At 41.4% G+C, this 144,179-nt stretch overlaps 1 protein-coding gene across 3 annotated transcripts; it reads left to right on the top strand.

Annotated features, from left to right (window-relative positions):
* Positions 1 to 630: 630 nt before the first annotated feature.
* TIMD4 (T cell immunoglobulin and mucin domain containing 4) lies at positions 631 to 95,476 on the top strand. Of its 3 annotated transcripts, XM_074378807.1 has the most exons (10): positions 631 to 884; positions 33,313 to 33,406; positions 60,558 to 60,899; positions 63,499 to 63,768; positions 65,569 to 65,649; positions 66,717 to 66,800; positions 89,291 to 89,340; positions 92,382 to 92,499; positions 94,047 to 94,086; positions 95,016 to 95,476. In XM_074378807.1, exons 2-10 carry the CDS (start codon positions 33,373 to 33,375, stop codon positions 95,098 to 95,100), a joined length of 1,104 nt encoding a protein of 367 aa, XP_074234908.1. In that variant the 5' UTR covers positions 631 to 884; positions 33,313 to 33,372; the 3' UTR covers positions 95,101 to 95,476. The 3 variants fall into 3 exon arrangements, with proteins under 3 accessions (XP_074234908.1, XP_003943779.3, XP_074234909.1); XM_003943730.3 differs by lacking the exons at positions 631 to 884; positions 33,313 to 33,406 and adding an exon at positions 52,166 to 52,251; XM_074378808.1 differs by lacking the exons at positions 631 to 884; positions 33,313 to 33,406; positions 63,499 to 63,768 and adding an exon at positions 52,169 to 52,251.
* Positions 95,477 to 144,179: the final 48,703 nt, after the last annotated feature.

The following is a 144,179-nucleotide window of genomic DNA, read 5'->3' on the forward strand; positions in this document are numbered from 1 at the left end:
TTCACTCTTGTTACCCAGGCTAGAGTGCAATGGTGCGATCTCCCGGCTCACCGTGACCTCTGCCTCCTGGGTTCAAGCAATTCTCCAGCCTCAGCCTCCCAAGTAGCTGGGATTATAGGCACCTGCCGTCACACCTGGCTAATTTTTGTATTTTTAGTAGAGATGGGGTTTTGCCATGTTGGTCAGGCTGGTCTCGAACTCTTGACCTCAGGTAATCCACCCACCTCAGCCTCTATAAGTGCTGGGATTACAGGCATGAACCCATTTGCCCGGCCTCAGTTTCAATTTAAATTCCCTTTACTGCATCCATGTCCCAAGGCCATCTACCCCATTCCCTGCAATGGTAGGAGACAACTACCTAGTTCTAAAGCCAACCAGCCCGCTTCTTTTAGTTCAGGTTGAGTTTTTTTTTTTTTTTTTTTTTTGAGACGGAGTTTTCGCTCTTGTTACCCAGGCTGGAGTGCAATGGCGTGATCTCGGCTCACCGCAACCTCCGCCTCCTGGGTTCAGGCAATTCTCCTGCCTCAGCCTCCTGAGTAGCTGGGATTACAGGCACGTGCCACCATGCCCAGCTAATTTTTTGTATTTTTAGTAGAGACGGGGTTTCACCATGTTGACCAGGATGGTCTCGATCTCTCGACCTCGTGATCCACCCGCCTCGGCCTCCCAAAGTGCTGGGATTACAAGCTTGAGCCACCGCGCCCGGCCTCAGGTTGAGTTTTAAGCAAGGACTTTATCTGATTCAGAATCCATCCCTCTTACTTAGGCTACCGTCTATTAAGCCTAGTTCTCCTTCATTGGATGCTTGTACACAGGCTTTCCTGAGTCTGAGTTAATTAACTGAGCCAATCCAGAGCACCTGTCTGAACAGTGCCCAGCACATGGTAAGTGACTTTTATTATTGTAAGTGACTTTTATTATTGCAATCAAGCCCTTTACAGCAGTAAACTGTGAGAGAGGCACTATTCTCATTTTGCAGATTGGAAAACAGTTTCAGAAATGTTGAGTGACATCTAAGGTCACATCCCATAGCATATAAAGGACTCAATCTCAGGAATCCATGCTCACAAATATTTCTGGAATGAAAGAGAAATGTGTAAAGTATTAAAAAACCACACTAACAAATTATGGGAACTTCCTCATGACTTTATCTTTTTGGCGGTTACATCACGCTGAGTCATTTGAGCTCACTGACACTTAAACTAAGTGTCTTCACACATGTATGACTGACCTGTTTAGGCACCATAAAGGAGTTTTGTTTCTCACAGTTCTTTAAATGTGTGGACATGTTTTTCATCTGCAGCTGAATGAAGACAAGTTCCATATTCTGGGGGCAGGCTTTGGTAACAAATAGTTACTATATACAAATATCTTACATAAAAATATCTAGTTATATCAAAATGCTACACGAGTTAAAATTAAGTCCACTTTCTTCCCTCACTTGTATTTCCACTCTTTCTACTGATTTCTTTTTTTGAAACAGAGTCTCACTCTGGCCTAGGCTGGAGTGTAGTGTGATCTCAGCTCACTGCAACCTCCACCTCCTAGGTTCAATGGAGTAGCCAGGATTATACGCACAAGCCACCACACCTGGCTAACTAAAAAAAAAAAAAAAAAATGTAGAAACGGGGCCTCACTATGTTGCTCATGCTGGTCTCAAACTCCTGGCCTCAAGTGATCCTCCTGCCATGGCCTCCCAAAGGGCTGGGATTAGAGGCATGAGCCACTGCATCCAGCACAGGAAGACCTTTAACACCATGATCCAGCGTACTGTTGGGAAACAGTACTATTTAAGTACATTCGATGCTTTTCTATTCTGTGTTTATCTTGAATATAGGATGTAGATCGATAAGTAGATTTAACAACCCTCTTGAAAGGGTCACAAGCCGCAGTTGGAAAAACACGAATCATCCAGTTCTTAGCCACATTTGAAAACGTGCCTCTAGATTTAGCAACTTAGTTTGACGTCAGAGCTCTGTATTTTCAGATTTTCCGTTTTTGTATTCTATTATGTGAGTCTCTGAGAGACCAGTCTGAGTTTTTGAATACTTCTTAGATTGTCTATCTACATGCTTATTAAACAGACTTTTCTTCAACTTAATTAATACTGAAAGCCATATGTTTCACAACTCTGGAATGCACTATTCACTTTGTACTTTGTCTGAACGTGGTTCCTGGAGTCTCAAGTACCTGATATTGCTTGATCATAAACACGAGTGCTGCTCATATGTGAGAAGTTTTCTGCTTTTTTCCTTACTCGTGTTATTCTTCAACAGCTCTTTCTGTAGTATTTCATTTAGCAGCCTTCAAATTAAAGCTTTGCAAAATGCAGCTAAAAAGGAAGTCCAAGCAGAAGACAATATCTACATTGAGAATAATCTTTATGGCACGAACTAAGACCCAGTGGTGCTCTTCAAGAGTTTTCATCCATGACAGCAGAAGACAACAGATATCAGCATATCAGACGTCTTTTAGACTCCAGGATGGTAACAGCATATCAGACGTCTTTTAGACTCCAAGACAATATTTCTGTATCAATTTTATCTGGCATTCCAACATGTCAGGACTGGGTAGAATAACTTTCTAGCTCCAAACTGTGTATAGCGACCTCATCATTAACATCGTCCTAATTTTTATGCTAAAACTGGCTCAATCCTTCTGATCATTGCGGAGTTCTCTCTCAAACATGAACACTTTAGAATTGTATGTTCTCCTTAGACCCCATAAATCCTGTATCCATCAAAGAGAATAGTTACTGGAAACAAAGCAAATGAACCTCTATCTTGGCCATCAAAGCTGTCCAGAAGAGGGAAATCTGTCTTACAAATCAGCAAATTCAATGTGAGACTTCATTTGGAAGCATTGCAGATTGTCTCTTGTTTCTATATTACAGTTCCCAAAATTGCATTGCTGATGTTTTCCAAAGGTTTCAAATGATGGGGTACATGGGGTTTTATTTCCTCCATGGGGAAATAAAGTGACTTTAATTCACTATAACAGGTATAGCTGTTTTCTCACGACTCTGGAAATGTCCTGCATTAAGTACTGGATCTCTGAATTGGGTATCTGTTTTACCAGTTAAAAGAGGCTATAATAGTATGGAACATGTAGACCAGGCGTCCCCAAACTTTTTACACAGGGGACCAGCTCACTGTCCCTCAGACCATTGGAGGGCCGCCACATACTGTGCTCCTCTCACTGACCACCAATGAAAGAGGTGCCCCTTCCTGAAGTGCGGCGGGGGGCCGGATAAATGGGCCTCAGGGGGCCGCATGTGGCCCGCGGGCTGTGGTTTGGGGACTCCTGATGTAGACCCTAGGGAAGAAAATAATTTGCCAAATGATTCAACACATTTAGACTTTTTAAAATTTATTTTATTTTATTTTATTTTATTTTAAGACGGAGTTTCGCTCTTGTTGCCCAGGCTGGAGTGCAATGGCGCCATCCCAGCTCATGCAACTTCCACCTCCCGGGTTTCAAGCAATTCTTCTGCCTCAGCCTCACAGTACCTGGGATTACAGGCACCCACTACCACACCTGGCTAATTTTTTGTATTTTTTTTTTTTTTTTTAGTTGAGATGGGGTTTCACCATGTTAGCCAAGCTGATCTTGAACTCCTGACCTCAGGTGATTCACTGGTCTTGGCCTCCCAAAATGCTGGGATTACAGGCGTGAGCCACCATGCCCTGCCCATTTATGCAATTTTTCACTACATCTGTGTTATGGTGCTAAGCGTTTAAACAACTATCAGGCTTTCTGAACAAATTTTTTAGAACCAAAGTCAACAATAAAAGCAAAAAAAGGTGGGAGTAGGGAAAAGGGTGACTTTTCTGCCTTAGAAGTTATATTACAGATATAATAACGTTTGAAACTCATTAGTTTTGACCCAAATTCTAAATGGTCTCCAAGCCACTTTTACATTTAAAATGGTTCTGGAGGCTAGCACCATGGTTCATGCCTGCAATCCCAGCACTTTGGGAAGCCAGGGTGGGCAGATAGCTTGAGCACAAGCTATCTGGCAAGAGCCCATCTGTGTTAAGAAAAAAAAAATTAGAAATAAAATAAAAGATAAAATTGTTTTGGAAAGACAAAGCATTTTCTCCTGTATAATAAATTCCTGCACTTTTAAAATAATTCAGTTAGGCTTATTGTAAGGCTATCTTTAGTCACCAGTATAATTGTTTAGAAGTATAGATTTGCCAGGGTTAGAGTTATCAGAAAAGAAACATTTCGACATGAACAGTTAGGGCTGGGTATTAATTTCAATTTCAGTTTGAGTGAACTCTGAAATAATTCATGCTTGGGGTTCAGAGCTACTCATACCATAGTAGTCTAGGACAACAGGATGCTTGCTTTCAAAGGAAACACTTTTTAATTTTTATTTTATTTTATTTTATTTTTTTGAGACAGAGGTTTTCTCTTGTCACCCAGGCTGGAGTGCAATGGTACAATCTTGGCTTACTGCAACCTCCACCTCCCGGGTTCAAGTAATTCTCCTGCCTGAGCCTCCTGAGTAGCTGGGATTACAGGCGCCTGCCACCGTGTCCCAGCTAATTTTTATGTTTTTAGTAGAGACAGGGCTTCATCATATTGGCCAGGCTGGTCTTGAACTCCTGACTTCAGGTGAGCCACCTGCCTCGGCCTCCCAAAAGTACTGGAATTACAGGCGTGAGCCACTGTGCTTGGCCAGGGGCAACATTTTTAACACTTTTCAGAGTTCTAGGAAATTTATAGGTCCTTTGAAGGAAAATTCTGTGGGCAAATAAGATTGTGAAACATGGTATTTCAGTTTCCCCAAATGTGGCTAGCCTAATCTGGTCAAAAAAAATTTTTTTTTAAACTATAGTGTCTTTTTTTCTTAAATTTGAGGCAACATGCACAAAACTGGAGATTTGAAATTAAAGCCAAGATTTGTAGCTTCTCTGGAAAGACCTGGCAAGAATGGACTGCGTTGCTATTTGACCAGAACGCCACTAGATGGGGCTGCATCCTCTAATTCCCAAGTCCTTAGTTGCCTTCATGCTCACTTTTGTCACCTTCCTGGCACCTGTGGGGCTTTTAAGTTTATCGTACCTGCTCTATTCTCTGGGTCCTCCCTGGGCATGTATGATGCATGATGAAGACTCTGGGAATCTGATTAGCTTTGCTTAACACAACATTTCCAAAACTTGTTTGAATGTATGAGTGCAGTGACTGGTAGCATTCTGTGAAGTACAATGGTTTAGGGTAATATCCAGAATTAGGCACAGGACTTGAGCCTAATCCTAACTCTTAGCAGTTACACTGGATGACATGAGAGCAAATGGTTCTTTACTACATCTACATTTTCTTCATCTGTTAGAGGTAATCATTTCCAAATCAGCTATGGTGTACAGTGGTAATTCCAATGAAATGTTCCATGTGAGAAGTCTTTGAAGTGTAAAAAACACTACAGATACTGAAGCAGTTTGGAGAGTTAAAAAACACTACACAAACGTAGCTTAGCAAATACATATTTTTTCTTTTGAGACAGAGTCTAGTTCTGTCGTCCAGGCTGGAGTGTAGTGTCACAATCTTGGCTCACTGCAACCTCCGCCTCCTCGCTCAAGCGATTCTCCTGCCTCAGCCTCTAAAGTAGCGGGGATAGCTACCACCGCCACTTAATTTTGGCATTTTTAGTAGAGACAGGGTTCCAGCATATTGGCCAGGATGGTGTCGAATTCCTGACCTCAAGTGATCTGCCTGCCTTGGCCTCCTAAAGTATTGGAATTACAGGTGTGAGCCACCGTGCCTGGCCAGGACTTAGTGAGTATTTTCTTTCTTTTCTTTTCTTTCCTTTTTTTTTTTTTCCAGACAGAGTCTTGCTCTATTGCCTGGGCTGGAGTTCAGTGGCGAAATCTAGGCTCACTGCAACCTCTGCCTCCCGGGTTTCAAGCGATTCTCCTGCCTCAGCCTCACAAGTAGCTGGAATTATAGACATGCGCCACCACACCCATATAATTTTTTTGTAGTTTTAGTAGAGACAGGGTTTCACCATGTTGGTCAGGCTGGTTTCAAACTCCTGACCTCGTGATCCACCCACCTCGACCTCCCAAAGTGCTGGGATTACAGGCATGAGCCACCGTGCCCAGTCAATGGTGCTACATTTATAAGTCTCTTGCAGTATGGTATCTTTTACAGTAAAATTTCTTTTTTGAAACAGTTGATACTGGGTAATTTGGCTCTCATCATATACTGCAGAAAAAAATTGGCAGCTGAGAGGGAGAATAGGTTAGAAGGAACAAAGGGGAAGAATTTAGTGAGTATGAATTATTTTCCTTTAAGTATATTAATCTTGTAGATCATACTGAGTTTTGTTTTTTTTTTTCTTTAAGATAGTGTTGAGATTCCATTACATACAATCAGTCTTGGGATGCTGGAACACAGGTATAATTAAGACTATATGTTTAAATTGAGAAATTTTGCACATCTTTAACAAGTAGCAGAGCTAATCATTCACTGATGGCTTTAAAGATGAAATAATTCTGTGAATACATGAAACTGTGAGGGACTCTTGGTGGTCATCTAGGTTTATTTGTGTGCATATTCATTAATACGAGTTTCATTTGTTTCTTGAAAACAAAACAACTATGGAATAAATTTGAAAACCGACTCAGTATTTTACCTAGCTCATCATTTAGTTTGGGTCAGGCATCTTCAACTTGCCGGGCGCTCCAGTCAAAGTGGGTCAAATTTGTGGCAAAGTCACGTAAATGTCAGGTGCTCTTCAGGAAACAACTCTGAGTTTCAGGTTCTAAGGAGCTTAGCAGGGAAGAAATACAAAACCCATCACTTCTGGTACTGATTATTATTACTAAGAGAAAGAATCTTGTGATACAGACCGGCTTCTCAACTGTGGCATTTGGGGACAGAGATCTCTGTTGTAAGGGGCTGTCCTGTGCATTGGAAGGTATTTAGCGTCATCCCTGGCCTCCACCCACCAGATGCCTGTCACATCCTCCAGCGGTGATGACTGACAATGTCCCCTTTGTAGTATCACCCCTGGTTGAGAACCACTGTGGTAGAGCATGCTTGGGGGTTGGGTAGGAAGCGGTGTAGCTTTAGCTGGTTGGTCAGTGGCTGTTTCTAGGAAAGAGGTGACATTTAAGTTGAAACCAAGGGAAGTGTGTAGGTAGCAGCCACATGAAGATCTGGTGGCAGGAAACCGAATGCAAAGGCTGTAGGGCGGCAGGAAGCTTGTGTATTAAAAGAGAGGAAGTCGTGTTCCAAGGATTGAAACACTAGTGAATGAGGAGGGATGAAGAGAAGCAAGGCCGAAGGCTTGGGCAAGGTGTCTGGCCAGCTGCTGGATGAAAAGGAATCTATGGGCCAGGCATAGTGGCTCACACCTGTAATCCCAGTACTTTAGGAGGAAGGCCGGGGGATCGCTTAAGCCCAGGATTTCGAGGCTAGCCTGGGCAACAAAGTGAGTCTCCATCTCTATTAAGAATTTAAAAAAGGAAAAAAAAGGGGGTCTATGAACATGTCTGTTTGAAAAAGAGTCCCAGTCTTAGAAAACCATTTTTGCATATCAAAAGCTAAACCTGCTACCCATCACCAAATCATATGTTAACGTTCATTAACACGTTTCAGTGACACTATGCTAAATCAGGTATAGCTCGAAAGTCAGCTTTGTAGGGATGATAGAAGGATATAGACGGAGGAAGCAGGTGGGAGAAGGGAACGTCTCGGCAGCAAGGGGCTTTCCACATGGCTGTGAGACACCCCCAGGCCTAGCGAGAGGGGTTGGGGCAAAAGAGGGAAAGGGCACCAACGTTTGGCTCTAATTGATTTGGGTCCAAACTTGCTGCTTTGGGAGGCAGTAGTGGGGTGGTACAGGAGCTGACTATTCAGTCCGCAAATGAATTTTTAAAATAGTATTTTAATGTGTATTTTAAAAAATGTATCAAACTTGTGATTTAATGAGTATTTATTAGGATGAGTAAAATGTTAAAGTTAATTAATATAAATAATTTGAGTGAATAATAGCAAAAAAGCAATGTGAATATGGCAAAGGTTATATAGATGCCTGAAGTCGGAGAGTCAATAGATGAAATCAGTTGGGAGCTTGTTAAAATACACACTTCTGGGCCCTATTTCTAGACATTTGGGTTTAGCAAGTCAGATGGGATCTGAGGACTTTTGTTTAAATGGCAGAAGACAACTATTATAAAATATTTTACATTTCAATAAAAGCATTCAGACTTCAAGAAAGAACATGTGGAAATAAGAGCATACCGTCCTTCCCTTTTACTTCTTTGAGATGTAAATCTCAGGAAATGAACGCAAAATCTTTCTTGCAGGAAACTTTGGGTATTGCATTGCCACTTTTATTTATTTATTTATTTTTTGAGACGGAGTTTTGCTTTTGTTGCCCAGGCTGGAGTGCAGTGGCGCCATGTTGACTCACCACAGCCTCCATCTCCTGGGTTCAAACCATTCTCCTGCCTCAGCCTCCCAAGTAGCTGGGATTATAGGCACCCACCACCATGCTTGGCTAATTTTTGTATTTTTAATAGAGATGGGATTTCACCATCTTGGCCAGGCTGGTCTTGAACTCCTGACTCAGGTGACCCACCTGCCTTGCCCTCCCCAAGTGTTGGTTACAGGCGAGTGCCTCTGTACCTGGCCTTGAACTGCCACTTCTGAGGCTAAATAAAACTACCTAGAGTCTGGCCAGGTGCGGTGGCTCATGCCTGTAGTCCCAGCACTTTGGGAGGCCAAGAGGGGTGGATCAACCGAGGTAGGGAGTTCGAGACCAGTCTGACCAACATGGAGAAATCCCATCTCTACAAAAATCACAAAAATTAGCCAGGCAAGATGGTGCATTCCTGTAATCCCAGCTACTCAAGAGGCTGAGGCAGGAAAATTACTTGAACCCGGGGGCGGAGTTTGCAGTGAGCTGAGATCACATCATTGCACTCCAGCCTAGGCAACAAGAGTGAAAGTCCATCTCAAAAAAAAAATTTACTTGGAGACTCCACAATATAGAAAGACTCAAAAAATGTAGGGTAAGCTTATTTACACTTTGGTTTTCATGGTCTAGTTTGTAGAGAAATGTTTCTTACAGGTTCGTAGTGCTGTCTAGAAGGAAAGGAATGACAATTAGTCATTTGATCTCCCTCTGATTAAGGTTTTCCTTTGTCATTGATTTCCTTTTTTTCTTTTTCTTTGAGACAGGGTCTTGCTCTGTCACCCAGGCTGGAGTGCAGTGGTGCGATCACGGCTCACTGCAGCCTTGAACTCCTGGGCTCAAGCGATCTTCCCGCCTCAGCCTCCTGAGTAGCTAGGACCACAGGTCTGCACCACCTTGCCCAGCTAATTTTTGTGATTTTTGTAGAGACATGATTCCACCATGTTTCCCAGGCTGGTCTCAAACTCCTGGGCTCAAGCAATCTGCCAACCTCAGCCTTCCAAAGTGCTGCACCTGGCCCTTTTCCTTTATTGTAAACAGTTTTGGAGGATCTCAGGAGTCATATCCTCTTAAAGCCACCATGCCTGACTAATTATTTTATTTTATTTTATTTTATTTAATTAGAGATGAAGTCGCACCATGTTGTCAGGCTGGAGTGCAGTGGTGTGATCGTGGCTAACCCGAATCTCAGCCTCAAACTTTTGAGCTCAAGTGATCCTCCTACCTCAGCCTCCTGGGTAGCTGGGACTATGGGCATGTGCCACCATGTGTGCCTATTTATACTCTATCAAAACTTCATTTCTTCTTTGACTGTTGATCACATTAGATTTTCTGAGGATATATACATAAAGGCTATTGCTCTATCCACTGCAAAAGTAATGATAGCCAACCAGATGACAAGAGGGTACCCTTGGTAGCCTCGATGCAGAATGTGAGCACATGGGCTGAGGGAGAAACAGTCTGTAACTCAGAACTCCTGGGACTCTACTTGTAATGTTCCCTTGGAGATTCTCTTGGACACTAAGGACCTTTCCAACTCTTACTTGGAGCTTCAGGTGGCTACTTGTCCCTTACCCCAGTCACTCCTGAGTCCTTCCTCTGTAGGGCCACCAGCATAAGCTCAGAACCAAGATCTTAGCTTTCCACGAAGATGGAAATCCTGCAACTACTCCCATTTGGTAAAATTCTCAACTCCAGCCAGCTCCGCTGCCTGTCCCTAACTCACTTGGCCTGCTTCATGGAGTCTCTTTCTTCTGTGCCCCAAGGGCTATAAATGCCTCGGATACCCACTGTCTACTCCATGGGTCATCCCGCCTGCCAGGAATGCTTGTCCCCTGTTTCTCCACCAGGCATGTCATTCCTCAAAGTTCTAGCCTCACTGCTTCAGCCCTCCTGGTCCTAATCCTCCTGGACAGAATTAATCCCCTCTTCTGAATGCTTCTGGGCAGCCCTTTTTAGTCACTCGATAAACATGGGAAAATAGAGTACCTCCCACATTCTAGGCACGGTGCTAGTACCTACCTGAGATTGTCCTACGTGAGGCCAGGGTTCCTCGTAGCCTGTGGGGCACCTTAGGATGAATTACAAAGAGGCCTCTCTCTTCTTTCTGGCTGACACAGCCCTGAGTCAGGACAGAGCTTATCAAAAGGAGTGTGACCTAGGATTTTTGTGCTGTGCAAACTAAAACCATGAATGGTGATTCTATAACTTTGTCCCTTTTATTAGAGATATTTAGGTTGATGGTGTATTTTTTTTACTCAACTCTTTGAGGGAAGTGTCTGTACTTTCTCAGCGCCTAGCTTATACTTAGTAGGTGCTCATATCTATCTATTAAAATTAGTGAATAAATTCATAGGGCCAGGCATGGTGGCTCACTCCTATAATCCCAGCACTTTGGGAGGCTGAGGTGGGCAGATCACCTGAAGTCAGGAGTTCAAGACCAGCATGACCAACATAGTGAAATACCATCTCTACTAAAAATACAAAAATTAGCCAGGTGTGGTGGTGCACACCTATAATCCCAGCTAGTCTTGGAAGGCTGAGGCAGAAGAATCGCTTGAACCCAGCAGGCTGAGGTTGCAGTGAGCTGAGATTGTGCCAGTACGCTATAGCTTGGCCAACAGAGTGAGACTCTGTCTTGAAAAATAAATAAATAAATAAATAAAACTGATAGAGGAATGTTTCTTAGAACCTTCCTATGTACTCCAGGGATGGGATAGAGCAGGAAAGAGTGCCTTTAAAACTCTTTTCAAGTCTATTTATATTACTGGCTAGAGTCGGTGGGAATCTCAATCACTCTGAGATCAGTAATTTGCAACATTAGCTGCATATTAGAATCATCTAGGAAGGTTGGGAAACTACCCATGCCTAGATCAATTAAATCAGAATTTCAGGAGGTGGGTCACAGGTATTATAATTTTTTCAGTCTCCCAAGATTTTTTTTTTTTTTTTTTTCAGGCAGTTTCTCACTGTGTTCTCCAGGCTGGAGGGCAGTGGTGTGATCAAGGCTCACTATAGCCTCAAATTCCTGGGATCAAGTGATCCTCCTATCTCTGCCTCTGAGTAGCTAGGACTACAGGCATACCACCATGCCTGAGTAATTTTTTTGTTTTTTTATTTGTAGAGACTGGTCTCCCATTGCTCTGGCTGTTCTTGAACTCCTGGGCTCAAGAAATTCTGCCATCTCAACCTCCCGAAGTGTTGGGATACCAGGCGTGACCCTGCATCCAGCCTTCCTCAGGTTGCAGAGTGCAGCTGAGATTGAGAACCACTGATCTTGAGAGACTTGGGAAGGGTAGATGACAACATGTTTTTATGTTGTATGTGTCAAGTGCTCTGGAAGGACTAAAAGACACAAAATTAAGCAGGAAAATGTTCACAATAGGCTAGAGCAGGTGAAAAACCAAGTAGAAAAAATAGCAAGAGGCTGGTGACCACAGGTGTGTCTTATGTCTAGCACCCATGACAATAGCATGATATTGGTGGCATTCCTGGGAACAAGAAGGCTGAATGCTGCCATGATTTTGGAAAGCTTCCTAGGAAGCTGGCTGACCGCTATTCAGCTGACTGTGTCCCTCAGCCTCCTAGGAACTAAATGTTTCCCCTACAAACTGGTAAAAATAAACAAAGAAGAAAGTCCCCTTTGGTCTGTGAGGACATGCTCTAGGGTAACCTCTATTTTGTGCTGTGGACAGCTGAGATGGGGCTTGCTCTGCCTGTAAGTCTCTGCACCTGCTTGAGTCTAAAAATATTTTTTTAAAAAAATGAGGGACGAGGTCTTGCAATATTGCCTGGGCTGGAATGCAGCGGCTATTCACAGGCAGGATCTTAGTGCACTGCAGCCTCCTGGCCTCAAGCAATCCTCTTGCCTCAGCTACCGGAGTAGCTGGGACTAGAGGTGAGCATCACCATGGCCAGTTCTAAAAAATACTTTGATGATGACTTATGCACACATTACTTAATAGACTTTAATTGTTAGAAAAGTTTTAGACTAACAGCAAAGTTGAACAAAAAGTAGAGTTCCCACATAGTCACCTTCCTCACACAATACACACACATGATGTTGCCCCATTGTCAATATTCCCCCCCAGTGTGGCACATTTTTCACAAATGATGAATCAACATTGACACATTATCAATTGAAGTTCATAGTTTACATTAGGGTTCATGCTTTGTATTATGCATTTTGTGGGTTTTGATAAATGTATAATGTTTAGTATCATACAAAATGGTTTTGCTGCCCTAAAAATCCTGTAGGTCCAGATAGTCATCCCTCCCTCTCCCCAAATCTCTGGAAGTTACTGGTCTGACCTTTTCACTGTCTCCGTAGTTCTATATTTTTCAGAATGTCATATAGTTGGGATCGTAAGTATGCAACCTATTCAGATTGATTTCTTTCTATTAACAACACGCATTTAAGGTTCCTCCATTTCTTTTTGTAGCTACACAGCTCATTTCTTCTTGTTGCTAAATAATATTCCATTGTTTGGATGTATCACAACTTGTTTTTGTTTATTCATTTGCTTTAGTTGCTTCCCAGTTTTGGAAATTATGAATAAAACTGCCATAAACATTCGTGTGCACACAGGTTTTTGTATAGACAAAAGTTTTCAATTGATTTAGATAAATATTAAGGAACACAATTATTGCATTGTCAGATGAGAGAATGTTTAGTTTTGTAAGAAACTGCCAAACTGTTTTTCTTTCTTTTTTTTTGAATGGAGTCTTGCTCTGTTGCCCAAGCTGGAGTGCAGTGGCATGATCTCGGCTCAATACAAGCTCTGCTTCCCAGGTCCAAGCAATTCTCCTCCATCAGTCTACTGAGTAGCAGGGATTACAGGTGTGTGCCACCACACCTGGCCAATTTTTGCATTTTTAGTAGAGATGGGTTTCACCATATTGGCCAGGCTGGTTTCGAACTTCTGACCTTGTGATCTGCCTGCCTTGGCCTCCCAAAGTGCTGGGATTACAGGTGTGAGCCACTGTGCCCAGCCAGCCAAACTGTTTTTCAAAGTGACTGAGCCATTTTGCATTCCCACCAGCAGTGATTGAGAATTCCTATTGCCCCACATCCTTGCCTGCATTTAGTGCTGGATGTTAGCCATTCTAACTGAAATGTAGTGGTATGTCATTGTTGTTTTAATTTGCGTTCCTTAATAACATAAGATGTTAGACATATTTCCTATGCTTATTTGCCAGCTGTATATCTTGAAAAAATGTTTATTAAGATTTTTGGCCAGCTTTTAATCAGTTCATTCATTACCTTACTATCATTATCTTGAGTTTGAAGAGTTCTTTGAATGTTTTATCAAATATATCCTTTGCAAATACTTTCTCCCCATCCATAACTTGTCTTTTTACTGATGGTGCCTTTGTAAAGCAGAAGTTTTTAATTTTAGTAAATTCCAACTTGTCACTTTTTTCTTTCATGTCTTTAGTGTTGTATCTAAAATGTCATTGCCAAAACTTATCTAGATATTCTTCTGTTATCTTGTATGAATTTTGTAGTTTGGCATTTTACATTTAAGGCTATGATCTATTTTAACTTAAATTTGTGAAGGGAACAAAGCTTGTGTCTAGGTATACTTTTTAAATGTGTGGACATCCAATTGTTTCAGAACCATCTGATAAGACATCCAATTGTTTCAGCACCATCTGATAAGACTCCATTTGCTCTGTTGTGTTACTTTTACTTCTTTGTCAAAGATGAGATGACTATATATGTATAAGTCTGTTTCTGGGTCCTCTATTCTGTTGCACTTATCTGTTTGTCTATTATTTCACCAGTAACACACTGATTCCTGTAGCTCAAAGTTATTGTAGCTCAATTATGGGAAGACTTAAAGTCGGGTAGTGTCAGTCCTCTGACTTTGTTCTAATCTTCCAATATTGTATTGGCTTCTCTGAGTCTTTTGGTTTGCCATATATGCTGTAGAATTGATTTGTCAATTTTCACAGAAACAACTTGCTAGGACTTGGATTGGAATCTATATATCAAGTTGTGCAGAACTGACAGCAATATTGACTTTTCTTATCCATGAACATGGTATACCTTTTAATTTAGTTCTTTGATTTAATCAGTTTTTAAAAGTTTTCTTAATACAGCTCTTGCATATATTTTGTTAGATTTGTACCTATTTTATTCTTTTGGCGTTAATGTATAATGTTTTTAATTTTAAAATCCAGTTTTTAATTTCTGGCATATAGGAAAGCAATAGACTTTAGATATTAACCTAATATCCTCAACCTTGATGTTATTGCTTATTGATTCCAGGAGTTTTTTCTTTTGTCAGTTCTTTGAGGTTTTCTATAGGCAATCATGTCACATGTGAACAAAGAGCTTTATTGCTTCCTTTGTAATCTGTATACCTTTTACTTGCTTTTCTTGTCCTATTGTATTAGCTAGGACTTTCAGTATGATGTGGAAAAAAAGTAGTGAGAGGGAATATCCTTGCTTTCTTCCTGATCTTAGTAAAAAAGCATCTAGTTTTTCACCATTACATATGGTATTAGTTGCATGTCTTTTGCAGATTTAAAGTCAAAATACAAAAATTAGCTGGGTGTAGTGGCACATGCCTATAATCCCAGCTACTAGGGAGGATAAGGCAGGAGAATTGCTTGAACCCACGAGGTAGAGGTTGCAGTGAGCCAAGATTGTGCCACTGCACTCCAGCCTGCAAGGGAGTGAGACTCTATCTCAAAAAAAAAAAAAAAAAAAAATCAAGATGATCCTATGATTTAAGGAAGCTTAGCTCCTTCCCCACCAAAAGGAAATCAAGATAAAAATGTTCCCCTCTACAGAATCACACTTTTTTTTAAAAGAGTTTTTTTGTTTTTCGAGACAAAGTCTTGCTTTGTCATCCAGACTGGAGTGCAGTGGTATGATCTTGGCTCAGTGCAACCCCTGCTTACTGGGTTCAAGTGATTCTCCTGCCTCATCTTCTTGAGTAGCTGGTATTACAGGCACAAGCCACCACACCCAGATTTTTTTTTTTTTTTTGTATTTTAGTGGCGGGGGTGGGGGTTGCTATGTTGGTCAGGTTGGTCTTGAACTCCTGGCCTCAAGCAATCCACCCATCTCAGCCTCCCAAAGTGCTACTGCACACAGCCAGATTCACACTTTTTTGCTTTGTCTAGTTTTCCATAGATTCAAACTTTTTTTTTTTTTTTGAGACTGGGTCTTGCTCTGTTGCCCAGCCTGGAGTATAGTGGCATGATCACAGCTTACTGGGGCATCCACCTCCCAGACTAAATAATCCTCTCACTTTAGCCTCCCAGCTATAGTCCCAGCTGGGGCTACAGGTGTGCACCACCACACCAGGCTCATTATTGCATTTTTTTTTTTTTTTGTAGAGACAGGGTTTCATCATGATGCCCAGGTGATCTTGAATTGCTGGGCTCAAGTGATCTGTTCATCTCAGCCTCCCAAAGTACTGGGATTGCAGGTATGAGCCACTACACTCAGCTTCAAACTTTTTTTTCCCCCGAGATGTAGTTTCACACTTGTCACTCACATAGGAGTGCAGTGGCATGATCTTGGCTCACTGTAGCCTTCACCTCCTGGGTTCCAGTGATTCTCCTGTCTCAGCCTCTGGAGTCACTAGGATTACAGGCGCCCACCACCATGTCTGGCTAATTTTTGTATTTTTAGTAGAGATGGGATTTCAACATGTTGGCCAGGTTGTTCTTGAACTACTGACCTCAGATGATCTGCCTGCTTTGGCCTCCCAAAGTGCTGGGATTGCAGGCCTGAGCCACTGCTTCCACCCACAAACATTTTAAGAAAAAAAAAAAAAAAATTACACTAATTTTTACTTTTTTTCTTTTCTTTCTTTCTTTCTTTTTTTTTTTTTTTAGACAGAGTCTTGCTCTGTCACCCAGGTTGGAGTGCAGTGGTACCATCTTGGATTATTGCAACCTTGCCTCCCAGGTTCAAGTGATTCTCTTGCCTCAGCCTCCTGAGTAACTGGGATTGCAGGTGCCCGCCATCACACCTGGCTAATTTTTGTACTTTTAGTAGAGGCAGAGTTTCACCATGTTTGTCAGGTTGGTCTTGAACTCCTGATGTCAGGTAATTTGCCTGACTTGGCCTCCCAAAGTGATAGGGTTATAGGTGTGAGCCACCGTGCCTGGCCTACATTAGTTTTTCTAACTGCCACCCCCTCCATTTATTGATATTTCATTCAAAATTTAACAAGTCTTTATTATGCACTTGCCATGCAAAGCATTTGTAAGACTTTATATAGAAGAAAACATAAGTGTAAATTTCAATACCTTGGATTAGGAAATGGTTCTTAGCCATGACACCAAAGAATGAGCAACCAAAGAAAAAATACGTAAGTTTACTTTATCAAAATATAAACCTTTTAAAAAATTTAAAATGATTATTATCATTGTTTTCTTTTTAGAGACAGGGTCTTCTTATGTTGTACAGGCTGGTCTTGAACTCCTGGGATCAAGGGATTCTCCTGCCTTGGCCTCCCAAAGTGCTAGGATTACAGGCCTTAGCCAACATGCTCAGCCTATTTTAAAATTATTTTTTAATCAGCTAAATTTAAGATTCATCAGATGTAAACCTTTTGTGCATCAAAGGACATCATCATGAAAGTGAAAAGACAACACAAATAATGGGACAAAATACTTTAAAATCATATATCTGATAGGAGTTTATTATCCCAAATATATAAAGAATGCTTGCCAGGCACAGTGGCTCATGCTTGTAATCCTAGCACTTTGGAAAGCTGAAGTGAGAGGATCACTTGAGCACAGGAGTTTGAGGCCAGCCTGGGCTACATAGGGAGATCTCATCTTGCATGGGGCCTGTTGCCCCTTTCTTTTGGCCAATTCTCTCTTTTGGAAAGGAAGTATTTACTCAATGCCTGTTCCACATTGTATCTTGGAAGTAAATAACTTGTTTTTGATCTTACATGCTTATAGGTGGAAGAAACTTGCCTTGAGTCTTAGATGAGTCTTCAGACTTTGGACTTGGGGCTTTTGAGTTAATGCTGCATTGAGTTAAGACTTTGGGGGAACATTGAGAAGGTATGATTACATTTTACAATGTGAGAAGGACATGACATTTGGGGAGCTAGGGCAGAATGACATCATTTTGATTTTTGTCCTCTCCAAATCTTATATTGAAATGTGATCCCCAATGTTGGAAGTGGGTTTGTGGGGATTCACTCAGGCTGGTGAGAAAAATATTAGTTATAGTAGCCACAAGCCCTCTTGGAAGGCCTGGGGGGTTTGCATAAGCTCCAGTAATAAATCCGGCTGAAGGCAGCCAGAGTCTCTTTGCAGAAGCCAGAGAGATTAGGACCCAAATACTACAGAAGCCAGAGAGATTAGGACCCAAATACAAAGGAATGTGGAATTGTTTATCTAGCTAGCTTGTTTACTTACGTGATTCTAAAAATGACCTTTGATGTAGTGGTTGCTTAATTGCTTTCTACTTGGGAAGTCCTCAATGACAATTACCCTTTAGTGGTGTTGACTCAAGTCTTTGTCAATTAAACTTTACTGAATAAATGCGAGTCTCACTGGCTAGTCAGGGCCAGCAGCTGCTATCTCTTTACAGCACTCTCCTTGAGTACCTGAAAGTGGCCCCACCCAGCTCACTTTTACAATGTAAATCTGTGTCTGAGTTAATTTATTCAACCACAGCTGAGTCAGTCTGTAGGACAGACCTCTGCAGGACATGACCCTGATGTGGGTCCTCGTGGGAGGTATTTGGATTATGGGGGGCAGATCCCTCATTGAATGGCTTGGTGCCCTCCCTGTGGTAATAGGTAAATTCTTGCTCTAATAGTAAATGCAAGAGCTGGTTGTTTAAAACAGCCTGGAAGCACTCTTGTTCCTTCTCTCTCCATGTGACATGCCTGCTCTCCTGTGCCTTCTGCCATGAGTAAAATCTTCCTGATGCCTCACCAGAAGCAGAGAAGATGCTGGTGCTGTGCTTGTACAGCCTGCAGAACGGTGAGCCAAAATGAACATTTTTTCTTTAAAAATTACCCAGTCTCAAGTATTTCTTTGTAGCAACACAAAACAAACGAACACATCCTCTGCATTTGTTCTTAGCAGCAGTGGCCGGATCCTCTTTTTCTATGTCTTTTCATGTTTATGTCCCTCAGGACTCAATCTACTGGCTGCTTCTTTCTAGGCATCTTCTCCCTACTCCCTGGAGATTCCTAAATATCTGTTGCAGTCAGATCTCTCTCCTGAGTTTTAGATTCAGTTGTAAACTGCTAGCTTTACATTTCCACCTGGGTATTTCACAGTCAGCTGCAGCCTTCTGTACCCAGACCTGAGCTTAGCCTCTTTTAGTCCTTCCACAACCTGCTTTGAGTCCCCAAACCAGCTATAGCCTGGATTCTTCCATCTTGCTTCATTCTTTCCCAAAGTTCTTCTGCAGCCTACTGATTATATCCCACGACTACCTTTAATCCATAATTACCATTTCATTCCCCACAGCTGTGCTTTCAGTGCTAATCTGGTTAACTTGGACTAGATTACTGCAGTGGCCCCCATGGTCTACTCTCTTTCTTCCTTTGCTTCCCTTCAGCTAATTCTCCATGGAACCCCTGCAGAGATGAGCTTCAAGTACGTATGTGTCATATTCCTCTCCTGCTGAGGACTCTTTTACCTCATGACCTACAGAATTGATTCACAATAATGTGGCCCCTAGTACTACACCTTTTCTTGGGTCACTGTCCTCTCTTGGTTCTTCCTGTTTCTTTCACTTTATTCTCCAGACAGGCCAAAAGTTTCATTCTATAAATACACAATCCTGCTTCTCGTTTTAGTCTATTGCAGGCGTCCCCAAACTATGGCCCGCGGGCCACATGCAGCCCCCTGAGGCCATTTATCCGGCCCCCCGCCGCACTTCAGGAAGGGGCACCTCTTTCATTGGTGGTCAGTGAGAGGGGCACAGTATGTGGCGGCCCTCCAACGGTCTGAGGGACAGTGAACTGGCCCCCTGTGTAAAAAGTTTGGGAACGCCTGGTCTATTGTAATGCTAGTTCTACGGCTTAGCGTAACTTTGTTTAACTCTTAGACTCACATTCACCTCTCAATACCCTGGTTAGGCTTCATCTTTTCCTGACAGACTTCTGTATATCATCCTCTTTGCCATTCTATACGTTGCATGTGTTTTTTATTTTTATATTTATGGAGACTGCGTCTTGCTATGTTGCCCAGGATGGTCTTGAACTCCCAGGCTCAGGTGGTCCTGCCTTGGCCTCCCACAGTGCTGAGATTACAGGTGTGCCCAGCCCCACTGCATGTGTTTTTATTCTTGCATTTATTACACTGCAATTTCCTTAAAGGTCTTTCTCTCCTTTTGGCCTGTGACCTCCTTGGGGGCAGTTGTGATGTTTTATTCATCCCCGTATTTCTTGGTCCTGCTCTGATTCCTTGATGGCACGTAGCTGGCACTCAGTAAATATTGTTGAATGTATCAGTCTCCTTTTAGTCTTTAGCAGCAAATTCCTGTGGTAGATGAAAGACAGGCCTGCATTCTTTTGTACTTGTGGTGGGCAGACTTTCAAAGGGTTCTTAAAGATGCACACTCCTGATATTTATGTCTTTGTGAAATCCCCTACTCAGGAGTGTGGACCAGCCTAGTGAATTGCAGTTAACCAGCAGAATGAAGCAAATGAGATTGCAACTTTTGTTTTGCGACCAGTTTCTCTAATGGCTCTCTTCCTTTCTGGCCTTAATGAAGTAAGGCATCACCAAATGGAGAGGCCTCCATGGCAAGGAACTTAGGGAAGCTTTTGTTTGACAGCTAGCACGAAGACGAGGCTCTCAGTCCAGCAGCTCACCAGGAACTAAAATCTGCCAGTAGCCATTCAAATGAACAGTGTATCCTTTCTCAGTTGAGCCTCCAGGTAAAACCCCAGCCCTGGCAGATACCTTGGTTGCTTGCTCATAAGATACCCAGATTCTTCACCCATGGAAACTATGAGATAATAAATATATGGTTTAAAGTCAAGATAGGGGTGTGTGTGTGTGTGTGTGTGTGTGTGTGTGTGTGTGTATGTGTGTGTGTGTTTCCAGTAATAAATAGCTAATACAGTGTCCTGTCATTGACAGGTGAAGTATAATTCTTCACCTTGAATCTGGGTCAGCCTTTGTGATCTTTGACCTACAGAATGTGGCAGAGGTGATGTTATGAATTTAGATCATAAGATGTTTTCAAGTTAGATCATAAGAAGCCTTCAGCTTTCAGGCCAGGCACAGTGGCTCATGCCTGTAATCCCAGCATTTTGGGTGGCCAAGGCAGGAAGATAACCTGAGGTGAGGAGTTCAAGACCACCCTGGCCAACATGGTGAAACCCTGACTCTGCTAAACATACAAAAATTAGTCAGGTGTGGTGGCATGCACTTGTAATCCCAGCCACTTGGGAGACTGAAGCAGGATAATCACTTGAACCCAGGAGGTGGAGGTTGCAGTGAGCCAAGATCCATGCCACTGCACTCTAGCCTGGGCGACAAGAATGAAACTGTCAAACAAACAAACAAAAAAAACCCTTGCAGCTTTCACTTGGACCACTTGGAACACTTGTTCTTAAGATGTTCCATTTTGATACTCTTATTGGGAGCTCAGCTGTCATAATGAAAGCAGCCCAAGCCAGATGAAGAGACTGGGTAGATATAATAGTTGACAGCCCAGCTGAGTTTTCTGCCAAAAGCCAGCATCAACCACCAGCCATGGGAGGGAGCCACCTTGGATGTCCAGCCCAGTCAAGCCTTCAGATGATTGCAGCCCCAGCCACCATCTGATGGCAACTGCGTAAGTGACCTCAAATGAGAACATTCCAGAACCATGAGAGATAATAATATACTGTGGTTTTAAGCTACTAAGCTTTGATATGTTTTGCATGTAGCAATAGGTAACTGGAATGACCCCTTAAGTGAAAAGAGCTCTTATGCCATTTAAAAAATTTATTTTATAATTTTTTTTTTGTAGAGATAAAGTCTTGCATGTTACCCAGGCTGGTCTCAAACTTCTAGCCTGCCAAAGTGTTGGGATTATAGGTGTGAGCTACCATGCCCAACCTCACTGATGCCATTTTTAACAATAGCCAGCAAGAGGAGGGCTCGATGGACTATACAGCCATTATTCTTCCATTTCTCACAAAGCAAATCCTTAAACTGTGAATTACTAGACATAGTCCTTAGAATAAACCCCAGTTCTTCCTTTGGCCTGTGTCATATGGCTCTTTTCTGGTAGTTATTCAAATATGGCCCACACCATCTTTTTCTCACTCACTGCTCTTGGGTCATACTGGCTTTCGTTATATATCTAATGAATTCCAAGTTATTTCTGAACTTAGTGTCTTTGCACATTCTGATTCCTCTATCTGCATGGCCATGCCTTTGTCTCACTTCATGGCATCTGTTTCTCTCTACCTACAAAGGAAGGGATTTATTGTGTGTTATTGGCTCATACAATTATGGAGGCTGAGGAGTCCTTTGGTATGCTGTCTACAAGCCGAAAACATAGAAAAAATGGTAGTGTAGTTCAAAGGCCTGAGAGACAGAGGGCTGATGGTGTAGATTATAGTCTGGGTCTAAGGGCCTGCAAACCAGATTCACTGAGGACAGGGAAGATTGATGTTCCAGTTCAGGTAGTCAGGCAGAGTCAATTTAACCTTCTTCTGCCCTTTTTGTTATGTTCAGGTCCTCACAGACTGGAGAGTGCCCACTCATACTGGGGAGGGCCATCTGCTTTACTCAGTCCAGCAATTCAAATGCTAATCTTGTCCAGAAAGATCCTTACAGATAGACCTAGAAATAATGTTGAGCTATGTAGGCATCCTGTGACCAAGTCAAGCTGATACACAAAATTAACCATCATAGTTATTTTCTCAGAGAGACCATCTCTGATCAACATTTCTGCCAACCTTTTTATAATCTACAGCTTTGTTTCTTTTATTCATATCATCTGTTACAAAATTTAAGTGATTACTTGTTTTCTCTTTATCCCCCTCGAGATGCTAAGCTCCGTGAGGACAGCAGGTCGTGATAGTTCTAAAAGGTAGAACAACTCAGGTCTGTGAGAGGGAAGGACAATGGCTCAAGGAATTAAGGAACCTTAGAGGCCCAGTAAGGTATCCAGTAGTGCCTCACTGCAAAAGTGTGAGCTTAAGCCAGAGAAGTCTCAGGCTTCTTAGGAACCCACAGGTCAGCCATTTCTGACTTTATACCATTGCCCATTTAATAGTGTCAGCCTTACTTGTAACTGGGTAGAGGGAAAAGTGGGGCTCAAATGGAATGTTTTTCTATTCATGGAAGAAAGACTGTACAAAACCAGTGAAGTTTCAGCTTTCAAAAATATATTTTCTAAAAATTGCAAAGGAAATACATTTATGGTACAAAATTTAGAAAGTACACAAAGTATTAAATAAAAGGTGAAATAATTACATCAATATGTAAGTATAGTTCTGAGGAGATTACACAACAACCTTATTAGTAAAAAATTCCTATCATTCAGATTCCATAGGTGAAGAAATTGAGGCAGTCAGAAATATACTCATGTTTAAATAATTTGAACGTGGTGGAAATAGGCTGTGGATACATTCCTTTTGATTCTAGAGCTGTGCTGTTCACTAAGCCAGCTACTAGCCATAGATGGCTATTTTAAAATTAAAACTAATTAAAATGGAAGTAGATTAAAAATTCAGTCCTCAGTTGCACTAGCCGCTTTTCAAGTGCTCAATAGCCATAAATGGCTAGGAGCTGCCCTGTTGAACAGCACAGTGTTGAACCTTTCCATCATCACAAAATGTTTTTTTTCTTTAAACAGGTGTTCTTAATTTTAATTTTGCCTGATCGTTCTTTCAAACCATCTTCCACAATGGTTTAACTAATTTACATTCCCACCAACAGTATAAGAGCATTCCTACTTCTCAGCAACCTCACCAGCATCTGTTGTTTCTTGACTTTTTAATCACGGCCATTCTGACTGGCATGAGATGGTATCTCATTACGGTTTTGATTTGCATTTCTCTAATGATCAGTGATGCTGAGCTTTTTTTAAATATGTTTCTTGGCTGCATGAATGTCTTTTGAGAAGTGTCTGTTCATATCCTTTGTCTACTTTTTAATGGGGTTGTTTGGTTTTTTTCTTGTAAATTCGTTTGAGTTCCTTATAGATTCTGGGTATTAGACCTCTGTCAGATGGATAAATTGCAGAGATTTTAGGCTGGGTATGGTGGCTCATGCCTGTAATCTCGGCACTTTGGGAGGCTGAGGTGGATGGATCACTAGAGTTCAGAAGTTTGAGATCATTCTGGCCAACATGGTGAAACCTTGCCTCTACAAAAATACAGAAATTAGCTGGGCATGATGGCAGGTGCCTGTAATCCCAGCTACTCAAGAGGCTGAGGCAGGAGAATCGCTTGAACCTGAGAGATGGAGGTTGCAGTAAGCTGAGATCGTGCCATTGCACTCCAGCCTGGGTGACAGAGTGAGACTCCATCTCAAAAAAAAAAAAAAAAAAAAAATTGCAAAGATTTTTCTCTCACTCTGTAGGTTGCCTATTCACTTTGATGATCACTTCTTTTGCTGTGCAGAAGCTCTTTAGTTTAATTAGATCCCATTTGTCAATTTTTTCTTTTGCTGTAATTGCTTTTAGCAATTTTATCATGAAATCTTTGCCTGTGCCTATGTCCTGAGTGCTACTGCCTAGATTTTCTTCTAGGGTTTTTACAGTTTTGGGTTTTACATTTCAGTCTTTAATCATCTTGAGTTAATTTTTATATAATGTGTGAGGAAAGGGTCCAGTTTCAGTTATCTGCTAATAAATAGCCAGTTCTCCAAGCACCATCCTGAGTTACTTCACTTAGAATAATGGAACATTATTTTGTTCCTTTTTACAGCTGAGTAGTATTCCATGTGGTATATTCCAGTGTGTTATATATTCTATAAAGAAAATATATACCACAGATAGGGAATTATTTCCTTACTTCTTGTTTTTGTCAGGTTTGTTGAAGATCAGATGGTTGTAGATGTATGATCTTATTTCTGAGTTCTTTACTCTGTACCATTGGTCTATGTGTCTGTTTTTGTATGAGTACAATGCTGTTTTGATTATTGTAGCTTTACAGTATAGTTTGAAATTTGGTTGGGTGATACCTCCAGCTTTTTTCTTTTTGCATAGGATTGTCTTGACTATATGGACTCCTTTTTTGTTCTATATGAATTTTGAAATAGTTTTTTCTAATTCTGCAGCACAAAATGTTTTATTGTATAGTGCTGCTATAGAGACTATGTCTGATCACATCTGGAAAATGTGTTTTCCTCAATCTCCTTTCTTATTCTGTAGTGAAGAGATTACTGCTATTCATGGTTGCTTCCACAACTTTTTCAAAGCAAATACAAATATAAATACCCATATACCTTTTGTTTTGTGTTGTGCTTTTAAAAATAAGATCATCACGTCTGTAATCCCAGAACTTTGGGAGGCTGAAGCAGGCAGATCACAAGGTTAAGAGATCGAGACCATCCTGGCCAACATGGTGAAACCCTGTCAATACTAAAAATACAAAAATTAGCTGGGTGTGGTGGCACACACCTGTAGTCTCATCTACTCATGAGGCTGAGACAGGAAAATCGCTTGAACCCCGGAGGCAGAGATAGCAGTGAGCCGAGATCATGCCACTGCATTCCAGCCTGCCAATAGAGTGAGACTCCATCTTATAGAAAAAGCAAAAAAATAAAAAACAAGATCAACCTTACTTCTGCAAAAATGGTCATAATCAAAAAATAAAAAATAACAGATGGTGGTGTGGATGTGGTGAAAAAGGCACACACCTACACTGCTGGTGGGAATGTAAACTAGTTTAACCATTATGCAAAACAGTGTGGCGATTCCATAAAGAACTAAAGGTAGAACTACCATTTCATCCAGCAATCCCATTACTGGGTATCTACCCAGAGGGAAATAATGCATGTTTATGGCAGCACTATTCACAATTGCAAAAATATGAAACCAGCCTAAATGCTCATCACTCAACAAGTTAGATAAAGAAAATGTGGTATATATTTTCTTTATGGGATATATACCACACTGGAATATACCACATGGAATACTACTCAGCCATAAAAAGGAATAAAATAATGGTATTCACAGCAACTATTATTCTAAGCAAAGTAACTCAGGAATGGAAAACCAAACATCATATGTTCTCACCTATAAGTGGGAGCTAAGCTATGAAGATGCAAAGGCATAAGAATGATAAAATGGACTCAGGACTTGGGTGGGAGGAGTGGGAGGAGGATGAGGAATATAAGACTATATACTGGGTACACTGTATAATGTTCAGGTGATGAGTGCACCAAAGTCTCAGAAATCACCACAGAAGAACTTTTCCATGTGACCAAACACCACCAGTTCCCCCAACACTATTGAAATAAAATCTTAAAAGAAGATCAAATTATCCATATTGTTCTGTAACTTGTTTTGTTACTTAATGATTGATTTTGGATCTATTTGTGCATTAGATTTTTAAGAAACTACCAAACAATTTTCCAGAATGGTGACACCATTTACATTCCCATTAGCAAGTATGGGTGATACGGTGTTTCTGGGCACTGGTCAGCATTTGATATTGTTACTATTTTTAAATTTGCCAATCTCTGATGGATGTGTTGTGTTACTTAATTGCAGTTTTAACTTGCAATTTTTTGTATATTTATTTTAAGTTTATTTTATTTTTGTAGATACAGGTTCTCACTATGCTATCCAGGCTGGAGTGCAGTGACACAATCTCAGCTCACTGCAACCTCCACCTCCAGGGCTCAAGCCATCCTCCCAAGTAGCTGGGACTACAGGTGCATGTCACCACGCCTGGTTAATTTTTTTTGTACTTTTTGTAGAGATGAGGTTTTGCCATGTTGCTGAGGCTGGTGTCGGACTCCTGGGCTCAAGTAATCTGACTACTTCAGCCTCTCCAAGGTGCTGGAATTATAGGTGTGAGCCACTGCTCCCAAGTTCATTGCATTTTTCTAATGGCTAACAATGGTATTTTTAAGTATTTTTCCATGTGCTCATTTGCCACCTGTACATCCTCTGCAGTGAAATTTCCATTTATCTCTTTTCTGACTAGATTTTTTTTTTACAGTTGAGTTTTGAGTTCTTTATGTATTCTACATGTGTTCTTTTATGTATTCTGTAGATTTAGTTCTTTGCTGGATATGTGGTTTACAAATATTTTCTTCCAGTTTGTAGCCTTTCTTTCTTTCTTTTTCTCCTTCCTCCCTCCCTCCCTCCCCTCCCCTCTCCTCCCCTCCTCTTTCCTTCCTTCCTTCCTTCCTTCCTTCCTTCCTTCCTTCTTTCTTTCTTTTTGTCTTTCTTTCTTTCACAGAGACTTCTGTGTCACCCAGGGTTCAGTGCAGTGGTGGGATCTTGGCTCACTGCAACCTCCACCTCCTTGGTTCAAGCAAGTCTCATGCCTCTCTTCTAAGTAGCTTGGATTACAGGTGTGAGCCACCATGACTGGCTAATTTTTTTTGTATTTTTAGTAGAGAGGAGGTTTCACCATGTTGGCCAGGCTGGTCTCGAACTCCTGACCTCAGGTGATCTGCCCACCTCAGCTCCTCAAAGTGCTGGGATTACAGGTGTAAGCCACCATACCCATCCTATCATTTTAATAGTCTCTTGCAGAGAAAAGTTTTAACTTTGATGCACCTCATTTTTTTCCTTTTACAGATCATGTTTTTCGTGTCTAAAAACTCCTTGCTGAGTTCTAGATCCAGAAGATTTTCCTACTCTGTTTTTTCCTAAATGTGTTATAGTTTTACATTATATATAAACTTACATCCATAATACATTTAAGGTTTACTTATTATATGAGGTCTGAGGTTAGGTTGAGGTTTATTTTTTGCTTGTGAGTATATATTCAGTTGCTCCATCATCATTGGTTGAAAAGGCTACCTTCATTTAATTATGCCTGCAACTTTGTACAAATTTATAGCAAATGCCATGACTTGATTACTACACATAACAAAATATCATATGTACCCCACAAATACACACAAATATTTTGTATCAATAAAAACAATTTATTGTGTGTATTTGTGTGGGCCTATTTCTGGGTTCTCTTTTCATTTACATTGATTGACAACTCTATCCCTCAGCCAATACTACACAATCTTGATGACTATAGCCATGTAAATATTGAAATTGGATAGAATGATTCCTCCTAAAGTTCTTTTTTATTTTTTACAATTATTTCAGCTATTCTAGTTCCTTGCTTTTGCAGCATATACATTTTAGAATAATTTTGTCTATATTAAAAAATTCTTGCTGAGATTTTGATAGGAATTGTATTAAATGTGTATATCAACTTTTGGATAATTGATAAATTTACTATATTAAATCTTGCAATCCATGAACACAATATATCTCAACTTGTTTAGCTATTTTCTTCTTATTGTTTTTTTTTCTTTTCTTTTTTTTTTTTTTTTTTTTGGAGCAGAGTCCTGCTATGTTGTCCAGGCTGGCCTTGAACTTCTGGCCTCAAGCAATACTCCCACTATGACCCCTCAAAGTGCTGAGATTGCATGCGTGAGCCACCATGCTCAGCCTAGATCTTCTTTAAAGTTACTTTCCTCAGCATTTTGTAGTTTTCAGCATGCAAGTCCCATACATTTTTGTTAGACTTACATTTATTTCTTTTTTTTGAACAATTTAAAATGGTATTGTATTTTTAATTTTAGTGTCTATATATTCATTGCATTTATATAGAAATACAATTAATTTTTGCATATTTATCTTATATCCAGCGTATTTACTGAATTCACTTATTCTAGGAGGGTTTTTTTTTTTTTCAAGATTTCTTAAGGTTTTCTACATAGACAATCATATTATATATAAACAGGGATAGTTTTGTTTTTTCCTTCTGATTTGTATGTCTTTCATTTCTTTTTCTTTTCTTATTGACCTGAATAGAACTTGCAGCTTGTGTCGTCATGAATAAAGATGGTGAGAGAAGAAAGACATTCTGGTCTCCTTACCAATCTTAAAGGGAAAAGATTCAGTTTTCACCTTTCATATGATGCTATCTATAGGCTCTTATGTGTATGCTCTTTATTTTCTTGAGGAAGTTCTCTTCTATTTTTATTTTTATGAGAATTTTACTTATTGAGTTCTAAATATTATCAAATATTTTTCTGCCTTCATTGATACAATCCCGTGATTTTTCTTCCTCAGTGTATTACTATAGCAGATTACACTGACTGATTTTTGAATGTTGACTCATATTTACATGCCAGGAATAAACACCACTGGGTCATGTTGTATAATATCTTTTATATAATGCTAAATTCTATGTTCTAATATTTTATTAAGGATTTTAGTATTTATATGGATGAAGGCTATCGGTGGTATTATTTACCATACCGTCTTTGTTTGGGTTTGGTATCAGAGTGATGCCAGCTTCAAACCGAAACCTGACAAGGACATACACACACAAAACCCTACATGCCAACATCTCTGATGAGATGAAGAATTCGGAATAAAATACTAGCAAACTGAAGCCAACAACACATCGAATAGATAATATGCCATGATCAAATGAGATTTATCCCAGAGATGTAATGACGGTTCAACATATGCAAGTGAATACATATACTACATCACATCAACAGAATGAAGGACTAAAACCATATGATCATCTCAATATACAAAGATAAAGCATTTGATAAAATTCAAGTCCTTACATGACATAAACTCTCAAACTAGGAACATAGAAGAAACATTCCTCAACATAATCAAGGCCGTATAAGGCAAAGTCATCATACTAACATCACAGCAAATGGGGAAAAGCTGAAAGCCTTTTCTCTAAAAAGTGGAATTAGACAAGGCTGCCTCTTTTTTTTTTTTTTTTCTTTTTTGAGACAAAGTCTTGCTCTGTTGCCTAGGTGAGGATGCCCACTTTTACCACTCTTATTGAACATAGCACTAGAAGTCCTAGCCAGAGCAATCAAACAAGAGAAAGAAATAAAAGGCATCCAGATTGGAAAAGAAAAAGACCTTTTTTTTTTTTTTTTTTTTTTTTTTTTTTTTGCAGATGACATGATCTTATATAAAGAGAAATCTAAAGCCTCAACCAAAAAATTCCTATAATTATAAACAGATCAGTAAATTGTAGGATGCAAAATCAACATATCAAAATTAATGGCATTCTTTTTGGGTGGTCTTTTTTTTTTTTTTTTTTTTTTGTCTTTTTTGAGACAGTGTCTCACTTTGTCACCCAGGCTGGAGTGCAGTAGCACAATCTTGGCTCACTGAAACTTCCACCTCCCAGGTTCAAGCAATTCTCATGTCTCAGCCTCCCAAGTAGCTGGGATTAACGGCATGTGTCACCAAGCCCAGCTAATTTTTTATTTTCATAAAGATGGGTTTCACCGTGTTGGCCAGGCTGGTCTCAAACTCCTGACTTCAGATGATCCATCCACCTCAACCTCCCAAAGTGCTGGGATTATAGGCATGAGCCACGATGCCCGGCCTTTTATGATTTTTGTTTTTCAGTTTAGTTAATGGTCTGCTGAATACAGAGTAGTTTAACAATTAGGGTTGCTAGTTACTCCTCAGCACAGAGATTCAGAGTCAGCACACAAATGTCTTATCTGTGACTGAGACAGTCACCCTGAACACAGTCCCAATTGTGTCATGTGGTCACCCCTCCCCCATGTCCATGGAAAGGGGCACCAGAGGCCAGCCGGGCCACAGCTATGAAAGGAAGACCTGACTTCAGCTCCTTGCCATTTCTCCATCAGGTTCCTCCTCCCTGTGTGCCCATCATGTTTACCACTTCTTATTTCCAGAGGACTTCCTCCTCCATAGCTACCATCCCCTCATTGACTTTTACTGTTTGCAGGGAGCTTCTCTTTGTGGCAGGATAGGATGATGACCAGGCATTCAGGCTCCATCAGACAATAGAGTCTGGCTCTACCACTCATTATTTTTTAAACAACCTTGTGACGGTAACTACCACTTGTTAGCATACATTATCATGCAATTAATTAACAACCCTTAGATCAGGTGTGGTGGCTCACATCTGTAAACCCAACACTTTGGGAGGCCAAAGCTGGAGGATTGCTTAAGCCTAGGAGTTAGAGATCAGCCTGGGCAACATAGTGAGATCCCCTTGTCTCTACCAAAAAAAAAAAAAAAGTGCCGGGAGTGGTGATACATGTCTGTGGTTCTAGCTACTCAGGTGGCTGGCGGGGAGGATCACTTGAGCCCGGGAGTTTGAGGCTACAGTGAGCAATGATCGTATTACTACACTCCAGCCTGGGCAACAGAGCAAGACTCTGCCTCTAAAAATAAATAAATAAATAAATAAATAATAATAATAATTTTGAAAAACAGAGAAAAATCCTCTTAGATTCAGTTTTTACAAAGTGTCATTGGAAGTATAAATGTGAACTTGAAGATTTTTCAGATATTTAACATCGGATGGTTGTTTTGCAAGATTTCCATTGGCAGAGTTTTGTGCTGGAGATGAGGAAGTTTTTTTCTCCCTCTATTTTCTAAGTATTTGGCAGAGAACAGTATTAAAACAACCTACAGGATATAAGTTTCCCCCTGAACTGTTCTATAAAATTTAACATAGCTGAAATAAATCAATGGAACAGAGAACAATTATTTCTTTGTCTCCTTGCTTACACCCACTTCTCCTTTTATCAAAGGAGATTTGTCATTAGCTGAAGATAGTCTAAAGTTGTTTCTTTGTACTTTGTTTTGTTTTAAAACATAAGCACTAAAGAAAAATTCTTTAATGCCTATAAAGCTTTTCACCTTATATTTCCACATACTTTGACAGTGTTTTTTCCTTAAGTTCTGTTGCATGCTTTGTAAAAACAGTTATATTAGGGGATGATTTACACACAATAAAACTCAACCATTTTAGGTGTATCTCAGATTGGCAAATATATACAATTGTATAACTACCAACACACTCAAGACATAGGGCCGGGCATGGTGCTCACACCTGTAATCCCAGCACTTTGGGAGGCCAAGGGAGGTGAATTATCTGAGCTCAGGAGTTTGAGACCAGCCTGACCAACATGGCAAAACCACATCTCTACCAAAAATGCAAAAAGTTAGCCGGGAATGGTGGTGTGCACCTGTAATCCCAGCTACTAGGGAGGCTGAGGTGGGAGGATCACTTGAGCCTGGGAGGTGGAGGTTGCAGTGAGCCAGATTCATGCCACTGTACTCCATCCTAGGTGACAGAATGAGACCATGTCTCAAAAAAAGTTGTTATACAAAATTAGAAGATAGAGATAAATAAAAGAAAAAAGAGGCAAAAATCACCAGTTTCCTTGGTCCAGAAGAGGCACATTGTTAAAATAACTTTAAAAATATGAACTTTCAGGTTTCTGTCTGTGTATGTGTGTGTGTGTCTTCTTACAAGAATGGCTTAAAGTTGTGTATGATCTTTTGTATTTTAATGGTCACACTCAATGATGAAGATCATTTTCCTCACTTCTCTCTTGGGGATCTTTTCACATCAATAAATATGCACCTACAATATTCTGTATTTTATTACTTTTTAAAAACTTTTATTTTAAGGTTAGGAGTTCATGTGCAGGCTTATAGCATAGGTAAACGTGTTGTGGGGGTTTGTTATAAAGATTTTGTCACCCATGTATTAAGCCTAGTACCCATTATTTTTCCTGATCCCCTCCTCCCACCCTCTCACCACCCTCTGATAGGCCCCAGTGTCTATTGTTCTCTTGATGTGTCCACAAGGCATTCTCATAATTTAGCTTCCACTTATAAGTAAGAACATGAGTTATTTGGGTTTCTCTTCCTGTGTTAGTTTGCTAAGGATGATTCCCTTCAGCTCCATACATGTTCCTGCCAAAGACATGATCTCATTCTTTTTTATGGCTGCAAAGTATTCCATGGTGTGTATGTACAGCATTTTCTGTTCTTTTTTTTTTTTTTTTTTTTTTGAGATGGAATCTCGCTCTGTTGCCCAGGCCGGAGTGCAGTGGTGCAACCTTGGCTCACTGCAACCTCTGCCTCCTAGGTTGAAGCGATTCTCCTGCCTCAACTTCCTGAATGGCTGAGATTACAGGCACCCACCACCATGCTCAGCTAATTTTTGTACTTTTAGTAAAGACGAGGTTTCACCATGTTGGCCAGGTTGGTCTTGAATTCCTGACCTCAAGTGATCCACCTGCCTCAGTCTTCCAAAGTGCTGGGATTACAGGCATGAGCCACCATGCCCAGCCCACATTTTCTTTATCCAGTCTGTCATTGATGGGCATTTAGGTTGATTCCATGTCTTTGTTGTTATGAACAGTGCTTCAATGAACATATGCGTGTATTTGTCTTTATGATACAACAATTTATTTTTCTTTGGGTATGTACCCAGTAAAGGGATTGCTGAGTTGAATGATGGTTCTGTTTTTAGGTCTTCAGGGAATAGTCACACTGTTTTCCACAATGGTTGTGGAAAACACTCCCACCAACAGTGTATAAGCGTTCCGTTTTCTCCGCAACCTCATCAGCACTTCTTACTTTTTGTCGTTTTTGTAATAGCCATTCTGACTGATGTGAGATGGTATCTCATTGCAGCTTTGACTTGCATTTCTCTAATAATCAGTGATACAATATTCTTTTAAATGATTGATGAATCTTTATTCGATGACTCAGAATCTTTATTTGATTCATGTTGACGGCACATGAGACTTAGATTATTTGCAATTTTATGATATTAACAGTAGTCTTTTATTCATTTTTAAGAAATTTATTGTACCTCCACTTACTTTTAATCCATGATTTTGCATTTTGAGATGATCATTTGATTTTAAGATCTGCTACTCTTTAAAAGTACAACACTGTTTTTTGTCCCCAGGTATTCTAGAAATGTTGGGGACGAAATTGGACTTGGTGTGGAGAAATGAACTTCATCTAAATGAAGAAATACATCTGTTACGCAAGATACTCAGGTGCTGGATTTTGCATGTTGTCTCAAATATATTTTTTATCTGAATATAAAAAAATTCTCTCTTAGCCTTCAAAAGAGGAACTTTGAGTAAAAATTTGGTAGAAAAGTGTCTGAAAGGACAAGCTTCCTTTAGCAATGCAACTCCAGAAGTTTCATTTCTCCCTCTTTTTCTTCTTGTCCCAAACTAAGAAACACTTAAAATACATGGGCCTAGTTGAAAAGAGCTTCAGTATTTGAGTGGGGGTTTGGGGGTGGTAGAACTGATGACAGGGAAAGAGCCAGTTCGGTAACTAGCCAAATCGACAATGGTGAAAGTAATTCCTCTCCAAAAATTTCCATTCCTGAATTGCATCTGTGCACTTATGTAGACTACACTTAGTCCCCTCAAGTTCCCTTAATGAATAACTGTTCTTGGCCAGGTGCAGTGGCTCATGCCTATAATCCTAGCACATTGGAAGGCTGAGGTGGACAGATCATGTGAGCCCAGGAGTTCAAGACCAGGCTGGTCAGCATAGTGAGACCTTATCTCTACAAAAAATTAAAAAATTAGCTAGGTCTGACATGACTGTGGTCCCAGCTTCTTGGAAGGCTGAGGTGGGAAGATTACTGGAGCCTGGGAGGGTGAGGCTGCAGTGAGCTGGGAGGAAGCCACTGCACTCCAGGCTGGGCAACAGAGCAAAACCCATCTGAAAAAAAAAAAGAAAAAAGAAAGAAAGAAAAAAAGAATTGTTCTCAAAGCCTTTTTGACAAAGAAAATGATAGAAAAGTCAATAGTGGAGATTAATTCATTTAGTATCATTTAGTACAGACTCATCTTTTTTATACACGAGGAAGTAGGTAGAGGCTATATTGTTCGATTTCATTCTGATCTTTGTTTTCTTTTTGCGGTAAAGTCTTGGCTCTTCACTTCTGGTTTATATAACCATTTTTTATTTTATTTTATTTTGTGTAGAGACAGAGTCTCACTATGTTGCCCAGGCTAGTCTTGAACTCCTGGGCTCAAGTGATGCTCCTAGCATATTGGGATTACAGGTGTGAGCCACTGCACCTGGTCTTTGTAATCATTTTTGAAAAGGGTTGCTTCTCTAGTAACTCTCTGATTCATAATGACTGAACAGGAAAGAATTTTCCTCTCAAAGGGATGAGGTTTAAACCTCTCAGGACTACTTTAACTTAAGAAGTGAAGTTCCTCCACTTAATCAACTATATTTTTCTGTATCTTTAACCTTTCTTATTTTATTCCTTCTTATTTTAGAGGAAGAAATAGCCTTGTTTCTTTGCAAAGGCAAACTTTTCATCTCTGTTTTCTTTTTTCCTTTTGTTTCATAAAATCTTTTTGGAAAAGCAATCCATGCTTATTAAATACAAAGCAGAAAATAGTTAAGTCAATATGTAGCATTTCTTTATCTCAGCAATGATTTTCTAGAAAATGTAAAAATAACATACAAATCACATTGGTAATAAAATGCCTAAAATATGTAGTAATTAACCTCATCAAGAATGTACAGAACTTTTATGGCAAAAAATCTAAAACTTTATTAAGGATCATAAGAACATATGAATGGCTGGGTTTATGGATGGCATGATTTAACATTTGTAAAGATGTCAGTTCTGCTTGGGTCAGTCTGGTCAGTCAAGGAAATTCCAATAAGAAAATCTAATAGGATCTTTTGGGGTACTCAACAACTGACTGTGGAATTTTCATGGAAGTATAATCTACAAAATGGCTTTAACAATTGTTTAAAAAGACCAAATGCAGTGGGAGAGGTTGGGCTCACCCTTTATTAATATTGAAGTTTTTTATAAAGCCGTCATCATAAATAATGAGATGCTGGCACAAGAACAAAACTCCAGTGCCACAGGATAAATAGCATCGGACTCACATACAGCCACATACCTTTATTTACCCATCTAATGTCCTTCATTCCCTATGATTGGCATAGCATTATCTATCAATAAAGAAAAGATGAATTTTTAGCAGAAAGTAGTGGGAAAACTATATTATTATATAGAAAAAATAAAGTTGAATTTCTACCTCATACTACATACAAAGATGAACTCCAGAGGGATTAATGACTAATTGCAAAAGCAAAACTAAGAAGTTCACAGAAAAACTATAGGCAAATATTACGGTAATCTTGCAGTAGGAAAGAATTTTTTTCCTTTTTAAAAAATAGATACAAGGTCTTCTCTGTTGCCCAGGCTGGAGTACAGCGGCGTGATCATGGCTCACTGCAGCCTTGACCTCCTGGACTCAAGCAATCCTCCCACCTCAGTTTCCTGAGTGGCTAGAAATACAGGTACTTGCCACCACACCTGGCTAATACTTTTTAAAAATTTTGTAGAGAGAGGGTTTCATTATGTTGCCCAGGCTGGTCTTGAACTTTTGGGCTCAAGTGATCCTCCCACCTTGACTTTCCAAAGTCCTGGGATCATGGGTGAGCCACTGCACCCAGCCAAGTTTTCTTAAACCAGATCCCCAGAGCAGAAGCCATAGGATAAAGATGAATGATTTCTAATATTAATATGTCAGTATCAAGGATTTTAGTTCAGTGACATATTCAATGGGCAAAGTTGGCAGAGGGATAATGGAATAGAAGAAATTACTTTTAATGTTTCGAGAAGATGGCAGACACATACCCATGCAGAAAGAGAGAGACAGGAAAAGAAAAAGAGGAAAGAAGGAGGAAGAAGAGGAGGGGGAGAGGAAGAAAAATAGAAATACGGGCAAAAATGTGAGAAGTCAATTTACTAACATATACAGTTAACAAATATGTGAATAAATCATTAAACCCCCAAAATAATAATAAAAAAGAGAGAACAATGATGAAGTAACACATTACGTCCATAAGCTTGGAAAAAATTACAAAGAGATCTACTGGTGCTAATCGGTACCAGACTTAACAGAATTCTCATGTGCAGGGGGTCGGAGTAAAGCTGGCCAATTTCCTCTGGAGAGAGATCTGACAGTACCTAGTGAAATTAAGTGTGTGACTAGCCTATGACTTAACAGTTCCCTTTCTGGATGCCTGCTCTAAGAAACTCTTTCTCAGGTTCATGTAGGGACATGTATGAGGTTATTCAATGAAACATTTTTTGGGTCAGTAGAAAGTTGGAGGTAACTTGTGTATTCATCAAGCCATGTGTGTACCTATGCAACAATCTTGCATGTTCATCACATGTACCCCAAAACCTAAAATTCAATTAAAAAAAAAAAAAAGAAAAAAAAAAAAAAAAAAAAAAGAGAATGGATGAATATAGGTAGGGTGCAGTGGCTCATGCCTGTAATCCCAGCACTTTGGGAGGCTGAGGTGAGCAGATCGCTTTAGGTCAGGAGTTTGAGACCAGCCTGACCAACATGGTTAAATCCCATCTCCACTAAAAATACAAAAATTAGCCAGGCATGGTAGCATGTGGCAGTAATTCCAGCTACTTGGGAGGCTGAGGCAGGAGAATCGCTTGAACCCAGGAGGTGGAGGTTGCACTGAGCCGACGCTGTGCCACTACACTCCACCCTGGGTGACAGAAAAAGACTCCATCCCCTTAAAAAAAAAAAAAAAAAAGAGTGAGAGAATGGGTGAATAAAATGGGAGATATGTCTACAATGGTATTATATATTATGCAGCAATTAGGAGCTATAAGCTAAACATACATACAATGACACATTTAGATTTTAAGATTATAGGGTCGGGTAGAAAAGGAAGCAGAATGAGATCCATAGCAAAATATCTTGTAATCTGAAAACAGACAAAGCAACACTGTGCATCTTTCATGGATACTTACATATCTAATGACATTGATTTAACACATTAGCAAAAATTTGGAGTATGTATTGAGATGTCAGGGAAAATTTGAGGAGGCTTAACAGATCTATGATGACATTGTGCCTTAAACTGTGTGATGAACTCAATTCTGCACCTGTGAAGAAAATCCATGCATTCTCTCCTGCAAGGAAAGTCTATTCATTTGACAAATACTTAGTGAGCACCTGCTGGAGTGAAAACACATGGCACCCAAATCCTACCACATAGAAATAACCATATTTGACATTTTGTACACCTGTACTCTTTTCTCCACCTCCATCTCCCAGTTTTGAATCCTGACTAAAATAATCTTACTTTTCTGCTGAAGCTCATCTTCCCTTTTTAATGATGTCTTTTCCAATGCTACAAAACTTGCTGTTTTTAATCTCAAACATTCTCTGAACCATAATCCTTTGCCTTTCTAGTTCACAGTTCAGGACAATGTCTCCCAAACTTACTTTCTCTTTCACTTCTCAACATACAACAATGGTCATTTCTTCTACTCTTTCTCAATTGTCATCAATGGTTTCTTAATTTTTAATCAAGTGGTCTTTTCTCTGTTGAGATCAGTAAGTATTTATTGGGTATATACCTTGATACATGATGGCAGAGTCTCTGTTAAGTGCTGGGGGTACAAGATGATTCCAGTCTAGTTCCTGTGTTCCAGGAAATCACACTGGTTTGAAAATAGATATGAAGGCCAGGCATGGTGGCTCACTCCTGTAATCCCAACACTTTGGGAGGCTGAAGTGGGTGGCTCACGAGATCAGGAGCTGGAGACCAGTCTGGCCAATATAGCAAAACCCCGTCTTTTACTAAAAATACAAAACTTAGCCGGGTACAGTGGCACATGCCTGTAATCCCAGCTACTTGGAAGGGCAAGGCAGGAGAATTGCTTGAACTTGGGAGGTGGAGGTGGATGGAGGTTGCAGTGAGCCAAGATTGTGCCACTGAACTCCAGCCTGGGCAACAGAGCAAGACTCCATCTCTAAAAAAAAAATAAAATAAAATAAAAAAATATATATATATATGTATAGGATAATCTTAATATGATGTTCTAATTACAGAAATAAGGTGTGCCCAGGTTGCTGAAGTTCCCACTGGAGCTCAAGTGGGGACTTTGCATTTAGGAAGATGTGTTGGAGAAGATTCAGTCTGGGTATTGAAGGGTGAACAAATTAAATAAGATTAGGGAATTCTAGGCAAGTGGTTATCAGACCTAGCTATTCATTTAAGCTTAAAAAAATACTAATGCCTAGGTCCCAGCCCAGACCAATGAAGTCATGTCTAGGGGTGGAATCTGCATATGATTTTAGAAGTTCCTCTTGTTATTTTAAGATATAACCAGGTCTGAGAACCACAGCTCTGGACTGAGAGAGGAACAGGTGCCGGCTACAAGGGTATGGAATGGTTGGAGACGTAGCTAATGTCAGAGCCTTTTAATTTTTATTTTTCATAATGAGATGGGGTTTCACTATGCTGCCTAGGCTGGTCTCAAACTCCTGAGCTCAAGCAATCTGCCTGCCTTGACCTCCCAAAGTTCTGGGATTGCAGGCGCAGGCCACCATGGCCAGCCTAGTGTCAGAGCCTTTGATCTCAGACTGTCTCACTCATAAGAATGTTCTTAACCACTTGTCATTACTGGTTCCACATGGCTGAGGGAGATATTAGTCAGGATATGTTAGATTATGCTGTGGTTAAACAAAAAATAATTTAGTGGTTTAGAATAACAAAGTTTGGATTAGGCAAGGTGGCTTATGCCTGTAATCCCAGCATTTTGGGAGGCTGAGGCAGGCAGATCACAAGGTCAAGAGATCGAGATCATCCTGGCCAAGATGGTGAAATCCTGTCTCTACTAAAAATACAAAAATTAGCTGGCATGGTGGTGTGTGCCTGTAGTTCTAGCTACTCGGGAGGCTGAGGCAGGAGAATTACTTGAACCCAGAAGGTGGAGGTTGCAGTGAGCTGAGATTGCACCACTGCACTCCAGCCTGGGACAGAGCACGACTCCGTCTAAAAAAAAAGATAACAAAGTTTGCTTTTTAGTTTTACATGCTTCCACTGAGGATCATGGGGATGGAGGGTGGGGTTCTACTTAACATCATTCTTAATCAGAGACCCAGGCTTGGGGTCTTTTACTCTTTGAAGCCAGGCAAAGGGAGCATAGCGAACTGTATACCAATTCTTATAGGCTTCCACTGGCAAGTGGCCCATGACACTTTTGCTTACATGCACTTGCCAAATCCAGTCCTGTGGCCATATTGAATATCATAGTGATGGAGCACGTGACTCCATTATGTGCCTAGAAGATAACTAGAATATTTGTAAAAATAACTCTAACTAAGCTGTATGAAATCAAATTAAACTTAATTGCGAATGGCAGCCATTTATATTCATCTGAGGTTCCACACTGTGGCACCTGGAAGAAGTGATTTCACTATATTTGTGCCAACCAAGATATTTCCAGGAGAGTTTAGTACTTTTTCATTCTTACATTCAATTTTTCCACTTTCAATTCCTTCCTTCCTTCCTTCCTTCCTTCCTTCCTTCCTTCCTTCCTTCCTTCCTTCTTCCTTCTTTTCTCCCTTCCTCTCCCCTTCCTCCCTTCCTTCTTCCCTCCTTCCCTCCTTCCCTTCCTTTTATTCCCTCCCTCCCTCCCTTGCTCACTCCCCTCCCTCCTTCCTTCCTTCCTTCCTTCCTTCCTTCCTTCCTTCCTTTCTGTTTTTCTCTTTTTTCCTCTCACCCTCTGTTTCTTTTTCTTTTTTTGAATGGGTCTTACTCTGTTGCCCAGGCTGGATAGCAGTGGCATAATCATAGTTCACTGCAGCCTCAACCTCCCAGGCTCAAGCAATCCTCCCACCTCAGCCTCCATAAGTGCTAGGATTATGGGCATAAGCCACCATGTGTGGTCCACTTTCAATTTCTTAACAAAGATCTGGCCTTGCCAAGAGAGTAAAAGTTGGGTTTCCAAGGTTTCAATACTTTCTGTATTTCTTCAGATGGAAACTCTGTTTCCTCTTCTGGGAGTAAAACTAATGTAACAGTGACTTTTTGAGCTAACCAAATATACTCCACCCAAGTTCCATTTCTCCGTTTTTATTTGAGGATCCTCCCTTTGCGAGATTGATTTATGAGGCTGGTTGACTTAAGCCAGCTTCTTTCCATCTTTGTTTCCTTTGCTTAGAAATGGATACTTTCCCCTATGTCTTTATGACTTCCAAGACCTTGCCTATAAGTAAGCTCATTCAATTCCCAAATAGACTCCACAGTGAAGGCATTATTCAATCCTTTTTTACAAATAAAGAAAGTAAGATTCAGAGGTGAGACAGGGTCTCACAAAGGTTTATGAAATATTTACATCTTCTGACAGCTACCCTTACCTTCTCTCCACTTTGTATTATTTTCTCCCTTTAATGAGTCAAAATGTTGACTCATTCATTCACTCATCAGGTAGTTATTATCTATGAGAAGCCTGCAGGCTTGTATGTACTTGGTCTCTTGTGCTCTGCTGTCCATTGCTCAAGCAACAGCCTTTTCTTCTTCTAATAGAACTCTGATTTTCTTCAGGGAACCAGCATGTTTTAACCTTCCAATTTGCAGGACCCTAGATCCCCATCCCAGGCTCAAGGCATATGGGCCTGATTGGTCTAAACTAGTCATTCAAAGAACCCAAAAGCAAATGCAATAAAAACAAAGATAAATAGCTGGGACCTAATTAAACTAAAGAGCTTTTGCATGACAAAAGGAACAGTCAGCAGAGTAAACAGACAACCCACGGAGTGGAAGAAAATCTTCACAATCTACACATCTGACAAAGGACTAGATCCAGAATCTATAATGAACTTAAACAAATCAGTAAGAAAAAAAATCTCATCCAAAAGTGGACTAAGGACATACATAGACAGTTTTCAGAAGAAGATACGCAAATGGACAATCATCATATGAATACATGCTCGGCCTCACTAATGATCAGGTAAATGCAAATCAAAACCACAATGAGATATCACCTTACTCCTGTAAGACTGGTCATAATTAAAAAAAAAAAAATCCAAAGCCAGCAGATGTTGGTGTCGATGTAGTTGACAGAGAGCATCTCCACACTGCTGGTGAGAATGTGAACTAGTACGGCCATTATGGAGAACAGAGTGGAGATTCCTTAAAGAGCTAAGAGTAGAACTACCATTTGATCCAGCAACCCCGCTGCTGAGTATCTACCCAGAGGAAAAGAAGTCATTACTTGAAAAAGACACTTGCACACACGTGTTTATTGCAGCGCAATTAGCAATTGCAATACCGCGGAACCACCCCAAATCCCCATCAATTAATGAGTGGATCAAGAAACTGTGGTGTAGATATACAATGGAATACTACTCAGCTATAAAAAGGAATGAATTATCAGCATTTGCAGTGACCTGGATGAGATTAGAGACTGTTAAAGTGAAGTAACTCAGGAATGGAAAGCCAAACATTGTATGTTCTCACTGATATGTGGGAGCTAAGCTCTGAGTACGCAAAGGCCTAAGAAGGATACAATAAACTTTGGAGACTTGAGGGGAAGAGCGGGAGAGGAGCAGGGCAGAAAAGACAGCCCATCTGGGCAGTGCACACTCCTTGGGTGCTGGGTGCACCCACATCTCACAGATCACTACTGAAGAACTTACTCATGTAACCGAATACCACCTGTACCCCAATAACTTATGGAAAAATAAAAAATTTTAAAAAACCAATCATATTGAGCTCATACAATAGATTTGAAGGTCAGCTGGTGGCCTAGTTCTGGATAAGTCAAGTCTGCCAAAGGAGGACTTCTCTTCCCAAATCAAAAGTCAGACTAAAGATGAGAAAGCTTTTCTGTCTCCCCTTTCTCCTTCCCAAACATCAACTTGATGTGCCTCAGCCCTCCTGTGACCAGGGTGTGACAAACCAGCATAGAGGAACAGAAAGAGAAAAGTCTGGGTCCTTGATATTTTTGAGTCCCTGGGCTGTCTATATCCGGGCTTCTTGCTATGAGAGGAAAAACAAACCTCTTATTGTTTAGGCTTCTGTGAATTGGATTTTCTGTCCCTTTCAGTTGATTGGATTCCTAAGTGACTTAAATGATTGTTTTGGCGACAGACTCATAAGGAATTTCTATTTGTATTCTATTTGTTAGTCAAATTTGCGCACCATCATACCCAGCTAATTTGTCTACCAAACCCAGCCACTTCTGAGTAACTGTACTCCATCCACAGCCCAGTTGCTGAAACTGCAAATGGAATGGTGGCATTCTGCCCAGTGGAATCTTTCATCTCCAGGGCAAGGCTGATCTCAGGGTAGCCAATCCCAGGGAGCAGGCAGTGGAAAACAATCTGAGGCCGACCTTGGAAAATGTGAACCAGAGGGGCTCCAGTTCTCCTGCAGGAATCTGGCATTTAGAATTGAAAGAATGAATGAACTCAGAGAGCTGGGTTGAGGGTTACGTAGAGGATTTGGGGCTAGGGTGTATAATAAGGACCATGAGAAAGCTGACATCATGAGAAACCTGGTCAGGGGAGAGGTTGAGAGACGGAAAGAAAGAGATACCCCAGAGAAGAGCAGAGAAAGTAACCCCTTGACGTTTTCTAATGAGGTGCTGATTCCAGACTGTGTGTGCCCTTGTCATGAGTAACCACCTCCTTGGAGCAATTTGAGTGAATCTCAATATTCTTGTCCTGAAATCAGCTCGAATATACTAGGCAGTAAAAGCTATATTTTGAGTTAAGTTTTCAATGTCTTCCAATCCCTCTTTTCTTATATGTATAATGGTTTGTTGTTGGGATTACATGTGAACGAGTCCTGGCACAGTGCTTAGCACATAGCTACAGCTGAATGAATGTTAATTCCTTTTCCATTTCCCCAGCGCCTAGGTTGTGAGCTTAATGAAGGCAAGAACGGCTTGTCTGATACAGCAGTCTCAGGGTTTTAGCACAGTGCCTGTACATAGCATGAACTCAATGGGTTGGCAAAGGTTTTGTGTTACGACTAGATAGCAAATATTGTTGGCTTTGTGGACCATATGATATCTGTTGCAATTACTCAATTCTATTATTGTGGCATGAAAGCAGCCATATGCTAAAAAATGGTCATGACCATGTTGCAATAAAAGTTTCTTTACAAAAGTGGATGTTGGGCTATATTTGGTCCAAGGGCCATAATTTGCTGACTCTTGCTATAGATGATGAAGAAATGAGTCAATAAAAATGAACAAATGGGATTTTATTTAAGAATGCCATTTACCAGAAAGGAAGTACTGGTTACTACAAAGGACTCTTTATCAGAAAACCTGGATTCTATTTTCATCCTACTACATGTCTTTTATCTTCTGTGGTCTCATGCCTTTATCTGTAAAATGAGGCCTGATAATCCCTCCTTTGTTTAAAGATTTGGAACTGTCAGGTCTGTAAAGGTAAAATCTATGCCTTATTTGTCTTTATTCTCAGCGCCTAACAGAATTCCCACATGTCTAAGCACAATAGTTGACAATCACTTGCTCAATGATTGCAAGTTTGAGGTGAGTCAGGTGTTTGGTGAAGCAGGTGCTTGAACCAGATAATAGTATAAACTCTTTTATTACTTACTCAGGTATTTATTTTTTGAGACAGGGTCTTGCTCTGTTGCCCAGGCTGGAGTGCAGTGGCGTGATCTTGGCTCACTGCAACTTTTGACTCCCTGGTTTGAAGTGATTTTCAGGCCTCAGCCTCCTGAGTAGCTTGGACTACAGGCACATGCCGCCATGCCCAGCTAGTTTTTGTATTTTTTGTAGAAAGGAGGTTTTTGCCATTTGCCTAGGCTTGTTTCAAACTCATGAGCTCAAGCAATTCGCCCACCTCAGCCTCCCAAAGTGCTGGGATTACAGGCATGAGCCACGGTTCTCAGCCCTAAACTCTTAAAATTGGGGATGGTAACATGGGAGAAATGCCAGAATATAGGTGATGGGGGGATGGAGGCAGCAAACCACACTGCCATGTACGTACCTATGCAACAATCCTGCATGTTCTGCACGTGTACCCCAGAACCTAAAGTGCAATAAAAATATATACATGTATATGTGTATGTGTGTGTGTGTGTGTGTATATATATATATATATATATATATATATATACATACACATATAAACTCTTAAAATTGGAAAGACTTTAAAATCATCCAGCCAAATTCTCACTTTGTAGAGGTTTTTTAGTAGATTTAAGATTCCAAATGACTGAAAACCCAATGCAAATTGACTTAAGCCCAAAAGGGAATTTATTGCCTCATTGATGTGCTCTGTTTAGGGATTCCACTCAGGTCATAGACGTAGGCTTGCTTCAGTTCTTCACTTGCTTTCTGCTTGATTGGTTCTCTTATGAGGCAGGCTTTCCTCGTTCATGGCAAGACCGCGGCCATTAGCTTCCAGCTCATTTTCTCACAGCTCAGACCAGAGGAAAATAGAGAAGGTCTCTTTCTCTTAAAACTCACAATACACATCTCGAGATTGTGTATCCTTGACTTCATTTGAGTCACTTGCTTATCCTTGAGCCAATTGCACCCATGAATGAAATCAATGCCACTTGAACTGCATTGATTGAGAATGAGGAAAGTCTGGTTCCCCAGAGGCAAACTTCCAAACGCAGAGAATGAAAGTGGCAAAGACATGAAATACCCATCACTGCTTAGGAGTCTCTCAGAAATACACTTTAATAAGGACTGAGCATCAAATATTAGGCTGTTTGTGAATATTCTGAAGCCTGATCATGGACTCTAACTAGGACGAGACTACCAAAGTTAGCCTCATTTTTCAGTATTCGACCCCTCCAGATACTCGATTACTTTTAGCATTTACACTCCTAAAACAAAGGAATGTGTGCATTTAAAAAGACTAAATTTTATTTTAAAGCCGTTTTAGATTTTCAGAAAAATCAAAGATAATACATGTTCCCATACACTTGTTTCCCCTATTATTAACAGCTTATATTAGCGTGATATATTTATTTAAAATACTGAACCAGCTGGTGCGGTGGCTCATGCATGTAATCCTAGCACTTTGGGAGGCTGAGGTGGGTGGATTGCTTGAGGTCAGGAGTTCAAGACCAGCCCAGCCAATGTGAAGAAACCCCATCTCTACTAACAATACAATTAGCTGGGTATGGTGGCAGGTGCCTGTAATTCCAGCTACTTGGGAGGCTGAGGCAGAAGAATCACTTGAATTCAGGAGGCAGAGGTTGCAGTGAACCAATATCATGCCACTGTGCTACAGCCTGGGCAACAGAGTGAGACTCTGTCTCAATAATAATAATAATAATAAATTAAATAAATGAACCAAGATGAGTACATTATTATTAACTAAAATCCGTACTTTATTTATATTGTCTTACTTTTTAGCTAATGGCCTTTATCTTTTCCAAGATCCCATCTGATATACTACATTACATTATTTATTTATTTAATCTTTTAAAAATAGAGACAGGGACTCACTATGTTGGCCTGGCTGGTCTTGAATTCCTGAGCTCAAGTTATCCTCCCACCTCAGCCTCCCAAAGTGCTGGGATTATCGGTGTGAGCCCCCGCACCTGCCTTGTTTTCTTCATGATTCGATGTCATTGGGTTTTGAGGAGGAAGTCCATAGAGGTAAAGTGACCCTCATATTACATCGTATCAAGGGTGCATATTATCAACTCAGCTTATGGTTGATGTTGACCTTGATTGTGTGCCTCAGGTAGTATTTGTTTTCGCCAATGCCCAGCAAATCCCCACTCTGTGTTTTGAAGGAAGTTACTAGGTCAAGCCCACACTTAAAGAGTGGGGATTTGGGCTTTATCTCCTTGAGTGGGTGAGTGGGGAGTGTCTACATAAATTACATATAATACTTCTGGGCAGAAGATTTGTCTGTTCCCCTCTGCTTATTCATGGATGCAATCATTTACTTCTTTCAGTATGGCCTCAGATGTTTATTTTGTACTTTGAATTATAATCCGGTATTCTTTTATTTATTTTGTTGCTCAGGTTTTCCAGCTTTGAGGTGGAGCCAAAGCTTTTTGGAAGTTCTTTTGATAATCTCCTTCGCCCTTTAAAATAATCCCATCATTAGGGAAAGTTTTTTTTTTTTTTTTTTTAAATGTTGTTCTTTTGTTTTCTAGCACCTTCTGGCTTTTACTTACTGACATTGCAGGATGCTCCAGGCTCATTCTGTATATTTTTTGCTTCGCTACTAGAATCAGTCATTTCTCCAAGAAGCTCTGGTTCTTTTTATGGGAGGGTAGAAGTAGAAATTAAAATGTGGGTGCTAGGTATGTTCAATATATCCATTTTATTTATGTATGTATTTATTTATTTAGAGACAGTCTCCCTCTGTTGCCCAGGCTGGAGTGCAGTGGTGAAATTTCAGCTCACTGCAACCTCAGCCTCCCGGATTCAAGAGATTCTCCCGCCTCAGCTTCCTGAGTAGCTGGAATTACAGGCTCGCACCACCATGACCAGCTAAGTTTTGTATTTTTGGTAGAGACGGGGTTTCACCATGTTAGCCAGGCTGGTCTCGAACTCCTGGCCTCAAGTGATCTGCCCACCTCGGCCTCCCAAAGTGCTGGGATTAGAGGCATGAGCCACCACACTCAGCCTCAATATATACATTTTTAAAAGTTAAGTTGTAAAAGGTTTTTAACTTTAAAAATGGTAATTTTTTTTCCCACTTCTTTGCATTAAATTTAAACTCTTTTGAGCTTGTTCTTCTGGTTCTTACCTTCATATTACTCATAGTGTGTTTATGCTGGTACTGTCTGAGAGAGAAGTTTGAGACACTATTTGTTGATTTCATATAAAGGTGAATAGACTTTGGTTTTCTTACACCCCTACCCCACTTCCTCTCTACCAATCTTTCCAGTATAGTCATATCAAAATTGGGTGTTAAGTTGTGGCACCGTGGCTCATGCAGGCAGACCACTTGAGGCCAGTAGTTTGAGACCAGCCTGACCAACATGGCGAAATCTTGTCTCTACTAAAAATGCAAAAATTAGTCAGGCATGTGCATGCCTATAATGCCAGCTACTTGGGAGGCTGAGGGATGAATCGCTTGCACCCTGGAGGCAGAGGTTGCAGTGAGCCAAGATTGCACTCCAGCCTGGGTGACAGAGCAAGACCCTATGTCAAAAAACAAAAAACAAAAAACAAAAAACAAAAAAACAGCTGGGTGCAGTGGCTCATGCCTGTAATCCCAGCACTTTAGGAGGCTGAGGCGGGAGGATCACCAGGTCAGGAGATCGAGGCTATCCTGGCTAACAGGGTGAAACTCCGTCTCTACTAAAAATACAAAAAGTTAGCTGGGCATGGTGGCACATGCCTCTAGTCTCAGCTACTCAGAAGCCTCTGTCTCAAAAAAAAAAAAAAAAAAAGGGTGTGTTAAGCTAGTAGCCAGATTTTACATTATCATGATCATGTAATAGCTTTCATATTTCGCAAATGCACCATAATTACATTTCTTTTCTAATATAACATTTTATCTTTCCTGGTTGTAATAATTACCTCAGTTTTTGTTTGTTTGCTTGTTTTTTTCAGACGGAATCTCCCTCTGTCACCCAGGCTGGAGTGCAGTGGCGCGATCTTGGCTCACTGTAGCCACCACCTCCTGGGTTCAAGGGATTCTCCTGCCTCAGCCCCCCAAGTAGCTGGGATTACAGGCACCCACACTGCATTTGGAAAATTTTTGTATTTTTAGTAGAGACGGAGTTTCACCATGTTGTCCAGGCTGGTCTGGAACTCCTGACCTCAAGTGATCTATCTGCCTTGGCATCCCAAAGTGCTGGGATTACAAGCATGAGCCTCCACACTTGGTCTTCATTGTCTTTTTTCTTAATTCCTCAAGTATCCATAAAATATTCATCCCATCACTGTGAGCAGTGGCTCATGACTGTAATCCTAGCACTCCTGGAGGCTAAGATGGGAGGATCACTTGAGACCAGGAGGTTGAGACCAGCCTGGGCAACATGGCGAGACCATGCCTCTACAAAAATTTAAACAAATTACCTGGGCATGGAGGCACACACGTGTGGTTCCAGCTACGTGGGAGGCTAAGGCAAGAGGATTGCTTGAGCCTGGAGATTGGGGCTTTACTAAGACATACCAGTTCACTCCAGCCTGGGCAAACAAAGCAAGACCCTGTCTCAAAAAACAAAACAAAACAAAACAAAAAACAAACAAAATCCCAAATATTCCATCATACCTGCCAAACACCTATCAAATTTATTTTCAAAATACCTAAGTACATGAGCTTATTCATGACACTACCAACACCCCAAGGCTTATTCCTCTGCCCTTCTGCCCCAGCCTGAGTTGGTTATAAAAGTATCTAGTCTCCAGAGATGCTTCCCCTGACACCCCAGTGAACCACACTTCCTTGTATTCACATCCTTGTATTGCTCCATCTGCTTGAATTCTCTGAGACAGCTTCATAACTTGCCTTGTGACCAATAGAATACTGTAAAAATGAGACTGAATGTGACCTAAGCCTAAATCATAAGAACCTTCATAGATTATTCCTGAACATGCTGGAATGCTCATGTTTTAGAAAGCCAGATCCTACATAAGAAATCCAACTACTCTGAGACCACCATACTGTAAGGAAGCCCACGTTGCCATGTAGAAAGGCCATGTGGAGAGAGAGAGAGTTGTCAGCCTAGTCCCTACCTCTTCTAGTCATTCTATTGACTTGCAAGACATATGATTCCAGCTAAAAATGTCATTTTTGATCATCAGTCATGTGAGTGAGAAAGGTATCTTGGACAATTAGTCCAGTCTAGTCTTGAGATAGCTGCAGCCCTAGCCACTGTCACTGAGTGAGTGCTACCCGGCTGAACACTGTTATCCCAGGGAATCATGAAAAGTACATTGTTCAGGCACTAGGTTTTGGGGTGGTTTATGTTGCAGTGAAACAGTTCCCCTCTCTGTTCTGCAGTTTTCTTCATGAAATTTTTCTTCCCTGGAGTTAGATGTCGTGTTGTCTGGATCCCATGGCTTTCTGTTCCGTTTTTTTTCTCCTGTTTTGCTATAGATTTCTCTTCTATTACTTCCTAGGAAGGGAAGCATAGTAAGTAAATGTTGAATCCATGTCCAAAAAAGTCTTTATTGTACTCTTACATTTGAGAAATAGATTGTCTGGAAGTAGGATTCTAGGTTGAAAATAAATTTCTACTCTGAATTTTTTTTTTTTTGACTCAGGGTCTCTGTCTGTTTCCCAGGCTGGAGTGCATTGCCATAATCTCAGCTCACTACAACCTGTACCTCCCAGGCTCAAGCAGTCCTCCTGCCTCAGCCTCTGGAGTAGCTGGGACCACAGGTATGCATTGCCACACTTGGCCAATTTTTTTGTATTTTTGACAGATACAGACTTTCTTTTCTTTTTCTTTCTTTTTGTTTTGAGACAGAGTCTCTGTCACCCAGGCTGGAGTGCAGGAGCGCCATCTCAGCTCACTGCAACCTCTGCCTTCTGTGTTCAAGTGATTCTTCTGCCCCAGCCTCCCAAGTAGCTAGGATTACAGGAGTGCACCACCACACCCAGCTAATTTTTGTATTTTTAGTAGGGACCGGGTTTCACCATGTTGCCCGGGCTTGTCTTGAACTCCTGACCTCAAATCATCTGCCCGTCTTAGCTTCCCAAAGTGCTGGTATTAGAGGCGTGAGCTGCTGTACCCAGCTGATACAGGTTTTCACCATATTGCCCAGGCTAGTCTGGAACTTCTGGAGTCAAGCAATCCACCTGCCTCGGCCTCCCAAAGTGCTGGATTGCAGGTGTGAGCCACCACACTCAGGCTCCCCTCTGAATTTTGAAGGTATTCATGCATTATTTTCTAGCTTTGTTGTTTAGAACACCAATGCCATTCTAATTCCAAATCCATCAGTGCAATATGTTGTTGTTCTGGAGTCTTTTCGTATCTTTTCTTTATGTCTGATGTTCTCAGAATACATGATGATGTCTTGCTTTGTGGCGATACTTTCATTCACAGAGCTTCGCATTTGATTCTCCCTCTCAATGCTGAGAGTCATGTCCTTGAGTTATGAGAGTCTTTTATTGTTTCTTCAGTAATTTCCTCTCCTCTATTCTCTCTTGTAATGTTCTGAAACAATCCTAGCCCTTTGACTTTGTAGATAATTATATTTTCTAACAAATTTTCTTAACTTTATTTTTCAAACCTTTCATAAAATTCAGGGATAGGTATAATATTTTTAATTTCTAAGAGTTCTTTTCTAGTCTCTGATTTTTCATTTTAATAACATCTATGTTCTTTTTCACAGATGTAAAATCTTTCTGAGAAAATATTAGCTTAAAAAATTTTTTTTGAAGTTCTCTTTAGCTCACCCTGTTGTTTTTGTCTCTTTTTTATGATAAACACTTTCTCCAAATGTCTGATGCTCCCGGTTATCTGTTCTTACCTGAAAGTGACACTAAAAACTAATTAAAAGTTCTGCATGCATGGCTGAGGCTCATGAACTGGTGAACTTATTGAAGGAAGGTTGGGTGATTTTGTTGGGGAACACTCAAAAAATATAAATATCTGAAAATGTTTTATTGGGACCATTTAGTTTAGCCAGAGATTAAATTCTCCAGTTTCCTGGGGATAGCATAGGGAAAGGATCCCATGGTTCTGTGGGCATTCAGGGGAAAGGTTCACTCTGAATCCCCTTATTTTCATCCCTGCCCATGTTAGTTTGGCTTTCCTGAGTTCAGAACCTCACCTGAAAATTTAGGTTTTTCACTGATACCTTCAGTAGAAGCAATGTTGAAATGTTTGAGGTTTGTTGGCTGTTTACAATCAATTGAGGATTTAAAAAAATCTGGAACATTTGTGCATTCTTTTTTTTTTTTTTTTTTTAATGAGACGGAGTTTCGCTCTTGTTACCCAGGCTGGAGTGCAATGGCGCGATCTCGGCTCACCGCAACCTCCGCCTCCTGGGTTCAGGCAATTCTCCTGCCTCAGTCTCCTGAGTAGCTGGGATTACAGGCACGCGCCACCATGCCCAGCTAATTTTTGTATTTTTAGTAGAGACGGGGTTTCACCATGTTGACCAGGATGGTCTCGATCTCTCGACCTTGTGATCCACCCGCCTAGGCCTCCCCAAGTGCTGGGATTACAGGCGTAAGCCACCGCGCCCGGCCCATTTGTGCATTCTTATATTTTCTCTCTGGTACTAAGTCGGAGCAAGACACAGGTAGGCTTTGTCATATGGACACATTACCCAAAGGGTCACAGGTCAAAGGACAATGTAGTGATTCACCGTGAGCTTTGGAATCAGGAAGTTCTGGGCTTCAGTGTCTTCCTAAAACTTGACAATTTTTTAATTTAATTTTTTTATTAAACATTTTTTTAAATAAAAAATTGGGAGGGGGTTTTGCTATGTTGATCAGACTGGTCTCAAACTCTCCTGGCCTCAAGTGATCCTCCCATTTCGGCCTTCCAAAGTGCTAGGATTACAGGTGTGAGCCACTGTGCCTGTCTTCACTTTTCTTTCTCCATTATCAGGGCAAGGAGACCAGGGGAGAGGGTGAGGGAGAACCTAGAATGGAAATGGAGCCAACTTTTAGTCCAACTGTGCTTTGGCACCATGAGGAATCTACATGTAAACATTTGCCAGTGTGGAGGGTCAACTGTATTTTGTGACAGGCTGTGCAGCAGTTGGGGCGACTGTGGAACGTGCAGAGGTTATACAGGCACATTTGCACCAGCACATGCATGCATGCTCGTGCACATGTAGGAAACCCACCATACACGTGGACAGCGAGGCACAAGTGTGCCCACGCCATCCCTCCACACACACGTTAGTCACCAGGAGAAAAGGGCTCAGCACATTGCATCATGCTTCACCAGTTGGGGGACAGGGGAACGGGAAGATTATGAGGGAAAAAGAGAAATGAAACAAGAGTCCCACCCTGTCAGCATTAACTGCAGTATAAGAAATGGGCTTTGGTTAGATAGACAGACTCCTAGCTCCGGTCAGCCGTCAAAATGTCCAAAGAAACTCTGGTTCTCTGGCTGGTGATTGAGTTTTGGGGGCTTTATCTGAGTAAGTGTTCTGAAACCTTCTATGTAGAAGCTCCTAGAGGACTTGCTATTGTGTGATGGACTTCCACGCACTGGTTTGGGCCTCCATAAAGCACAGGCTCACTTCATTTCTGCACCTCTCCCCTCTCCCTTCCAGGCTTTCTTCTGTGGAGAGTTTCTCCTGCCTCCTTACACAGAGGTTTATCCAGAGACAGGTCTGGAGGTCTTAGGCTGGGGTAATTTGGGTTTATATTGGAAATGGCAACTGAAGAAGAGACAGAGAAACAAGTGGTCAGATAAACTGGGGAAAAGAGATTTCCTCTACAGGTGTTATTCATATAATCAATAAGTCAGGAGAATTTGTTCTGGTGAGAGTTGTGATAATTCTTACCATTTCTCTGTTTCTTAGAATTGTTTGCTTGCTTTTTTGTTTCGCTGGGGTGAGGCCTTATGGTAAGGTTTGTTTTCTGCACGTTGTTTTTGGGTTTTGGGTGATGCAGCGGTGCACACTCCGTTTCGGCCAGTGAAGTCCTTTTCATACTGGTGGTATAGGGCCAGGTGTTCTGGCCTGAGCTGCAGCTGCATTTCGGGCACTAAGTCTTGACACTGGGAATACATCTAAATTGCTCTGGCTCTCCCATATTTGTCCCATAGTTGGAATGAGAGCCCTGGCTTCTTAAATGACCAGTTGTCACAATCTTTGCTTCTAGGATAAGATAATATTGAATAGTCCTTGAAGTTTTATAAAGTCCATTTTTTTAATGGATACATAATAACTATATGTATTTATGGACTACTTGTGTGTTATTTTGATGTATGCATACAATGTACAATGATCGAATCAGGGTAATTGGGATATTCATTTCTTGAAACAATAAATTTCTTTTTTCTTTTTTTCTTTTTTTTTTTTTTTGAGACGGGAGACTTGCTCTGTCACACAGGCTGGAATGCAGTGGCATGACCTCGGCTCACCACAACCTCTGCCTCCCAGGTTCAAATGATTCTCCTGCCTCAGCCTCTTGAGTAAGTGGGATTACAGGTGCCCACTATGATGCCAAGCTAATTGTTTGTATCTTTAGTAGAGATGAGGGTTCACCATGTTGACCAGGCTGGTCTCGAACTCCTGACCTCAGGTGATCTACCCACCAAGCCTCCCAAAGTGCTGGAATTCTTTGTGTTGAGAACATTCCAAATATTCTCTTCTGGTTATTTTGAAATATACAAAAAATTATTAATAACTGCTGTGCTATTAAACACTAGGATTTATTCCTTCCATTTAACTGTATTTTTTTTCTTTTTTCCACATGTTCTAACTAACTGTATTTTTGTACTCATTAACCCACCTTTCTTTATACCCCTGCTGCCCTATTCTTTGTAGACTCCGGTGACTATTATTCTCTTCTCTACTTTCATGATATCAACTTTTTTAGCTCCCATGTAGGAGTGGGACCATGCAATATTTGTTTATCTGTGCTTAGCTTATTAAACTTAACATAATATTAATAAACTCTGTTTCCATCTATGTTGTTGCAAATGACAGAGTTTCATTTCATGGCTGAATAATATTCTACAGTGTGTATATACCACATTTTCTTTACCCATTCATCCATTGATGGACACTTAAGTTGATATATCTTGGCTATTGTGAATAGTGCTGTGATAAACATGGGAATGCAAGTATCTCTTTAATTGATTTCCTTTCTTTTGGATATATCCCCAGTAGTGGGATTGTTGGATCATATGGTAGTTCTATTTTTAGTTTTTTAAGGAATCACCATACTGTTTCCTATAATGGCTGTAGGAATTTGCCTTCTTACCAACAGTATATGAGAGTTCCTCTTTCTTTGCATCCTAATTAGCAATGTTGTTTTTTTTTTTTTTTTTCTGTCTTTTTGATAGTAGCCATTTTAACAGGAATGAAGTGATACCTCGTTGTGGTTTGGATTTGAATTTCCCCAATGATTAATGATGTTAAACATTTTTTCTTCTACCTCTTGGCTATTTGTATGTGCAGAAACATTTCCAACAGGGTGCATGAGAAGACAGCCACATTTTAAGGAAAACAACCATATTTCCTTGCCTGTCAAACTCGTATTATATTATTCTCTATGCCGTTGTTTCCTCCATAGTGCCATGTATCCTCAGGTCCCTGCTTAAGTCAGGCTTTTCCCAGCCACCCCGTAGCCTCTGGACTAGGTTAGCTGTTTCTGCTATGAGTTCTCATTCTCCTTGGAGTTCCTGCATCTGTAAACTTGTGACTAGCAAATGCTTGCTTGTCTGCCTCTCTTCCCAGATACTCTGCAGGCCCCAGGAGGGCAGGCTGGGTCTGCTTTGTGGCTTGTTATATTTCAGCACCTAGTTCCATGCTTAATACATTATAGGCACTCAAGAAACAATCTACTACAGGCCAAGTGTGGTGGCTCACGCCTATAATCCCAGCACTTCGGGAGGCCAAGTCAGGTGGACCATCTTAGGTCAAGAGTTTGCAACCAGCCTGGCCAACACGATGAATGAAGCCCTGTCTCTACTAAAATCACAATAATTAGCTGGGTGTGGTAGCATGTGCCTGTAATCCCAGCTGCTCAGGAGGCTGAGGCAGGAGAATCGCTTGAACCTGGAAGACAGAGGTTGCAATGAGCCAAGATTGCACCGAGGCATTCCAGCCTGGGTGACAGAACAAGACTGCACCTCAAAAAGAGAAAGAAAGAAAGAGAGAGAGAGAAGAAAGAGAGAGAGAGAAAGAAAGAGAAAGAAAGAGAGAGAAAGAGAGAAAGAAAGAAGAAAGAAAGAAAAAATCTACAGAATGAAAGTAGTCCCTGTCACTTTCACACTTCTACTTTGGGTTTGGTATGAGCATCTCTTTGTTTAGATGTAAGAAAACTACCATCTGCTTTTTCATCAATTTTTTTTACTGACTTAGTCTTATCCTGGAAACTTGAAGTTTGGAGGGTTTTGTTAGGTTGAAAGTTGCTAGGGTCTATAAAACACTGGTTGAGGGGCTTTTCCAGTCCTGCTTGAAGGAGATAGTACCCGGTAAACTGTTTTTTGTTTTATTTTATTATTATTTTTTTTCCATATGTGCCTTTTCTTTTTTCTTTTTCAATTTTTTTTTTTTTTTTTTTTTCTGAGACAGAGTCTCACTCCAATGCCCAGGCTGAAGTGCAGTGGTGCAGTCTAAGCTCACTGCAACTTCTCTGCCTCCCAGGCTCAAACAATTCTCCTGCCTCAGCATCCTGAGTAGCTGGGATTACAGGCATCCACCACCACACCCAGCTAATTTTTTGTATTTTTTTAGTAGAGACAGGGTTTCACCATGTTTGGCCAGTCTGGTCTTGAACTCCTGACCTCAGGTGATCCACCCGTATTAGCCTCCCAGAGTCCTGGGATTACAGGTGTGACTCACTATGCCCGGCCTATACATGCGTTTTCTAAGACGACCAGCTTAAAAGAGAGTAACTGCTCAGAATCACCAAGGATCAGAGCTGGATATACTCTTAAAAGATGCCCTTTGCTCTGCAGATGGTGATTTTGAGACTCAGATTGGGGAAGGGCCAGCCTTGCTCAAGGTCACCAGCTAGGGAAGGAACAAGCTGGCATAAGGACCTAGGTTGTATCCACCATTCCGGGTAGCTCCACAGAAGTGGAATTGATTTGATACCAACAATTACTTTACTGAGGAATACTTTTGCAACAGACAGGAACCATTTTTTTGTCTTATTTCTAAATTCTAATGTCCTTGGTTATGCATATTATTACTTTGTTAATTTCACATGGCATTTGATACTCCCTTTTATGTGGACCTTAGCACCATTTGTGAGGTGAGTATTATCCCCTTTGTCTTGTGATAATGAGGTCAAGATTACCATGGCTTTCCTCCAACAACACAAAAGCAATAAGTAACTGGCAGGGTGGGGTTTACAATGTGAGCCTAATGGTTGTTTTTCCTGCCCTACCCAGTGCCTGCTTCCTTTTTTTTATATGAATTTTTAAAAAAATTTTTTTTTCATTGCATTTTAGGTTTTGGGGTACATGTGAAGAACATTCAAGATTGTTGCATAGGTGCACACATGGCAGTGTGATTTGCTGCCTTCCTCCCCCTCACCTATATCTGTCATTTCTCCCCATGCTATCTCTCCCCACCTCCCCACGCCCCATCCCTCCCCCATTTCCCCCCAACAGACCCCTGTGTGTAGTGCTCCCCTCCCTGTGTCCATGTGTTCTCATTGTTCAACACCCGCCTATGAGTGAGAACATGCGGTGTTTGATTTTCTGCTCCTGTGTCAGTTTGCTGAGAATGATGGTTTCCAGGTTCATCCATGTCCCTACAAATGAATTTTTAACAAGATAATACAGAAACACTCCTGGAGAAAATATTAAAATGTTATAAAGCCACATGCCCTTTGGACTACTATCCCCAATTCCAGTCCCTTTCCTCTGATCCTGGAGGTCACTGACAAAATGAGTTTGGTGTCTATTGCACCAGGCATTTAATTTCAAACGTCTGAGCCCACAAAAACAAAGACAATTGTTCTATTTATTTGTTTTACAAGAAGGGTTTTATATTTTATGTCTTGTTTTGAAATTTGTCCTCTTCATCATTAAATGGCTGGAGTCTTCATGTCAATTCATGTAAGTCTATCTCTAATGCTATTAATCTACATAGAATTCTGTGAATAAATATACCCCAGTTTAGTCATTCCCATATATACATTCATTGTCCATTTCATTCACATATATGTGGAGGCTGCAATCAACATTTGCAAATAGGCATCTTTGTGAACATATGTTTGTCTAGGGTAAATAACAAACACGAAATTGCTAAGGCGTATCTAGGACTCATGTATAGTGAATATTTAATAGAAACTGCCAAATTTCCTCACAGTGCGGCTGTACCAGTTCATGCCCCCGTTTCGCTCTGATTTATCTCAGGAGGCTAAGTCCTTTCCTAAGTCCCTTCCCACAAGTATCTTGGAGCCCTGTTTACTCACACCTTGGTCAATATTCAATATGTTCAGTGTTCTAAGTTTCTGCCAGTCTAATGGGTGAAATTAATTGGCTGCTCGTATTTTCTTATCTGTGAATTGTTCATTATGTCCTCTGCTAGTTTCTCTATTGGATTTTTCTTATTGAGCAATTAGGATGCCTCCTTTCATACTATAGTACTTGGGAAAATAAAATGTTGACTCTCCAGTGGACTACTTCTTGTACATGTTTTATTAATTTATCAAATATTCCTAGGAAAAAGATCTTATGTTTTTTCTTTTTTCTTTCTTAAATTTGAGGCAGTCTTGCTTTGTTGCCCAGGCTGGAGTCCAGTGGTACAATCATAGCTCACTGCAACCTCAAACTCCTGGGTTCCAACCATCCTCCTGCCTCAGCCTCCTGAGTAGCTGGGACTATAGGCATGTGCCACCACACTTGGCTAAGTTCATACTTTAGTAGTTCTTAATTTTAGGTGAATGTGTTCTGTGTTGTTAACATAGCTGAGGGTGATGACATTGAACTTCTTATTTTTCTCCTGGATTCATGGGAGGCAAAATGGACTTCCCACTGCATTTATTTATTTCTTGTTTATTTTTTTTGAGATGGAGTCTTGCTCTGTCATCCAGGCTGGAGTGCAATGGCGCGATCTTGGCTCACTCCAACCTCTGCCTCTCGGATTCCAGAGATTCTCTTGACTCAGCCTCCTAAGTAGCTGGGATTACAGGCACCTGCCATCATGCCTGGCTAATTTTTGTATTTTTGTAGATACAGGTTTTACCATGTTGGCCTGACTACTTTTGAACTCCTGACCTCAAGCGATCCACCCGCCTCGGCCTCCCAAAATGCTGGGATTACAGGCATGAGCCCCTGCGCCTAGTGTCCCACTGCATTTATAATCTGTGAAACATTTCCCTGTGGCGAAGTGAAGAGACCAAGTTCAGGGAAGCCTGCAGTCTGGTCCGAATTGGGAGTGACCTTTTATCATAAGAACACCCAGAGGTTGAAGTGAGCCCAGATTGTACCAGTGTGCTTCAGCCTGGGCGACAGAATGAAACTCTTTTTTTAAAAAATGAGTTTCACTCTTGTTGCCCAAGCTGGAGTGCAATAGCACAATTTCGGCTCAACGCAACCTCCGCCTCTCAGGTTCAAGCGATTTTCCTGCCTCAGCCTCCCGAGTAGCTGGGATTATAGGCATGCACCTCCAGGCCCAGCTAATTTTTTGTATCTTTAGTAGAAACAGAGTTTCATCATGTTAGTCAGGCTGGTCTTGAACTCCTGACCTCAGGTAATCTGCCCACCTCGGCCTCTCAAAGTGCTGGGATTACAGGCATGAGCCACCTTGCCTGGCCAAGACTGTCTTAAAAAAAAAAAGCCGACTATCAAAACCCCAGAAGCACATGGTCTTGCTTACCATCTGGGTGACTCTTAGGGCTCATGCCCACCTTCTCCTAGAGAGAGGAATGTCTGGCTGTTACTGCCAACTGAGTCAGGGAGGAACACGGCGCTGCTGGCCATGCCTTCTATAACTTAGCCAACAAAGTCAGCGAAGTTAGTGAGTAGAGAATCTCACAGGAGGGTACCTCAGAGAAAACAACGCGCAAAGACCCAGGTACCCAAGGGGGAGCAGGGTGTGGTCCCAACAATCTGAGATCTACAGCCTGCCTGGCTTTCACTTCAATAGCATTTCTGGGGAGGGAATGGTTTAGAATAATCTCTGATGCAACATTAACCCAATGGGCTTAATATTTTTAACAGTGAAAATGTTTTGCAGATGATCAGAGACAAAGGTAATCTTAGAGGAGCTTGCCTAATGGTTCTCAAACACTGGCTAGCCAGGCAACTACATCAGGGTGACCTGGAGAACTTAATCCAAGTACAAATGCATGGGCCTTGGTCTCAGGGATTCAGGCTCAGGTTGGGGCAATAAACTATGTATTTTTAACAAGCTCCTTAGGTCATGTTATTGAGTAGCAGAGGTTGGGACACACTCATACTTCATTTTAGAAAAGATGAAACATTCCATCTCAACTAGCTGATGCATTTTTTTTTTTTTTTACATCACAACTGTCATTTTAGATAATTTCTGTGGTTCCTTCTTGCGCTAATGTTAAAAAAATACATCATACAAAGTGAAATAAGCCATGCATAGAAAGACAAATACAGTATAATCTCCCTTATATGTAGACTCTAAGAAAGTTAATCCCATAGCAACAGTAGAAAGGTGGTTGCCAGAGGTTGGGGGGTGGGTGGCTGGGATAGGGAAAGGGGAGATGTTGATTAAAAGGTACAAAGTTTCAGTTAGACGGAAGGACTAAGTTTTAGTGATCTATTGCACTGCATGGTGACCACAGTAATTAATAACATATTAAATACCTCAAAATTGCTAACAGATTTTTAATGTTCTCACCGCAAAAATTTGTTAAGTTGATAAGGTGCTGGACATGTTAATTACTTGTTTGAATTTTTCTACAATGTATATGTATATCAAAACATCACATGGTACCCCATAAATATACACAATTATCGTTTGCCCATTAAAAATAGTCCATGAGCTCCACCTTACTTCATGTTATCTAACAGCAAACAACTAGTCCAAAGCAAGTGATTTCCAGTTCCAGTAATTTCCACTGAAAGGAGAGAAGGAAATGGAATACATATATTTACAGCCTACCTTTCTCTCATCGCACTCTCTGGCTTGGGAGACCCATTGAAGCTCTTCAGTCTGTATCCCACAATATTGACTTGTAGAAAACAGCCCACCTGATTATATGAATAAGTGGAATTGGGTGACAAGGTCAGGATTTTTCATGTGAGAGTTTATTGGTCATTGAATAGAACTAAAATCAGAGGATTTAAATCAGCAAAAAGGTCTTGCCATGGAGATGAGTTTAGAGATTCAAGTGGCCGCTTGGCAGCACTTGGGGGATAGAATCATGCGGAATTAGGAGCACAGCAGCATTGCAAAGCACATCCGAACTTATGCTAAAGAACCACATCAGCCTGGGCAATCTGGGAAACCCGGTCTGTACAAAAAAACACAAAAATGAGACGGGAGTGGTGCCACACACCTGTGGTCCCAGCTACTCAGAAGGCTGAGGTGGGAGGATGGATTGAGTCTGGGAGGTCGAGGCTGCAGTGAGCCGTGATTGCACCACTGCACTCCAGCCTGGGTGACAAAGCAAGACCCTGTATCAAAAAAAGAAAAAAAAAAAAAAAAGAAAAAGAGAAGAAATATAGACTACAGCTTTTTTCATTTTCCTGGAAGCATCTATTAGACAAAAACTGTATAGCGTAGTTGAGAGATTACAGTACTGCATGACCTAGTTTTCACATTTTTCGTTACAGCACCAGCCACATCAGAGATTGTTGTGATGGGGTTTTTGGGTCAGCCCGTGACTTTGCCCTGTCTGTACCCATCCTGGTCTCAGGACAGCAACAGCATGTGCTGGGGGAAAGGCCAGTGCCCCAACTCCGGTTGCAACGAGGAGCTCATCCACACCGATGGAATGCGGGTGACCTCAAGAAGGTCAGAAAAATATAGACTTTGGGGGACTCTCCAGAGAGGCAATGTCTCCTTGACCATCTTAAATCCCAGTGAAGGTGACAGCGGTGTTTACTGCTGCCGCATAGAGGTGCCTGGCTGGTTCAACGATGTAAAGTTACACAGGCGTCTGCAGCTACAGAGAGGTAAGCACATGAGGGGCTCATGTCTGTGGAAGGAGAGATTCAGTGCTTAATGGATAATAGAATCAGCGGCTGGTGGTGAAGAGGTTAGAATTGCTTTTACACTGTGTGGGAAGATTGAATTTGAAATGAGATGCTATGGTATGAAGTAGGTAAGTAAACACAAAAGCAGCCACAGAAATGAGTGGAAGGTGGAAAGGGAACCAGTGAACTGCAGAGTCAATTGGAAGAGGCAGCTGCTATGTATCTAGGGGTTATCCACCTTGCAGATATTTGGGTTCAGTGTTTTTATATCTATCCATTTTTATGTGAACTCTGTTGATTTTTTGCATGTTGACAGGTTTAAAATAATACAAAAATTGCGTGAACTAAGTAAAATGTATTCATGGTTCAGCTTCAGCCAGTAAACCAATGGTTTGCCACTTCTGGCAGAGGAAAAAGATTTGTGCCTAAGATTTGGACACAGTCACAGCAGTTTTCAGGTGCTCTTTCTTCTATTACTATCAGTCACTTTTGATGAAATTTGGAATATGGTGGGACTCCAGGAATTTGAGCTGCATTGAGCCTGTGGTTGAATAATGCTAATAATAATCATCTTTAGTAGTTTTCTGCCATGAAGCTTCCCAAAATAAGCTCTGTATTCCGCCTGCATGAGTGTCACCTGGAGGATCCTTGGACTCTATTCCTAACTGGATGGGCACCTTGGAAGACAAGAATCGAGATATCTATATTCTTTTTTTTTCTTAAGACAATTTTGCTCTTGTCACCCAGGCTGGAGTGCAGAGGCGCGATCTTGGCTCACTGCAACTTCTACTTTCCAGATTCAAGGAATTCTCCTGCCTCAGCCTTCCAAGTAGCTAGGATTACAGGTGCCCACCACCACACTCAGCTTATTTTGTATTTTTAGTAGAGATGGGATTTCACTGTGTTGGCCAGGCTGGTCTCAAACTCCTGACTTCAGGTGATCCACCTGCCTCGTCCTCTCAAAGTGCTGGGATTACAAGTGTGAGCCACCACACCCAGCCTACATTCTTAAGTTTTCAGGTGACTCTAATGTACTCTAAAATTTGACACCAACTGATGTGGATGACTAATTTAAGAACTTACATGCATTATTAGTATATCTTTCTCTTAAGGCAACATTGTGAGATAGAGAGAAGGGATTCCAATTTTGCAGAAGAGAGAAATGAGGTTTATTGATGTTAAATGACTCCCACTCAAGTCTTCTCTTTTCAAATTGGGTACAACCAACTATTATTTTATAGAATACTTGATGATATATTATGAGGTCATTTCCAAGTTCACTTGGAACAAATGGTGTTTTTCTGGTCCATTAGAGTCCATGAAAATTTGGCCTATTCTAGAGAGGATGAGATTTGTAGAATAAACGGTGGCTAATGAAGCTCAAATCGGATGTTTAGGGGGTGAGTGGCGTTGGTATGAACCAATCTTTACTGTCTGAAAGAGACTGCATTCTCACCCTAGTTTGCATCCTTTGAGCTCACTTTCAACGCACTCATTTATGCATTCATGTAATGTTTTTGGAGCATCTACTATATGCCAGACACTGTGATAATTATTGGCTTTATAGCATAGAACAAAATAAATGACAGATTTTTCCTCATGATGCTTAAAGTTTAATGGGATAAACAGACTTTAAACAATAGCAATAAAATAAATGTGCAGTTCTGGAATGCAATAAAGGCTGTGGAGGTAAAGTGTGAGAGCACATCACACAAAAGCCTAATCGTTATTGCAGAATCTACTTGGCCTCCTTGCGGAAGTAACCTTTTAGCTGAGACCTGAGAGTTAAGTAGGAGTCAGCCTTGTGAAGAATGAGAATAGGAAGCAGCGGGTACAAAGTTTCGTGCAGTGGGCAGGTTGCTGACGTGTTCAAAAAGCTACAGAAAGGCCAGTTGGGTAGGAAAAAGTGGTAGCAGGCGGGTGGAGACATGAGATTGGAAAGAAAGGCGGGACTGGGTCAAATGGAGGCTTGCAACTTGCAGGTCAAGGTGCGGGACTGGGTTCTCTATCTTAAGGGCAAGGAGCACCCGGGAAAAGATTTAGGCAGGGGATGGACATAATTATATTTGACTTCTTTTTTTTTTTTTTTTTGAGATGGAGTCTTATTCTGTCACTTAGGTTGGAGTGCAGCGGCATGATCTCAGCTCACCGCAACCTCCTGGGTTCAAGCGATTCTCCTGCCTCAGCCTCCTGAGTAGCTGAGATTAAAGGCGCTCACCATCATGCCCAGTTAATCTTTGTATTTTTAGTACAGGGTTTCACCATGTTGACCAGGCTGGTCATGACCTCAAGTATCCTCCCACCTTGGCCTCCAAAAGTGCTGGGATTACAGGCAGCCACTGCACCTGGCCAACATTTTAAATGATTACTCTAGGCAGTGTGTGAAGAATAGATTGGAAGGAAGGGGTCGGAGTCAGGGCAGGAAATACAATTTTATTGGGCATTACAATGGTCCAGGCCAGCGGACCAGGTGAGGCCACAGAAATGGAGAGAAACGGATGGGTCCCAGTTGTATTTGTACTATTTCCTTTTCCCTCCGTCCCCACTTGGCGCCAGACATGTCTGTTGTTGTTTACAGCCCCGACAACCACGAGTAGAACAACCACCACACACAGAACAACCACCACGAGCCCCACCACCCCACAAATGACAACCTCCACAGCTGCACTGCCAACAACAGTCGTGACCACACCCGATCTCACAGCCAGAACACCACTTCCAACCACAACCATCGCCGTCCTCACAACAGCAGACGCGTGCCCTTCACCACCCCCAAGCACCCTTCCAGAGGCAGCCACAGGTCTTCTGACTCCCGAGCCTTCTAAGGAAGGGCCCATCCTCACCACAGGTACGCGGAAGTATCTTGGGTTTCTTAGAGTTCTCTCGCTGAATGATGCAGCCCAGTGACTTGCTCTCTTTCTCTCTTTCTCTCTCTCTCTCTCTCTCTCTCTCTCTCTGTGTGTGTGTGTGTGTGTGTGTGTGTGTGTGTGCATGCGCGCGCACGTGTATTAGTTTGCTAGGCTCATCAAACAGACACCACAGACTGGGTGGTTTAAACAACAGAAATTTATTTTCTCGCCGTTCCCAGTTCTACAAGTCCAGCATCAAGGTGTCAGCAAGGTTGGTTTCTTCTAAGTCCTCTCTCCTTGGCTTGCAGGTAAGAATCCCAGTCATATTGGATCATGGTCCGTTGGTATGCCCTCATTTTACCTGAATCAGCTCTTTGTAAGCCCTATTTCAATGTCCATTTGCATCTGAGGCACGGAGGGTTAGCACTTCAACATATGAATTTTGAGGGGACACAATTTACTCCTTAACAGTAGGTATGTGCGTGTGTGTGTGTGTGTGTGTGTGTATGTGTGTGTGTGTGTGTAAGGAGATGTGATCACTAAACTGTTCCTTTTCTTTTTTTATGGTGTCTCTTTTTTTCTGCCCTTTCCTTTGTGTTTTTGAAAAGTCAGCATTTTGGGTTCTCCAATTGACCTCTCAGGAGTCTTGCAAGAGATGTTTATTAAAGAACCAGGAAAGGTCACTTCTGGTCCGACTCCAATTCCATTCTTTCAAGAGTTAAGTCGCTGCCTGAGCATTCGCGATTGATTGAGGAAAGACCTCCAGTCGCATCTAAAATGTCCCCTGATGGTGCCTACTTCCAGCCTTGTTTCTTTTCTTTGTTTCTTCCCCTGGAATTCTTGACCCTGCAACTTGTATGTCTCACTGAGTGACTCGCTCCATTGCTTAGGGGGGCTTGTCAAGGCTGTCACCATATGTTGGCCTCTGATTCTGCAGTAAGAATTGGGAAAGCAATCATGAGATAGCTTGAAGGCTTTCTTAAGACATTGCAGCTGCCTCAGTAAGTCCTGGATAATTCAAATAGCTTTATAAAATTGAATCGGGTAATTCTATTATACTCTGAATAGTCACCTAAAATCTGTGAACCCTGAACCAATCAATTTTTGTATGTATCTTTTATTCCTTTGGGCTTGAAAATAAATAACTACCGTAAAGCACAATATTTGTAGTTTCTATTCCTTAATTCTAAAAATCACTTGCACTCCTTGAAGAAAACTTGAAATATAAAAAGAAGCACCAAGACAGCTATAAAAATAGCCTGGAACATGGTGATGTGAGCCCAGCTATTTGGGAGGTTGAGGCAGGAAGATCCCTTGAGCCCAAGAGGTCAATTCCAGCCTGGGCAACATGGTGAGAGTGTGTCTTTAAAAAAATAGATAAATCAGAAAAAATAGTGGCCGGGTGCAGTGGCTCATGCCTGTAATCCCAGCACTTTGGGAGACCAAGGCAGGTGGATCACTTAAGGTCAGGGGTTTGAGACCATCCTAGCCAACGTGGTCAAACCCCATCTTTTACTAAAAATATAAAATTAGCTGGGCATGGTAGCACGTGCCTGTAATCCCAGCTACTTGGGAGGCTGAGGCAGGAGAATCGCTTGAACCTGGGTGGTGGAGATTGCAATGAGCCGAGATCATGCTACTGCACTCCAGCCTGGGTGACAGAGCAAGACTCTGTTTAAAAAATTAAGTAATTAATTAAAAAAATTTGAAAAGATAGTCCCAAATCCCACCACCCACTACAAACAAAAATAATACTGTTATTTTTTAGCTGCCTTTCATCCAACTTTTTTCTCTTCCAGAATCTGAAACTGTCCTCCCCAGTGACCCCTGGAGTAATGCGGAGTCTACTTCTGCAGACACTGTCCTGCTGACATCCAAAGGTGTGCAGACACTCACCTTCTCTGTCCTCCCGCACCCCTTGGACTGAGGAGAAGGAAATTAATAAAAGTGTTGCTGAATCAGATGACTGACAGCCTCTTTGGGTCATTCATGCCATGAAATCCCCCTGTGGCACACTGGCCTCGGGACAGTCTTTGTCCTTTGTTCCCTCTTGTGGCTGAGGGGCGGGGGTGGAGGGAAGGCCCTTCTTGATTTTTGCAGTTCTCCGCAGTAGCTCATGGTACATCTCTAGATGTTTGCTTTTAGACTCTAGGCTGAGTAGCACTTAGCTGTCTCGTCCTAATGTCATGCATGTAAATCTTCTTTGTTGAGACTCCTGAGGGGTTTACTCATTCAGTGATTGGCTGTTTTTTAGAGTGGAGGGAGAATTGTCGCTCTTTCATTTATTTGTCTTTTCTCCTACCCATCAAACCTTCTTTAGGTAGTCACTGGGGTCCAGGACAGAGTATGCCCTAAAATAAGACATAATTGGCATCCTTGGGGGTGCTAGAGAGGATGACTTGGGTTTGACTTCCAGTTTTACTACTTTTTGCTGGGGGTCCCTGACCTCAGTTTATTCCTAGGTTTGTTGTAGAGTTGTATAACTTCACGCGTGTAAGGACTTAGAAGAATGCCTGGGACATTTGTAAGCACGCACATGGCAGGGGCTGCCAGAATGAAGCTAATAATCTAGCAGAGGAAAACAGACATGTATAAGAGAAATAAATCAGTGTTTGCGATAGTGTAACATAGGGACACAGTATGGGCACTCTGGCTTCACTCTGCCTAAGTACAAATCCTGCCTTTCCTGCTGTATGATCTTAGCTAAGCACTTAATCTCTCTGGGCCTTAGTTTCCTCACTAGTAAAATGGAAATAACACCTATCCTGTGGCTCTTTCTAAGGATTAAATGACAGATGCATGTATGTCACTTAGGACAGTGTCTGGATAATTTTTTTTTTTTTTTTTTTTTAAGAAAGAAGTCAGTATAGGAACACTAGGGTGCCGAAAGCAGGAAGACAGGTATTTATCTAAGCCTATTTTCTGTTTCCCCCTTTTTTTTCCAAAGAGTCCAAAATTTGGGATCTCCCATCAACATCCCATGTGTCAATGTGGAAAACAAGTGACTCAGTGACTTCTCCTCAGCCTGGAGGTAAGGGGTCTGTGATTTTTTATTTTATTTTATTTTATTTATTTATTTATTTCATTTTTTGTGGAGACAAAGTCTCACCATGTTGCCCAGGCTGGTTTCAAACCCCTTGGCCTCAAGTGATCCTCCCACCTTGGCCTCCCAAAGTGCTGGGATTACAGGAGTGAGCCACCTTGCCTGGCCTGGGGCTGTGTTCTTATGAGTGGCTCATCTTTGGCTGTGGAAGCAATCTGTCATCTGCCTGCTTGTCTTGGGATCCAACTTTTCCGGCTCCTTCGTGGCCACGTCCCACATCCCCTGCCAGCTGGGTTGAAAGCGCGGCGTGCTGCACGCGTCAGTGCTGGCTTCGAAGCCCCTCTGTTGAGATCTTCCTTCTTCCTTAGCAGCTTCTGACTTGACACCAGGAATGACAGTAGGAAAACCACCTATTCTTTTTTCAAATTTTTATTTTTTAATTTTAAATTACACAAATATCACATTAATGCATTTTTGTTAGGGGTGCATACAAACAGAAATACAATTCTCTTTCACTCCTTGTCCTCAATCCCAGCCCTCTCACATGAGACAATAACTGTTATTAGTTGAAGATGATCATTCCAGGTCTTTTTCCATTCCCTATGTGTCTGGATAGATATAGAAATATATAGTTTGGTTTTGTGCATGTCTTTAAAAAATGTTATCATACTATATGCAGCATTCTACGTTTTGTTTTACCACTGATTGTTATATACTGGACCACATTCTTTAGTCTATGTAGATAGGTATCATTATGTTAAATTGCTGGATAATATTTTATATTATGAGTACTCACAATATCTCTTGCCTATTGAGGAGCATTTAGACTGTTCCAATGTTTCCTTTTTGTAAACAGTGCTGTAGTGAACATCCTAGTACATTCATGCCTTTCTAACCATTCATGCAAGTGTTTCTCTAGCTAGAATGGTGACCAGAAAGTAAAAATTACTGGTTAAAAGAAATGTGCACCTTTAAATTTAATAACTTGTAGAAAAATGTTCTCAGAAAAGGTTGTGCCAATTTATTTTTCCACCCACAGAGTATCTGCTTTCCCATATCCTCCCAACACTTGATATGACCATTTAACTTTTTCAGTTTTCTGAGAAGAAAACGTCATCTTGTTCCTTCCTCCCTCCCTCCCTCCCTCCCTCCCTGCCTCCTTCCCTTCCTTCTTTCCTTCTTTCCTTCCTTCCGCCTCCCACACTCAAGTGATTCTCATGCCTCAGCCTCCTGAGTAGCTAGGACTACAGGCACACACCACCATGTCCAGCTAATTTTAGTAGAAACAGGGTTTCACCACTCTCTTCTGGGTGGTCTCGAACTCCTGAGCTCAGGTGATCCAAATGTCTCAGACTCCCAAAGTGCTGGGGTTACAGGCATGAGCCACCATGTCCAACCCATCTTGTTCTTTCCTTATCATGATTAACAGAGAGTTTGCGTTCCTTCCTATATGTTTACTAGCCAGGAAACAGGTATCCTTTAATTCTGTGAAGGAGACAATGTAACATCACTCTCAAAAGTTCAGAAGATGGAATTGGAGGGGACAGACAAGAGTGAATGGAAGGGGACAGGTTTCGAAGTTAAGACTGTAACTCAAGATGAAATGGAAGGGGGGCCTGGTAGTAAGATGCTTAGGCCTGCACTAACTCATACAGTGGGAAAACAGAAAATCTGGACTAGGAGTCGATAATTTAAGGGAAATGGCATGCCAAAGATCCAGACCCTGTTGGTCTATGGGATGGGGTAAGGGTGGGGACTACTTTCAAACAGATGAAAGAGAAGGCAGTGACTAGAAAAGTAACGGAAACGAGGCAGAACATTCTAACATCATCATCCTTTGTTCCATTTAAATCTTGGACTACTTTACATTGAATTACGAGGGAACAAAAGGTCATGTGATTTTTACCTTCTATAAGCTTCTTGATAATTTTCATTTCTCTCCTCCTTTACCAAATCCCGGAACAGAGAACACTTGCTGCTTGGCTGAAGAGGAGCTTGGTGTAAGAAGGCTGGTCAGTCTCTGTGGAACATTTAGTCATCAGGGATGAAAAGCAGGGTTTACTGAGCAGGTGTTACATGCTAGTTCAGTTTCAACCTGTCTTCCTGGGCCTCTTCAGCAGATGCTCATAGTTCTGTTGCATCTAAATCTCCCAAGGCCACACAGCTCTCAGGCATCAGATCCAGGATGTCTAGCTCTGATTCTACACTCTTTAGATATCATTTTATTTTATCTGGATTTCTAATCTGAAATTAAAAGTCATATTCTTTTAACTACTATTCATTTATTTTAAATTACACAAACATTACACTAATGCATTTTTGTTAGGGGTACATAAAAACAGATGGAAATAAAATTCCTTCACTCCCTATTTCCTCTCTTCCCACTGTTTTTTTTTTTTTTTTTTTTTGGTAATGAAACATTCATAGGGATCATTGTGGTTAAGGTCCACCAAGGACTTATCTATGCATCAGGTACTGTGCTCAGCATTTTGTGTTAATATTCTTTTTTTACTCTCACCACAACCTCCTATGCAGGTACTGATATTATCTTCATTTTAGAGATAAAGAAATAGAGAGTCAGAGAGTTTATTAGAGAAGCTAATACCAGCATTGTAGGTCTGCCATTGTTTTAACACCATGCACATTCCATGTATTATCTCTTTTGATTGTCCGCAAATCCATAAGAAATGGGTACCATTATCACTTCCATTTTAAAGACCTTGAAGATTAAAAACTTGTCCAGTAAATGGCCGATCTGGATTTAACCCACGTCTTTTCAACTCTAAATCACTCTAACACCAAGCCACTCTGCTCCCCCTCTGGAGCCTCTTACAGAATAAGACTACATCTTCATTCACATGAAAACCCTTTCAACCCACTGAGTTTTTCTTTCTCTGGCTAACAATCCTCAGTTCCCTCTCCATTTCTTCATGTAATTTTTGGATGGCGAAGCTTCTGTCGTTGTGGGCTTATTTAAATCCTTAAAGAGGGTCTTGTCGATCATTGTTCTCTAAAATTAGCATGATCCAGGGTAGCAATTTCTTCCACTAGTCATGGCTGACTAGAATGGAGCTCAGAGATGTAGTGTCTTAAGATCACACAGCTGAACAGCGGGACAGCTGGGAGTCATACCCAGCTTTCAGAGATTTTAAACTGTGTCTGTGGAATCCTGGATGGGTGATATCTGTAGATGAGCTTCTTGTGGGAAGGGCACCACCCTCCTGAAATTATACACAAAATTGTATGTATGTGTGCACACACACTTTTCTGGGGTGAAGTCCAGAACTTTCATTCAATTCTCCAAATATTCTGTATAACCGCAAATGGCTAGGAACTATAATTCAGTCACAAATACAAACACAAACAAACAAAACAACAATAACAACTCACATGAAAATATGGCATGGGTCCTACTCCCCCCACATCTGTTAGAGGAATACAAACTCATTCCTCAAGATATCTAGGAACTCTGACCATACCTTTTCACCCATGGGATTAATTTTCTTTTTTTCTTTTCTTCTTTTTTTTTTTTTTTTGAGATGGAATCTCACTCTATCACCAGGCTAGAGTGCAGTGGCATGATCTCGGCTCACTGTAACCTCTGCCTTCCAGGTTCAAGTGATTCTCCTGCCTCGGCCTCCTGAGCAGCTGGGACTACAGGCACCCGCCACCACACTGGCTAATTTTTTGTAGTTTTAGTAGAGTCGGGATTTCACCACATTGGCCAGGCTGGTCTCGAACTCCTTATCTTGTGATCTCCCCACCTTGTCCTCCCAAAGTGCTGGGATTACAGGTGTGAGCCACCACGCCCAGCCAGGATTAATTTTATTTCTTGCTTGGTAGCAGGAATGTGTGAAATGGTTCCCAATTGCTCCCTACAGGTCCCATCTCTACTGGGCAGGGACTCCGAAGCCAGGACATAAAAAGCCATATAACTATGTCATTTCTTAAATAAAATCAGGTGGCCTGGGATTAAGTTCCCTGCTGACTGTATCTCAGGCTCATGTTCACTGCCTCTGCAACATCCCCACTCTCGGTCCTTTGTCCTTTCTTCTCATATTCTCATAGCCTGTTGTGTAGCATTAGGTGGGGGTTGAAAGAGTTGAGTCAGGGAGCCGGAAGGCCCCTGATGATATTCTACCCTTGCCATTTCGTGTGATTTTTGTTTTTCTTGTAGAGTCTCAGGTGAGTCACTTGTTCTACCCTTTTCTAAATCTCAGTTTCCTCCCAATGTAACCCGGGGATAACCACAGGACTCATTTTGTAGGACTGTTAAGCAAGAAAATGCAAGAGAAAAATGCCTAGTCCATAATTACTGGCTTGTAAATAATAGTCATTATGAAGGACTTCTATTTTTTTCTTTTCTTTATATCTCTGCTACGATTCCAGATCACAAACCTTCATTTTCAGGCCATCCAGCCGGGTAACGAGAGGCTACTTCTGCCAGCTCCCAAGGCTGTTTCTGATAAATATATAGATACTTTTTGGTTTTATAATTTTTTTTTTAAACTACTAATGAGCTGATGAGTGACAAAATCACAAACCTAGGGAAGTTACAAAAGCTTTTACAATCTCAGAGTAGTCATTGTCACTAATTATCAGAATACATCTGAGATTCTAAAAGCTTTTCACCGACCTCTGTTTAGATGGCTCTGTAGAACTCTCAATGATTGGTTTTATTCCTGTGGGTGAACATCTTTAATTTTCAATTGCCTCTCAGTTGTTTTGTTCTCACGTTGCTCAATCTATTGAGGCTCCAGTCTATGATTTAGGCTTGCAAATCAAGTTACAGCTGAAAGAGAGCTGTGGTCTGGTTTGCGATTCAGATGCTTCCAGGTTTGTGTTATTTATTTTACAAAGCAACTCCATGTCCATGTCTTCTACTTCAATGCTGTCTCCAGTTTTTAGGTGTTTGGTCTGCAGATACCAACCAAAGAAGCCCTCCTTAGTGTGGCGAATTCTAACCTCCACTCTCTGGATGCCAGATACAGAGCTCAGAGATGTAGAATGATTGACCCAAGGTCACACAGCTAGACAGAGGGAGAACTGGGACTCACACCCACATTTTAGGGGTTTAAACTTGTGTCTGTGAACTTCTGGAGTTGTGGAGTGGAAGTCTTGTCTGTAGACTACTCAGAAACTAGAGACCTAGAGAAGGCCAGGGAATTTAGAGAAGCTTGAAGGCAGGGTTCCTTATTTACTCCTAAAATATGAGGATTCACTTTTTCTTGTGCCCTAAATGAATCATTATACCTATCATCAGCAGGCTGTCAAAACTGTAGGACAAATTCAAATTGAATGCACCCAAAAACACATGAGGACTTTGCTTGTCAATATTCAAATTGGGGAAAACCAGGAATAAAGATCAAGTATCTTTCTGTGGAAGAGATCCAAGATGACTGATGACTAGCAGCTCGGGATTGTAGCTCCCACTGAAAACGCAAAGAACGAGAGGACACCACACCTTCACATGAATTCTTATTGCTCATGCACCAGGAGATTCCCAGCGGAGGAGCCCCACGGGTCGCCAGCGCGACTCTTGTGACCGGCGAGGCGGTTTTGCCGGTGCCTCGGAGCGTCGGTTCTTGGTGCAGAGTCAGAAAGGCACCATCCATCTTAACGCCGCTGATTTGGTCGGCGCAGTGGGTTGCTCAGATTTCGGCACTGAGAATCAATAAGTTGGACGTCCACTCAGAAACCCAATTACAAAGACGGTAATTATAAAGACCACAGATGGATAAATCTACAATGAAGGGAAGAAAACAGCCAAAAAAGGCTGAGAATACCCAAGATCAGAACGCCTCTCCCTCAGCAGGGGATCCCAGTTCCTCATCAGCAACGAAACAAGGCTTGATGGAGAACGAGTGTGTTCCAGTTACAGAAGCAGGCTTCAAAACGTGGGTAATAAGAAACTCCTGTGAATTAAAAGAACTTATGCTAACACAATCTAAAGAAACTAAGAACTTTGAAAAAAGGTTTGACGAAATGTCAACAAGAATGCACAATTTAGAGAGGAAAATAAGTGAATTGATGGAACTGAAAAACACAATACGAGAACTACGTGAAGTATGCACAAGTTTTAACAGCCGAATTGATCAAGCAGAAGAAAGGATATCAGAGGTCGAAGACCAACTCAATGAAATTAAACAAGAAGAAAAGATTAGAGAAAAAACGATAAAAAGGAATGAGCAAAGTCTCCAAGAAATATGGGACTATGTGAAAAGACCTAATCTACGCTTGAAAGGTGTACCTGAATGTGACGAAGAGAATGAATCCAAGCTGGAAAATATGCTTCAGGATATTATTCAGGAAAAATTTCCCAACTTAGTAAGGCAGGATAATATTCAACTCCAGGTAATACAGAGAACACCACAGAGATATTCCTCAAGAAGAGCAACTCCAAGGCACATAATCGTCAGATTCACCAGGGTTGAAATGAAGGAGAAAATACTAAGGGCAGCCAGAGAGAAAGGTCAGGTTACCCACAAAGGGAAGCCTATCAGACTTAGAGCAGATCTCTCAGCAGAAACCCTACAAGCCAGAAGAGAGTGGGGACCAATATTCAACATCCTTAAAGAAAAGAACTTTCAACCAAGAATTTTACATCCAGCCAAACTAAGCTTCATAAGTGAAGGAAAAATAAAGTTTTTTGTGAACAAGCAAGCACTCAGAGAATTCATCACCACCAGGCCTGCTTTACAAGAGCTTCTGAAAGAACCACTACACATAGAAAGGAACAAACAGTATCAGCCTTTCTAAAAAATACCAAAAAGTAAAAAACATCAATATAATGAAGAATTTACATCAACTAATGAGCAAAATAGCCAGCTAATATTAAATGACAGTATTAAACTCACATATATCATTATCAATTCTAAATTTAAATTGACTAAATTCCTCAATTCAAAGACAGGCAATTTGGACAAAAAACTAAAACTGTATGCTGCATCCAGACCCATCTCACATTCAAGGATACACAAAGACTCAAAACAAAGGATGGAGATAAACTTACCAACCAACCAGAGAGCAAAAATAAATAAATAAAAAGCAGAAGTTACAATTTTTGCCTCTGATAAAATAGTATTTAAAGCAACAAAGATCAAAAGAAGTGAAGAAGGACATTATATAATGATAAAAGAATTAATGCAACAACAAGAAGAGTTAAAGGTCCTAAATATACACGCACCCAATACAGGAATACCCAGACATACAAGACTTATAAAGAGACTTAGACTCCCACACAATAATAGTGGGAGACTTCAACATTAATATTAGACAGATCAATGAGACAGAAAATTAACAACGATATCCAGGACTTGAACTCAGATCTGGAACAAGTAAACGTAATTAACATTTATAGAGCTCTCCACTTTACACAAAATGTACACTCTTATCAGTACCACATCATATCAACTTAGAAGTTTAAACGAAATGTTGGTTGGCTCCTTGTTTGTTACTCTCTTCCCTCATTTTCTTTCATGTCTCCATTATTAAGGACAATTATAGGCATACCCATATTTAGACTGCATTCTAGCCCGGGCAGCAAAGCAATACCCCCATTCTCTCTCCCTCTTCCTCTTTTTCTTTCTTCCTCTTCTTTATTAAAAAAAAAAATTCAAATTGGGAAAAATGAAGATTGCTCTGACAATAACATTTTTCTTTCCTTGTGATACTTAACAGTAGTTATTTCTTGGTCCCAGGGGCAAGATTATGGGGGAATGGTTTATGGATGATTTTAGGAACATTTTTCTATTACTCTATCTTTTTATTTTGCAAAGCCAGCCAAAGCTTCATGGTCCACGATGAGCTGGTCTTTCTGTGGAGTTAAGGCATGCTCAGAGGGAAATGTGGTAGGACACAGAATTTTAAAGCTGTATCTTGTAACTCTGGCATTTAGTTCAGATGTACGACAATAGATAATATATTTAGTTGATACTTTATGTGGCATAGGACATGTAAAAATGAGTAAGTCATGGTCTTCATCTTTAAAGGGATCACATTTTAGTGGAATGGACAGGCTTGTGCATAACAAACCATCCTTTGGTGAGCTCTGCTTTGAGATAGAGGTAAGAAAAGGTACACTGGGGCCTAAAGAAAAAAGGTGATTCTATCTCGAAAATGAGGGCCAGGCTCAGGGCTGATTTTACTCACTGACTTTTGAATTGGTTCTTTAAGGAGACAATGCTATGAAGGAGGGAAGATCTGACAGGAAGGAAGAGGAGCATGAACAAAGGCAAGGAAATGTAATAAGACCATGATATCTTTGGAGATTATTTAATAGTCTTGTTTAATCCAAAAATAGAGATAGGAAACTGGTAATGGTCTAGGTTCTTGAGGGGCTTGTATGATTGGCTAAAGAAATTATATTTTATTTCAGTCACGAGGAATCATTCATGGTTTTTGAGTAGGGAGTGACATTTTCAGTTGTTTTGGGAAAAATTGCTCTGGCAAGAGTATGGAAGATGTTTTAGATGGGAGCGAGGCTGGAGGCTCCTGCAATGCTTACGTGAAGCATGAGCGTCTGGATTAGAATGATGGCAGCCATAATGATAGAGAGTGGACAGGAGAACAGCCATTTAGCAGTTAGGAGTCAGAGGACTTAGTGGTCCAAGTGGAGAATGAAGGATGGCTGATTCTCCGCAGTTGGGAGAATGGGTCAATGTGTGAGTTAACTGGTAAAGTAGCTCCATGAGGAAGAGTTAAGTTTGTGTGTGGGATCTTGAGTTTGAAATGCCTCTGAGAAATGTCTAGCAGGCAGTTGGAAGTGTGGGTCTCGGCTGACTCATGGATGCCTGGGTGGGTGTCTTTGCTAATTGGCACTTATATCTGATCAAAATAATTACTATGATGATTCACATTATAAGTGCTAAATAAAGACTTTACAGTATACCAATATTCTCTCAAAAGGAATAGTGCAAGACTAAGGATATAATTTGGGAGGTCACTGCTCATAAATGACACTTATTAATGACTTATTATATGCCAAGGCTTGGCTCAGTGTGTCCAATGTATTGTCTCATTGTGAGCAATTGTCTGAATCCGCAAGGGAAGATTACATCACGATGTCCATTACAAAGGAGGAAAACAAAGGTTTGAAGACGTATACAAATTGGCCAGAATTCGAATCCTAGATCTCTTTGGTGCTTGAACCTGAGCTCTTACACTCTTTGTTATCTTGCCTCATTAGCGGAGGAAGGATAATAGATCATCTTTTACACTGTGCGAGATGCAGAGAGAGACGAAGAGGTGCAAAAGGGGGACTCCCTCCTCGCAAAGGAGCAGTACACTGGGCGAGCTCGTGGTAGAGGAAGAAAAGCCAGCTAAGGAGCTAGACAGAGAGACACTGAAAGTAGGATGGGACACACAAGCACGCAGGGCAGAGGAAGCTGGGCCAGCAAAGCCAGGGAGGGTGTCATTAAAGATCAGGAAATTCTAGGATGAGGCTTTTGGAGAGGTGGCTGTGTACTGTAGGAGGGTCACCATGAAGTGGGCACAGAGTGTGTGAGCTCTGTGATGGGACTCTGTGAAATCCCAAAATGAGCCATTGCTAGAGGATGAATGTCTGAGGTTCTTTCAAGAAATTTAGAGGGAAGGCAGGGCAGAGAAGGAAGGAAGGAGCTGGCGAATGAGCAAGGTGTGTTCTGGCATGGCGTAGGAGGATATAGTCAAATGTGGCAGGAGTAGGTTTGATCTGGACATGGAGATAAGAGAGAAGAAGGTAAGGAGAGGATAAATGAAGGTGTGAGAACAATCAGCTCTCATGTTGACCTCTAGGAGGTAGGAGAAGACTGGGGAACCAAGACCTTGAACTTGGAGATCATCCAATCCATGACGGCCAGACCTGATCATGTGCTGGAATCACAGGGAGCTTAGTAAAAATATGGGTCTCCTTACTGTACCCAAGAATTGCAGATTAGAACCTCTGGCAGTGGGGTCAAGAAACCATATATTTAACAAACCTCAGAGGAGTCTTTTGAAGTCATAGCCCTGGTCCCAAGAAGGCAGTTAGGAATTACTAGTAAATGCACTCTCCTTATTTCATAAAGAAGGAAACTGAGGCACAGAGACATTTAGAAAGTTTAAAGAGGAGTGAGCACTTGTCCCTAAGTGGCAGTCTCTTCTGGCTCCCAAATTAGAGCTCATTGCCCTACATTGCACTATTTTAATAAAGTAAAGATAAAATTGAGCCCTGTCAGAACCTGGCACTTTTCTGAGACTTTCGCTGATCAAGGGCATGAAAAAGTTGTAGGAGGAATTGCCATTCTCAGTACAAGTTCAGCAGAAGGAACAGAGAAACACAGAGGAATGAGGCAAACCACGTTTGTACTCACTGATGCCATTGTTAGGAAGAAAGAAATTGGATGCACTTAATTTCAAAGTCAACATCTTTCATGAGCCATTAGCAGATTTCTTTTATCTCTCCTGCCCAGTGCTGTTCACAGGCTTGAATCAGTTGGTAGCCCAACTGTGGGATAAAGGAAAAGCACAGAAATGGATTCTTATTATTTTTTCTCACAATAGCATTCTAGTCTAACAACTGTACAGATGATTTTCTTATTAATAAAATTGGAATTGAATCCATGTAATGCTAGCATCTAACAGCTTATCTTCAGAAATGTCAGCCAAATAAGATCAAAGGGAATTGCCAAGCTTTGGAAGAGGTTATGTCCGTGTAAGGCAGACGAAGAGTGAAATAGAAATAAGGGGTGAGCTGTTGAAATAGAACACGAAGCCAGCCCCAAGATGGGTCCTCACTGATAGCTAACAAGCTGAGCTGCATAGCCCCTCTGTAGGCCAAAACATCCCTCTGATGTGTAGCCAGGGAGGGGTTTCCAGGCACTGGAGAGGTCTCTGATTTCAGAGGGTGGAATAAATGAGTAAACCTCAGTGAGTTCCGCAGTGTGAACTCTCTCTGTTTTCTGCCCAGTAAACAAGTCTACAAATAAAGGTACAAACACCCTTTGGCAAGATCTACCATCTGTAAATGAGGGCTGTTGAACCCTGTGATACTCAGCAGTACAGCAGACAGGAAAAGAAGTGGAATCTGGAATCAGATGTCATGGCCCTACCATTCGCTAGCTCTCATTATTAGCTCTACAGCCTTGAGCAAGATATGGAGCCCTCAGGGCTTTCATTTCCTCCTCTTCCAATAAGTCTGCCCAAGTTTACTTAGCTCATAGAATCATCTTAAAACTCCAATAAGATAATGTATGTGAAAGCGCTTTGTGCACTTTCAGATGCTTACATCCTACTCATAACAATAATCATCGATAATAACGATTATTAGAATCTCTTTTCTAAAACTTGTATCCATCCAGGTGATGGAGGACTGGGGTTTCATTTCTTTCTTTCTTTCTTTCTTTCTTTCTTTCTTTCTTTCTTTTTTATTTTTTGAGACCAAGTTTTGCTCTGTCACCTAAGCTGGAGGGCAATGGCATGATCTCAGCTCACTGCAACCTCAGCCTCCTGGGTTCAAGCAATTCTCCTGCCTCAGCTTCCTGAGTAGCTGGAATTACAGGCACCCACCATGATGCTTGGCTAATTTTTTTTTATTGTATTTTTGTAAAGACAGGATTTCACCATGTTGGCCAGGCTGGTTTTGAACTCCTCACCTCAGGTGATCTGCCCACCTTGGCCTCCCAAAGTGCTGGGATTACAGGTGTGAGCCAATCTTCCCATTGTGTTTACTCTCCAGCACTCACCTTGCCACGGTTTTCAAAGTCCATAGAGCCCAGAAGATAAGAACCTGGGCTCCGCAGGTAGATGATCCTGGCTCTGAGATTTGCACCGTCCCTTCCTGGGTGACTTGAGCAAGTTGCTCAGCCTCTCCAAGTCACAAGTTTCCCACTGTGAGATGAGGACAATAAAAGTAACTACTGCAGAGCATTTTCTGAGAATTCGCTAAGAATGTGGGAAATACTTCACACTGCACTTGGCCTGGAGTGAGTACTCAGTATATGGTAGCCAATCACTATTATTGCTGTCATTATAAATAATTCTGAGGGTTTTAGGTTAAAGGCAGATCTTCTCACCTCCCACAATCAAGACTTTTTGTTTGTTTGTCTTTGAGATGGGATCTTGTCCTGCAGCCCAGGCTGGAGTGCAGTGGTACGATCATGGGTAATTTGCAGGCTCAATCTCTTGGGCTCAAGCGATCCATCTGCCATAGCCTCCTGAGTAGCTGGGACTACAGGCATGTACCACCAAGCCCAGCTATTTGTTTTTTTTTAATTTCGTAGAGATGGTATCTCCCTAGGTTGCTCAGCCTGGTCTTGAACTCTTGCATTGAAGCAATCTGGCTGCCTCGGCCTCTCAAAGTGCTGGATTACAAGGATGGGCCACCGCGGCTGGCCTCAGTGAAGATTTATTGATCAGCTGGTGTGGGCAAAGTAGAGTGCTAGACATTGCCCTTCAGAGGAGAGTCCAGTGATGAAGGATTAGGAATGAGGTCTTATCTGTGCTTCACTGAGACCCTCAGCTATTGGCACATGAGAACGGGAGCCTGAGGAGGTGACTCTAGGCTCTCACAGGGGTGATAAGATTTTGTTGCTAGCATGTCTTAGGACCAGTGGAAGGTTGAGGCCAAAGTTCAGAACCAGGGTGCCTCTTGAACAATGGAGTTCTAGAATCTCTGGTTTCCTTCCGTTGACCTAATCTGTGTGAAACGTGACAGCATTTCATCATTTCTTCTTCTTTCTGAACCGCGTTGGGTTCCAACATACCTTGCTCTCTGTTCTCTTTCAAAATTACCAACATAAACCCCACCCAATTCTTCCCTTGGACCTAAGGAACGCCTGACTCATGTATGTAATGCTCTGTTGATTTATTGCAGTGTACAATGCTTTTTCAGATAATTCTACGTATTAAAAACATGCAGAGGCCTTCAGAATTTAAAGCAAGTATGTGAATTCAATACGTGTATGTTTCCACTTTCATAAGGAGTTTTGAAATTCCAGATCTGTATTAGTGTTGCTGGAAAGGTCAGAAAATGTGAATTCTGAGTAGAGGTCAGCAAATGTACATAGTCCCTTCCTTTCTCACTCATTTACTGTAAAATCTCGGGCAAATGAAACTTTCTCTCAGATTTCAGCTTTCCTCTTAACAAATTAAAAAAAAAAAAAGAAATTGGAGGAGACCATTTCAAATCCCTCCCCACTCTTAAACCTTCAGATTGTGATTTCTGGATTCTTTTGCAGTCTTTTGCATTTTTTAAGATCATATCGCCCATGATCCAGAGGGGGCAGCATAAGCTTGTGGCTACCCAGGAGAAAGAAGAAACTTGCACTTGTCACTTCTAAATGTCCAGGATTACATTAAAATTGTATCTTTGAGTTGATTTATTTCAGAACTAATTTTGTTTTAAGCATAGAGACAGATGAGTCCCAGCATTTATGAATTCAATGATGAGTCAACATATGTGATATCTGTTTTAAAATACACCCACTGAGAAGACAGAGTGCTTTTCTTTCCAGTTGATTTCTGGCTTGAAGCTCACTCATTGGAGAATTTGTGTTTTCAAGTAGAATTTTATTATGCTTTTTTTCTTTTCTGTCAGACTCATTACGAACATTTTTTTTTTTAGTCATTCAGAGTTGGGTTCAAATTTCCTGTAATTGTTTGTGTCACCTTGGGCAATTGATACAACTTCTTTCAGCGTCAGTTTACACATCTGTAAAATGGGTTTATGAGCATTAAATATGATGATTTGGCCAGGCATGGTAGCTCCCACTTGTAATCTCAGCACTTTGAGAGGCTGAGGTGGAAGGATCACTTGAGCCCAGGATTTCGAGACCAGCCTGGGCAACAAAGCAAAATTCCATCTCAACCAAAAATCATATTTAAAAACTAGCTGGGTGTGGTGGCACACACCTGTAGTCCCAGCTATTTGGGAGGCAGAGGTGAGGTGGGAGGATACCCTGAGCCTGGGAGGTTGAGGCTGCAGTAAGTCCTGATTGTACCACTGCACTCAAGCCTAGGCAACAGAGTAATACCCTGTCTCAAGTTTAAACAAAAAATTATAATTTATATGAAGTGCTTATAAATGTGCCTGGCACATAGTAAGTGCTCAATAAATGTATTCCAAGAGAAAGTCTCTGCTTATTTTCACACAAGTCTCTAGGAATAGGATGGGAACAGGGATGATATTAAAAGTGGACTCTTAAAAGATCTTCATGTTTAAAATTTTAATGCCACTTTAGAACTGCATATAGCAGAGTTCTAACTGAGAAAGAGCAGGTTCTGGTCAACCACTGTAAGCCTAGCCATGTTGAAAGGGAAGTCTATTACCACCCTAAGTTCTAAGGCTCTTAACAATTAAATTTAATTCTTCGACACCATGGGGGTTATTTTGGCACAGTAGACCGATAGGGATCTGCAAACTTTTTCTGTAAAGGGCCAGAACGTACATCGTTTAGGCCTTGCAGCCTCTGCTGTCAGCATGTCTGTTGTAGCTACTCAGCTCTGCTACCATAGTGCAAAATCAGCCATAGACAATAGGTAAACAAATGGGTACAACTGTGCTTTAAGAGAACCTTATTTATGGACACTAATAGTTGAATTTCATAGAGTTTTCATGTGTCATGACTTATAATTTTTCTTTTGATTTTTTCCAACTATTTAAAACTGTGAAAATGAATCTTATCTCCTCCCAGGCTGTATGAAAACAGATAGTGAACTGGATTTGGCCCTCAGGCTGTAGTTTGCAAACTTTTGATCTATACCTTCCAGATACAAGACAGGTTCATTAGAAAGGGCAGATGTGAAATTGTTTCTATAGGGCTCTTCCAGACCATATACTAAACATTGCCTCCTACCCTAATAGATTTTAAGTCCTTTAAAGATAAAGGTGGGGGTTTTATGCTACAGTTTTAACATTTAAACTTCATTTTTCAGGTTACAGAATAAATACCTGTACTCACACAAAAAAAGTTAAAACACATGAAGTAAAAGTTGCTTGTACCCCAAGCAACACCCTTGGCTGGGCGCAGTGGCTCATGCCTGGAGTTCCAGCACTTCGGGAGGCCAAGGTGGGCAGATCACAGCTCCTTGAGGTCAGGAATTCAAGACCAGCCTGTAATCCCAGCTACTGAGGAGGCTAAGGCAGGAGAATCACTTGAGCCTGGGGGGCAGAGGTTTCAGTGAGCCAAGATTATGCCATTGCACTCCAGTCTGGGAGACAGAGTAAGACTCTATCGCAAACAAACAAACAAACAAACAAAACAAACGCTCTCACCCATGAACAGATAAAGAGATTATCACTGTCACAGTTTGTAAAGTGAAGTATCCTTTCTCTTTTCAGACTTTTTTTCTCTTTTTTTAGGGACAAGATCTTGCTCTGTTGCCCAGGGTGTAGTGCAGTGGCCCAATCATAGCCCACTGTAGCCTAGAATGCTTGGTACTTTGTTTTCAATTTTTTTTTTTTTGTAGAGAGGGCATCTTGATATGTTTCCCAGGCTGGTCTCAAACTTGTTGCCTCAAACAATCCTTCTGCCTTGGCCTCCCAAAGTGCTAGAATTACAGGCATCAGTCACCATCCTTGCCTGGTCTTTTTAATTTTCCTCATAGCAAGAGATCATTATTTTTCACAAAAATTTTCAATTTTTTTCCTTTCAAAATCATTCCATATTCTTTTAAACTCACTTTGCATTTCATCAACAGTTTCATTCAACAAATCTTTACCACAAAGCTGTTATATACCATTCATATATGTGATAGAACAATGCGAAATGGCCTATATTTAAACCATTGTCTTTTTTTGTTTGTTTGTTTGAGACAGAGTCTCACTCAGTTTCCCAGGCTGGACTGCAGTGGTGTGATCTCGGCTCACTGCAACCTCTGCCTCCCAGGTTCAAGTCATTCTCCTGCCTCAACCTCCTGAGTAGCTAAGATTACAGGTGCTGCCACTATACCTGGCTGATTTTTGTGTTTTTAGTAGAGATGGGGTTTCACCATATTGGCCACGCTGGTCTTGAACTGACTTCAGGTGATTCGCCCACCTCAGCCTCCCAAAGTGCTGGGATTACAGGCTTGGAATTCACACCCACCCCTTAAACCTATTTTCTTTAAAGCTTGTTTTAAAATAATTTTAAGCTCACGAGAACTTGCAAAAAAAGTACAGTAAGGTTCTCCTATATTTCCTCCAGTGTTTGCCAATGATCACATCTTACATAGTTATCGTACATTGTCCAAGCCAGGAAACTGATGCTGGCAAAATACAGTTTAGTACTCACTGTTAAAAATTATTTTGACTTATAAAAACAAGCAGTATGTATCTATTGGGCAGCTTCCATGTCAGTACTTTTAGATCTAGAGGGTGTTCTTTTTTAATAGCATCATCTAACCCTTTTTTGGCTGTGGGTTACTGGGCTTCTAACATATGTCTTTAAAGTTTCACATAGAAGGTCACTTTGACACTGCTTCAGAGAAAGGACACAAACTCCAAGAGTTTGCTCTTGTCTCAAGCATCCCAGAGTTTCCAGTGATTAACATAAGAGACAAACAGTATTTTACCATTAGGCCGGGTGCAGTGGCTCACACCTGTGATCCCAGCACTTTGGGAGGCTGAGGGGGGTGGATCACTTGAGGTTGGGAGTTCGAGACCAGCCTGACCAACATGGAGAAACCCCATCTCTACTAAAAAAAAAAAAAAATACCAAAAATTAGCTGGACATGGTGGCCCATGCCTGTAATCCTAGCTACTTGGGAGGTTGAGGCAGGAGAATTGCTTGAACTTGAGAGGCAGAAGTTGCGATAAGCCAAGATCGTGCCATCCACTCCAGCCTGGGCAACAAGAGCGAACGTCTATCTCAATATATATATATATATATATATATATATATATATTTACCATTAAAAAGTCACATTTGAGAAAATTTAGAAATTAGACAAAATTAAAATGGTACTAGGAAGAATAATTTTAATTGTGTTGATATTTCCACTTGAAAGCAGATGTATTTAGTCTTTATGTTTCTTTTTAGTTTTCTTTGGGGGATGAGTATGCAAATATTTTAAAATACGTTATTGTATTTCTGTATGTATTTTAAAATATTTGCATACTCATTCCCTATACTAAGTATAGTTTTGTCTCCTTTTAAAAGAATGCTGTGAAATAATTTTCTCAGTAAAATTATTTGTAAAAAGACATCCAGAATTAGAAAGGTTAAAAAGGATATAGGAGATCCATTGGTGAAATATTAGCATTTTCAGATGAAGAAACAGTGGCTCAGAGAAGGGAAGTATCTTGGCCAATATCACACAGCCAGGAAAGTTGAGATAGATACTTAGTGATGGCAGAGAACTCCAGGATGCCACAGTGAGGGAGGCTGAGGGGTGAGCGCTTGGCAGTGCTTCAAGGTCTAAGGTTAAGTGTTACAGGAATTCCATTTTACCAGAGTGTCTATGCCTATCAAGAACTCGAGTCCAAAATACAAGCTGGAAAGCCAATTTACTAACTTACAGTGAGAATTCTAGCACCAAGAACTCTAACTGGTAATCCTCCTGTAAATACATTCTCATCCTGTAGAAAAATCTAATATTAACCAGAAGGTTTGGTGAATCCATGAACCCAGAAAAAGTGGAGTTAATGTTACGATTCTTTTGTTATTGTTATTACATTTTAATTAATTCAAGGTACATTATACACACACAAGGAAAAAGTGCAAAGCATACAAAAATGTTAACATGAAAAGTCAATCTTTCTTTCATCTCTTGTCCCTGTCCCAGAGCCAATGTTCTTTTGGAAGGTCTTAGAGACCACTGTCTCTGTATTAGTTTCTTGTTGCTGCTATAACAAATGATCACAAACTTAGTGACTTAACACACAGATTTATTATCTCATAGTTGTGAAGGGTAGAAGTTCTCAAATCAAGGTGTCGGTAGGGCTACATTCCTACCGGATTTATTAGGGGATAATTTGATTCTTTGCTTTTTCTAGCTTCTAGAGGCATTCCTTGGCTTGTGACCCCTTCCTTCATTCAAAGTCAGCAGCATAGCATCTTCAAATATCTCTCCCTGTGAACTCTTCTTCCTTTATCACATATCCTTTGACTTTAACCTTCTTGCTGCCTCCTCCTAAGGACCTTTGTAATTACATTAGGCCCACCAGATAACCCAGGATAATCTTCCCATTGTAAGATCCTTCACTTAATGACATTGCAGAATCTCTTTTGCCCTGTAAGAGAACATATTCACAGTTTCTGAAGATTAGGACATGGACATATTTGAGTGTCATTATTCTGCTGACTGCAGTCTCCAAACTACATTTGAGAGGCAAATGACTCCTTCCTTTTCTCTAGACCAGAATAATAATGTGTTCTGATGAAAAATAATGTATTCTTGTTATTAACATGCTTATTTTTGTTTGTTTGCCAATTTGTTCTGTACATTATGAAATATATCCTTCTGGACAATGTTTAATAGATGAGGTATAAATAAATGGAAATAGAAGATGTCATTTTCCCCAAAGGCAGTGGATTGCTTATGACACTCATGGTGGGTACCAAGCCCTCTTTAGAAACCACTGTCCTGGACTATCCTTTTTCTAGATTCACTGCCAATCACTGTCCTGAACATTCCTTTCTTCTGTCAGTAGGATGTGCTATTTATAGGGTACAAGGCACTTGAGCTCCAGTATAATGAGGTTGTTAACAGCATAGGTATTTATGTCAGTCAGACAGGTTCAAATCCCAGCTCCACCACTACCACCTGTTCAACCTCCATCACATTGCTCAACCCCATAGGCCTCAGTTTTTTCACTGGTAATATGCATAATGTCTACCTCATAGGGTTGCTTTTGAGGATTAAATGTTCAACGTGAGGCTGGGTTCACGCCTGCTATATCCTAGTACTTTGGAGGCCAAGGTGGGTGGATCACTTGAGGCCAGGAGTTTGAGACTGGTCTGGCCAATATAGCAAGACCCCGTCTCTACTAAAAATGCAAAAAATTGGTGATTCACACTTGTAATGCCAGCTACTTGGGAGGCTGAGGCATGAGAATATTTAAATATACATAATTCTGTATTTCTGCATGAGAGAATCCAGGAGGTGGAGGTTGCAGCAAACCAAGATCACACCACTGCACTCCAGCCTGGGCGACAGAGTGAGACTCTGTCTCAAAAATAAATAAATAATGTTCAATGGTATTTTAATAATGATACTAGATTTATACTCTTTGAAGTTTAATATTAGGATCTTTCATTGAATTTAGTCTTACCTGTGTTCAGCACCCATTTTCTGACTTATTTTTAGGTTGATTACCCCCAATTAAGGCCACTGTCATTGTCTGTTTGTTGATTCCTTTGAATGTCATTCCCGGGGCTTCCGTAAGACAAAATACCGCAAACTTAAAACAGCAGAACTTCTATTCACTCTCGGTTCTGGAGGGCAGAAGTCTGAAATAAGGGGCTAGCAGGGCCATGCTTTCCTTGGAGGCTCTAGACGAGAACCCTTCCTTGCCTCTTCCTAGCTTCTGAAACTCCAGGGATTCCCTGGCTTATGACAGCATCTTCCAGTTTCTCCCGTCTTCACATGACCTTCTCTGTGTGTCTCTCTGTGACTCTGTGACCCCTTCTCTTAAGGACGCCCATCATAGATTTAGGGCCTCCCCTAAATGTAGAATGATTTCATCTCAAGAGCTTAACTCATTACATCTGCAGAGATACTATTTCTAAACAATGTCACAGCCTGAGTTTCTGGGTGGATGTGAAGTGGTGGGGAGAGGGGTCGTGATACTATGCTACTCATTAGACTTCCCTCTTGCAGAATCGCTTTACCAGCAAGTTTTGGGAGGCTCCTGCCTTCGTCTCAATGTACCTGTGTCAGAGCTCAGGGCCTTGAGAGTCTGAGGGCTGGAGGACCACAGACAACCTGGAAATCAGTAGTTTTGCCTTGCGTAACCCCCATCCCCTCGCCACTGGCATGGCTACTTTTCGCAAGGAAGAAAAATCACCATCAACTTATGCTCAGTGTTGCCATTCTGTGTACAGCCCTGTAGCCCTTGGAGTGCTTCCCATTTGGGCTTTCAGCATCTTCATAAGAAGAAGAAGGAGGAAAAAAATGCTGTTTGGTATTACACAGCAGTGTCTGTGTTTGCAAAATGTCTCTCCCATTAGACAATTCCAATTTAAAATACAGATTAGCTCTGACAAAACTGACCCAGGCCAGCTTTTCCCTTTGATGGTTTCAATTTCAGGCGTATTCATCACAAATCGTTGTAATACAACAGGATTTTGACAGAACAGAGGTAGGAGTTTTAAATTCTTACCTGCAATTTTCAGCTTTAGGGGGTAACTTCTGAGAGAAAAACAACAATAACTTAGTTCTAGAATATGAAAACATGCTGAATTTCCTCTTGGAATTTAATGTTCCTAGGCATTTAACAAGCCTCTTTCCTGATGAACAAATTAAGCTCTCTGATACCAAATTATGAACCTTACAAAATCAACCACATTTATCCTTTTGCCTTAAGTACAAAGGAAGCTTGGGGGAAAACACTGATCAATTTCATTAATTATTAGCTTAGGTGTTTATTATATCCAGGCCTTCTCCCTGTGTGTTTTATTTAAGTTCTGTTTCTATTTTAAGATTTTATTGTACATATGACTTTACATTCCTCCTGGATGTTTACTTCCTTGACCCGGCTTCTGACACTTCTCTTACTTTCTGCTCTTTTCTGACCATTTCTTCTCTTCGGTTTTTCTCCCATCTCCTCTGCCTGCTTTTGAATGCCAGTGTTTTCCAGGATCTCTGCTCTTCTGTCTGAACATGCAGCCCTTGGAGTTCTTATATACTCTGAGGAGGTCAGCTGCTCCCTGGATACTGACTCCCAAAACAGTACTTTCAACTGCAACCTTTTCCTGCATTTGATTGAGATTCAAATGCATCAACCTGCTTGTCAGGCAAATTGTGCTTCCGTGTACCCCACAGTCACTCAGTGACTGTAAATGTGAACTCAACACCTTTCTCCCAGACTTGCCCTTCTCCACTCCTTCCCCTGTCACCAGTCTTAGTGGGCAGCTCAGGCAATGGCCAGGTGTTTCAAGCAGGAACTGGTGAGGTATCAAAGACGTTTTTCTCTTTCTCATTCCCACATTCAACATCCGTATCCTGTTGTTCTCCCTTCTAAGCATTTCTGAAATCTCTCTCTCTTCAGTTTTCCTAGCTCTGAATTTCAGATGTGTAATTAGATGGTAATTCTCATCTTGGCTGTTCCGTTATCCTCCTAACTGGACCATATCATGCTTAAACATTTCTGTGGTTTTCCATTGCCTACAGAATCCAATGGAGACTTGCCACCAGGAAACAAGGGCCCTCCCTGATTGGTTCTTGCTCACCTCAGTCTCATCTCCTGCAGTGCCCACCCGTCATTTCACATCTTCACGGCTGCTTGCCATCTGACATGGAGACCATGCTCTTTCTTGCTTCCAGAACTTTGCTGACATTATTCTCTCCACCTGAGACACTGTTGCCACCATTCTTTGCCTGGTTAATTCTTACACAACCTTAACTCAGCTCAAGTGTTATTCAACAAGCATTGATTGAGTACCAAGTATATGCAGGCAATGTTGGAGCCCCAGTGGTGAACAGGCAGACAGGGACTCTGTCCTCATGAAACTTTATTCTAATGAAACTTTCAATGAACTACAATGTTGAGCTGAATGCTTCTCCCTCGACCTGTTCTTCCAGCAGCCTGTGTGTGCTCCATCACTATCGTTGGCCTGTTAGGCTGAAATCATCTTTCCGTTTCTCTTCTCTAATGGACTGTAAATTTCTTGAGGGTAGGGGCCATGCCACAGTCTCACAGTATTCTTAGTGTCCAGAACGGTGCTTAGCACTTGGTACATTCTTAATATGGTTCCCCTGTAACTCAACTGTAGATTATGCATACTTGATTCCACTGCTCAGCATAAGCTCCCATTCTCAAAGAAAGTTTTCCTTGACCCTCCAGAACAAGTCTGCCATCCTCCTGATATGTCCCTATACTGTCATATGCTGTTTTTTTCCCCTAGAATTTTGTACTCATAACTAATTATGTTTTCTACTATTTACATTTGGTTTTCTGCACTAAGTTGTAAATTCTACGAAGTCCAAGGTGGAGCTATTGCACTGCGTAGCCTGTAATAGGTGCTCAATAAATATTTGCTAACTAGAAAAGTGATGAATTTTCATGCTGGATAAAAATCCTGAATGAATTGCTGAGGCCTACAGAAAAATTAGAGCCAACTGCCTGCTGGCCCAACGCCCGACTCTACCCATCTGTAAAATGGAGATGTTTCTGGGGGATAATATTGGATAGCAGATAAACTTTACATTAAAACCATACCAAACCAAATATGCATAAATAGATTATACAAAAAAGACAGGATTAAATAATTAAACACATCAGCTGCAGTTCCAGATGGGCTCTTAATTACCTATTTCAGGATGTGATGTTTTATTCCCCCACCACACATATAACCATTTTCTTCTCTATTCTTTCCCAGCATCTGAGAGAGCAGTTCCTGAGCAAAACAAAACAACACAAACAGGACAGGTAAAACATCTGTGAGGTGTTTGATATATATCACTTAAATTATACAAATCCACAGTAGTGGTTGGGCATGGTGGCTCATGCCTGTGATCCCAGCACTTTGGAAAGCCTGGGCGGGTGGATCACTTGAGGCCAGAAGTTTGAGATCACTCTGGCCAATACGGTAAAACCCCATCTCTATTAAAAATGCAAAAATTAGCTGGGTGTGGTGGCACATGTCTGTAGTCCCAGTTACTCAGAAGGATGAGGCATAAGAAGCGCTTAGACCCAGGAGGCAGAGGTTGCAGTGAGCCAAGATTGCGCCATTGCACTCCAGCCTGGGTGACAGAGCGAGACTCTGTCTCAAGAAAAAAACCCAATCAACTGTAGAAGTTTGCAGAGATGAACTAGGAAAAGCAGGATATTGCTAAGTGGCAAAATTAATTGCAATGATTATGAAATAGCCCAAGAATTTGTAGACTTTTACTCTTGGCAGAAATAACCTTGATTGTACTTCTGTGTGTGCTGATGCTTTGAAAAGCAAAAAGAAGGAAACATAAAAAACATGCAAGAGCATTGTGTGTTCATTCTGCATGGCCCAGGATTCATGACATACTGCAGAATCAACACCTGATATCAATATTCCTCTTATTTTCTGAGGGTACTTTTTTTTTTTTTAATTACAAAAGTGATTCAAGCCACTTTAAGTGAAAGCTTCAGGCAGTACAGATGTCAATAAAGGATACGTGAAGGTCCCCCATCCCCTCTTTCTTCTTCCCCATCTCTCTCTCAGACACTGTCTCTTGTCCTGCCCTGGTTGCTGTGCCCACTGTGTGTTGGCGAATGAAACAAAGAGAGAGGGGGAAAGCATAGCCTGGTCAATGGAGATGGCATAGTCCCAGCAGGATGCCTCGATGCCTGTCTGCAGAGCAGCACCTCTCAATTTTTTTGGTGTCAGGGTCCCTTTATATTCCGTTATTTTTATTTATTTATTTTTTTTTGAGACGGAGTTTCGCTCTTGTTGCCCACGCTGGAGTGCAATGGCGCAATCTTGGCTCACCGCAACCTCTGCCTCCTGGGTTCAGGCAATTCTCCTGCCTCAGCCTCCTGAGTAGCTGGGATTACAGGCATGTGCCACGATGCCCAGCTAATTTTTTGTATTTTTAGTAGAGACGGGGTTTCACCTTGTTGACCAAGGATGGTCTCGATCTCTTGACCTCGTGATCCACCTGCCTCAGCCTCCCAAAGTGCTGGGATTGCAGGCTTGAGCCACCGTGCCTGGCTCCATTATTTTTTTTAAGACATAGTCTCACTCTTTTGCCCAGGCTGGAGTGCAGTGGCACAACCTTGACTCACTGCAACCTTCACCTTCCGGGTTTAAGAGATTCTCCTGCCTTGGTTGCAGTGAGCTGATATCGCGCTACTGCACTCCAGCCTGGCAACAGAGCTAAACTCCATCTCAAAAGAATAAAAGAGATTCTCCTGCTTCAGCCTCCCAAGTAGCTGGGATTATAGGTGTGCACCACCATGCCCAGCTAATTTTTTTGTATTTTTAATACAGACGGAGTTTCATCATGTTGGCCAAGCTGGTCTTGAGCTCCTAACCTCAAATGATCCACCCATCTTGGCCTCCCAAAGTGCTGGAATTATAGACATGAGCAACTGCGCCTGCCCTATACGCTTTTTGTTTTTAACTTGGATTTTACTTGTGTATGTAAATAGTGACATGAGTACAGGGAGTTCTAAGGCTTGTGGCTTATATCTAAGTGAAAGGGTTTCAGGTTCATTTGCTTGTAGGATGGCATTGCCCAAGATAACAGAGCCTAGTATCATTTTTCCTGGAGAAGAAAGTCAGTTTAATACATTCAATACTAACTTCTCTGCCATTTTTTTGTAAAAATACTGATTGACCATATGAAGTTTCTATTGCTTACCTGTAACTGATTAAAATGTGCAGAGAATGGAATTTTCTACTTGTTTTCAGATGAATTCCCCACATTTCCTGGCTTTCGAAAGTTCTCCTTCCAAAAATCTTCCATGACTATGTATCCTTGTAAACCCGGGTCATATAATCTCTCCTTTCTGAACTGCACAAATTCAGCGGGTTGTTGTCGATAATGAATAGAAGCTGCTAATCTCATGAAGCCAGGTGGAAGTATCTGCTGCTTTATTTTTGAACCCAGGCCTGGGAACATTGTGAGATACATCTCATTTTTAAAATTTAAAAAATGTGTCAACTTTTCCTTTAGGTTCAGGTAGATGTGCAAGTTTGTTAGACATGTGTCTGTATTTTTAAAAAATTTAAAAATCAATTCATTTAAAAATAACAACAAGCCCACTTTGTGCTAACGTCACATGTTTAACAGCAACTAACTCTATTTTGAAAAGAATATTACTGAGAAAAACGAGTGAAATAATTAGTGAGAAAAATGGCATTGTTTTACATTTCTTGCAAATCTCATTCATGTCTGGCTGAATAAGAGACAGAGGGATTCTCATCTCTGCTTTCCACAGTCTGTATCAGTGAGAGCAATGACATCACACATCACATAGCCTCTGGGAAAGTCTACTGTATATCTCAAGAGAGAATGACAGGAAAATGGCAAAAATGTCCAACGAAAATCATTTTGCTCTCATGAGCTCCACATCTAGACTCTGAGAACCACTGCTGTAAAAAATGGGAAATTAAGTTTCATTTTCTCTTTAATCCTGTTTCCTCTCGAAGCCTAAGTCAGCCATGAAAAGAGCAGCACAGGGCTAGGGAGAGCTCAAAGGATTTGAGCAGTAGCCATGAAAGGGATTTGACCATGGAAAACACAGCTCACAACAGTTATTTTTTATCCTCAGACTCCTGAGGCCCACAGCCCCTGATGCCTGATGTCTAACACTAAGCAAAATTTTGGGATATGGGTAACGTGTTTTAGATTTTCAGAGATTTTTGGCAAAAGATGGTGAAATGTGGTGAAACTGCTGGTGGTTGTAAGGTACCCTTGGGTGGGGATATCATCCCGTGAGGGTGATGTCTAGCAGTGACTGGGCTCCTCTCCTTACCTGTGTTCCGTCAGATGGATGGAATGCCCACACTCACGAAGAATGAGATACTCACCTCCCAACTACTGATGATCATCGTCCCCTCCTTGGGATTTTTGCTGTTGGCATTGCTCGTGGCGTTTATTTTCAGAGGTAAGGAGGGAGGGCCAGGTGATGGAGCACTTCAGAACCCTGATGACTGCAGGAGGATCTGGAGTTGAATCCACTTCCTTCTCCTTTCTCTCTCCGCAAAGAGGCTCAGATTTGTCACTGTCTCCATCCCAGCCAAGGAAGTAACAAGTAAGCTCATTCTCCATAAGCGGCTAATGCCTCTGTGTATTAACCTCCTGGTAGAGTTGACATTTTGGAAAAGAAAAAAAAAAGCAGAATAAGAGCACTTTCATTTATTGGACATTTCTGTGCCAGTCCTGATGGTATACTCTTGACATGCCTAATTAATTTTATCCCTATTACTGCCTTAAGATTATCACTGTCTTTGTTCTATGGTTGAGTAAATCTTAGCTTGTCTCTTCTTTTGGCTATGATTATTGCAGGAAGAAGACCATAAACGATTCCTGTTTTATTTTTTATTTTTTTATTTTTTTGAGATGAAGTCTCACTCTGTTGTTCAGTCTGGAGTGCAGTGGCACAATCTCAGCTTACTGCAACCTCCGCCTCCTGGGTTCAAGTGATTCTTCTGCCTAAGCCTCCCGAGTAGCTGAGACTACAGGTGCTCACCACCACACCCAGCTAATTTTTGTATTTTAAGTAGAGACGAAGTTTCCCCATGCGGGCGAGGCTGGTCTGGAACTCCTGACGTCAGGTGATCCACCCACTTTGGCCTCCCAAAATGCTGGGATTACAGGCATGAGCCACCATGCCTGGTCTGATCCTGGTTTTCTTATGTGTTCCCTGAAAGCGAGTCACAGGTGGCTTCAAGGGTAATGTGATTCCTTTCAAATCGTGCAAAAGTACTTATATGTTCATGCCTACATTTTTCAGGGGACAAAGTCTATAGTTTTCATTAAATTCTCAAGCTGCTTCATGACCTTGCACCTCCATCCCACCCCACCCCTGCCCCTAAAAGTTTTAAAACACTGCAAAAACGAGCCATGAAACAGAGCTTATGGTTTTCATGCAAATTATAGGCACATGGCACCTGGTACTATTGTAAAATTGAGATAAATTGGTCTGTACTCATTAACAAAAGCTGTTTCAGGGAAGTACGTCAGAAGATGAGACTCGTAACCATCGCAGCGGATTGGAACAATAGTGAAACTTGTATATTTCAACACCTGCCCCAGGTGCAAAAGGAAATTTAAAATTTATTGGAATCCTGCTGTTAGCCTTCATACAAAGGCATGGTTACAGTTTTAAATTCTGAGTGTGTCTCATAAAGAAATGTTTACAAACCCAAGTGAGTATTTGAATTCTGGATAGGCAGATGACTCAAAATGAAATAGCTTAACTCCATTGCCCACATGTTGGAACGAATTTGTAATTGATGAGCACGGACTGTGGTCTAAAATAGCAAGCATTTGACCTGGGAAAGGGAATGGCTTTTTCTGCTAAAGCCAGCCACTGGTTCTCACCTTTGGCCCTTGTCTGCTTTTTGGGAGGCAGCACTGGAAATCTCCCAGCATCTTGCATGTTCTATCCACCACAGCCACTCTGCTCACACTGTGGCCTTGTCTTTTCAGAGAAACTCATGGAAATCAATTGTTTGCAGAGGCACACAAGGTAATTTATCTTGCATGAATGGTTGTTGTAATGATTGTACAAGCTGTTACAAATGATTAGCTACTACTCAGTGGTTTAATGACTTGAGCTTGTGTTCTGATTAAACATAGAGTTGGAAAGATGTGACATTAGAAGTGAAAAAGTTGTGCAGATTTAGCTCACATTAACCCATGTCTTGGTTAACACTGTGTCTGAGCAAAATGCCAATACAAAGGCAGGTGGCATTAATAGAAGCATAGCATGCAAAGGAAAGAAGGTGATACAGCACTCTATTCTGTTTGAAATTTTTTGTTTACCCACGGGTAAATTAGTTTAAGAGGACATTGTTAAACTGAGTTTATTGAGGAGAGTTGGCAATATGGAAAATGAAAAAAGCATGTAGAATATTATTCCTGGGAGTTGGTTCCTCTGCCCAATTAGATCATGGGAACAGCTTTTTACTTTAGGGCCTTTTTAAAAAGAGTGTTTGAAGATTCTCTAGTAGGGGATTTTAGCCATCTGCCCTATTCTATAGCTTTTGGAAAAGAAATGAAAAGACTTGGTGTAAATTATCAATGAGGGCCTTGCCTTCACTAATTAATTGCATTGATAGTGTGATATGTATTAACAAGTAGGGAAACTGACACCCAGCAAAGTGACCTTTCAAGGTCATACTTAGAGACCTTTTGGTAAATAAATGTATTAAATCATGACTTTAGATTTTGCTAAGAAATTTTTTTTATCTCCTTTATTGTAATGGATTGGCAGAAACTTGTTTTCCCCTGCAGCCCCAATTTTCCAATCTGTAAAACGACGTAGAGCTTAAACCGAATGAACGGTGAGCCCTTTGAACTTTAAGGGTAATTGGATTGTAACTTAGCAGCAGCTGTCTTTTGTTTTGTTTTCCAGTCTTGTGTTTCCCATTGTCAGCCTCTCTCATCTGTTTACAGGCTAGGCAGCACTGGAGATAGTAAAAATGTCCTCAATGACACGCGGCATGGAAGTGAAGACGAAGACGGCCTTTTCACCCTCTAACATGCTACTTTTCGTTAGGCTTGAGAATGGGGGCATGACAATTGAAGTGTCAAAATAAATCTTAGTAGGTTTATTTTTTTGTTTGTTTGTTTCATAAAAAAGACTCACTTATCCCGTGGATGTCATTGATACAGTCTTGCTTTCGTTTTTCACAAATCAAAGGTACTTTAGAGACCGCACCTTCTCTGTCCATGCTTTAATCATCTCTGTAGAAGTGATCTTTTATACTATACTAGAACACTTTCAGTGATGGTGAACTCCTTACCTCACCCAACAGTCTGAGGGACAGTGAACTGGCCCCCTGTGTAAAAAGTTTGGGGATGCCTGCTATACTAGAACACTTTCAGTGATGGTGAACTCCTTACCTCACCCAAGGGAGTCCATTCAATCTCAGAGCAGTTCTGAGATTCAGAAATATTTAAAGCAAAATCTATCTCCTGATGACCTCTGCCTATGGATTCAAGTTAAATTCATTGTGTCTATACAGAACACGTCTTTATCAAGGGCTAGTGTTGTGTGAACTAACAGGACAAAAATTCTGTAGCCTCCATCAGTCAAGTAATAAGGCTGATTTTTTTTTCTCTCTTAAAGGTAATGTCAAGAGAGTAGAAATCTAAAAGATGGTTACCTTTGGAGAACCATGCACTTATTTCATTAATGTTGCTATTGCCCTAAGCATGCTGGGAAGTACTGGAGCAGTTAACTCTTCAGGTATTGGAAGGAGAACCTCTATTTCTCCAAGTTTCCTTGCTTCTGGGATGCAATTTCTGGTCCTTTTGTTACCCTAATTACCTTCGTCTTGTATGTGTTTGTATCTCTTCTTTTATGCCCAGCTTTCAGAGTTCAGTGTCTCACTGCAGGTATGATAGGAGCAGCACAGAGCCTACGCTTCATTAACAAGGCAGGAAGTGACAAGGAATCACACTGTAACTTTGACTCACTTCTTTTTTTTCTTGAGATGGAGTCTCGCTCTGTGGCCCAGGCTAGAGTGCAATGGTGGAATCTCGGCTCACTGCAACCTCCGCCTTCAAGCAATTCTTTTGCCTTAGCCTACCGAGTGAATAGCTAGGGTTATAGGTGCCCACCACCATGCCCAACTAATTTTTGTATTTTTAGTAGAGATGGGGTTTCACCGTATTGGCCAGGCGGGCCTCAAACTCCTGACCTCAGGTAACCAGCCCGCCTCAGCCTTCTAAGGAGCTGGGATTACGGGTTTGAGCCACTGTGCCCAGCCAATGTTGATTCACTTCTAAAATTCCTAAATTTTCTATTATTTTCTTTTCACATTTGAGTGTCTTTAGAGTTGACCATAGTGTCACATCTTCATTCTTGCATGGGGGATTTAATTTTGAAACAGAAAAGAGTCCATGGGAGTAAAATGTGATGAATGACAACAATATTCCACCACGGGCAGTGCTTAGATGCGAAAGCAAGGCAATACAAATAAGTCTCTAAATATAATTCATGGAAATGTGCTCCTCGGTAACAACAGGTTTAGTTTAAAACTTAAGTAACTACTAACATGAGGAACCCTGGGAGACAGATTAAAACAAACAGGTGTTGAATATGAATAAAAAACGTGTGCCTGAGTGAGAGGGGCTTCTGGCTGGGTAGAAATGTGGGAAGTAAGCCATATCTGAAAGACATTTCTGTGAAGACCTTCCCAGCATGTTTATAGCAACATTAATGGAATAAGTACCTGGTTCTCCAAAGGTATCCGTCTTTTGGATTTCAGCTTTCTTGACATTAAGAGAGAAAAAAAATCAGTCTAATGACTTGACTGGTGAAGCCTATAGATTTTTTGTCCTGCTGATTCACACAACACTGATCCAGCAATTAGTAAAAATGCCCCTCACCTGGGCACTTGGAATAAACTGGCCCAGGGCAGCCTGACATCTGACTTGTTCAGTTGCTGTTGGGCAGAATGATTGGCCCCAATGATAAAAACAGTGAGCAGAAGATTGGCAGTTGTTTTTCTTTTTTCTTTCTTTTTTTTTTTTTTTTTTGAGACGGAGTTTCATTCTTGCTGCCCAGGCTGGAGTGCAATGGTGCAATCTCAGTTCACTGCAACCTCTGCCCCCAGGGTTCAAGTGATTCTCCTGCTTCAGACTCCGAAGTAGTTGGGATTGCAGGTGCCTGCCACCATGCCCATCCAATTTTTTGTATTTTTAGTAAAAACAGGATTTCACCATGTTGGCCAGGCTGGTCTCAAACTCCTGACCTTAGATGATCCACCCACCTAAGCCTCCCAAAGTACTGGGATTACAGGTGTGAGGCACTACGCCTGACCTTTTTTTTTTTTTTTTTCCCCTTAGGTCAACTTGGCTTTTGTTAGCTTAAGATACTTGAAATGACTTGGTCTAGTATGCTAAACTCAAACATTTATTTAGAAATGTGGGGGAAAGTGGGTCTAGAGTCAGGATCACGGCCTGAATTTTCCCATCTGGAAAACAGAGTGGAGCTAGATGGCTTTGTGTATGTAGTCAAGTTAATGATACACCTCACCCTAATTTCTCATACTCCCTATCCATCTTCCAAAACCACTGCCATTATCAATGTCATTACCAACTTGGGTCTGACTAGAAAAAGAAGACTGCAGATACCTCCTAAACAGAACATTTAAACTCAGTGAATATTTTTCTGTTTTGCAAAGGGCTATCTTCAATCAATTCCCAAATATATTTCTGAAATTCCTTGTTCAGACTAAGAAACACTGACACGAGCAATCATACTATTTTAGAACTGGTAGTGGCCTCCAGGAGCCTCTGTCCTAGTAGTTCTCAATGTAAGCTGAACAATCAACTGGAGAGCTTTTAAATGCCAATTCCTGAGTCCTACCCTTTCTGCAGTTAGTCTGGGATATGACTTGGGCATCTGAATTTTTGAAAAATGTCTCAAACTGGTTCCAATGTAGAACCAAGGACTACAAAAAAATTCTGGTCTAGTCTGGTGGCTCTCAAACTATGCACTTCTGACCATCAGACTTAGCATCACTGGTACTTTATAGAAATGCACATTCAGGTCCTTCACCCCGTATCTCCAGAATCAGAAACTCTGGGGTAGAGCCCAGCAGACTGTGTTTTAACAAACCTCCAGATGTTTCCGATACGTGTTAAGAGTTTGAGAAATGTTGCAGCGTAGTAATTCCTAACAGATGGATTGAGAGTTCAAGAAAAGAATCTCCCTTTTACCAGGGCTGTGTGGTGGTGGGCTTGGCCAGACCGAGGGTCAGGAGCTTCCAGTACCAGCGGCAAAGGTCCTGCAGCTTCACCTCCTTTAAGCTGATATCGCTTTTTGCGTGGATTCTTGCAGTACCTTCCTAACTATAATCTCTGACTTGACTCCTTTCCCTCTCTGATCTGTTCTCCATGCTGTGGCAGAGATACCCTCTTTCAATACAGGTCTGGGATTTTTATCTCCTGACTTCTAGCTCTTTTCATCCTTGGCCCCTAGACCTACCTAGAAGCAGCACATTTAGCTCTGCCTGGGGCAGAGGTGGCAAACTCCAGTGACTTCAGAGGCCAGGCAGCTGATATAGTTGAGGGAGTCAACAGGAGATGACGTGGCCCATGATAAATTGAAGTGTGTGTATGTCCACTGAAGGGCATTAAAATTTAAAATTAGTTAAAATAATTTCCTGGGCAAGCAAAGCATGGCTATGGAATAAAACAAGGTAGCCAGTTTGAGACTGGGAGTAGGGGGTAGGTTTTAGTAAAAGATGAGTTAAAATATATAATTTTTTTTTTTTTTTGAGACAGAGTTTCACTCTTATTACCCAGGCTGGAGTGCAATGGCTCGATCTCGGCTCACCGCAACCTCCGCCTCCTGGGTTCAGGCAATTCTCCTGCCTCAGCCTCCTGAGTAGCTGGGATTACAGGCACGTGCCACCATATCCAGCTAGTTTTTTTGTATTTTTTTTTTTTTTTTAGTAGAGACGGGGTTTCACCATGTTGACTAGGATGGTCATGATCTCTTGACCTCGTGATCCACCCGCCTCGGCCTCCCAAAGTGCTGGGATTACAGGCGTGAGCCACCGCGCCCGGCCAAAATACATATTTCTTTTACCAAGACTCCTTGATCAGAGAAGGCTGTGGATACGGTTGTTCCTCTCATTCCCTCTTTGTGTCATCAGGATGAATTGTTAGCATCTATAAATAACTCTTTGTCATCCATTGTATGTAGGGCCCAGGAGAGAGAATTGCTTTTTTTAAGGAGCTTCGAATCTGAATGAGACAAACACACATGGGAAATGCAATAGAATAGGCCGGGTGAGGTGGCTCTCAACTGTAATCCCAGCACTTCCAGAGGCTGAGGCGACGCATCACTTGAGGCCAGGAGTTCAAGACCATCCTGGCCAACATGGCGAAACCCTGTCTCTACTAAAAATACAAAAATTAGCTGAGCCTGGCAGTGGGCGCCTGTAATTCCAGCTACTCAAGAGCCTGAGGCAGGAGAATCGCTTGAACCTGGGAGGAGGAGGTTGCCGGGAGCTGAGATCGAGCCACTGCCCTCCAGCCTGGGAAATGGATTAAGACTTTGTCTCAAAAAAAAAGTAATGCAATAGAATGGCATCAATGTTGTTTTTCCATTTCCATAAGGAAGGAACTTGATTCAGTATGTGGCTGTTACAGCTAATGATTATATGGTGGATCCCCAATCAAACCTCACAATTTAAATCAGGGGGCTTCCAATCTTTTGACTTCCCTGAACCACATTGGAAGAAGAATTGTCTTGGGTCACACATAAAATACACTAACACTAATGATAGCTAATGAGCTAAAAATAAAAAATTGCAAAAAAAATCTCATAATGTTTTAAGAAAGTTTACCAATTCGTGTTGGGCTGCATTCAAAGCCATCCTGGGCCATATGCAAGCTCGATTTAAAGCAACCTAATTCTTCAGCTTTCACCATGGCCTTTCTAGGCCAAATAAAATAGATACTACCAATTTGTACTGAGCACTTACTGTATTCTGGGTACTGAATTAACTGTTTCAAGGCATTTATCTCATTGATTCCTGACAGCAGCTCAACAAAGCAGGTATTTTATTTTGTCTTTGGAGCAAACAAAACAGAAGCAGAGGCAGGTGAAGGAACTTGCTCAAGGTCATATTGACCAACCTCCTGTGGCAGAGCTAGGTTTTCAACCAGGATAAGACTCCACACTCTAACTACTACCTGTAATTCATAGTGAGGGCTGCAATTCCAGATGTCACGCATATGGCTCTGTTATCTCTGACCTGCACTGGACTCAAATGGATTTCAGCGTCCTCAGATTCACAGCAACCTAACTATATCAATAGATTAGAAAGCTCAATCTTCCCTAGTCCTCGTATGATTTACTCAGAATCTGATTTGTGTTTGCAGAGGAAGCTGCAAAGGGAGAACCTGGCAGGAACCTTAATGAAGCCAGGTGGGACACATTTAAATGGGAACGTGTTGAACTAACTCATGAAGAGCCAAAGCCAGCTGTCAGCAGGCTTAATGAAAGGTTAACAGGAATCCAGGTGGGTGGCTGGGGAGCCTCTCTGTCTCTTTAAAGAAAATAGGAAGTTGAGAAGTGGGCTCTTCAGGTGGAGGTGGGAGCAGAAGGAGGAAGCTACTCGAACCAAAAGGCTGGATCTGGAAATAGGGTTTCATTTAGATTTGTAAATGTGTTACAGCCTTTAAAAAGAGCACTGAGTTCTCAGCTCTCTGAGCATCGAAGGACAGTGAAGGGAAGTATTCCCTGAATAAGATGAATACTAATGCTATCCAGAAGGAGTTTGGGGAGCACTGGAAATGGCTGCTCACAAAACAGAAGGTGGATTTCCTCTCTGCTTGTGCTGAGAAGGTACAGTTGTGCAGTTATATGCAGTATCCATATTGTATGTGAAATAACGGGGTGGGAGCATAGGAAAGACCCACACACATCTGTCACTTTAACTCCCATTCTTCAGCCAAAAAAACTGAGGCTTAGTAAGGGGGCATGAGTTGCCCAGGCCCCACAGTAAACCAGTACTAGAGCAAAGCCCTAACTGTGTTTTCTAGACTTCCTCTGTGGCTAACATTCTGGGGTTTTCACAGAATCTGCCCTGTTATTCCCCCTCTGGAGTCATGTCATTAAGTTCTTACTGGTGTAGCCATGCAATTCAGCATTTCCTTTCCAGAAGCCATCTCTCTTAGCACACCCCTGACTTTATAGTGAGCTGCTGCCCCCAGGAAGAGGAATCAGAAAGCAAAACGTGCACAGCTTGGCTGCTCTGTTGCTCTCCTAAGAGCACTTTAACTATGGTGACCAACTGTCTAAGTTTTCTCTGGGCTTTCCTAGTTTTAAAAACTCAAAGTCCCACATACCAGGAACTCCTCAGTCCTGGTCAAACTAGTGTAATCACCCAGTGGGTTGCTCCTGTGCCCTCTGCAAAGACAAAACCAGTTCAAAGAGACCACAGCATTGCAGTAGAGAAATAATTTAATGAACACGAGACCAGTCACATGGGGAATAGAGTTATTATTTGAATCAGTCTCCCCAGAGGCTTGAAGGTTAGGGTTTTTATGGACAGTTTGGAGGGCAGGGGGCTAGGGAATGGGTGCTGCTGATTAGTTGGGGGTGAAATCATAGGGGTGTGGAAAAGTTCCCTGTGTGCTGAGTCCACCTCTGGGTGGGGCCACAGGACCAGGTGAGTCATGAGTCACAAGTCTGGGTGGGATCAGTCTGAAAAAATATTTCAAAAAAACCGATCTTAGGTTCTATATTAGTGATGGTATCTATAGGAGCAACTGGAGAAGTCACAAACCTTGTGATCTCTGGCCATGACTCCTGAGCAGAAAGGGACTGTAGAAACGATGGGGTCAAAATATGTCAGCTATGCAAAATGGGCTCAACTGTGTCAGATTTCTCTCTCCATTATAATTTTGCAAAGGTGGCATCACTGGGATGGTTAGTCAACCTAAATCGATAAACTGAGATCAAAAACCACCATTCCCTCAGTTCTCTCACTCACAGCCCCTGCTCTTGACTTTATTGCAGCGATCACTTTTCCTGTGACTTTGCAGTTGGACCTAAATGGAATTTAGTTTGTTCAGATCTGCTGTTAGAATAGGCTACCAGTAGATTGACATTTTATATATGTAGGTTCTTACTATTCAAAGTGTGGGGTTCAGGCCGGCAGTTTTGTCATCACTTGGGAGCATGTTAGAAATCCAGAATCCCAGGCTCGACCGTAAACCCTGCGAATCGGAATGCACCTTGTAACATCTAGGATCTCTAAGTCACTTGTGCGCACATTAAAGTTTGAGAAGTCCTGGTCGAAAGCATTGATTTTCAAATACAGCTGCACATTGAAATCACATGGGGAAACTTAAAAAATGCTGATGCCTGCTCCATACATCAAAACATCACCTTGTACCCATAAATATATGCAATTATTATCAATTAAAAATAAATTTAGGGAAGGCACAGTGGCTCATGCCTGTAATCCCAGCCCCTTGTGAGGCCGAGGCAGGTGGATCACCTGAGGTCAGGAGTTCGAGACCAGCCTGGCCAACATGGTGAAACTCTGTATCCACTAAAAATACAAAAATTAGCTACATATGGTGGTGGGCATCTGTAATCCCAGCTACAGGGAAGGCTGAGGCAGAAAAATCGCTTGAACCCGGGATGTGGAGGTTGCAGTGAGCTGATATCATGCTATTGCACTCCTGCCTGGGCGACAAGAGGAAAACTCCGTCTCAATCAATCAGTCAATACATACATACATACATACTGATGCCTGGCTTCCATCCGAGGTCCTGATTTGATTCATAACGAGAGACATGGACGTCAGTTTTTAAAGTACTTCAAGTGATTTGAACATACAGCAACATTTGCAAACTTCAGCCCTAAAGAGGGGGTAGCTTTGCACCAGAAAGTAATGTTTCTAACTAATCAGAACAAAGCTTGGCCTAAGTTTATGTGCTTCTATTACCTCCACGTGGTTTTGCCTACAGAAATCATCAATAAAATTGCTCAAGAAGATCAGAAGCATAAAGATAATGATCAATTACTTATGGAAGAGGCTCATTAAAGTAATTACAAACCAAGATATAATATTTAGTCTATGGAAAGTGATAATAAGAAAAGACAAAAGATAATCAGAGCAGAAACGTCCTAGGGTCAGGGTGGCACTATGAATCTCTTCAGAAGGTGTCAGAAAGATGTCTTGAAACCAAGATTATAAGAAAAACATGGGAGATTGGTTAAGTGATCATCTTTGCTGCACAATAAGGAACTTGGTAAAAAGGCAATTACCTGGATTTTTATACTTAGATATAATGGGAGATCTTCTGTAAGGAACAAGCATTCATTCATTGTCTCAGTAAGAGTGTATTCTTCTGCAAGTAAGAGAATATGAAAAAATAATGATTTAATTGGTAAAGACTCTGAATTATCTCACATAACTGGAGTCTGGACTAGTTACAGGAGCACTGGGAATGGCTGCCTGTTGTAGGTTTGGTTCAGCAGCTTCATGAGAATGAGGTATTAGTCAGGTCTCTGTGTCTTTGTTGGCACTTCCCTCATGGTTGCAGGATGGCTGCCACAGCTCTGATATGCCCTCACAGAAACGCATCCCAAGTAGAAAGAGTGAGCTCTGGCAATACAGCAAGACCCCATCTCTGCAAAAAAAAAAATTTTTTTTAATTAGCTGGGAGTGGTGGCATGTACCTGCTGTCTTAGCTAATCAAGAGGCTAAGGCAGAAGGATTCCTTGAGCCCAGGATTTTGAGGCTGTGTTGAGCTGATTATAGCACTGCACTCCAGCCTGGGCAGCAGAGCAAGATCCTGTCTCCAAAAAAAAAAAAAAAAAAAAAAAATGTGGCCAAGTAGGAAGAAAGGAAGCAGGTGGCAGATGGGACTTTTCCTGTAATATGATGCTGTATCCAAAAGGGACATCTTTCACAGACATTACTAGAAGACTTTCCTATGTTTGATTGTCCAAACTGGGTCACATACCCAGACCTTGGCAAAGGGGCATGCAATTGCTGAGATGATTTATACCAACCAATCATCATTCATTCTCTAGGCTATGCACATTGCCTAGGATCCATTAGCGTGGGTGAAACTGGGAATGTGTGTGGGGTGAGTAGTCTTGATTTCTGCCATAGTCACTCATCCACCACAAAGTTACTGGTTGTCTCCTATGTGCCAAAGGGTTCTGTGGGGACCTGGGGCATTGTGATCAACAACAGAGTCCCAGTCCCCGAGCCTAGGCAGCTTACATTCTACAGAGCCATCTCTATCTTTATCATCCCTTTCATGATTCCAAATATTCGGATCATTTCTGATGTGCCTGAGAAACAAAAAGAGTTAAGGGATAAAAGTTCAGAAATTCTACATATATATGTAGATACATTCTTCTTGAACTTGTGGATCTGTACCTTTGCTGTAAGTGTCATGGGTCAATGGAAGAAGGGGCTGAAACATTTAGATCTAGGTGGTGAAGGCAAATTAGAGTAAGAATTCTTAGCCATGGCAGAACTTTTTTAGCTTGGCAGAAGATAGTTGGCTTTATCACAGTAAGATGTGAGAGTAACAGAAATAAATCCCATCTTATATTTCTATGCTGCTTCATACTTTTTTAGGCATTTTCCAGCACTGGTGCTCTGTGTCAGAGGGACAGGGTATCCCCATTTCATAGAGGAGCAATGGAAGCACAGAGAAGCAAAGGGACTGTGTTCCCACCATGGTTAGTGAGACAGGACTAGAATCAAGTGTCCTGATTCCTCCTCAAATCAACGGATCCATATCATCTTTATGGGATGCTCACATGTGCCCCTGGCTTTGTGCTTAGAATTCATAACAGGGCCAATCATCATCACTAATATTATTTGAGCATGTAGGGTAAGCCAGACACTGCCCTAAGAACGTTAAATATGCTTTTAAATTTAATCATGACATTCACTCTTTGAGGTAGTTGTCAGTTTTATCTCTGTTTGACAGATGAGGAAATGGAAGCACAGTCAGATAAAGCAGCTAGTCTGCTGGGATTCTAAGAAGTGCCTCCACAGCCCAGGGCCTTAACCCATGTGCCCTGGCCCTTCCAGGTATATAAAGCTCTTTTTTTGATCTCTTGATGATTACGCACATGTGGAAGGTAGAAAGAACTATTCAGCTGTGACTTTTAGGTTGTCTCCATTTTCCATCTAATCACCTTAGTAAGATGATGCCGGAGTGGGTACCTTGCCTGGGGCATGTACCCTGGGGTTCGTTGTAGCGCACCAGAAAAATAAAATCTAAAACACAGACACACGGGAGGAGTTTAGGAGCAGAGGTTTAATAGGTAGAGAAGAAGAGAAAGAGAAACAGCTTCCTCTGTAGAGAAAGGGGTCCCCCAGTGGAAAAGCCCCACTGGTGGCCAATGTGCAGAATGTTAGTCTGGTTTGAGGAGGCAGCGTCTGATTTACATAGGGCTCATAGGTTGGTTTGATCAGGTATGATGTTTACCTAGCACACGAGGAGGGCTAGTCGCCCCATTCTAATCTTCTTATGCAAATGGGCTTTCCAGTTGATCGTTGCCATCTTGTGTGCTTCTTACTGTACATGTGATTGGCAGAGAAGGGATGGTGGAACTGTCATCCTGAACATGTCTAGTCCCTAGTTCCTGCCAGCATTCACCATGCAAGCTCCTGGCTTGTAGGCTGCTGTTTGTTAGAAAATGATTTGGGGCTGCTCTTCATGAAAAAGAAAAGCCTTACTGAGGACTCCCATACCCTTGCTATCTGCATAAGAGATTTCTTCTTAATGCCTGTATTAGCATCTTCTCCATCTTTAGCCTCTCTGAATGCCACCAATCTGGAGATGGATGGAGAGTGAAAAGCATGGAGCTAAAAAGTTATATGAGTCTGGATCTCACATTGTTTGTGTTTTGAGACGGGGCCTCACTCTGTCACCCAGGCTGGAGTGCAGTGGTGTGATCTTCCCACTGCAGCCTCCTGAGTAGCTGGGACTACAGGCACAAGCCACCACGACTGGCTAAGTTTTTTTTTTTTTTTTTTTGTAAAGACAGAGTTTTACTATGTTGCCCAGGCTTGTCTCGAACTTCTGGGCTCAAGTGATCCTCTGGCCTCAGCCTCCCCAAGAGCTGGGATTACAGGCATGAGCCACCACACCTGGGTAGGTCTCACCTTTTGAAGAGACTCAAGTTCAGTCTCGGATCTCCAAATGAGGTCATATATTCAAGCACAGAGATGAAATGATCAGGTTCAAACATTAAACTATACTAGAAATTTTGCCACCTCTCAGTTTAAAAAAAAACATATCCTAAAAGACATAAAAAAGAGAGAGAAAGAAAGAAAAAAGGAAGTAACCTGAGTCCCACTCTCCTTTAGAGAAGCCTGGTCTCACCGTCTTCCTCCCTGGCCTTGCTCTTGTTCCCCCTCTTCCACCCATTCTCCTCCTTGTTTGTCCTGTTCCCTCTGTTCTGTTTCTTTCTTCCCCCTTCTCTCCTCCCTCTGAGGTGAGGTGGGTGCCTTATCTCCCTTTAGCAGCTCCGCCAACACAGTCCTATCATTTTCCCCTTCAGATTCAGGATGTCTCTGCATCATTTTAATCTGTTCCTATGAGCTTTGGATTTCAATCTCCCTAACTTAATCGTCAGATCCTTCTTCACTGAGATGAAAAAAAAGGCCTGAATGTCATTACAAATGCTGACACTACGTTTTGCTTAGGGATCAAGATGATTAGAAAAGACAGCAGAGCCTTGCTTCACCATAATGTCCTGGGTATGTCAGGATAAATCATGTTTTTTTAATTAGCCAAAGACTGATTATCAACTGATGCTGCGACCTCCACCACCCTTTTGTTAACTATTATTGAAAACCTTTGCCACCTGTCGGCTTATGCAAAGGGCACAGCTCTTAGAGTCACACTGGCCTAGAACATGAAGCTGCTATAGCCCAGCTGGGTGGCCCAGGACAAGTTGCTCGGTTTCTCTTAGTCTCAGCTTCATCATCTATAAATTAGGAATAATAATGGTACCCTCCTCGTAAGTGATCATTACATGTGTTAACGTCAGTAAAACAATACGGCACCGTATTTGGCACAGGGCAAGTGCCCCATGATTAGCAGGTGCTGCTGCTGCTGCTGGTCACCCTCTGGGCCTAGCAAGTTGAGAGTTAAAGTCTGTGTTTATGGATGTTTGCTGGCAGGACCTGCACAGCTTCCCAGTGAGGATGCTTCCGGTTCACTCGGAAAACCAGAATGTCAAACCTAGGGGATTTCTGCTCTGTTTCAGAAGCTGAGTATGTGTCTCCTGGCCTGCGGGTCTCAGCCTTTATAGAGCCTAAGAATGATCCGGGGACACTCTAAAATGCACATATCTGGGCCTGACCGTCAGGGATGCTGATTCTGTGATGCTGGACAGGGGCCTGTAATTCCATCTTGCCCAGTGGGATTCTGATGCAGGGGTCAAAGGACCATGCCGTGAGAGTGTGGTTCAGAGGCTCTCATTCAAACAGTGCTGATATCGGCCATCTCAATTCCTAGCCACTCTGGTCTTGCCATGATGCTTTTCGGAACTCTCAGCTTTATGTATCTTTGTCTTTCAACCCTGTGCTTAGGTCTAATTTTACTGTCTTTCTCCGTCCACTGGAATCAACCCCAGGACAGTGCCCTCTTTTTCACTACTTCTGGTACCCGTAGCTACTGCTCCTGTTTTACGGCTGAGTTTCTCGAACACTTTTACCTGACTGAGGTTTGTTAGGACCTTTCTGTTTCCAGCACTTGGCAGTATCTGGCCTGCACTGTTTTGTTTGTTTTGCTTTCTTTTCTTTTCCTCTTTCTTTCTTTCTTCTTTCTTTCTCTCTTTTTATTTTTTATTTTTATGTGAGATGGAGTCTCACTGTGTCACGGAGTCTGGAGTGGAGTGGTGCAATTTTATTTCACTGTAACCTCTGCCTCCCGGGTTCAGGTGATTCTCCTGCCTCAGCCTTCCTGAGTAGCTGGGATTACAGGTGCCCTCCACCAGACCTGGCTAATTTTTGTATTTCTAGTAGAGATAGAATTTCACTGTGTTGGCCAGTCTGGTCTTGAACTCCTAACCTCATGCAATCCACTTGCCTCGGCATCCCAAAGTGCTGACATTACAGGCATGAGCCACTGTGCCCAGCCTCACTATGCTTTCAAATATTCTCTGAATGAATGAATGAATAAATGAATGTAGATCCATTTCTCTTCCCATGTGTTGGTCTGTTTTACAACACCTTTGACAAATAGGTAGCCGGGTTTTCTTGAATCCCTCCAGTGACTGGAAACTCACTATCTTCTATTTAATTTTTATGTGACTCTAACTGGTAAAAAAAACAAAAACAAAAAAACACCATATTTTTATAAGCAAGGAAAAATATGCCTCCTGTGGCTTCTGTCTTCTGATCCCTCTTCCCACCCGGAGTAAAATAGAAGGCTTTTGTTCTCTCTTTCACATGACAGCCCTCAGGCACTCGGAGACAATAGTTGTGTTTCTCTCTGCCTCCAGGTGTTCTCTCTTCTAGTTTCTAACAACGCTTTTACTTTCTTCTTCATCTTTGTCTGAATGTGCTCTGCTTTGTCACTGTTCCCTCTTAAGATGGGGTTGCTAATAAGAAAATGAATAAACCAATTTCAAAAATGGGCCTATGACTTGAATAGAAACTTCTCCAGGAAAATATATGAATGGCTGTTAAGGACATGAGATGCTCAACATCAGTAGTCACTTGGGAAAATACAAATCAAAACCACAGTGAGATACCACTTCACACCCATGAGGATGGCTGTAATAACAATATGAAAAAAAGACAGACAATAGCAAATGCTAAGAAGAATATGGAGAAATTGGAACCCTTATGCATTGTTGGTGAGAATGTAAAATAGTGCTACCGCTTTGGATAATAGTTGGCAGTTTCGCAAAATGCCAAACGTAGTTACTATATGATACAGCAAAGACCTGTACGTAAACGCTCATCGTAGTATTACTTGTAATAGACCCAAAGTAGAAACAGCCCAAATACCTATAAACTGATAAACAAAATGTGGTATATACAATGGAATTCTATTTGGCAACAAAAAGATATGGGCTGGGTGTGGTGGCTGACACCTGTAATCTCAGCACTTTGGGAGGCTAGGGTGGGCAGATGACCTGAGGTCAGGAGTTTGAGACCAGCCCGACCAAGATGGTGAAACCCCATCTTTACTAAAAATACAAAAATTAGCTGGGCATGGTAGCTGGTGCCTGTAATTGCAGATACATGGGAGGCTGAGGCAGGATGATCACTTGAACACAGAAGGCAGAGGTTGCAGTGAGCCAAGATTGTGCCACTGTACTCTAGCCTAGTTGACTGGGTGAGTGAGACTCTGTCTAAAATATATATATATATATATATATATATATATATATATATACACATATGTATATATATATACATATATATATATATATACATATATATATATATATATACATATATATATGAAGTACTGATTCATACTACAACATGGATAAACCTCAGAAACATTATGTTGAGTGAAAGAAGCCAGATACAAAAGACTACATATTGTAGGATTTCACTTATATAAAATTTCTAGAATAGGCGAATCGATAGAGACATAAAGATTGATTGTGGTTTCAGCCGGGAAAGATGACTTATACCTGTAATCCCAGTACTTAGGAAGGCTGAGGGAGGAGGATCCTTTGAGCCCAAGAGATCAAGACTGCAGTGAGCTATCATCATGCCCACTGCACTCTAGCCTGGGTGACAGAGTGAAACCATGTCTCAAAAAAAAAAAAAAAAAAAAAAGGCTGGGTGCGGTGGCTCACGCCTGTAATCCCAGCACTTTGGGAGGCCGAGGTGGGCGGATCACGAGGTCAAGAGATCGAGACCATCCTGGCCAACATGGATGGCCCTGTCTCTACTAAAAAAAATACAAAAATTAGCAGGACATGGTGGCATGCGCCTGTAGTCCCAGCTAGTCGGAAGGCTGAAGCAGGAGAATTGCTTGAACCCGGGAGGCAGAGGTTGCAGTGAGCCGAGATCGTGTCACTGCACTCCAGCCTGGTGCCCGGTGCCAGAGCAATACTCTGTCTCAAAAAAAAAAAAGAAAAAAAAAAATTACGCAGCCATCAAAAACGATGCATTTGCATGCTTTGTAGGGACGTGGGTGAACCTGGAAACCATCATTATCAGCAAACTGACACAAGAGCAGAAAATCAAACACCGCATGTTCTCACTCATAGGTGGGTGTTGAACAATGAGAACACATGGGCACAGGGAGGGGAGCACTACACACTGGGGTCCGTTGGGGGGAAATGGGGGAGAGACGGGGGGGTGGGGAGGTGGGGAGAGATAGCATGGGGAGAAATGACAGATACAGGTGAGGGGAAGGAAGGCAGCAAACCACACTGCCATGTGTGTACCTATGCAACAATCTTGCATGTTCTTCACATGTACCCCAAAACCTAAAATGCAATTAAAAAAAAAAGGAACGAGACAAAATCTGTGGTTATGTGGGGCTGGGGATGCAGAAAATGGGGAGTGAGCACTAATGAGTGCTACATTTCTTTTTGGGGTGATGAAAATCTTTGACTTAGATTATAGCTATATTAGCATTCCTCTGTAAATATGTTAAAGACCATCGAATTGTACACTTAATACAGGTGAATGTATGGTATGTGTTGGGAACAGATTCTCAGTACCACAAAGAAAAATCAGCATTGAGACAAAGGATCTCTCAGCAAGGCAATTTTACTTGCTGTCTGTTAGCTGTTTTGCCACGAAAGCACAATGAATAAAGGAAAGGCAGGCACATTTATTCCTTAGGCATTGGGTCCTTACTGCTGTGTCCAATGTCCATTGGTTGAAGCCAATGATTTCACAATCATTGGACCTCACAATCTAAACTAAACCTGATTGGCTAACAACTTAAAACTTTCTAAATAGGTAAAGGCAATGGAGAGCAAAGGAAAAGAGGAAGTTGCTTGGGAAAGGACTTAGAAAAGTAATAACATTCCCAAATAAGGAAGGGGCTTGGGCTGCGAGCTGGGACATGACTGTGAGCAAGTCTAGCACAAATACCTTGGTTAAAGTACAAGGACATAGAATGCACTTAATCCTTTATATCTAACAGCTACATAGGATAAGGCTTAACAAAGAATTACTAGCAAAAAGCAAGAAGGCTTTGAAGAAAGTAAGTCTTTAAAAGAAACTATTATTTCTAACATTTATTATTATTATTTTTAACAAGAGCGGAAACTTTGAAGAGGAACTTTTAAAAAAATTTTCCATAGCATGTAATTTATATTTTAATAAGACTCTTAAAAATGGTGTTGCTCATTTTAATTTTTTTTTTTTTTTTTCAATTGAGATGGGGCTTTGCTAAGTTACCCAGGCTGGTCTCAAACTCATAGGCTCAAGTGATCCCTCTACCTCTGCATCCCACAGTGCTGGGATTACAGACAGGCATCATCAACTCTGGGCAAGTGTTGCTTGACATGAATGTAGGGATCTGGCCACCACAGAATAGAATAAACTCATCACATTATTTTACAGTGTAACCTAAGACCACAATCATTTTTAAAACAGCAGTATCTCACCCAGTTACTTCATACTGAATTTGTGATGATTAAAGTTGCCCTGGCAGCTGGGCATGGTGGTTCACACCTGTAATCTCAGCACTTTAGGAGGCTGAGGCAGGAGGATAGCTTGAGCCCCAGGGTTTAAGACCAGCTTGGGCAACTTAGTGAGACCTGGTCTCTACCAAAAATTAAAAAAAGTTAGCTGAGCATAGTGGTGTACATCAGTAGTTCCAGCTATTTGGGAGGCTAAGGTGGTAGGATCACTGGAGCCCAGGAAACAGAGGTTGTAGTGAGCCAAGATCATGTCACTGCATTCCAGACCGTATCTCAAAAAAAAAAAAAAAAAAAAAAAAAGTTTCTCTGCCCTATGTTGGCGGTACATTGTTATAAGTATGAACACTACCTAAGAGGATTCTGGCAAGGTGTGGCGGGAGAAGACTTTTGTGGATGATGCGTATGAGAGAAAGAGGGATAGAGTATGCATGTTATAGGCAGAAAGGGAAAAGGGAAAGGCAAAGGTGACACTCCAGCTAAATAAGAGACCGCTTCCTCTTTTCTTTCTCTCCTTTTTTCATTCATTCTTTTTATTTTGAGACAGAGTCTGGCTTTGTTTCCCAGGCTAGAGTGTAGTGGTGTGATCTTGGCAGCCTCCACCTTCTGGGTTTAAGCAATTCTCCTACCTCAGCCTCCTGAATAGTGGGGACTACAGGCATGCACCACCACGTCTGGTTAATTTTTCTTTTGTATTTTTGTATTTTCAGTAGAGATGGGGTTTTATCATGTTGACCAGGCTGGTCTTGAACTCCTGACCTCATGTGATCCACCTGCCTCGGCCTCCCAAAGTGCTGGGATTACAGGTGTGAGCCACCGTGCCCAGCTAGGAGACAGCTTTCAATTGTGAAAGTTTTTACTGTGACAAAAGAAAATTTTAAAATCATTTTTGTATTACTTATTTTAAGTTGTACACACAATTTAAATGTTTTATCTCTTTCCCTTTCTCCAGCCATCTGCAGTCTCCTTCTCTAGGGAAACCACCATTGCCTGTTTTGTGTATGTGTTTGTGTATTCTTCCTAAATGCATTATTAATGAAAAAGCAAAATGTATATATTAATATATTCTATCATACAGAAAGGATTATACCCTACAGATTGCTTGGTGTCTTATTCTTTTCTACTTTGTAATACAGCTTGAATATCTTTTTATTTCTTTCCTTTTTTTTTTTTTTGTTTTTGTTTTTGAAATGGAATCTCACTCTGCTGCCCAGGCTGGAGTGCAGTGGCACGATCTTGGCTCACCGCAACCTCCGCCTCTTGAGTTCAAGCGATTCTCCTACCTTAGCCTCCTGAGTAGCTGGGATTACAGGCATGTGCCACCACTTCTGGCTACTTTTTGTACTCTTTAGTAGAGATGGAGTTTCACCATGTCAGCCAGGTTGGTCTCAAATTCCTGACTTTGTGAGCCACCCGCCTCGGCCTCCCAAAGTGCTGAGATTACAGGTGTGAGCCACCAGGCCCAGCCTTGGATATCTTTTTCTATTAGCACACAAAAATATACTTCGTTCATTTCTTTTTCATATTCTTTTTCTTTAATTGTACTTTAAGTTCTGGGGTACATGTGCAGATAATGCAGGATTGTTGCCTAGGTACACACATAGCAATGTGGTTTGCTGCCTCCATCCCCCGTCACCTACATCTGGCATCTCTCCATGTTATCCCTCCCCAACCTTCCCACCCCCCGCTGTCCCTCCCTTGGCACCCCCTAACAGACCCCAGTGTGTGATGCTCCCCTCCCTGTGTCCGTGTGTTCTCATTGTTCAACACCTGCCTATACATTTTTTACTGTTGAAGAATGTACCATCATATAGATTGTTACGACGTAACTGGGTTCCTGTTGTTAAGTAGTTACATGAAGATAATTCCTCTGCTATTACAGACCGCACTGCAATAACAGCCTCACATGTCTGTCTTTGTGTGTTAATAGGCGCAAAACTGGATGGTAAATTGCAATAAGTGGAATTGCTGGCTCAAAGTGTATATGAAAGTCTTGGTAGTTTGTTCACTGAAATACCTTGGAAGGGTCCAAAGTATTTCCCAATATATACTTCCATTAATTTTATTATGAATGCCTGTTTTTGTCATAAACAGCAGACAATTAGATTTGCTTCTCAGTTTGACAATTTTTATGTTTTAACGGGAACGATTTATTTATATTTAAGTGAATTACTGATAAAATTTAGGTTTAAGTTTACGATCTTATTTTGTGTTATTTGTGCTGCTTGCTGTTTTTTTCTTCTTAATTTCTTTTGGATTGAATTTTTAAATTTCCAATTTTTTGAACATGAAGTTGAAAATTATACACTGTATTTCTATTTTTTAGTGTTTGCTTTACAATTGATAACCTACATCTTTATCTTATCAAAGTCTAATGTCACTCAACACTATTACCTTCTTAGAGCATTGAAGACCTTAAAATACCTTTTTTTCACTTAATCCTCTCTTGATAAATGCTATTGCCTGCATTTTAAGTATATGTAAATTTATTAATTCAACATGATATTATTGTTGTGGTTTTATATAGTCAACATTTACTTTGTTTTTACCACTTTTCTTTGCCCTTTATTCCTTTCTAAATATCTGACTTTTCATCTGATATTATTTTTCTTTTTTCTCCCTAAAATATAGTCTTTAGCATTTCTTTTTTTTTTTTTTTTCTTTCTTTTTTTTTTTTTTTGAGACAGTATCTTGCTCTGTCACCTAGGCTGGAGTGCAGTGACATGATCTTGGTTCACTTTAAATGCTGCCTCCTGGGCTCCAGCCATCCTCCCACCTCAGCCTCCTGAGTAGCTGGGACTACAGGTGTGCACCACCATACTCAGCTAATTTTAATTTTTTTTGTAGCAATGGGGTCTCCCTATATTGCCCAGGCTGGTCTTGAACTCCTAGGCTCAAGTGATACTCCCACCTCAGCTTCCCAAAGTGCTAGGATTGTAGGCTTGAGCCTAGGAGTACCCATGCTACCATTTTCTTTGTGCAAATGTATTTGTAGTCGTCTCTGATAGTTTTGTGTATCTTAAAATGTCTTTATTTGACATTCATCCTAGAAATAGTATTTTCCATGGGGTTAGAATCCCAGTTTGACAGTTAATTTCTTTCAGCTTTTTGATGATAACATAGTACTCTTCTGATTTGATTATCTCTGTAGAGAAGACAACTGTCAGTCCAACAGTTGCTCTTTTGAAGTTAATTAATCTTTATATTTTGGGCTGTTTAAACACTTTCCCTGTTATTGGTTTTCTGCAATTTTATATGCTGTGTTTAGACCTGGATTTCTTTTTATTTCTCCTGTTCAGGATGTTTGACTTCTTGAACCTATAGATTCATGTCTTTCATTAATTCTGAAAAATTCTCAGCTATCATTGCTTCAAAATTTTGCCTCAGCCCATTCTCTCTTTTGTCTGTGCTAACTTTTTAAAAAAAAAAGACCTTTTGCTTATATCCTCTTGTTTATTTTTTTTCTTTTTCTTTCTTCTTCTTTTTTTTTTTTTTTTTTTTTTTTGAGACAGAGTCTGACTCTGTCACCTAAGCTAGAGTGCAGTGGCACCATCTTGGTTCACAGCAACCTCTACCTCCTGGGTTCAGGTGATTCTCTTGCCTCAGCTTCTAGAGTAATGTGGATTTCAGGTGTGCACCACCATGCCTGGCTAATTTTTGTATTTTTAGTAGAGACAGGATTTTGCCATGTTGGCCAAGTTGGTCTCTAACTCCTGGCCTCAAATGATCAACCTGCTTTGGCCTCCCGAAGTGCTGGGATTATAGGCATGAGCCACTGCTCCCAGCAGTCTTCCTACTTTCTTAACCTCTCTTCTATCTTTTCCATTTTTTGTCTCTCTCAGGAGCATTATGAAATGTCTTCTATCTTTAAGGTCAAAATTATCTTTTAAACTGAATCTAATATGTTGTTTAATGTTTGGGTTCTTGATTTTAGGTTTTTAAAGTAGATCTTAAATTTATATTTGGTTGTTTTTAAAATCTGCTACATCAATTTTTTTTAGTTTCCAGTTCCAACATTTTAAACTTTTTCACAAAATTTGCCATTTTCACTCTTTTAGTGCACAATTCAATGACATTAACTATATTCATAATATTGCATAACCATCATCACTACCTATGTCCAAAGCATTCTATGATCCCAAACAGAAACTCTGCAAGCATTAAGCAGTAACTTCCCACTCCTCTCCTTCCTTCAGTCCCTGGCAACCATCGTTGTACTTTCTGCCTCTATGGATTTGCCTCTTCTAAATATTTTATATAAGTGGAATCGTGCAATATTTGTTCTTTTGTATTTTGCTTATTTCACACAACATAATGATTTCAGGGTTCAACTGTATTTTAGCATGTATAAGAATTTTGTTCCTTTTTAATATTCCTGAATAATATTTCATCATATGTATATACCACATTTTGTTTATTCATTCATCTGTTGATAGATACTTTGGTTGTTTTCACCCTTTGGCTATTGTAAATGATAGTGTAATACACTGGCATACGACTATCTGTTTGAGTCTCTGCTTTGAATATTTTTGGATATATACATAAGAATGGAACGGCTGAGTCATGTGGCAATTCTATACTTAGCTTTTTGAGGAACCACCATAGTGTTTCTCAAAAAGCTAATTCTATGCTTAGCTTTTTGAGGAACATTCATACTTTGCTGGTGAGACTCTAAAATGGTGCAGCAATTTTAGAGTCTCATCAGCAAACTATGAATGTTCCTTTTTTTTTTTTTTTAATAGTCTTGCTCTGTTGCCCATGCTATAGTACAGTGGCATCATCTCAGCTCACTGCAACCTCTGCCTCCCAAGTTCAAGCAATTCTTCTGCCTCAATCTGCTGAGTAGGTGGGATTATAGACATGCACCACCACACCCAGCTAATTTTTGTATCTTTAGAAGAGATGAGGTTTCACCCTGTTGGCTAGGCTGGTCTTGAACTCCTGGCTTCAAATGATTCACCTGCCTTGGCCTTTCAAAGTGCTGGGATTACAGGCGTGAGCCACTGCACCCAGCCTGGTATTTTCCTTTTTTAAAAAAAATCATAATCCTTCTCTTAGGTGTGAAGTGCTATCTCATGGGTTTGATTTGCATTTGTCAAATGAGTAATGATGTTCACCATCTTTTCATCTCCTTATTGGACATTTGTAATCTTCTTTGGAGAAATATCTATTCAATTCCCTTTCCCAATTTTATTTAATTTATTTAATTTTCCTGCCTCATTCTTACTGCTTGCCCAATTTTAAATCAGGTTGTTTAAAGATCTGTTTGCTGTTGAGTTGCAGGAGTTCTTTATGTATTCTAGATCTTAATCTCCTATCAGATATATTACTTGCAAATAATTTTCCCCATTCTGTAGGTTGTCTTTTCACTTTCTTGATAATGTCCTTTGTGCATCAAAGGACAATGTTATTTGTCATTGCTCATGCTGTTATTGTCCTGTCAAAGAATTCATTGCCAAATTCAAGGTCATGAAGATTTACCTAATGTTTCAAGAGTGTGTTGGTCTAGTCTTATATTTAGATCATTGATTCATTTTGAGATTTTTAAAATATATTGACCAGGAACAGTGACTCATGCCTGTAATCTAATCCCAGCACTTTGGGAGGCCAAGGTGGCGAAATCACCTGAGGTCAGGAGTTCAACACCAGCTTTGGCAATATGGCAAAACCCCATCTCTATTAAAAATACAAAAATTAGCCAGGTGTGGTGGTGCATTCCTGTAATCTCAGCTACTCCAGAGGCTGAGGCAGGAGAATCGCTTGAACTCAGGAGGTGGAGGTTTCAGTGAGCCAAGATTGTACCACTGAACTCCAGCCTGGGTGGCAGAGTGAGGTTTGTCTAATAAAAAAAATTCACACACATATATAGTGTGTATGTATGTGTGTGTATATATATATATGTGTGTGTTGTGTGTGTCTGTATATATATATATGGTATTAAGTATATATAGATAGTATGAAGTAGGGGTCCAGCTGCGTTTCTTTGCAGGTAGAAATCCACTTGTCCCTGCACCCTCTATAACCTGGTTGTAGGTCATCTAACTCATTCATGAAAGTTAAAGCCAGAACTTGGATTAAGATATGGCACAAGAAGATGCTTGATGGAAGCAAATGCAAGTTTTTTGAAGAAAACATTGTTACAGGCCTCAAATTATTTCTACAACAAAATTTTCCTCCACTAAATTGACTTGGAACACAAAGTTTGTTTTATTTCCTTGAATATACTAAGGATGCTTGGCTGGTAATTTCACCATTTGAGGTCATTGTCTGTTGATTCTTCTTTATGTGTCTTAATTTCTTGTGTGTCTGGTTATCTTTGACTGTATGGAGGTTATTGCAATTGAATTTCTTTTGTTGGAATAATTTGAGGCTGTTAATAATGTGATCTTCTCCTGAAATTTGCATTTGCTTCTAGCAGACATCTCTTTGTGCCACCTCTTAATTCAAGTTCAAGGCTTTCAATTGCTTGTAACCTGGAATCAGGTTACAAGCCCGTCTGAGAATAGAGTTACTACTGGTTCATCCTGACTCTAAGGGTATGGCTATTTTTTTGTTCTGGCTTATGATGGGTAGTGGTTTATCAAAGTCCCTAACTTTGGTGAGTCCTGTGCCTTGACACTCCTCCATCTCCTTGAGGCAGCCAGGACCTCAGCTCAATTTTGCTGATATTCATTCCAGATTGAAAAATGATTTCAAGGCAAAAGCAACTTTGAGTTCATGTAGACTAGCATATTCTTTAGTTTGAATTCTATTCATTTTCAATTTTATTAGCTTTTTGATATTAAAAAATATTTTACTATATTTTGTTCATCTTTTGTGTGTGTAATGTAGGGTGGTTGGTCCAAATTACCAAATCAGCATTACCAGAACTGATTCTCCTTGAAAATGTTTATTTCCTTAATAGCCTTGCTAATGCTTATCATTATCAAATTTATTATTATATTATTATTATTTTCTTCAAGACAAAGATAAAAGGAATAAAAACTAATGTTATATTTAATTTCCACAAAAAGATTCTGACTCTGATGTCAGACTAAGCATAACGGCTCATGCCTGTAATGCCAACACTTTGGGAGACTGAGGAAGGTGGATTGCTTGAGCCCAGGAGTTCACAATCAGCTTGGGCAACATGGTGAAACCTCATCTCTACAAAAAATACAAAACTTAGCTGGGTGTGATGGCATGTGCCTGTAGTCCCAGCTATTTGGGAGGCTGAGGTGGGAGGATGTCTTGAGCCCAGGAGGCAGAGGTTATGGTGAACCAGTAGTAACTGCACTTCAGCGTGGGTGACAGAGTGAGACCCTGTTTCAAAATAAAATGATTAAAAATTAATTAGAAAAACAACTCTGGAGTCTACCTAATAGCATGCATTGATTTATTTTCAGTCCAAAAAGTCTACCCCCTTGTATGCAATATGTTTAACTATGTAGATAGTAGACTGAATGAGATTTGATGTCTGTCTATGAAGAGTTGAAGGATTGTCATCAGGAAGAGGAAGTAGCCTTGTTCTATGTGATTTCAGAAGATAAATTTAGGACTGGGAATCGAAATTTCAGAAGTTAATTTCTATCTCACGAAAGAGAAATACGTTACTAGAATAACTTATAGTGGTGAGTGTTGTTGTAAAGAGTAGGATTTTGATCATCTAGGATTCTTCATTTGTTCTATTTTTCCATTTGGCTTTTTTTTTTTTTTTTTTTTTTTTTTGAGACAGAGTCTGGCTCTGTCACTCAGGCTGGAGTGCAGTGGCATGATCTTATCTCACTGCAACCTTCATCTCCTGGGTTCCAGTGATTCTCCTGCCTCAGGCTCCAGAGTAACTGGGATGTGCCACCAAGCCCAGATAATTTTTGTATTTTTAGTAGAGACAGGGTTTTACCATGTTGGCCAGGCTGGTCTCGAACTCCTGACCTCAAGTGATCCACCTGCCTTGGCCTCCCAAAGTGCTGGGATCACAGGCATGAGCCACCACTCTTGGCCACTTGGATTTCTTTGATATCTCTTAGCTGCCCTTTTATTTATAGTTCCCTTGGAACTGACTCACTTCCATCCATCCGCGATCTGACAGATGAGCCTGGCAAGTCAGAGCACTGTGTAACCTACTATAATCCTGACAATAATGACTGGATACTGTAAGACCCAAGTTAGGCTGATGAGAATGAAAAAGATGCAATCCTAAGAGTTTTGTATGAGTTATTTAGGACCCTGAAGAAGAGAATGGGAAGCTACAGCTGCTGTTTTGCTATCACACGGGGAGAACCTATTTGAGAAGTGTAGTTCAGATACGGAAATGAAAACTAGACTCTTGTGACGTTGGCTGAGTCTTGATCATGCCAAGACTAAAATTATGATCCTAGGAGATTCATGGTCTGTGATATGAGGAAATAAATTCTCATTTTGCTTAATCCAGTTTGGGCTGGGTTTTCTGCCATTTGAAGTGAAAAGAGTTTTAATTAAAATGGGTAGTGAACACTGCATTTACATTAGTTTTCACACAGAGGAGATGACCAGTCTTCACAGTAGGTATGGAAGGGGGAGGGTGCTCAGATAATGTGAAGGGTTAGCTTTGAGGACTTCCAACTCTTAACTCTTGGCTCTTCCAAAACTTGATTTTGCTTGCATTCTGCCCAGTGGACTTGGTAGCTTCAAAGAGATTCCAAGATGGTGTCAGAAGTGACCTTGGGTAGGAAAAAAATAAACAAACAAAAAAATAAGAGAGACTCCAAGAACACTGGATTGACCATCCCTCAGGGCCAAGGGATATAGAAGATAATACATGTCCAGGCCTGGGATGCATATTAAATGGAGAAATCGATAATGTTTAACTCTGGAATGAATGACTTTTAGAGAGCTGGATTATTCACTTTGTACTAAATTATTTTTTATTTTTTTATTATTTTTATTTTTATTTTTTGCCAAAACCAGGCTTCTTGACAGGATTTGCATTATAGCCTTGGCTGAGTAATGAGTTTCTTTGCTAGGGTAAATAATTAATTAGATCTTTGTATCTTCTGCCCAGGAGATGAAGGAAAACTGTTTAATTTTAAATATGTTCATATCTAGGTTGGCCGTGGTGGCTCACACATGTAATCCCAGCACTTAGGGAGGCGGGGGCGGTGGATCACTTGAGGCAGGAATTTGAGACCATCCTGGCCATCATGGCAAAACCCTGTCTCTGCTAAAAATATAAAAATTAACCAGGCATGGTGGCCCATGCCTGTAATCTCAGCTACTCAGAAGGCTGAAGCATGAGAATCACTTGAACCTGGGAGGTGGCGGTTGCAGTGAGCCAAGATCATGCTGCTGTACTCCATGCTGTGCAATAGCCTGTCTCAAAAAATAAAAAAGATGTTCATATTCAACCATATATGTACAAAGGAAGTTTTGAGTACCGTGCTTTAACTCTATCATTTAATCATTCCTTGAATATTTATGGAAATTGAATCTGAGTTATATCACAGTGCTGGGTTATTTTTAGGCCAATGTAAGTAACATTCCCCATCTGTGGATCTAAATATTTTCTCTCCTTTTGTTGTTATAATTATGTATGTTTTAGGTCCAGATGTTTAATTTATTTTTAAAAATGGGAATATTTCAAATCAACTGAAATAGTGCTTAATAATGACTTACATTTGTGTGACGTGCTTAATTTTGCAAAATGTTTTCACCTTAATTTCCTCGATGTGTAATAGTTAATTATCACTTAGCATGTAGCAAGTACTTTGCTAAGAACATTATATGGATTATATTATTTAATTCTCACAAACCCCTGCAAACTAGCTACAGATGTTATCCCTGTTTGCGGTTGAAGGAGCTGAAGTATTGGGATGGTAACTAGCCTTACCAGAGCCACACAGAGACTCACAGAGCCAGGGTTTAAACACAGGTGCTCTGTTCTGGAGTCCAAGCTTTTAACCCATATCCTAAATAAATCCTATGGTTGGTGAAAATTTAACATGTCCATTTGCATGGGAATCCAGAATTCTATCAATAATTTCGTGAAGTCATTGCATTTTTACTTCTGTTTATCAGAGGGGGGAAATAAGACAAAGAGACATAAAATGACATGACGGGGGTCACATTGCTTTATATTAGGTTACAATTCCTCTCATCACCAAGAAAAATCAAAGTACTGTCTATCCCCAGATTAGACAGTACTTTCACTGAGTCAGGAAGCCTTTCCTTTGAGTTCCTTCCCAATACTTGACACAGTTATGATGGAAATACAATTTAAACAGTACGTGCAAGTGTACCAAATTAAAGTATTTTATTTTCTCTAAATCAGACCTTAGCCCTACAGAAGGGCTGTAAGAAAAGTAACCTACAGTGATTTGAGAGGCTCTCCTCCCCTTTGCAAGAGTCACATCCAAGTCATGTCCAGGAAATGGTGGAAAGACTCTTCTTCATTACCAAGCCTGAGGTGGGGTAGGTGGGGTCTCTTGGAGACAAACGTTTCAGTTGCTTTTTTGCCCAGCTTAGGTGGAATATCCAATGACCACAGCCAAGCCTCCCTAGTTTCTCCAGACAGCCATTCTCCTCTCCAACGTCCATTCACATCTCTTAAGTACCACACTTGCAAAGGTCTAATACCTTGTGGATCACCTTCACCTCTTTTCATTCTTGGGGCATCTGTTCTTTGTTCTCTTGCTTCAAAGGTGCTGGTATCTTTCCACTCTTCCTGCCATCCCTAAGTTTGCAAAGGGTAGAAGATCTTGGGAAACCAAAGTCAAGTATGCCAGTGTTCAGAGGACAACTTAGCTCTTGACTTTGCAACACAAACCTGCCCAGAGATATGGGGGCACAAAGGTCTCAGTAATTGTTCGGGGTGGCATGGTGTGACAAACAGGAAGAACAGAGCATTAACTAGCATCTCAGCAAATCATCCTGCCACAGAATAGTTTCAGTTCTTTGCAAAGAAGAGAATTAGCAAAACACTCATGATTGGATCCTGCTCTTTTCTGTCCCTGAAATACTGATTTCAAGTATTACTCTTTAAAAGTGATGTGAACCTACTAGTGAGAGGTAGGTTTAAACAGTGATGGAAGAACTTGGATGCTTAACTGGAGAACAATAACTGGATGGATGGCTCCTCTGAAGAAAAGGGGTATGCTGAGGCTTTGTGAGGAAGAACCAGTCCCAGTGAGTAGAAGGGACCAGTGGGAAGGTTTGTTGTTCCCAAACTGAACAAACTTTCTAGAGAGCAGGTAGAATGGTACTGGCTTCCTCTATGGGTTAGTCAAATGGAGACTGAAAGATAATGTGTTAGGGTAATGTAAAGGGAACAATTAAATAAAATTTGGGGTACTTGATCTTTAAGGAGACTTTTTCACCATGGGTTTCTGTGTAAAGAATAATCAGCTGTGCATACAGCCACTGTGGGTTGTGGAAAACTAAAACGATTAACACTGTGACAAATACCAAAGAAGAGAAACTCCTCATCTTCACAAACATGTGTGTTTGTGTGTGATCTTCCTTTACGGGAAAGAGCCTGTTCTCCTGACAAAAGCTTAGACTTCCAGACCTTCATGTATAAGAGGACTCGCCGAAGAAAGGAGTCCAGGAAACACAGACCAGCTAGCCTCAAGGTAAAAGTGAGGTCCTCCGGCAGAGTAAGGGGTGCTAGCATGACCAAGAAAGCCAGAAAGATCAAAGGAGGGCTCTGACAAGAAAGGGCTTGTCTAATTCAAGGGTCAATGAAAAGGAGAGGTTGTAGGTGTTTTTATCTGGGATCTGGAGACCTCACAGCAGAGACAGTTCTTCTCGTGAGTAGACTGGAGACCGTCACTGCCTAGAAAGGTGCTTAGAAGATGATCTAGTTCTGGCCAGGTGCGGTGGCTCACGGCCATAATCCTAGCACTTTGGGAGGCCAAGGCGGGCACATCACAAGGTCAGGAGTTCGAGACCATCCTGGCCAACATGGTGAAACCCCATCTCTACTAAAGATATAAAAAATTAGCTGGGTGTGGTGGCATGCACCTGTAACCCCAGCTACCCAGGAGGCTGAGACAGAAGAATCGCTTGAACCCAGGAAGCAAAGGTTGCAGTGAGCTGGGATGGTGCTACTGCACTCCAACCTGGGTAAGACTACGACTCAAAAAAAAAAAAAAAAAAAAAAAAAGAAGATGGTACAGTTCTGAAATCTTCATGTTACACATTGGGGAAATGAGGTTCCTGCAAAGGGCAAAGAACTTGCCTGCTTTACAGCAATGCAAACAGATATTAAAAAAACAAAAACAAAAAACTTGCCTGCCATCTGATGGAGACAGCGACAAAGCTAGGAATAGAGCCTTTGTTGCAGCTCCCCTCCCCTTGACCTGGGGTGAACTGGGGATGCTGTGCTGCTCTGCAGAGATCCCTTCCTAAAGCGTCTGCATCATGCCATGACTTGAGAAAATAAGTTCTGAATATTTTACATGGCTAGACTGACAGGGGCGGGACTCTTCATTCTTGCTTATTCATCGTCAACACAGCAAGCATTTATCATTAGTGCTACTCAACATGAGGGCTACTCAGATTTATTATAGGTATGAATCGCCTGAGGTCTGGTTAAAATGCAGATTCTGATCCTGTAGGGCTAGGGTGGGACCGGTGATTCTGCTCTTCTAACAAGCTCTCAGGTGTTGTTTGAGCACTGACGAGGCTCACTAGTGTCCTATTGCAGTCAGGACCCAGGCTCAGCTTTTGGCCCTCCTCAGCCACTCCCAGGACTCGCTGCATGCCTTCTACCTCTCAATGACCTGCACCTGGTGGACTCACCTGATGCAGGGCCTCACAGATCCCTCGTGAACTCATCATAGGGAGAATGAGGCTGGAGCCATTGTTTATAGCCCTATTCCCTCCATGCAGAGAGAGTTGCCCAGGTCGGAGTTTGCTAACAGACTCCATTTGTATGAAAGTTCCAAGGAAGCTCCAGGTAATATAATTTGGTAGCAAGCCCCCGTGTAAATAATTCCCTTCTGTTTGTGTTTTAGATGGAGTCTTGCTCTACTGCCCAGGCTAGAGTGCTGTGGCATGATCTGAGTTCACTGCAACCTCCAACTCCCGGGTCCAAGTGATTTTCCTGTCTCAGCCTCCCAAGTAGCTGGGATTCCAGGCATCTGCCGCCATGCCTGGCTAATTTTTAAAATATTTTAAAAAATTTTAAAATTTAAATTTAAATTTTTAAAATTAGAGATGGGGTTTCATCATGTTGGCCAGGCTGGTCTCAAATTCTTGACCTCAAATGATCTGCCCACCTCTGCCTCCCAAAGTGCTGGGACCATGCCCAGCCAAACATTGCAAATGATTCCTATTGCATTTAATTCTAAAATCTCCCAGACACTGGGGCTCAACAATATGTGTCGAATGGAATTAGGGTAAATTCTGGAATTGAGGTTTTGGGGGCTTCCACTGCTCTATAAAATCAAATTGAGTACATCAGGCATTTGCACTGTGAATGCTTCCCTTCCCTCTCCTTGGCCTCCTCTACCCTACCAGGAAAACCTATTTTGGAACTTACAGAAATTCATTCTGAGAATTTCATTATGATTGTGCTATTTATAATTCATTATTTAACTTATCCGGATGGAGGAAATAAAATGATGAACAGCCCTACTGGAATAAAATCACAGAGTTAATAATCTCTTCTCTTTGTGTGCCATTGGAAAAAAAAAATGGTATCCTGGTAAAAAGCATGAGGAGAAAACTTTTTTTTTTTTTTATCAGTTTTCATATGCTATAAGAAGTAAAGTAGTGACTGAAATAATTTCATTGTAAGTTTCTTGCCCCCGACTCACGGGACTGGGGCAAACCTATGATCACTGCGTTCTGAAATTGATTTCTCATCATTTAAAAACTGTTTATCCAGAGCTTTTTGATACAGCTATGAGCAGCTAGAGTCCCTTTCCTGGCTCAAATGGTAGAATACAATGGATGCTGTTTCGCCATGTTGTGTCTTCTTTTAACAGTGAGTATAGAGATTGTTCCATACATAGGTCTGCCTTGTTGATTTTTAAGTGAATAGTGCTTGGCTGCATGGAGAATCCAGACTTTATTAACTGCTCACATACTGATAGGCATTCATGATGCTTCTGAGTGTTTTTAACCCGTAGTTTTCAGAAATTGAGTTGGGGAAAGGGAAGGAAGCGTGTGGTTTCTGAAACTAGATGAAATGGAGTCTGTCAAAGCTAGACAGCACTCAGCTTTGGGGTCTCTTCTTGAGTTTTGGAGATGCTGTTACTGAGAGGAAGACATTTCTCCCAAACTGAGGGCCATAAAGAGAGGGAGAACTAAGAAAGGCTATCGTTTTGGCAGGGGAATGGACGATCTGTGTTTCAGTTTGCAGAGATGGGCTGAGAGGGGAGCAGAATAATGTACATATTCAGGGGGCCAAGGAGAGGCTGCCTCTTGATTCAGCAGCAGCATTTATAAGCTGACAATTCCCTCACCTAGGGAGAGAGGCCACAGGTGATTGGATTAACCTAGCTGCTGGCCAGCCACTGTTGCTGAGGCACCTGAGGATAAGGGGGAAGATTTTACTAAATGAATGAAGCTGAGGCTCATGTGAAGCCATTTCTCGGCTTGGCTGATGGAGCAGAGCTGCTCCTCGGAGCCATTTGTTCTTTTCTGTTTGTGTTTCTACAGCAGGTTGCCCAGGTTTGCTCGTGCATATGAATTTGCTCTGTTTCCATACATCATATCTAGTTAAAAGGGCCTGGAACCTGGCAGGAGCTTGGTGAATTTTACTTGGTTCTCTGAGTATTTACAACAGCTTGCTAGCCATTTCCACCCTCACACCTCACTGGCACTTGGAAACCAGCATGTTCCAAAGACGACATCCAATTGTCTAGCGTCTCCTTCCAGGGCTTCCTCATATGCATCCTCTGACATCACCACTGTCCTGTCAGCTTCAGGCCCTCATTATCTCCTGTCTGTGTGGCCACAGTGGCCTCCTAGCTGGTCTTTTTGCCTATGGTCAATTCATCAAGGATCAATGTTTACAGAGAACTTTCTAAACCGCAACTCAAATTAAGGCCCTCTCTGTCTCCAAAACCTCTATGGCTCACCCTGCCCAGAAGATACCACTCCTTAGCTGGGCATCGAATGGGCTCCGTGAGCTATCATCCACCCAACCCCAACCCATCTCATCTGCACTTTCCAGGCTTAGCTCTTACTTTTTCCCAGGGTAGCCTCTACTCTCCCAAAATGGTCAGAATAGTGGTTCAAATCTGAATCTTCCTCACTTCTTAGTTTATTTCACTGCTTTTCATCCTTAATGCAAAACAATTTCAAAAACTCCATATCCTTAATAAACCACGATGTCTGGGGATTGCCATTTTCTGGATTAATTACACTTTTTTCATCAACTTTTAAGTTTGGGGGCACATGTGCAGGATGTGCAAGTTTTTACATAGGTGAATAAGTGCTATGGTGATTATCCCATCATGTAGGTAGTAAGTCCACAGATCATCCCATCATGTAGGTAACAAGTCCACAGATTATCCCATCATGTAGGTAATAAGTCCACAGATTCTCCCATCATGTAGATAGTAAGTCCAACATCCATTAGCTATTCTTCCTGATGCTCTCCCTCACCCCAACCCCAAACCTCTGTGCGTGTGTTCCCTAATGTGTCCATGTGTTCTCATCATTCAACTCACGCTTATGAGAACAGGTGGCGTTTGGTTTTCTGTTCCTGCATTAGTTTGCTGAGGGTATTGGCTTCCAGCTCCATCCGTGTCCCTGCAAAGGACATGATCTTGTTCCTTTTTATGGCTGGAGACCATTCATAGAATTTAGGGGATCATTACCCTGTCTGATATCTATAGTCTTTGTCAGTTACCAGGTGTTTTGCTTGTAAAGGGAGTTTAAGCTATTCTTATTAGGGTAAGCCTTAAGATTTATGAGAGTTGCATCTGTGCTTAGGTGGTCTCGTCTCCTAGAAATCACCAGCCCACGTTGCTTCATACTGCTAAGTCACACATAGTGTCAGCCCTGAGAGATGTTTGGGTGAGTCCTATGGCTATAATAAATTTTCATTAAATTTTTTTTTAATTTAGTTTAATTTTTTTGAGACAGTGTCTGGCTCTGTTGCTCAGGCTAGAGTGCAGGAGTGCAATCTTGGCTCACTGGAACCTCCATCTCCCAGGTTCAAGTGATTCTCCTACCTCAGCCTCCTGAGTAGCTGGGACTCCAGGTGCATGCCACATGCCCAGCTAATTTTTGTAGAGAGATGGGGTTTTTCCATGCTGGGGAGGCTGGTCATGAACTCCTGACCTTAGGTGATCTGCCTGCCTTGGCCTCCCAAAGTGCTGGGATCGTGCCTGGCTTAATTTTATTTTTTAAATTAATTTTTAAAATTTTGCTCTGTCACCCAGGCTGGAGTGCAATGGTACCATTGTAGATCACTGCAACCTTGAACTTCTGGGTTCAAGCAATCCTCTTGCCTCAGCCTCCAGAGTAGCTGGGACTACAGGCACATACCATTGTACCTGGCTCATTGGTTTTTGTTGTTGTTGTTGTTGTTGTTAATATTTTTGTAGAGATAGGGTCTTGTTATGTGGCCCAGGCTGGTCTTAAATGCCTAGACTTTGGCAGTCTTCCTGCCTTGACCTCCCAAAGTGCTGAGATTATAGGCATGTGTCACTGCACCTGACCTTAATCTTATAATATTGATGTTTCTTATAGTATACCTTGATATTTATTTAAACAATGGTCCCCCTTGTATATGAAGAAAAAAAAGTTTGGTAGCACAATGTATGCTTTGCCCTGGGCTGGTTTACACGCTGAAAATGGGAGTCAAGGGAAAACAAAAGGGTTTTCTTTTGCATTTTGATTATTTGAGGTCAGATGAGTTGATGTTATCCTTTATTAATTAGTCAAAGAACACTGGAGCTCAGCTTATTGAAGTTTATTGACTTAAGCTTTGAAAACCCTTGTGTCCACATTCTGGCAAGCTTTTCGAAATAAGATGTACTATTCCTTTACCATCTCCGGTTTGCTACAAGATAACAACGTTTTCTCTGATAATTTTCTGATTACCACCTCTTGGGAGATGGAGGTGAGGCTTTGGGAGAAAAAGAATCAAACAGTTGCATGGGCTGAGATGATGCTATATTCAAGCAAACTATATAAATATGTGTATATATATAGGGGTGTGTGTGTGTGTGTGTGTGTGTGTGTACAGTTAATTGATTTGCTTCCAAGTTTTTTGTTGTTGTTTTTAAACTACCAGAAAGTTGTTCTTCACTAAAGTGTACACACACACACACACACACACACATACACACCAATGAGTCACTAAAGTGTACACACACACACACACCCTAGTGAGGGACTTCTCTTCCTGGTCTGCTAGGGCCGTGGTTTCAAAGGCAGGCAGGAGTTTCCCGGCTCCACACCTCCATCTGGGAACCAGAGGGGTTTCAAATGTAAAGACCTTTGTCTGGGTTTCCATTCGAAGGATAGGTAGGGAAAGGACCCCTTTGTTCTAAAATCCCTGGAAAGCTCTGGGAGGAGGGGGCTTACTTAAGCAGGTAACCCACTGAGATCCCCTCCCGCAACAGCATGGGAGCAATCTCATGCTTTCTCTCTCTCTCTCTCTCTCTCTCTCTCTCTCTCTCTCTCTCTCCTCTCTCCCTCTCTTCCTCCCTCCCTCCCTCCCTCTCTCCCTCTCTCCCTCTCTCCCTCTCTCCCTCTCCCCCTCTCTCTGTCCCCCTCTCTCTGTCCCCTCTCTCTCTCCCCTCTCTCTCTCCCCCCTCTCTCTCCCCTCTCTCTCCCCTCTCTCTCTCCCCTCTCTTTCCTCTCTCTTTCTCCTCTCTCTCTACCCTCTCTCTCTCCCCTCTCTCTCCTCTCTCTCTCCCCCTCTCCCCCTCTCTCTCTATTGCCCCCTCTCTCTTCCCCCTCTCTCCCTCCTCTCTGCCCCCCTCCTCCCCTCTGTCTCCCCCTGTCTCCCCCCTCTGTCTCCCCCCTCTGTCTCCCCCCTCTGTCTCCCCCCTCTGTCTCCCCCCTCTGTCTCCCCCCTCTGTCTCCCTCCTCTTTCTCTCACCCTTCTCTCTCTACCCCCTCTCTCTCTATCCCCCTCTCCCCCCCTCTGCCCCCCTCACTCCCCCCTCTCTCTCCCCCCTCTCTCTCCCTGCCTCCCCTTCTCGCTCTCCCCCTCTCTATCTCCTCCTCTCTATCTCCCCCTCTCTATCTCCCCCTCTCTATCTCCCCCTCTCTATCTCCCCCTCTCTATCTCCCCCTCTCTATCTCCACCTCTCTATCTCCCCCTCTCCCCCCTCTCTCCCCCCTCTCTCCCCCACTCTCACCCCCTCCCCCCTCTCCCCCTCTCTCTCCCCCTCTCTCTCCCCCTCTCTCTCCCCCTCTCTCTCCCCCTCTCTCTCCCCCTCTCTCTCCCCCTCTCTCTCCCCCCTCTCTCTCCCCCCTCTCTCTCCCCCCTCTCTCTCCCCCCTCTCTCTTCCCCCTCTCTCCCCCTCTCTCTCACCCCTCTCTCCCCCCTCTCTCTCCCCCCTCTTTCTCTACCCTCTCTCCCCTCCCTCTCCCCTCTCTCTCTCCCCTCTCTCTCTCCCCTCTCTCTCTCCCCTCTCTCTCTCCCCTCTCTCTCTCCCCTCTCTCTCTCCCCTCTCTCTCTCCCCTCTCTCTCTCCCCTCTCTCTCTCCCCTCTCTCTCTCTCTCCCCTCTCTCTCTCTCCTCTCTCTAATAAATCACGCTCCCACAAAACCCTCTGGGTACATGCTATTCATTCAAACGGTAAGCTCACCGGGCCTCCGGGGCTTTCCCCATGCTTTGGGGTAAGAGAGGCCGAGAACCTCTTCGGAACTGGGAGCTTGTGGACAGCTGCCCCAATGACAACAACAGGACATTTACAAATACCTCCTTGTGAGAGATGTTCATGCTCAGAGGGAAGATAATTGAGTCGCAGATCAGCCTGATTTTTGTTTGATGCAGTTATTTGAGTTGCTTCCAAGTTTTGTTGTTGTTTTTAAACCACCGGAAAGTTGTACTTCGCTAAAGTGCTTTAGACGAGAGAACTGAAGGGTGGCTGGGGAGCGTAGGGTAGGGTGCTATGCATTTCTCCATGGCATCCCTCCACCAACAGTAATGCCAGGTTTATGGCTGAATCATTGCTAGGCATTTCTCTTTGGGTTTTACATTTTCCCATTGGGGTAACTGATGTTTATATGCAAAGTAATTTAAAATAGTTATGACTAGCTTTAAGGCATGCCAGATAATTGCATTTTTAGGGTGTTTTTTCCTCCCTCCCATGGAAGATTTTTTTTTAAACTCTCCTTGCTAACAGTTAATTCCTGTGTGCCTTTTCCTTGTTTGCAACAAATATTTGGTGAAGAATGAATTTGAACACTTGGGAGCGCTCAGCTTTATAAAAGAAGGGGAGATTAAGAGAGCATCCTGCTTAGCTGCCAGCATTTTCATAGGACTCAGACGTGTTTCTCTGGTTCCCTTGGAATATTATTCTCAAAAACAGAAAACGGACTTTTGAAACTGGAAACCCAAAATTGACCCTTTTTTGGTGTGTGGTGGTGGAAGTGGGGAGGAAAGACTTAGTTTTGTTTGAAGTGGCCCAAATGATATGAAGAAACATTTTTAAAAATTATGTTCCTGGACAACAAAACTGTAATTGGGTATTTTAGATCAATTACATGTTAATTGACTCCTAATGAGTTCCTAATAACGTGACTAAAAATATAAGAAAAAAACCCACTTTGCCATTGCCATATGTTTTCTCTGGGGGATGCACATTTTTTCCCCGTTTTTCCCTGATGGTTATTAGCTATAAATTAGCATCTTCGTGCAATTGTATTTACTGCTTTAAATGCTTTTGACTAAGCAGTACTCAGACTTTTCACATCACATTAAACTTTTAAATCAGTCTATTTTTTCTGTCTCCAGTATTCCTATGTGGAAACAAGACTCCCTGGATTAAGAGTCTTGCTATTAAAATGCATGCTGGTCCACTAAAACTCTGAAAAAGTGACTGGGCATCCCTCGATTATTGATTATGGGGGCTTGTCGGAAGCACATCTCCGAGGAGGCAAATGCATTAAAAGAGGTTCATGAATTGCTCTGAAAATACCTTGAGAACAGAGTCCTGAAGGCTCTGTCCTTCACCTTTGTACAGTATTGATGGATCAGGTGTGCGCGGGCATGAGGTGGAGTCAGAGCCAGATTACGTGCTGGCAGACTTTTCGTTCCCTGTTGCCAGTGACTTTAACATAGCAGGACAGTGTAAGGCAAATACCACTAACTCTGATACAGCATTTTTCTTTTCATATCTGCTCTAGAATTTAGTAACAGAATGGGATTTGGGGAACTGTAACAGATAGGGGATCAGCATATTTAGTCATACTGTATTATTGGTAAAAACTCACCCTGTTCTTAGTAGTGGAGTCACACAGTAGGAGCAATGCAGGAGAAAACATAAAACATTGACCAGAACTGCTCCAAATATCAGAAATGCTATGATTTTATGGGCAAAGTAGCTTCCTGAGTCGCTGAATATCTGATCTCTGCCTTCTGGGTATATTCCCATCAACTCTTCTCTGCTCCTGTACAGCCAATGGATAAGAATTAGGACGCTGCTTTTGGATTCTGATAGGCTATCCTTCATCAGTGAACAAATGCAAGCATGATGAGGCTACTTATGGTAATGACCCTCATGAATATGAAAAAAGCTGCTAACTACAGTGTAAGAATGTATTAGGTGCAGTTAAATTATAATTGGGAGGTAACGGTTGGTATTAATAACTTGTTTCTAAGTTTTATAGCAGCATTAAGCTGTAGAATTGAAACCCACAGATACTAAACATGGAAGAGGGTGGTATAAAAATCACTGGGACTGGATGTTCGAATAAGTGCTTTCAGATCCAGCCTTTACCTTTTTGTTTGTGTGATCTTAGAAAGTCATGTCACATCTCTGGATGTTATTTAACCCATTTATAAAAAGAGAGTTTGATTAGGTGGTGGTACAGGCCCCCCCTGCCATGGTTATTGGCAAGGCAAGGGGTGTATGTTTTGACCGAATGTCACTGTGAGGTTGGACTATGCTACAGGCATTTATTGGGGAAATTATTGTCTTGCAGTGCAGGACACATTGAAGCACAAAGAATTATCTCATTTAAAATGCTAACAGTGTCCCAGCTGAGAAACACTGTGATAATCTTCACCTGTATTGTAGGTTTGTGGGAAATTGGGCTAAGGATAGAAAATAAGAAACCATTGCCAGGTAACTTCTGTTTTTTTTTTTTTTCTTTGAAGAGATAGGATCTTCCTCTGTTACCCAGGCTGGAGTGCAGTGGTGCAAGGCTCACTGCGGCCTTGACCTCTTGAGCTCAAGCAATCTTCCCATTTCAGCCTCCCAAGTAGCTAGGACTACAGGCACCCACCGCCATGCCTGCCTCAATTTTTTTTTTTTTTTTTTAAATTTCATAGAGATGAGGCCTTGCTATGTTACCCGGCTGGGTTTGAACTCCTGGGCTCAAGAGATCCTTCTGCCTTGGCCTCCTTAAGTGCTGGGATTATAGGCATGAGCCACCATGCCCGGTCCCATCACCAGAGAACTTCTTGATCTGTTTTTACTTATTTTTAACAAGGTGCTTTCATAGAAAACAGGAAAATGACACTTTCAGCCAGCTTTGGGACTCCTTATAGGTCATGCAGGCCTCTAAAACATTTGTAAATCTTTTCATAGTTTCTTGTTAAAATTTTCAAGAAGTACCTGAAGTCTTTTATGGGACACACATAACCATAGTGAAAAACAAAGTGTTCTCATTCCCCTTAACCTGTCCTTGCATGGTGTGTGGAGCTTGCCCAAGTGTAGGATGGAGTGAGAAGTGCCATGTAAATAGCAGACTCCTGCTTCTGGGTGTGGTTCCGAGATTAATTTTCCAGAAAAAAATCAAATGATGCTGTGTGAAAACAGTCACCTTGATTCCAAAATCATGGGCTAAAAATGTTTCTTTTTCTGGGGAGAATTGAACCGTCATCTAAACACAAGGACTCTGAGAATACAGAAGTTTGCTCAGAAAGGCAAATTTTCTTTTATAGATAGGGAAGTTGAGGAGCACTTATCTGAGATCACAGAGGAAGGTAGGGGCCAAGACAACATCACAGCTATTGAAGGGTCGAGTATCTTCGTTTTGTACCAGACCCTTTCCAGGTTTCTTTTCCCAGGCAGAAGCTGGTTATAGGAGAAGCCCTAACAGACAAGGTAAAGTGTGTTGGACCTTCATGTCCACCAACCATCAGTTTCCAGTGTGCCGGTGGTCTGAATTTCCCTAGGGTAGGGGAAGAACAACCATACAGCTTCTGGTTTGTAATGGACCCCCCGAAATAAAAGGCCAATGAACAAGAGAAAAACAAACAAGTTTATTAAACATGTATATTTTATATATACATGGGAGACACCCAGAGAATAAGTTGTTCTCGAAATGGTGGCTCTGAATTCTAGTTTCTACAGCATCTTCAGCAAAAAGCAGCACATTCTTAGACAAGTGCCAAGACGAAGGAAAATAACTTTGAGTTTTAGGGGCAGCGCCTTGTGGAAAGGTAAATAAATGGCAGATAAAGGCCAGTCAGTAAAGTGTGTGCATGTAGATGCTTCTGTACTATCTACGGGCTGAAAAGGAACCAAACTTGACTTCAGTGGTTAACTCTGTTCTTCCCGGTGTGAGGGGCAGGTGGTGGGGACACCTTTTTATCTTTGTAAGTTGATGTTCTACCTTTAAACAGATAGAGAAGGCAGAGAACTCTCCTGCACCTGCTTCCTCTTCATTGCCATTAACTCAACAGTCCTTCATATTTTGGGGCAACCTATTTTGATCTCCTACACTGGTGTCAGGCTAAGAGTTACAGAGACAACAAATGTTCCTCCCTTGGTGGTGGTTTGGTAGAGATAGTTACCTACTTGATAAAGGCTGTTCCAGGCGATAGAACTCCTCCGGTTGTAAGTGACAGAAACTCAATCAGCAAAACATTAAGAATTTACTGACTTCTGTAATTAGGAAGGAAGAGAAGTACGGTGGGATGCAGGGCTCAGGGCAGCCACTGGGACTCCCGGCCTACCTGCTTCCTTCTCCACTGTCTCCCTGCTCACTGAAGGCAGATTCTGTGTTGGCCTAAATGAGCACATCTGTTGAAGTCGTCAGCCACCCCAGACTCGTAGCCATCTAGTACCATCACAGCAGCGACTACAGGCAGTCTTTCTTATCTGTTCCAGTAGAACACACTCTCCCACCATTCACCTCTGGAGAAGATTGTTAGAGTCCTAGTCCATCTCTGAATAAACTGCTGTAACCTTGAGTCTGGGGTTCTCTCTTTGGGTAGGCTTGAGTGGTCCCCTGGAGGTTAGGAGAAAAGGTGGAGAAGATTGTTCTGATAACTATAGGGGAAAATGTTTTTGCTATGCAAACCCACAAATATCTCAAGATAATCACAACCAAAGTATTTGACATAGGAGATACTTACAGCTGGAGTTCAAAAACACAGAGTAAAGTGTAAGTAAGGGAAAACTTTACAGAGAGAGTAGGACTCAAGGCAAACTTGCAGTTTTGGAAAAGAAAGGTTGAGGCACTGAAAGAGTAGAATTTTTTAAAGATCAACAAGGAGATGAGTCTTATGAGATGGAGAGTTTTGGAGAATGGAGACCTAGTCTTACATAGTATTTACAGTTATGGGGATCTGGTTGTCTTGGCATACAGCAGGTGCTCAATAGTTGTTGGACAAATGCTGATTAGCTACCATTATGTAGTGCTTTGGCTACTGCTACAGACTTTTAGCTTAGGAGTTGGCTTTTTTCTTTTTTTTTGCAGAGGGCCAAATACAATTTTTTTATTTTTTATTTTTTATTATTTTTTTATTTTTGTAGGCCATACAGTCTCTGTTGGAACAACTAAACTGTGGTGGTGGTGTGTGGGAGTATCCAGGGATGAGACATAAACAAATGAGTGTGCAGTGTTGCAACAGGACTTTGCTTACAAAAACAGGCAGTATAGCAGATTTGGCTTGCAGGCTACAATTTGTTGATCCCTGTTCCCACTCATCTCCTGGCTTCATCCTCACCAGCCTCCAAGCCCATTCTGTACACAGCAGCTAGAACAATCTTTTTCTTCCTTTCTTTTTTTTTTTTTGTTTTGAGATGGAGTTTCACTCTTGTTACCCAGGCTGGAGTGCAATGGCGCGATCTCGGCTCACTGCAACCTCCGCCTCCTGGGTTCAAGCACTTCTCCTGCCTCAGCCTCCCGAGTAGCTAGGACTACAGGCACACGCTACCACGCCCAGCTAATTTTTGTATTTTTAGTATAGACGGGGTTTTACCATGTTGACCTGGATGGTCTTGATCTCTTGACCTCATGATCCACCCACTCGGCCTCCCAAAGTGCTGGGATTATAGGTGTGAGCCACTGCACCCAGCCTAGAACAACGTTTTTCAAGCTGTACTCAGAACATGTCACTTCCTTGCACTAAGACATTTAGTGGTTGCCATATTTAATTTTGGTAAAAGTGCCAACTCTTCACTGATGTCCAAGACTCTGCCTGGCCTGGCCCTTGTCTACCTGCTGAACCTCATCTGAAGCCCCCCTTCCTCCTTAGTGTTGTGCACCAGACACTGGATGTTGTCTGCGCTTGGGCATTCCACAGCCTGTCCTACTTCACGGCATTGCACACTGTCATCTCAGCCTGGAGCATTCCTTTTTCCCTTGTTTATCCTTCAGTTCTCGGCTAAATAGAACTTCCTCATAGACCCCATCTGTAATCCCCGTCTAAATTGGGCAGTGCTCCCCTTGCTAATGTGTTCTGTATATACTATTCGCTTTTGTTCTTATTTTCCCTAAACACTTATCGCTATGTGTAGTTATTCATCCGTTTGTTTGATTACTTCTTTATGTTCCTTCCACTAGACTAGAAGCTCAGGGAAGGCAGGGACAGTGTCTGTTTGGATCACTCTTGGGTTCTTAAGGACCAGGTGTAATGTGGTCCTGGTGTGCTGCAAAAGTACAAGGTGTGCTATAGAGCTCTATAAATGTCTGAATGACTGCAGAAACAGGAAAGTGGGATTAACAGTTTTGTTTCTCCCCTTAATCTTGTCTGACTTCAGATTCAAAATATTAGCTGTTTATATGACAGAATCAGGGTCCCTTCAGGCTGTCCAGGACTTCTCATAATCATGCTAGCTGATCATCAATCCCAGCAATTTGATTTTTTTTCCAAAATGATAATATATGTGAGCTGTAGGAGTTAAAAAAGTAAAAGCAAAGTAACAAAATTATGATATATTTCAAAATGTACAGAGAAAGAGCTGTGTGCCTGCCACTCAAATGCCATTTCTGTGTTTGTTTCAGATGACGTCTATATTAAAAACATGTTGAGTTAATTTTTAAAATGTTAAACATTTATACATTTTTCAGTAAAAAGCAATTTTATTTTCTTTTTGGGCTTTGTTTACTGAAATGACAATTATTTCTGGGAAAATCCTGGTTGAGAAAGTCTTTTTTTCAGCATGCATTTCCCAGGCCAGTGTCTGCTTCCATTCTTAGAATAATACTTTGTTATTTATCTTCTGCCCACTTCTCCCCAAAATATGAAGCCAGATCTTGACAAAGCACAGTTAGCTAATTTTGGATAGTTTTCAATGCTGTTGTAAGGGAGAGGCTAGTAGTCAAAAATCTATGCCAAGGAAATAAACTAAAATCAAACATAAAATTTAACCGAGTTTTCTTACACAAGGCTAGGTAGAAAAAACATTGCTGTCTTTCCTAGACTCATAAAAGCAAACTGATTCTTCGGAAGACAAACTGTTTCCTTCTTTAATATGAATGATAACATTCATTTGTCTTTTCTTTTTCTTTTTCTTTTTCTTTTTTTTTTTTTTTTTTTTTGAGATGGAATCTTGCTCTGTTGCCCAGGCGGGAGTGCAGTGGCATGATCTCAGCTCACTGCAGCCTCCACCTCCTGGGTTTGAGTGATTGTCCTGCCTCAGCCTCCCAAGTAGCTGGGATTACAGGCTCCCACCACCACACCTGGCTAATTTTTTGTATTTTTAGTAGAGACGGGATTTCATTATGTTGGCCAGACTAGTCTCAAACTCCCAATCTCAGGTGATCCACCTGCCTTGGCCTCCCAAAGTACAGGGATTACAGGCACAAGAAGCCACCATGCTTGGTCCCATGCTTCTTCTTCTTCTTTTTTTTTTTTTTTTTGAGATGGAGTCTTACTTTGTTACCCAGGCTGGAGTGCAGAGGTCTGATCTCGGCTCACTGCAGCCTCCACCTTCTGGGTTCAAGTGATTGTCCTACCTCAGCCTCCTGAGTAGCTGGGATTACAGGCGAGCGCCATCACACCCGGCTAATTTTTGTATTTTTAGTAGAGACGGGGTTTCACCATGTTGGTCAGGCTGGTCTCAAACTCCTGACCTTGTGATCCACCTGCTTTGCCTCCCAAAGTGCTGGGATTACAGGCATGAGCCACTGTGCCTGGCCAGCCCCATGTCTCTTTATCGTTTTCTCTGTAGTTTCAACGGGCAGTCTCCTACCCCTGTGTGATTGCATCTTCCTTTTACGGTTTTTGATGCCGAGCTTCCCAGTGTGTGTCTGGTTAAAGCACTCAAACTGGTTGCTGCTCCTTTATTAGCCCTGAGTGTGTGAAGAGAAAAAAGACTGAGTCCCACAGAAGGGTTAGAAGCTCCCAATGTAACTGTAGGAGGTGATTTTCAGATATTAAATCCTTAAAACTCACAAAGCTTGGCTGAGCCACAAGAGGTCAATATTTAATATTCTCTTCATTTTAACAGATGGCAGAGTAAACCATGGAGCAGCTGTGACTCTCATGACCAGGAGCTGCTAAAAGAGATTTTTGAAAAGCCCTAGGCTGTCAGTCCTGAGGTTGCTGCTTGTGAATAAGGTACCTTAGATAAGCCCTCTACTGTGTGTGAGGGAGAAAACCCTTTCATTTGATGAAATCTTACAGAGGATGTAGGTATAATACAGTGGATGTAGCGGGGTTTAAATCTCACAGGTATAAGTTAGGAGCTGCATGACTCTGGGCAAGTTACTTAACCTCTCTGTGCTTTATTTTCTTGTCTGTGTGATAGGATTATTATTAGGTTGGTGTAAAAGTGACTGCGATTTTTAGCATTAGAAGTAATACTGTGTCACCTCATTCAGTTGTTAGAAGAACAAAATGAGAGAACACATGTAAAATGTTTCAGATAGCATCTGGCATATTGTAAGTCCTTGATAAGTGTCAGTTATAATTTGAAACCCATGCAAAAGAAAACCACTGTGTTTGGAGCTCTGCCTGCTCTCTGCCAACTAATTGTGTCCCTGAAATATTTTCATAGAACCCCTAAGACTTGGTAGAGCACAGTGTGATGATACTAGACTTGCTGGTTTTCCTCTGGGTTTTTCAGATCCTTTGGTCGATTGGGGACTAGCAAGCGTGTCCTTCCACACTGGATTTTGAGATGAATAAAGCAGCTGCCCTGAGGTTCTCAGGAGTTACCAGCAGTGGCTCCAGAACAGAACCAAGCCTTCCTAACAGCCCTGGAATGTCAACACCCCGGGGCTGTTAGAAAGCATCCCTCCTTCCTGAGTGGAGGACGATGGACAAGCCAAGGGTTTGGCCTATCCACTGTTCAGCTCCTAAAAAGAGAGCTTCTTGTCTCCTGGGGCATCCCCGTTGAGTCTCCGAGGCTTGCTAGAGGTGGGGACCCACAGCCAGTGGGTCCTTTCTGCCTTACAGCCCGGGTACCCAAAGGAAACTTCACATCCTGCAGGCATTGAGACTACCTGTTTGCAAAATCATCATCGTTGTGGTCTCGGGTGCCCAAGAGTTTCTTCCAGGTGTCCTTGGAGGCTGTTTTAAAAACTCATCCACTACCTCTTACCACCCCCACCTGTTTTTTTCTCCTCACTCTTCATGCAAGTCCGGTACTCTTTGCTGCATATCCTGTGGCCAGTTGACAGCACCATCTAACTTCTCTCTTTTCTCTCCTGGTTTACTGTCTGTTTTTGACAATCGGGCTTCAATCACGGGCAGCCTCGGAGGGGCGTATCCATCATGCCCGCACCACTGACCCTGCAATTCTCCGCAGCACTGGGCTGTTTCATTTCCATCCAATTGGCCGAGTTCATCTTCTTCTCAAAGTTTTTCTTGCCACACTGCTTCTTCTCCCTTAATTGTTTAACCTTAAGTCACCCTGGGGTGTTGACATCCCGAATGGACCCTGTAAGGAAGCCAAGGTGTCCACATATAATTTGTGAAATCTGATTTGCGTGAGTGGACACAATGGGAATGCCGGACCTGCTGTGTTTCCTGGGAAATTGTCTTAAGCTGGTTTGACAGATTAAGATATTTCTAATGAAACAGCCCACCTGCCCACTCCAACACCTGTCTGATGGTTGAGAGTAGGTCCTAAGAGTTCCGAAATTTAAACATCTTTCTGTCTGATTTGTGGAGAATAAAACATTTGGGGAAATATTTACAGCTCTTTTTGGTACATGAATCTGTATATTAAATGACAATTTTTTTTTCTGATGTAAGTCTGGGTGGCAGTATGGGGTAACTGTCTAAAAACCAAAGTAAAGTTCCCAGCTTTGCCCCATATTCAACAAGTGACTTCACCCAAGTCACTTTCTTTCTCTAGACTTAGTTTCATCAGTCAGCAAATGAGACTTATGGGGGTATTGTAAGGACAGATGTGATGGTGTACTTAGCTCAGTCCCTAGCCTTTAGCAGGCAGTCAACAAATGTCAGTTTCTCAATGGGTTCCATATCTATTCAAAGAGAGACTGAATACGATGCTCATTAAGTAGGACATCTAGTTTTATTTGGAGGTAAATTTATTTTTTAATTTTGAGGAAAAAAATCCAAATGTGTAAAGAATAATATCACTTTTCCCCATCAAGTAGAATTACCATTATTGTCTTGATAGTTGTCACCCCGGTATCCATTCTACCTAGAATGATTTGTCTACGGCAATTATACAGACCTCAATTCCCTTGTCAGTATTTGGAGAATAAGTGCATTTGGTTTAGGAATTGAGTGAATGACCCAGTCCTCTCTTGGAACTTTTAGAAAGGTTCCCTAACCCCTGAGAAAGAAACTGAGACGTTTACGCTTTCTGCCTGTGTGATACCTAGAACTGCGGCAGCTGCCTCAGGGCTTCATCATGGGGTCAGAGTCACTACACTGAGGATGGCGGAACAGAGGTATAGGACAAACGTTTTCTTTTGATGTCTCTGCCAGGCCACAGGATTAACCCTGAAAATAGCTCTACTTCTAGATTTCCTGTTAAATTACTGTTTAAGCCATTTGAGTCAGTTTTTCTATTGTTTGCAGCCAAAAGCATCTACTTGATAAAATAATTGCTAACATTTACTCTATCTGTCCCCACACTAAATTACACATTGTGTTAATTATCATTGCTTAATACAAAGTCCTGATACCTGGTAGGGCAATCCCTGTATTTTACTCTTCTTTTAAAGAAATTCCATGATTATTTTTAGTTCTTTGCTCCTTTGTACAAATTTAAGAGATTCATCTTCTCTATTTACGCATGCAAACGAACATACACCCTTTTAAAAGTTAACAATAACTACTACAACATTAACAACATCCCTGTCAGAATAATTTGGAGAACTGATAACTTTACAATACAACATAGTATGTTATGTTCATAGTATATACTTGTTATTTAGGTCTTGAGTGTTTTATAAAAATATTTTTATTAATAAAAGTTTTATACTTTATTCATAAATACTTTATCTGTTGGTATCAGAAAGTGAATTCTTCCAATACTCTTTTCTAACATTTGCACATGTGTAGGGGCACAGCTGATGTCAGTAGGTTGACTTATGCCTCAAAACCTTTTGAATTCTTATTTATTTTGGTAATTTCTACTTAGATATTTTTCATTTTATAAATAATACGTTATTTGGAAAATTTACAGAAAAGCTGAAAAATTAAAATTGTACATATTATAGTTACATAGTGTTATATAATAATTTGGCTGGATTTGTCCCTGGTTTCTGGGAGGTAAACTCTAAATCCTTGGATTGTTCTGAGTGATGGGAGTGTCTTAGTTACTCATGGTGGGTCCCTGGGACATGCCTACATTTAGGCTTAAGGAAATAAATCAGGGTGGGGATGTCTATGCCAGAAAGACCAGTCATGTGATTAGATGGTTAAGATTTAAGTCGGGTGATATCAGCCTGATCTTTAGAAATTGGAGACAGGCTGGAGATTGAGTTAAACAATATGGCCAATGATTCAATCAATTATGCCTGTGTAATTAAACCCCAGTTAAAAGCCTGAACACTGAGACTCAGAAAAGCCTCCCTGACTGGTAATTGATAGGTAATTTACATGGATGTACCAGGAGGGTGATGCGTCTTGAGGACATGGAAGCTTCTCATTTGGTGCCTTCCCAGACCTGGTCCTATGCATTTTTTACATTTGGCTAGTCCCAAAACCTGTAATTGAAAGTACAGTTATCCCTTGGTATTCTTGGGGGATTGGTTCGAGGACCCCAGCAGATACTAAAAACCAACACATGTTCAAATCTCTTATATAAAATGGAATAGTATTTGCATGTAACCTATGTACATTTTCCTGCATACTTTAAATTATCTCTAGAATACTTATAATACCAATTGCAATGTAAATACTAGCTTATACTGCATCTCAGTATGTATTCTTACATAGCATTTTCCCGAGTTCTGGAGTTGTTCTAGCAAGTCATCAAACCTGAAGGGGTAGTGGGAGCTCCTGAATTTACATCCAGTTGGTCAGAATTGTGGCTGGTCTAGAAAATCCAGAGCTCGTAGCTGGCTCTGAAGTGAGGGCAGTCTCAGGAAGACTGTGTCCTTAGCCTGTGAAATCGGACTCAACTCTGGATAGTTAGCACCAGAATTGCACTGCGGTACCCTTTACTCTGACTTCTCTATCATTAACATCTAACTGCGTGCTTTATCATTTGCTGCACTCCGTTCTTTCTGTCTTCTATCTCTCCCTAAATACTTCAGTGACATTTTTGAAGAATACAGATATTCTGTTACAGAACAACAGTACAGTTATCAACATCAGTAAAATTAACATTGATATCATACTTTACAATTCATAGTCTAATTTTATCACTTGACCAAAGAACTTTTATTTCATTTCTTTAGTACAGGATCCAGTCTAACATCAGGTACTGCATTTAGTTGCCCTGTCTCCTTAGCCTCCTTTAACCAGCAACTTTTCTACAACTTTATTTTTTCTTTTATAACATGGACATTAAAAAAAATACAACCTTCTCTACATTCATTTTTTTCTTAAAAGCTTTTATTTTTACGTAATTTTAGATTTACATAGCAGGCCAGGTGCAGTGGCTCACACCTGTAATCCCAGCACTTTGAAAGGCTGAGGCAGGAGGATCACCTGAGGTCAGGAGCTCAAGACCAGCCTGGCCAATATAGCAAAACCTGTGTCTATTGAAAATACAAAAATTAAGCATGGTGGTACACGTCTGTAATTCCATCTACTCAGGAGGTTGAGACAGAAGAATCTTTTGAACTCGGGAAGCAGAGGTTGCAGTGAGCTGATATGGCCTCACTGCACTCCAAACTGGGCAAGAGAGTGAGACCCTGTCTCTAAATAAATAAATTTTAGATTTACACAGTGGTACAGAGAATTACTATATATTCTTTACCCAGTATTCTCTAATATTATTATCTTATATAACTATAGGACACTTGTCAAAACTAAGAATTAACATTAGTATAGTACTATTAATTACAGGTTTTGTTCAGATTCACCTTTTTCTACTGATGTCTGTTTTCTGTTTTAATATCCAATCTAGAATATCATATTGTATTTAGATCCTTCTCCCTGAAGCACCGCACCCCATTTTAAAGACAGTGTTTCTCAGTATGGTTCCTTGCAATTATGTTTAGGTTATACATTTGTGGCCAGGACACTGCATATGTGATATGTCCTGAGACTATCACATCTGGAGGTACAGATGTCCCTGTCTCCCTCTTGAATGATATTAATTTTGATCACCCAGGTAAGGTGCTGTCTGATTTATCTACTAGTTATTTATCTACTATTATTTTTCTATTAGTTTTCTCCCTTGCAGCTCATAATAAAGACCATGCAATTATCCTGGTACTCATTAAAATTTTCCTATATATTTAACATTCACTGACACTTTTTGCCTGATTTGACCTTTACTAGGATGGTTCTAAAATGCTAATTTCCCAACTCTGGTATGCCCTCCATATTCACTAGTCAACCTTAGCATTCTACTATCATTATGCTACTTTATTCACTTATCTACTTTTTGTAGGAATGAACTCATGATGCCCTTAATTTTCTCCCAGTGGTTTGTAATTCATCACTGTCCTTTACTACTTTGTTGTCTAAAGCTGGGCTCCTGTGTTCTTTTAATATGCCCTCACCATTTATTGAACTCTTCTCTGCTCTCTGAT

Source organism: Saimiri boliviensis, chromosome 1 (assembly GCF_048565385.1).
Source record: "Saimiri boliviensis isolate mSaiBol1 chromosome 1, mSaiBol1.pri, whole genome shotgun sequence".
Taxonomy (NCBI): Eukaryota; Metazoa; Chordata; class Mammalia; order Primates; family Cebidae; genus Saimiri; species Saimiri boliviensis.

What these genes read in the sequence shown, in the direction of transcription:
- TIMD4 (XM_003943730.3), top strand. Translation starts at nt 52,194, where the DNA reads ATGTCCAAAGAAACTCTGGTTCTCTGGCTGGTGATTGAGTTTTGGGGG. An exon ending in GTTTTGGGGGCTTTATCTGA is followed by an intron (nt 52,252 to 60,557) that starts GTAAGTGTTCTG and finishes TTTTCGTTACAG; the next exon opens with CACCAGCCACATCAGAGATT. An exon ending in AGGGCCCATCCTCACCACAG is followed by an intron (nt 63,769 to 65,568) that starts GTACGCGGAAGT and finishes TTTCTCTTCCAG; the next exon opens with AATCTGAAACTGTCCTCCCC.